This window comes from Triturus cristatus, chromosome 3_1 (genome assembly GCF_964204655.1).
Source record: "Triturus cristatus chromosome 3_1, aTriCri1.1, whole genome shotgun sequence".
Taxonomy (NCBI): Eukaryota; Metazoa; Chordata; class Amphibia; order Caudata; family Salamandridae; genus Triturus; species Triturus cristatus.
Window position 1 is genome coordinate 530,804,970 of NC_140583.1, and position 144,179 is coordinate 530,949,148.

General features: G+C 45.4%; 1 protein-coding gene across 2 annotated transcripts; it reads left to right on the forward strand.

Moving 5' to 3' along the window:
* The first annotated feature begins 4,548 nt into the window (after positions 1 to 4,548).
* HAPLN3 (hyaluronan and proteoglycan link protein 3) lies at positions 4,549 to 91,989 on the forward strand. 2 transcript variants are annotated; one of them, XM_085644460.1, is made up of 5 exons: positions 4,549 to 4,693; positions 31,437 to 31,620; positions 69,175 to 69,546; positions 87,375 to 87,677; positions 88,554 to 91,989. In XM_085644460.1, exons 2-5 carry the CDS (start codon positions 31,479 to 31,481, stop codon positions 88,835 to 88,837), a joined length of 1,101 nt encoding a protein of 366 aa, XP_085500586.1. In that variant the 5' UTR covers positions 4,549 to 4,693; positions 31,437 to 31,478; the 3' UTR covers positions 88,838 to 91,989. The 2 variants fall into 2 exon arrangements, with proteins under 2 accessions (XP_085500586.1, XP_085500587.1); XM_085644461.1 differs by having other exon boundaries at positions 69,178 to 69,546.
* The last annotated feature ends 52,190 nt before the right edge of the window (positions 91,990 to 144,179 follow it).

Genomic DNA, 144,179 nt, shown 5'->3' on the forward strand with positions numbered 1-144,179 from the left:
TGCTATCCTAATGTCCACTGCTGGGGTCTGGTCAGGCTCATGGGGGATAGGCCGATTATCTAGTATGGACTTAGTCAAATTACTGACTGTAGATTTGGTCACAATCCGTTGGCCTGTTGTACCAGAATGCTGTTTTGACGAGCTCTGGTGTTGTTTGCCACCCCGAGAATTCCCCGATGCGAGTGAGAGTTCCATACACACAAGTCTACTCTCAATAGAGCCTAATCTTTCGTAGATGGGATCACATAATTTCTTAAAAATACTTTCAATTTTAGCCCAAAAAGGTACAGTGTCAGTTACTTCCACATCCGCCATCCCCAACAATGGTGATGGATGTGACCTTACATCAGTTGTTTGGGGTTTGGGGTGTGCGGCAAAAGCCTTCGGTGAAGCTGGGGCTAGGGATTGACCAGCCTTGGTATTAATGATCTTCCCAGCGGCTTTCTTTTGGTTACCCCTACAGTTTTTTTTCAGGGTGGTGGCTGGTTGTTGCTTGCCGGAAGCCGCATTTAGGTTGCTGGTTGAGCGAGTTTTTACACCTAGCAAAGGTTCTGAAATGGAGACCCCATTACCCATATTAGCATTATCAACATTATCGTCCGGTATTTCAATGAAAGACGTAAGGCATATCATTGGCTCGTTGGTTTGTTCTTCCAACACGGGCGATACTGGGCTCGAAGAATCCAACCTTACGGGCTGACCACAGGGAGGTGATTTTGAATTGACCATACTCCCCAAAGAAGACCTCTTGTCGCAGAGAATGTCTAATGAAAGTCTTTTCTCCGTTAGTTCGATATCCTTAGCAAGGACTGTCTGCACTCTCACCAAGAAATTGTCCAATGTTCCCATTAGGGCACCCCCAGACGATTGCAAGATAGGACCATCCCTTTTCTGCGTTTTATCCATTTTTGTCATCCGGTCACCACGTTTTAAAACAAAAATCTCTCTAAGTTACAAAGGAGCTGATATAGGCATGCACTTACCAGGCTCCCAAAGTTACAAGCAGCAGGTGTTAGAGAGGGGTCCCGTTCCGTTCTCTGGCGTTCTCGGACGGGCCCGCCCTTGGCCCGGGCTTCGCCCGGCGCGCGCCCGCGCGCGTCCCGCGAGGCGGGAGCCGTGAGGGGTGTTATAGCGTCAGGGCGGGAGGGCGGGAGTACGGGAAGAGGACACAGCTGTGTTCAGGCACGAGGCTGCTGGTCCTCGCAGTCCCGCTTTACACTCACTTCCTCAGGTAACAGCCTCCAGCAAGGATTTCAGGCGACTCCTCCGCTGCTCTGCCTTGGATAGACCCCTCCGTTTAAAAGCTCATCAGTAAAATCAATGTCCAACTCCTTCCACGAACGGCACCCGCGAAGCGGGGGCCGTGAGGAGTGTTATAGCGTCAGGGCGGGAGGGCGGGAGTACGGGAAGAGGACACAGCTGTGTTCAGGCACGGGGCTGCTGGTCCTCGCAGTCCCGCTTTACACTCACTTCCTCAGGTAACAGCCTCCAGCAAGGATTTCAGGCGACTCCTCCGCTGCTCTGCCTTGGATAGACCCCTCCGTTTAAAAGCTCATCAATAAAATCAATGTCCAACTCCTTCCACGAACGGCACCCGCGAAGCGGGGGCCGTGAGGAGTGTTATAGCGTCAGGGCGGGAGGGCGGGAGTACGGGAAGAGGACACAGCTGTGTTCAGGCACGGGGCTGCTGGTCCTCGCAGTCCCGCTTTACACTCACTTCCTCAGGTAACAGCCTCCAGCAAGGATTTCAGGCGACTCCTCCGCTGCTCTGCCTTGGATAGACCCCTCCGTTTAAAAGCTCATCAATAAAATCAATGTCCAACTCCTTCCACGAACGGCGCCCGCGAAGCGGGGGCCGTGAGGAGTGTTATAGCGTCAGGGCGGGAGGGCGGGAGTACGGGAAGAGGACACAGCTGTGTTCAGGCACGGGGCTGCTGGTCCTCGCAGTCCCGCTTTACACTCACTTCCTCAGGTAACAGCCTCCAGCAAGGATTTCAGGCGACTCCTCCGCTGCTCTGCCTTGGATAGACCCCTCCGTTTAAAAGCTCATCAATAAAATCAATGTCCAACTCCTTCCACGAACGGCACCCCAGTTGTTAGCATATGCATCATCCACTAGGGGTCCTCACTGGCCTGGCACAGGGGACATCATGTCCAGGTGTGACCAAACCTGATCCGTGGGCGGGCTCTTTATACTTGGGGTTTCAATGCTGAGCGATAGGGCATTTCCGGTTCTCTTCTCTTGTGCAGGCTTGTACACTGAGCATGTCAGGACTGGCAGGTCACTCCATTTCCTTCCTACTGAGGTTGGTGTGGTACCCTATTCTTGTATAGGACAACATAGCCTCTGTGCGGTAAAGTCTGAGCAGTGATGAGGGGGCACTCTGGCGACAAGCGTCAGCCCTCAAGCTTCTCCATGGTTGTTCAACGGTCATTGGGGCTTTGGCCTTAAACTCTCCTTCACAAGGGACATTCTGAGCTTCCGGGCCATGAGCATACAGGCGGCAGCAAGGGGTTGCACTCAGGAGCAGCAGGCACATTCAGAGAAACACTGAGGCCTGCTTGACTGCATGCTCTTTAACCTTTGTGAGCAGGTTGAGACATGACTGGGCTGTAGTACTTAAGCCCCTTCATCAATTTACTGTCCATTCCTTTCAGACTCAGGCCTGAGAAAGACCTACATCCCTCTGGCAAAGGGCACAGTTGTGGAACGCCTGGTGTTCAGGAGCCAGTCCTTGTTGGGTTGTGGGGAGCCTGTAGCACTTGATGTGCCTGCTCCCAGGGGCAAAGTGGGCTGGAGTGTAGCACTCCGGTCCCTTGTATCGTGGCACTTATTTATTTTTTGTTGGTTGCTTTATACCTAGGATGTATCTGCAGTCTGGCATGGGCTGGTAAAGCCTTCTCATTGCTGGGAAGCATGGTGTTGGAGGATGCCTGGTGCCCTGCTTCACCAAGGTGTCAGCGGTGGCACCTCAGGTGATGTAGATGGTAGTGTGGCAGCTGATGCAGTTCCTGTCACTGGAACCTCTGGCACGACAGTGAAGCGAGTGCAGGGAAACAGCCAATACGTAATGCTTCGTTCCCACTACTGGTGAGGGTTGGACTAGTCGCTGCTGTGGCCTGCTTCAATCCTTGGACTCATTGTGTAGTGTGGAGGTATACAGCAGCTTCTTGTCAGCTTGGCTAGCCCTCGTCTCTTTTGGTACCAGGATCACATGGCTTCATTCTCTGCCCAGGAGTAGTATGTGCTCTAGTCCACACAAGTAGTTTTTGTGTAAAGCGGAGGGTGAAGAGGGCTAATTCTCAGGCGTTCCTCTCTACTTGTACACTGTGGGGCAGTACATTGGCCCTTCCTGCCAGCAATACTGAAGGTAGGGGAGCACCTGTGACACAGGAGGTGTGGCATCAACCCTGACAGGGACCCACTGCGTCCAAAGGTCACAATTGACACTCCTGTCTCTTGTTATGGGCATGTTCACCCCCAGAGCCCTGGCAGTGCATCGAGTAGTTTCTTGGGAAGTTTTTTCAGTATTCCATACTCCCCTCTTTTTCGCTACATGGCAGACTTTATTCTTTGGCTTGGTGGGAAGCGCGATGGCTCTCTTTACAGGCAGGCACTGGACATGGTCTGGAACCACAGAACATCTCAGAATGATGGGCATAGTCACCTCCAAGCTGTGTCAATGTTTTGCTTCCTGTCGCCAGACAAACCCCAAGTACCACTCTGCTTACCAAATTCTGGGACCCGTCAACGTCATCAGCACGGATAGAGTGGGTGTGCATACCTGGGGACAATCCTGGGCCACAGCAGCTGCCAAGATAGGGCTCAAGCCTCATCTACGCTGCAGCTGCACATTGGGTCTGATCTAGCTTGTTACCATTAAAGTGTAGGGCGCCGGTGATAGAAGGACCGACACAAATAGAGTATTGGTGAATAACTTTGGCGCAAGCATCCATGTATTGTTAATAACATTTCTGTAGCGCCTCATACTTCTCCCAAGGAGCCGAAGTACCACCCATTCGTGTGACCTGGTGATGTAATTGTTGCTTATATGTGTGCAGTGCTTTTATGGGCTGGTACTGGACTTCTTTATTTTGAAAGGGAGAGTACCTGCACTTCTCGGCAGAGGAAACACTTCCAATTGCATAGTACCGCTACTTCTCCAAAGCATCCAGGTGCTGTGGTATAGGGTACCTGCACTACTTTTTTTTCCGTTTCAGGCATTTTATGTGTGTATATTTGCATGTGAAGTGTGAGATCTTTCTAAGAGGTGACATCCTACATAGCATGTCCTCACAGACGCAACACAAGCTATCTAAAAAAAAATAAGCACTAAATAAATGCAGCCCATTTCGTTTCCACCATAGATTGGCAAGATTCTGCTCAGCATGCCTGCTATGCTATCTTCCTGTTCAATGGATATGAGGCAAAGACCACCCCATCAGAAACGGCAGACGAGGGATCGTGTCCCTTTAAGAGAGTGGGGCGGCAGAAGTTGGGCTTTGTCTGCTGCCACGCCCACAGCTTCCTCTGGTGGTCCATGCAGAGTAATTAGGACAGGAGTTTGGAGCGCATTTTACTACAGAGCTGTGGCCTCGCGCGCTCGGGGTGCTGTTCAGGAGGGGCACTGCACGCTGCGTGACGTGAGCTCCTCGAGGCAGTCAGGGAAGAGGGTGACAGACATCCACAGAGGTAAGTAAGACCAGAGCACAGGTTTACTTTTTTTTAACTTCCAGAAGAGAAACAAGTGTAAAGGTAAAATACCCGTATAGGTGAGTTAGAACTACATCCCCTTTGGTTAATCAGGAAACGAGATACATTTACACCGCACTGTGTGTTGACTTTTGAGAAGCTGCGAAATGACTTGCGTGTACTTGTTTCGAAGTTTATTTTAAAAGTGTTGCCACTGTACTTGTATTTAGAATGCAGTGCTGATTTATTTAAATATAACTGACATTGACTTCCATTTAGAGTACCTTATATATTCATCTTCAAAAACAGAGAAATTTAAATGCACCCTTTGCTTCTAAATATTGCTAAATTCGTGGTATTGAGAGAGCAATGAAAAAAAAAGTACCGCGGTTACGTGCATTCAGAGCTAGGCGGATTGTCACTCTTTAAAGAACTCTGCCAGACTGCAATTTGGAGTTTGAGTGTACTTGTCTAAAAAAATTAAAGGTTACAGAATCACTTGGTATATGCATTTTTACAGACTGTGAAATGTCATACTCACCTGCAGGCGGCCGTTATCATTTCTTACCAGAAACCAGGGCTTGGCGGCTAATACTTTAAAAGCGAGAGCTCTCGGCATGGGACAAAGCTGACATCCGTCATTTGTCACCTCACGTCAGCATTTCACTGCCACATTCCTCGGACTTCGAGGGCATCTCTTCACGGCTCAGTGAAGCCTCCAAGGCTTTGTTGGGCAATGAGGCTGGAGAAATTCTCTTTATATGCAAACAAGTGTTATCTGTGGGAATTGTTCAACTTTCATTTACTCTGTTTTGCAAAACATAATCCGCTGTCATTGTTTGCTTTCTTTGAAGTTGTATCTCTTCATGACGTGCCAGGCACTAATTCTTATTGATTTGTAGATTTGTTGAGAACATGTGGCATTTGATCTGTAAATGCACTGCGTAAAAACAGTTTATTCTGTCAGATCCTGGTTTTACTTCTGTTTGTAATTCATGTAACCTAGGCAATAGGGCGGTGACATAGCAGGGTCCTTAGACACGTCGAATCATTTTATATGCAATAAATAAACGTGCAGTCTGTCCGTGCTGCTGGTCGGGGCAATGGAAGTGCTGCTGAGTAGTACTGCTCGCCCCGCCCCCAGTGCCTTCGACATAGTTCTTCCAGCTTTAACATTCCCTCAACAGTGGTCACTTCAAAGGAGGCTCCAACGCTTGCCTAAACAGGGCACAGATGTCAAATGCCTGCTCCAGAGGAGCACACCTTGGTGCAGGCTCCCCCCTACTGGACAAAATCGGAATTAACGAGAAAATACTGGATTCGACCTTACGGAAACCTGTGAACGCCAGCACAAAGATGGAAAGTTATTTATTTAACTCATCAGCAACGAACCCGTGTAGCCTGGCTTTAGCCTTTCTGACCCTCTTCAAAGCACACATGCCAACAATTTAGAACAGAGAAGTGGAAGATTTTGAAACAAAAATAGGGAGAATGTATTTCTTGACTTCTATTGAAACAGATGAAATTTCAGGCGGGAGACAGCTAAAATAGTGTCCTTTTCGGCTAAAAAAATCTGGAGTCTCCCGTATAGATCAGATCTAGGGGCATGTGTGTTAAACAGATGCTCGTAGGCACAGGTGCGATTGTTTAATATGGCATATTTACATTGTTTTGCAATCTTGGACACATAGAGGTAGATTCTCAAACATTTTGCGCTGGGTAGTGTTACAAAAGTAATGCCAATCAGCACAAAATGTTTTTTTACCACTTTACTTTCCAGCGCAAAACTTGTTTTGATTGGGAAAGTACCCTACAAGTGAAGCAAAGCACCGAGAAGCATTGCTTTGCGTTACTTAGCACCAAGAAGGCATTACATGGGTGGTACATGGGTGGCGCCTTGCAACCATCCATGCCTTTTGACGCAAAACCCTATCCTCCAACAATTGTAGACAGGGTTTAGCACCAAAAGTTAATGCCATCTGAAAGGAGGCATTAAGAGGAGAAATGGTTTTATTTCTCCTTTCTTTTCCTACTTTGCATGCACGCTGCACTGTGCAGCACACATACAAAGTGGGTAAAGTGTTTGAACTTGTCTAGGCATAGTATTCCTGTACAAATCCCATGGGCACGTGCCATAGCGCTATGGCCTTAAGGGGTGTGCCTGGAGCACAGCAGCTGAAATCAGCTCCTGCGCTAGGGAGAGGGGAGAGAGCAATATCTCTGTAGATATGGTACTCTCCTGCTCCCTCCCTGCCACACAACGCAGTGCAACATTTTTGGCTGCTGTGCTGTGTGACATCTTTGAATATCTGCAATGAAATGTTTTCATTTCTCCTTTCTTTTTCTACTTTGCATCCGTGCTGGACTATGCAGCAGTGTGCAGCACACATACAAAGTGGGAAAAGTGTTTGAACTTGTCTAGGCACAGTATTTTGTACCGGAAGGGCACCTTTCCTGTACAAAACCTATGCTAGACTCAGGCATGCGCGCTAAGGTGTGTGCCTGGAGCTCGCCAGCTGAAATCAATGTCTGTGCTAGGGAAAGGGGAGGAGGGAGCCATATCTCTGTAGATATGAAGTTCACCTGCTCCCTCCCTGTCGCGCAATGCAGTGCAGCCTCTATTGGGGCTGCGCTGCACTGCGTTGCGTGCCCATTTTGAAAATATGGCCCACAGGCTTGAATTTTAGACAGATACGGCCTTTGTACGTAACTTCTATTTCAAGGAAGTCTCGCGTACTGGGGCATAACGTCACTGGTTTTCATTGGCCCTGTTGATGTGGATGTACTGTATAAGCACCTGTGGTTCAATATTACAGAGAGGGAGTGAGGGGCTCGAGTGAGCGAGCTACGAGGGGTGTGAAAGGTGTGGCGCCTCAGGAGTCGGCCCTTTATGGATTAAGGCAAGGTGGGGTGTAAGCCTTTATTTGGGAAGTGAGAGGGTTGACTTCGATGTGGCTGGCCAAGGGTGGGGGTCTCCGAAGCCTGGATTTGAGAGAGGCAGGCTAACCCAGTTACTGGAGGGACAGACTACAGAGCTAGTGGGACACCTTCTCTCTGTCACAAAACAAAATGAAGTGCTGCAGGAAGGGGCAGAGTCCACAAGGGTGGTGTGAGTGAAGGCCACGCCAAGTAACAAGGTTGTTACCCAGAAGTGACCGTGGCACTGGGTGTCAGTCGAGTGTCTCTTTTGTGTCCTTGTGCAGAATTCAGGAATATATCAGGTAAGTTCGAACATATATTGTCCAAGGTCTGATTCCACCTAGGCAGGGGGTTCCTTTGGGGCGTGCGGAAAGGGGCTGAGTGGAGAATGCGTCCCCTTGTGGGAAATCAGTGTATGAAACAAGAAGAGCCTGCTGGCCTGTGCAGCTGCAGGTGACGTCTCGGAACCGAGGCCCGGAGGCATCAGAGCTTTAGGGGAAAGGCGAGACCCGCGGCTGGACTGCGTGTCTCGGAGTGACATTGAAAGGGGATCTGATGCTGGTGCCAGCCTCTGAGGGGACATCCGATCACCGGGTGAAAGTGAGATGGCGTCGCGCGCACTCACTCACTGCTGCGCTCTCAGTACTAGCTGCGGCGGCGAGCGGAGTTTCTGTTTTTTCCGAATGGCAGCGGTGTAAGTTGTCTTTCGTGACTTCAGCGTCACTCAGTCTCTGGAGATGTCATTACTGAAACACGCGCCTCTTATGAAGCCTATCAAATGGAGGGAAGCGTTTAACCTGCGTGACTTTTGGCTGAGCGCTGTTTCCTAGAATAAATACTCCGCGCCCGAAGTTTTACAGTGTGCTTATGTTTTATTACATTTCACCCGCTGCAGGCCGCTAATACTCTAATAACACTGCCCACTGCAACGGGAAAAGACACACAGTTACCTTCATTGTGTTATTCATGCAGAACTTTGACCTGAGCTCAAGAGGTTACATCCCCGCAGCTAGATGACCTCTTGTTATGCGAACTTGCTTGCCCCTGCCGGCATGTTAAGATAGGCCCAGCTGTGACCACGAGGGCGCGAGGAGTACGGGTCTGCTCAGGATTTCCCGAGCAGCCTTTAGCCATGCCTGTCTGCAGGAGCAGGAGTCCAGGCCTGTGCACTCGCACACGGGCGCGCACGCACCCATCCACGGCCCATGGGCTGACAGTGAGTGATGCCATGCCCTGTCACTGGCCCCGGGGATTGGATTTCCAACCTGAGCGGCTCTCCAGAGTTCAAACTGTCTCCGTTACGGAACGAAATGACCCGGGTACGGAGACTGGGATCAGACAAAAGGCAACATTGCGCAATGTTTTCCATTTCGTGCACAGCCTTTGTTCCTCGTTAATAGGGTGAGAAGTGGATACTGTTCATTGCCGAACAGACACAATAGCTGTTAAGTAGGCGATAATAACATGGGCGCCTCACGTGCAGGTGATGAATGCCTCAGCTGAAGTGTTGCTCCAACAGGGCATGACCATCCGTTAAATAAAACATGCATATCGGTAATTCATGCATTTCATCACAGTAGCTAGAATTTTCACTGACACCCTTTGCCAGTTTTGAATTATTTGCTCTGTAAATAACAGGAATGGCTATTAGTTGACCTTTGAAGGATGAACAATTGACCTTGAGGGCGCACAGTTATTTCTGCTGCAGTTGCACTAACCCATCGAACAGTCCAAATGGTACGGGGTTATTTCAACATTAAGGACTGATGAGTGTTCCCTACCTGCACAAAGAAAACAGCAACCACACACAATTTCTGCATAAAACTGATATAAGAGTTGAACTAAAAAAGAGTCATTATCATCCAGATCCTGAGCTCGACTTGTCTCATCAGTCTGCACCAAATGACGTGCTAGAGAGCTTTCAATGTGAGCCACCTCCCTCAACCATGTGGGCATGCTCGCCAGCCTCCCCAGCCTCAAAAAATGCCTAACTCATCTTGTAAAAGAACATACCAGAACATTCCATGTGCATGATATCCTGCTCAGATACGCCACAGGGTCAGCTACTCAATGCTCCCAACAATACCCAACACACTCCAACAGTAGACCACAGCACACAATACAAGTCCCATGTCCCAACACCGTTCCAAAATGCCAAACCACTGCTCATCCAACATTGCTTACTTGTTCTTCGTCCTACACCAAGGCACAACAGGGTGACTATACCATATAACTATAGATTTGGTTCAACATTGCCACCTCAACAGTGCCTTCATATTTTTCCTACATGCCTACATAACAAAAGTGTTCACACCAAGCTGGGTTAAACTTACAAATCCACACGCTGCCAGCATTATATTGAATGTTGTAAGGAAACAATGGCTCGTGTGGATTAATACTTACTAATATAATATATAATACATGATAATAATCAAAAAAAGAAAAAAGGGTTAAATATGGTGCCAGAAAGAAAAGTTCAGCCATACACATTAGAACTTCAGTAGAAAATTTTTCTTTTTATATTTACAATGAAAAGGTTTATGAGACGTAGACACAAATTCACAATACAAAATAACAATATTCGTACAAATTTCAAAGAGTGTCCCAGTGAAAAATTAACCTAAGCAAAAGAAAGTGACATAAAGTGCAACATACAAAAAGGTTTCAATTTTTCATTACAAAGGCAATCATAAAAAATGATAAATCCAATTATCAACACTTAGTCATTATAAGTGTCAAAAGAATGATTCGCCTTTCACGTCAACGGCGTTTCGACCCTATGACAAATAGAGGGTCTCGTCAGGACAGTCTAATATAGGGACACCTAAGAAAAAATAATAAAGAAAAAATCTTGTCAGAATAAAATGCTCTTTTTTCTCTCTAAAAAAAGAGAGGTTTAGAGGAGCATTAATATCAAGTCTCTCTACCTGGTCGTCGTAGATGATATGTAACGTATTTATATGCAGTGTCACCGTGCTCAATGTGAAATAAAATACTCACAAGGGCCCAGCCGGGTACTATGTGAGAACAAAAAAACTGTTAGTGCCAAATTATATATTATAAGAATACAAGGTAGTCGAGATGCTGAAACTTTCTACTTACCCCTGTGAGAAGAGACTCACGAAGAGGCAGTTGCCCAATAGTTGAAAATCTTGTGTTGATTGAACTTAGCGTGAAAGTCTATTGGCAGAGAATAACGAACAGGAACCACATATGCGAGCTGCTTAATAGCTGTCGCTTACTTTCAAGGAGTTCTGTCAGCTGTAACAAAGTATAGAAGGGGGAACACGGTGAGCTCCTTATATTAAAGGTTCACCCAGTATCTGCAGAAAATACCCGATAAGGAAAGACAGAACCGTCCCTACCTCTCTTGAATGCTTCCGGGTGTACGAATCTCCCGTATTGCGCTGGAGCAGGAGAACAAAGTTCAATCTGCTTGGTACGGTCACAGTGATTGGAGGGGGGACTGCAATATTTAAGCGTGATTTGCTAGTGAACGGCCAATCAGAAATCCACATTTACAATGAAGCAGCGGAAGAAAAAGTATCACGTTGCTAAGTAACCAATGCATTTTGTTAGAATACGTTCCGAGTACAAACGTCTGTGGGACATTGTTAATAAAGTTTTTGGCACCACGGTGATTGAGGAACAGAATTTAAACCAAAATAGGGCAACAAAAAAATATATAAAAAAATATAATATCACGTTTACAATAAATGTATCAAACATCGTTTATGAATTAAGTGTCAACCTCAATTGAAAATTGTGTACAGTGTATAGTAGGGTATTGTTTTCACACAATCTAATGGAGAATTGACGATGGGCTCTTTAAACAAAATGCTGTTGTCTACGTGCGTCTGAACAAAAACTAAATATTCACTTCAGCTTTTTAACTACTTACAGATATTCCATCCGCTTATACCAGTATGAGCTATATTAAGTTTAACAATACGAGACCTTCGTTATTGTAAACGTGATATTATATTTTTTTATATATTTTTTTGTTGCCCTATTTTGGTTTAAATTCTGTTCCTCAATCACCGTGGTGCCAAAAACTTTATTAACAATGTCCCACAGACGTTTGTACTCGAAACGTATTCTAACAAAATGCATTGGTTACTTAGCAACGTGATACTTTTTCTTCCGCTGCTTCATTGTAAATGTGGATTTCTGATTGGCCGTTCACTAGCAAATCACGTTTAAATATTGTAGTCCCCCCTCCAATCACTGTGACCGTACCAAGCAGATTGAACTTTGTTCTCCTGCTCCAGCGCAATACGGGAGATTCGTACACCCGGAAGCATTCGAGAGAGGTAGGGACGGTTCTGTCTTTCCCTATCGGGTATTTTCTGCAGATACTGGGTGAACCTTTAATATAAGGAGCTCACCGTGTTCCCCCTTCTATACTTTGTTACAGCTGACAGAACTCCTTGAAAGTAAGTGACAGCTATTAAGCAGCTCGCATATGTGGTTCCCGTTCGTTATTCTCTGCCAATAGACTTTCACGCTAAGTTCAATCAACACAAGATTTTCAACTATTGGGCAACTGCCTCTTCGTGAGTCTCTTCTCACAGGGGTAAGTAGAAAGTTTCAGCTTCTCGACTACCGTGTATTCTTATAATATATAATTTGGCACTAACAGTTTTTTTGTTCTCACATAGTACCCGGCTGGGCCCTTGTGAGTATTTTATTTCACATTGAGCACGGTGACACTGCATATAAATACGTTACATATCATCTACGACGACCAGGTAGAGAGACTTGATATTAATGCTCCTCTAAACCTCTCTTTTTTTAGAGAGAAAAAAGAGCATTTTATTCTGACAAGATTTTTTCTTTATTATTTTTTCTTAGGTGTCCCTATATTAGACTGTCCTGACGAGACCCTCTATTTGTCATAGGGTCGAAACGCCGTTGACGTGAAAGGCGAATCATTCTTTTGACACTTATAATGACTAAGTGTTGATAATTGGATTTATCATTTTTTATGATTGCCTTTGTAATGAAAAATTGAAACCTTTTTGTATGTTGCACTTTATGTCACTTTCTTTTGCTTAGGTTAATTTTTCACTGGGACACTCTTTGAAATTTGTACGAATATTGTTATTTTGTATTGTGAATTTGTGTCTACTTCTCATAAACCTTTTCATTGTAAATATAAAAAGAAACATTTTCTACTGAAGTTCTAATGTGTATGGCTGAACTTTTCTTTCTGACACCATATTTAACCCTTTTTTCTTTTTTGATTATTATCATGTATCATATATTATATTAGTAAGTATTAATCCACACGAGCCATTGTTTCCTTACAACAAATAATACCCAGGCTCCTTGTGGGTAGGGTTTCCTTGTTTCCTAATTAAAAGCATTATATTGAAGTCATAAAATCAGGCAAGAAAGGCCTTTTAACAGAACAGTTTCTTGGCCGAGCAATGGACGGCCGTGAACCGCAGCAGAATGAACTAAATGGCAAAGTCCTTCAGCTCACACATCCGTACTCACAGTTCACTCTAAGGATCATGGTTATAAATGAAAACAATTTGCTTGGCAGAAAGAGTTCCAGGCTTAAGGAAAGTGGTATGTTGAATCTTGTATTTTAGCTGTAGTATTATTAAATATAGTTATTTGAAACATATTTCTTCCTTCCAATTCTTGGTTTTCTATATAATGCCACTTTTTCATGTCCTCGTCAAATTTCCACCTACAAACCAGAATTTGAATAAGTTTGACTCGTTCTTTTGATAAATAGAGATATAACAGCTATGAAGCACTGTGAGTGTCGTCTGAGTTCATAATCTAATAAGTCTTGTTCACTGTGTTTTACAAAGCAGAAAAATACATGGTAACCAGTGAAAATTACATTATCCATGTTCTGGCTGATGAAAACTTTAGAAAAAAAATGCTGTATACCTTTTGGGGAAAATTGTGGTCATTCTTGTGCCATACAAGTTATTTATTCTATCCGGCTATTCTTGGGCCCCTACAGTTTCAATGATCCTGTTTTGGAAAAAAACTGCCCCTCCTTCAGATAATCTGCTGCCATAATATCCATTTAATACTTATCTGAAAAGGGATTGACAGTGCTGGAGGTTTCGAGGAGACCTGACTTGGGAGGTATTGCCTACCGTACCATTTTTGATTGGGGGTTCAGTTGACTACATTTTTCGATTGGTGGAATAGTGCATATTCTTCCATGAATAATACAGATGGTTTGAATGTCCACCAATTTATAATTTGTTCAGTACCCATTTCTATACCATCACCTCTCTACGAGCAGTGAGACTCTCCTTATAGCCAGTGGTAATTTTAGCTTTTCTGCCTCCCTGCACTGTGACTTGTCCCATTTCTTCTTCCAGTTCTATCTATTCTTTTCTCCAAGTACCAGTTAACCGTCACCTCACCCCCTTGTTGGTGTCTCTGCAGCATACGAGTAGTGGACGGGAGCACAGTAACAAGAGCTGCTGTCGCCCATTGCTGACTGTGAGGCAGTGTCGGCCCTCAACATTTCGGAGGCCCTCAACATTTCGGACAGGTGCAGCACAGAGGCTGAGATTCCACAACGTGTAATGCATGCATATTTATAACATTTTTGAAGAGGTTAGCACCTGTGTGCCTGTCTAGAGCATAGATACTTAGGCTCTGGCTGGGCTGTTCTAAATAACAATTACCTATTAGGTTACGGCTACTTCTCAATAGTCCGAAAACCAAATAATCAAGACAAACAGCAGGTCTCTGAGTACTGCAGCAGGACTTTCAATATGCTGAGGTGAAGCTGTATCAATACAGGTGAGAATAGTATCAGAACTTAAATATTCACTCATGTCTTAAATGTATATGTTCAGTGAGTGATTCTGCCCTGCTGTATCTGTTCTGCAGCGAGTGGAATATTTCCTTACTGCCATGCTGTACATGTTCCATGAGGAAGCAAAGCTCACCTAGCTGCTGCCTGATTTGTACTTGTCCTGTGACGGGGAAAGCTTGTGCTGCTATTGGCTACTATAGCCGTATCTATCCTCTGAAGGAGGGAAGCTTGCACTGTTTTGCCCAGGGTGTATCTATTCTTTGAAGATGGAGTCTTTCCACTAGTGCTGCCCCCCATATCTTATGTAAAAACAAAGGATATATTGAGTGCACTTGTTTAACATACCTTATGAACCAGGTGCTGTTTCACAATGTTTGATGTAAGACGCTAAGACCTAAAGTCCTGCGGAAGGGGCCCTTAGAAACAATATTCAACCACCAAAACATTTTGTTAGATAAGAGAAGAGAGTTGTTTGTTTCACCCTTCTGTTTTTATCTTGTGGTAGGCATTCACCTATAAAAACATTTTTATCGAACCCACACACCGATTTAATACTGGCCCTACAACAACACAAATGTCAACATATGGCACATCACCTCACCAAACTAGTAATCCCATAAGTAGGAGATTGTAAAATAAAGCAAACAGTAGACTCTATGATGCTTTCCAGTACTAGAAATGGAGCCCACTGTTGAAGCATACCACACTAGATAGGCGACAGTTCATTAGCCTATGTGAGTACATAACATTATTCTAATCCCTCAAGAGGTTTGGCCGTTTCTGTATGTTTGTATCTACAGAGAGCATACAGTAGTTCTTTAAGATATAGCTGAGAAGTAGATTCCTGCCATGTAGACATTTTAGCCAACAATATTTTGCATATTAGGTATTGAGCCCATAATGACAGTGCTAAAAGCAACACTACTGGAACCACAATGAAACATGCTATTGGCTGACAGTCCAGAAATGGCTGCTGATATCATATCATAGTGCCATTTGAGGACTTGTCTAATGCAATACAACATTTAGTACCCGACATTCTGCTTTTTTTCTTGTTGACAATCAATGATTAAATAGCCCCGTGGGTGAGACGACCTTTCAAATGCAAATGCAAGCGACTCATTGCTAATGGCTTAATAATAACTCACCTGGAAAAAACAAACAGCTTGCTAAAAGCCACGATCTACCTCAACAATGCGAGCAGCAGCACCTAAATGTGTCTAGAAAGACACTGAGAAAGGAAAAACTGTTTGCTGGGGTCCCTATTCTGAGGCCATCCTCAGTCCAAGATTGGTGTGATTTAGGTGGAGCATCTATAACACCGCGGTGAAGCTTCCTGACTTGAACAGGTGCAGCACGTGCTGCCCCGCAAGGGTCGCCAGGGCTCTGAGTGCTCAAGAGACAGAGTAGAACCTACCTATGTGTCTTTGCTCCTGCGCGATCACATGTACACCAGCAGCAGGTGGCAGATGGCCCTTGCACCACCTACTATCAAATTAATGAGAAATGAGTCAAGGGGTTGGGAAAAGGGTATCTTGTTTTAGGGTAAAAAACAGGAAAGAGAGCAAGGGCTGCATGCAGAGAGATAGGTTGTGGCATCAAAAGACATGAGAAACAAAAACACAGGGCCTGAGGGTGGGGGGACAAAAAGACACAACTGCACACAGATAGTGACCGTTAGCACAGAAACAGGGTTCAAAAGCACAGGGCACCAAGATACAAAGAATCTGAGCCACAGAGATACACGGAATACTGCTGCATTGGCCATAAAGAGACACAAAAACAAAGAAGGCAAAATGTGATTAATGCCACATAGAGGCTGTGGACACAAAGAGATTTGAGCACAAAGAGACATGGCTGTAAAAAGATAAAAATGCACAGAGATAAGCAGAAACAGACAAGAAAGTACCGGAACAGGAGCCTGTGAGACAGAGGGGTCAAACATAAAAAGAGTTCAAGGAGAGTATGAGAATCAAGAGATGGGACTCAAATAGACAGACAGCACACACATACACACTGCATAGAGAGAGAGGGTACATTAGGATATTTGGTAGAACAAAAACATGATAACTTACAGAGACACACAGTTTACAGAGAGCACATTTCAGATAGAGTCAGAGCCTGTCACATAGTAATAGTATTGTATCATGTAGAGAGGATTGACAGAAACACTGGCTGATGTTGAAGCATTACTCGAGAATTTAATGCTAAAGTCCATTTCTTCCAATAGCATATAAAGTTCAGGAAGATATTAGAAGGGGGTGGTATGGATGAAACTGTGAGAGATAAGGCAGTAGAGACTGTGAACACGATGAGCCTGTGCATTGTGCCTTTCTCTATCTACTGAAGCCTTTATATAGGGTCCTTAGGCAGCGATTATGGCGTAAGTTGGATGCTTTGATGAATCATGTTAACGTTTTGTCACAGATACATCTTAAAACCAGAAGTTGGTTGAGGGGACAGTAGGAGAATATATTGTCTTAACTAGTGTATGAAAGCACCATATTTTTTAATGTCTTTTAAGCTGTTTTTGCTCTTGTCTCATGCATACTGTCCTAAATCCACCTTGAATGGGCACCATGAGTATTCTAATGCCCTTTTGTGCAGACATTCTTCTGTTGACCCACACTGCTGCAGGGCTGTAGAAACACTGCACTCCTTGGGTGATTATGCATTGATAAATCTGTGGTCATTCAAGCGAGCCACGATGTCTCTTTTGACAAGTACTCTTTCTATTGATCAAAAATTGGTTCCACTTTGGATGTAATCTTTAAATTTAACTTTCTTGGCATTTTATCGACGAGAAACACTCCTAGGACCTTTTCTATGAAAGATAATGGGCATTTCTATTGGCTTTATATATTGCCCATTGGGATTTAATTAAAAGCTTGGTAGTGGTCCGTAAACCCTCTGACCAGTGCCAATCGATGCTCCTAAAAAGATGTATGTGCCCATGTCTTGACTCCCCTTCCTAGAAAGGCATTTCACCTGACAGAAAGGATGGTCTGGTAACAGTTGTTTGGTTTGAGAACCAACACTCCAACTTGGTGTGGTGTCAAGCCGGCCAGAACCCCTCAACGGATTTTTACCTCGTGCTTTCTAATAGGGCCTGTCACTACTTACACTTTAAGGCTTGAATTAGCACGGTCTGAGCTAAAATACAATTTGGCCAATTTCATAAATACGCGACGTAGTGTGACATTTGGCTGAGGACTTTTGGTGTTGAATTGCAGCTCCAGGTGTCGACAGCTGGAGTAGCTCCATTCAAGTGTGCGGATAGAAGGCCGATTAAAGTATGGTCTGTGAAGAATATCTGGAATCATTTTGCACTCAACCCGTCATATGCTCTTTTCAGATCTTAGCAGTCAGAAAACTTTCATGTATTGGGGAATTAGCGATATCTGCTCACTGGACGTTATTGGAAGATGGTTGTGGTCCCAAAAAGCAGAAAGGCAAGATGATGTGAAAAAGATTTTGAAATGCGCAATCCAAGTAAAATTTTATTATAAAGGATTAGTAGCACTTAGAGAAGGCATCTCGCTGCATATAAACAATATTACAATTGTGTGGTGGGATTTAGCTTATTCAAGTTTTTATGAGTCTTGGTCGATTATCTAATTTAAATAATTATCCCATTATGACTTATATAATGGTTTATGCAAAGGTATTTTAGTATGTGACGTTTTCAAAGGGTTATATGTTTAAAAAAAAACTTTAGCAAACTTCTACTACTACTACTGATGAAAATAGAGCGATGTGTGTGGCAATGACTGTGAGTGTCTTTGTGTGTTCATCTGTGCGTCACTGTATGCATGTGTGTCAGCGGGAGCAGTGTGCCAGTGCATGTGTGCCTATGTGCTCATGTCGGTTATCCCGAGTTTGTGTGTGTCCCAGTAGTGTGCAAAGTAAAACACAGCTCTCTTGATTTCGTCAATGTTTGTCCTCTGAATGTCATGGCAGTCTGGGGATGATTCCATGTGATATGTTCGCTGTTTCTGCGGTGCTATCATTATCTCTGTATCAGTGTCACCCTTCGCCACATTTGATCCTGTTCAGATGGTGAGATAGCCCAGTGGACTAAGGCAACTGATGTAGACCTGTGTGGAGTCCCTGTTGAAATCCAGGTATTTAACTCAGACTCCCGCCCATGTGAAGTGATACAAGAAGCCCCAGCCTGTCAGGCAAGAGTTATGCATCCTAGTCACAGTGCTAAGGTGATTCATCTGTATGGACACACTTTAATATTCAGACCTGTGTGGAGTCACTGTTGAAATCCAGGTATTTAACTCAGACTCCCGCCCATGTGAGGTGATACAAGAAGCCCCAGCATGTCAGGCAAGAGTTATGCATCGTAGTTGCAGTGCTAAGCTGATTTATCTGTATGGACACACTTTAATATTCAGACCTGTGTGGAGTCACTGTTGAAATCCAGGTATTTAACTCAGACTCTCGCCCATGTGAGGTGATACAAGAAGCCCCAGCATGTCAGGCAAGAGTTATGCATCCTAGTCACAGTGCTAAGGTGATTTATCTGTATGGACACACTTTAATATTCAGACCTGTGTGGAGTCACTGTTGAAATCCAGGTATTTAACTCAGACTCTCGCCCATGTGAGGTGATACAAGAAGCCCCAGCATGTCAGGCAAGAATTATGCATCCTAGTCACAGTGCTAAGCTGATTTATCTGTATGGACACACCTTAATATTCAGACCTGTGTGGAGTCACTGTTGAAATCCAGGTATTTAACTCAGACTCCCGCCCATGTGAGGTGATACAAGAAGCCCCAGCATCTCAGGCAAGAGTTATGCATCCTAGTCACAGTGCTAAGGTGATTTATCTGTATGGACACACTTTAATATTCTTCTTCTTTCCATTTTTCTTTTTCTTACCTAGCACCTCTTTTTCAGTGCATTTCTCTTGTGATAAAGATTAGCCAACCCCATCTTTGTAACCTTTACCCTGCTGCCGTAAGTCCCATTACGGCCTTTTATTGCCACCGTGATCTCTAATAAGATGCTGGCATTTACACGACGAGACAATTTAGCAAACCCTTCTCGTCCATGGTACCAACATTGTGATACTATTCGTGCAGCGCAAACTAAGGCAGCGACGTCCTTTGTAAATTATAGGTGCTCTTGTGACCGAACTTAAAGTTACTTATTTTGTCGAATTTGGATCAGTAATGCATGACTCGCCCTTCCACGGTCCAAGCCCATGATTGTCAGGTTGCAAAGAAACCTCTGTCACAGGTGCATTAACCAACAGAACACAGTGGCAGTGCTAACAAAGGAATCTGGGCACATGATGTACAGGAAGCCAAGCATTATCCAAGTGCACACATATGTCTGTTTTTCAGAAGAGGGAACAGGTCGCAAATTGCAGATCATAAAAGTACAAAAGAGGTTGTTAGTTCAAGTCGTGATCCATCATCAACCCATAATTACAGGCGTTCTCTCTGTTCGTGTTCCTTTGAGCTGACTTTGATGTCTCTGCCTTCCTCAATTACAAAGCAGCAGTATTGTGGCTCAGAAGATGCTCTGTCTGATGTTCCACTCACATGGTAAAACAAAGGCTTGTGTGGAAGAAATCACATTTGTGCTCCATGGTCTCTGGAAACGGCAGCTGCATGAAATGGACAGAGTGACATACGTGTTTCGACCTCAGAGTTTCCAGGCCACAGTCTGCTGCTGGCTAATTGCAGGCAGAATGGATGCCTGTTGAAACAAGGAGGGCTTTATTGGTTCATGTTTGTTTCTATTCTTAAGAAGTTTCCTCTTTACCTCATATTTGCAGGATTTGAACCCCCACCCAAAGGTTTTCTTTGTCAATCTCATACAGTGAAGAAATATGAATGTTTTTTACATTTAAGAATGGAAAGGCGTACACATTTTTTGGGTTCTCACTACAGAATGTCATATTATTAAGTTATAATGGTGCATTACTTGATATTTGACATTGCTTTCCAGATGAGAAATACTGTGTGATCTCTGTGTAACTCATGTGCTATGTAAATGAACCACTTGGAAACGATGTAAAAAATCATATCATGTCATAAAAAGAGAAGAAAACAAATAAAATAATGTTTTACTCTCTTAAATCCATATCTGTTAACTGGTGAAATCTTCAAAATACTCAAGCATCGGCTTCACAATCACATCTCCAGAGCATTGCGACCCGGTTTGAAATATACATATAATATAGTGTTGGCAAATTAATAAGTTTGCAGTGCAGTAATTGGGAAAGCACACATTATTTTCTGAAGGGCTGGGTGCTAGGCAGTAGCGGCTCCTGGAGGGAGTGCTGAGGGGTGGTGAGGCGGGGCGGGGGTAGTAAACTCCGGTATACGGCAGAACGAGGTAAGTACATAAATAAATAAATAAAACGAATTACATTGCGCACGCTGCAACGCCAAATGGTCGATGCAGCGCGTGCAATGTAATTCGTTTTATTTATTTATTTATGTATTTACCTCGCTTCAGCCGTATGCTAGATTTGACTACCCTCAACCCTGCACCTTACCGCCCCACAGCACTCCCTCCAGGAGTCCCTACTGGTGCTACGCCCTACATTTTTGTGGAAGGGAAGGCTGTAAAAAAAATTATCACACGTGGAAACACGATTTAAAACATCTCAATCAGATTTAATCCTGCTTTAAATTCATTCATTTTTTCTGAAAACAATATACAAACAGCGCTATTTCTAGGACCTTTGGGTCACTGGGAAGAGAGGGAATGTTTGAGGGAATGCTTGAGGCCCCTCTAATTAGCATAGGATGTGAAATCACAGACAGTGACATCACAGGAAGTGCCACCAATTGACAATTTTTGAGCGACTTTACTAAAAGTAAATTTCTCAGTGAAGCAATAAAACATAAATATTTCTGTAATAAAATAAGTACATATATTTTAAATTTCGATTAACTGGAAATACATTGTAAATACATTATATTAATCACACTGGATGGAAAGTTTTGGCCTAGGTATCTCCAAAATGTATACGTTTAATAAAATGTTAACAGTTTGCTTGTTATTTTCTATTTTTAGCACATTTTCTTCTTCCATCTGAGGGTGTCTTTGATGTGGGTATGTGGAGAGCCATGGAGATGGCGAGCTTGTCATCCATGAAGGCATGGGTGTCAGTTGTATAGTGCAAACCTAGCCAAAAGGCAGCGGAATTCAGTACAGTGTTATCCACAAGCATTACATCAAGCAGTGGTAGGAAAGGTAGCTGATTTGTTGATGGTTAATGCATTGTGATGGCTTAGTAAATGATGCTGCTCGGTTTGAAGGTTGTGCGGGCTGGCAAAGGGAAACTGTGGAGTTCTATCAAAGTGGAATGATTTGCTTATATTTCTTCATGCCCTAGTGAGGTGTGCTGCAGCATGTAAAATGTCCTAAAGGGGGGCAATGTGGATTGAAATACCAATGTGGTTTCCAAGATACCCAGCGCAAGGTAAGGTATGTGCAAGAAAGAAAAGAAAAGAAAGTTAAACAGTTGGAAACAGCTTGACTTCTGTTAACGGCATCACCCAAGTCACTGTAAAATATTAGACACTACCAGACTACAATCATATGTTGGCTAAAAGGGTTTACACCCCATCAAAGTCCTCTGAATAACTGACATATTCTGATATTAATAATTAGTATACACTTATATGGTTCCCGAGTGTATTTCATTTTGTAAATTAGCATGATGCAGATTCAATTAACCTGGAATGCAAACGTTCAAAAATACAATTAATGCTGCGTGCCTGGCCCACCAACCTGCCGATTTCCTTGGCCCTCACAGTGCTGGGCTATGGCTGTAAGGCCCAGGAGACAGAGGACAGATCTCTAGGGTTGTGTCTGCACAGTATTTTACCACCATGGGCAATATTTTAGTGTCTAAAACAGAGCAAAATAGCAAGACATCTAACACATTGGTTCCCAAACTTTTTCAACCCACGGCTCCCTTGACCTATTAGCCGTCGGCCGCGGTTCCCCACTATGTTATATTTTTTTAGGGTGGGGTTTGTAAGCCTGGCCTCAGGAATACTTCCATTTTATTCCCTGAAAATAATTGGAATGATGCCAATGAAGGTATTATAATCATATGACTAGACCATCACAATTTAATTTAGCTGTAACAGTGAGTATGAGTCAAAGAATTTCCCTTGCGCTGAGGATACTGGTCCCCTTGCCCACACCCAACATGGTCAGTGTTTGTACGATGCAGTCTAGCGTTTTAGAAATCCTAGAAGAGCTTGGAGAGGGTAAACGCTATGGTTCATCTTTCTCCAAGCAAGAGCCTTCTGAATGTGCCATGATGCTAATGTGGTAGAAAAGGCACTACCACCTCCCCCAAATATACAAGGGACGATATGGGGATTAGTACATGAAGTGCAATGAGAGGTTTAGAAACCAGAAATGAAAAACAGAGAGCACGCTCCTTAGGCAAGCTGTTTAGTGTAATGGGATTAGCCAGCTCACCTCAGCAGAATGGGATGTAGTTGGCTTAACAGCCAAGTTTTCAGTGTGCACGAGGGACATTTCCATGTTTTTTGGGCACCCATGAGTGACATTCACATTTCTCATGTGTGACACCTTGCTTAACACTATCACGAGCACTGGATTAAGAATCGTGTACAAAATTAAAATCTTGTTTCATGAAATGTAGTGTAGTACCTGGATTAAATAAACCATCCTTACCTGAAATGGGTTATCTTGTGATTTGTGAAGTTGCACTGTGTCTTGTACCAGCGTACCTTCCCCTAATATTTTAAGTTGCATTAAATAAATGCAGATGGCAATCTTTACCAAATAGCAGCTGTCTTATCTCATATAGCCTTTCATCTGTAAATTAGATATACATTTTGGATTAAAAAAATGTAATGCTAGTTTGGGAATCCAAAGTACTTCAATTGATACCTGTTGATATTACCCCAAATTAATGACTCACAATTTTCCGATCTCTAAAGGATGGAAGGCAGCTTTAGTCTTTTGGGAACTGTACTCTTGAGCTTCATTTAACAAGAGGCATCTGCTTTGAGTGCGAAAAAAGTAAGATGCTCCCGCTACACCTATGGTTGATCGCAACTAACATAGTCCTCTTCACCACCATAGAAAGCTGTGTCCGACTGACTAACACTACCAGTGCCTTTGAAATGCTGCAGTTACTGCCAATCCAGCTGCCACCAGCTTGTGCGATGCACACTCATCATCACCACTCGCTTTTGAATTGTTGCAGGCTGGCTGACTGTATCGCTACACTAGGCAGGGGTGCCTTCCAGGTTCTGTTGTGCAGCCAGGTTGCTTTCTCTGGGAGGGAGACTGTCCGACGCCTTGGGACTGGAGATGTTAACAGCACTACTGATGACTGAGCCCCTGACATGGACCCATGCACAGAGCCCTGGTACAGTCTGTGAGATACCATATTGTGGGCCTTTTACGCCCGGCAGGCAATCGTGACGATTGCCTGCCGGAGGAAAAGCGGCGGACGGTCTTTCCGTCCGCCGCGCTACCCCTCGCCATACTAATACTAATATGGCGGGGGTCATAACAGGAACAGATGGCAGGCGGATCGCCACTTCCGGCCCGGCGTTGGCGATCCGCCTGCCATTCAAATAGGCCCCTAAATGTTTAAAATGGGTGGCCGTTGTATCATGAACCATGTTTTCAACACAGAACAAACTAGGCCCATTGTTCATATCATTATTTGATTGTTAAACTCTGATGTTCATGGAATGATCAGACAGAATATGTTTAAAAATGTAACTTTGATAGGCAATCAATCTATTGGAGAAATCCAGGTTATCTTGTTTTTTTTTACTCAACTTGATCAATTGCATGTCATTGTTTCTCAGAAAATAGGTTATTACTCTCATTTTTTTATCACACCTTCATCAATAGTTGTTGAGCTGTTTGAATTTGAAGTTTCATACATTTGAAGATCAATTGGCGCTTGTTTTTGTCAGCAGCAGACGTTATTGAGAGGTTAGAGCAGAGTGGTCAGATATGTAAAAATAATTCTCACAAGTGACTTCATCCTTTGTAGATGGTGGGACATTTATTTCGACCAAATTAATAGCTGAAGCTAAAGCCTTAAGTTTCTGTTTCAATTTTATAAATAATCCACAAAGTTGATCATTGGGATATCTCAGCAATCCGTTTTTGTCTTATGATACCCACTTTGTTTGCGCCAGTGATTTTGGGATGTTGGATCTCATGTAATTAAAATGGATTTAACAGAGGCACATTATATCTCTCCAAAAAAGAGACTATTCACTTAACACTTGATTTGTTTGAACTTCTATGACTGTATTAGACAGCTCTAAATACGCCCTAACCTTATGCATACAATCTAGCTGACAGTCTATGGTTTATTTAAGTTATTATTTGGTCCTGGCTTGGCAGTTCGGGCTGGACTGTTCCCACATGCAACAGGGTCAAGACTGATTTGCATGGGGTGGTGTGGTGAGCAAAAGAATGATGGATTTAACCCAGATCCTGGTGACTGGGGTTGAATGTTTGCATTGTCCAGCATTCCGTCCATCCCTTGTTTCTTTTGCATATTATTTGGTCAAGTACAAGAAGTCTTGAATCAAAGCTTTTATTAAGCTTAGTTTCACCTCACTTTGAGTCAATAACTTGTTTTGAATTAGTCACAGCAATTACAATCTCTTTGTATTTGGCTACAGAGTAAGGGATCTATTCTAAAAGGGAGAATTAAACTTCCATTTTTAAAGATTTCCAGGTCAAGGCAGTAACTTAGGGGCTCAATATGAGGGTGATCAGATTTTTTCCGGCCGCCACCGTAGCGGAGATTGGGTCCGACCGCCGTGCGTGCGGCAGTCCCGCCCATGGTATTATGATGTGACCGCCGCACGCATGGCGGTGATTGGGTCCATTCACCATGCTTCCAGCAGTCCAGCCCATTGTATTATGATGGGCCCGCCTCCGCAGCGGTCGGATTCCGCAGCTTTAACATTGTGGCAGGCGGTGCTGGCAGCAGCACCGCTGCATTGCGAAAACAAGCATGTTGTGCATTTTACTGCACTACGTGACAGGCACTGCACTGTGCCTGCCACTTGGTGCAGTGAAAATGTAAGCCCCCAGTGCACCCACACCGCCCCCCAACACGAGGGGGGCCCGCAACGGGCCCCCAAACACAATCCCCACCAGCCGTTCCATAGCGGAGAGACCGGTGCGGAAAAGCTGGCTTCCGCATGCATCCTAATCCGGACGGTGGAAAAAGCTAGGCATAGGCACCATTTCGCGGTCCAGCTCCACCCACCAGGCCAGTGGGCGGATTGCTACCAGCAGAAAAGCAGCAGATGGATTTTCACACCGCCGCGGTCACCACCGCCATCATAATCTGACCGGCGGTTTTCAAGGTTACGATCACGGTGCAGAGGCCACCTCCGGCCCGGCGGTGGCGATCCGCCCACCATTCTAGTGACCCTCTAAGTCGGTGAGTATAGAATCCATCAAATGTACTAAAGGTAACACCAAGGTAAAATTATCAGTGACAGATGATTGAGTAGCGTTATTTTTTTGATGGCTCTGTATCATTGAGCTATGGATGTCATTAACTATTACGGACCTCTGAAAATTGTTTGGAATAGTATCAGGAACCCCAATCGTCTTACCTTATCTACTGAGGAAGCATTATAACTAACAGAATCAGTAGCCAGTAAGGGTGAAATATTCCCCTATTTGAAATTTAGAACCGGCCCTTCCACAGTTTGGGAAGAGACACTTGCTGTAGAAAGCCAAGGGTCTACAGTCTCCTGTTATCTGCTGCTGGGTGCTGCTGATGAGAGTGGACTGTTCTAGAGGAAGCATTATGGAAAATTGAAAAAAGTATTGCTGTGAATTTGTGGTTTTACTTAGAAACTCTTCATTGCTCTATTGCCCCTCAACTGTTATTTCATGTTATTGGTGTATCCATCGATGCTACACTCATTAACAAAAACACTCTAACTAACAAGGATACATTTTAAAATAGAAGGTGAAATACTTCATTAAGTTTACCAAAAGAGTTGACCATGAATCAGTATACTAAAAAACTAGGATTTGATTTAGAAATTTAGATTGTAACAGGCATGCCCCTTACATCATCTCCCTGTCGTAACGTTCTAATGAACTCTAAGATGCACTCCTCTTGACTTAGTGCTGAAGCTACATGTCGATGCATGATTATGTAGAAGAAGATGGGGGACAACCCTGAACTGAAACGAATCCACTTTCTGCCCCTGATCTCCTGTCTTAAGAGCTGGCAAGTCTCAGTGGAGGTTTGTACTTATCCCGCCCTTGTTTGAAGTGCAGTTTGAAATCACAATAATCAAGAAAAACAAAATTCCAGTAGGACGGAGTGCCTTATGTAAGGAATGGGTGGTACTGCACGGTGGTCCAACAAGTAGGCAGGCAAGATCCACACATCCCTTAGCCCCCGAACTCCTGCTCAAGTTGATGTTAAGTCTCAGTGAATATTTTTAACGAAGAGTACAGGGGCACTTCAAATGCATGGAGAATGATTTTCATGACAATCTCTTTGTAAGTGTGAAATGTGTATCAGAAATATATTGACTTTACATTTAAGTAATTTTAAATTGAAAATATTGATTCAATGAGCAAACAGAAACCTATGAATAAAGCATTTTCCACAACTGAATATAAAGTTAAAAAATCTTTTCCAAGTACAGTGTCCTCTATTTTCCTGTGTAAGGCATCGCACCATGGACACTGCAGTGAAATTCTCAGGATTTATATACAAACCCGAATCATAGTGTTGGAGCACGCAGCACACCTTAAAAAAAAGATGTAAAATTGATGAGTGCATTCCGGGTCGTTGGAGCTTAAGAATTATTTAGTTGTGTGCTTACATAAAAAGGATGCCCATCTGTCTAATTTAGTTGACAATAAAATACGATTTTTCATACACACCATTTCAATTAAATAAGGCACCATATAGGAGTAAAATAAAAAATATCGAGGGGTGAAATTTATTGTTATGACCTATGCTTATCACATGACACATAAAGTGTCCTGAAGAAGGCTGTAGTTAACATTTTGGTATGTGAGCTGTGTACAGGCTAGAAGGTAGAAGCATACCAGATTCCCTGATTCACTTAGATTTTTTGAATTGATAGAAGCTTTGTGTAACCAATTTAGTTACAGAAGACTGACAATTTATTTGCTATTGTGTTAAGACTTACTTGGGAAAATATATATTGAGTGCTTTTTAGGTCTTGCCTGAGAAAGCACAAACCCTGTTGCATTCAAGACATTTGTTTCACTAACAGGGCATAGAGCCCACCCATTGCTTACCATTGGTTGGCTACATCGTCACTCTCATTCGCTTGATTCTCTTTGATCAACATGTGCCGGCTTCACTCGTTTTCATGTGGTTGGTCCAAGTACTGCTTCCTTGTCAAGAGCAGAGTCCTTCCACTGCTTGAAGTTTTTGTGAGGTACATTTTTCTTTTTCCTTACAGCACTCCATAAGAGTTCATGTGTCTGTAGGTCGTCTCTCCCCATCCTGCCGTGCATCTGTGCTTGCCCATCATTGTTTCTCGCCCCGTCATTGTTGTTTGCCCCATTCCACCTCCTGTGTTGTTGCTTGACCCTTCACACTCCCATGTTATTGTTAGACCCGTTTCCCCCACCCTGCCATGCCCCTCCCCACACACCATTGATGTTTGCTCTGCCGAACCTCCACCCAACATCGTTACTTGCCCTGTCTTCCTCCGCTCTTTTACCTCTCACCAGAAAATAAGTGCCATGACATGGCCCGCACTGTCTGCATCATAGCAATTTTTCCCACTTACCTTAGGCCATTCTGCACAGCAGCCGTGCATTGACAAAGTTGATAGCTCTCGCATAGGTGACACCTTTTGGCTTTGCCAGTGCTTGTTGACCCTATGATGCAAAGCTCTCAATGCCTTCCTCGGCATTCTACTTCCCTACTTTCTTCCTTTGAACCACTGAGTGTTAATTTCATCTTATCATTAGTTCAGGCCTTCAAACCCCCCTCCTCCCCCACTTGGTTCTGGCCTGTTGAAGGTATTGAAACTTGTAGCTGGTGGTGCTGCTGTTAATCCCAAAAGTCCAGTCTTTAGAACAAGCTTTGGCCCTCTCTTATCGGAAACATTCCATGGTTTCACTCTCCTTAAAAGACATAGGCCGACCAAAACGCCTCACTCACTGCATCACAGTATCTTTACTGTATTTTTTTGACAGAATAATTGAAGGCGCCGTTAGTCAGCAGGTTTTTTCTGCATTAGAGCAGAATCCTTGTTTGAGTTTGCTCGGGTAGGTTTACGTTCAACTTCCGCATCCAACTTTGTTCCACCTGCTGCTCCCGAGGCTGTTTGTATTATCTTAGCTGGGCTGCCCTTGAGCTGCCCTTGAGCTGCTGGATCCAGCCACAGGCTCTCCTGCCCCTTCTTGGGAGCCACATTGGTTTGCTTTGGGGTCAGGGGATCCTCCTTCCGTATTCGAACAGTTCAGTGAATGATACTAAATACTGTACTGTGTATCGTTGTAGGATACATTTATTGTGAGTGTGATGCATTTCGGGTGCTACACATGTGAGCTGTCTGGTGTGGTGAACCCACAGAAGTGCTAGGTGTACACTGCTCATGTATCATGTGTGGCATTCACCACTGAGAAGCATGCTTACATCTGTGTGTGACTGACCGTGCCCTTGTGCTCCACATACACAATCCTGTGCACAATGGGTGTGTTTTGTAATATGTTCTGGTCGTCTTGTGACAATGTGCTTTGTTTCCTTGTAGTATTGAATGTGCACCGCACTAGGAGCAGTGTTGTCCCTTGCTTATCACATTGACAAATAAGCTTCACGAATAGACATATGGGGAATCCACTATAACAACTTTACCCTGCATCATGCATTCCATAGGATAGTGACGTCAAAGCCGTACTGACAGGGGGCAGCCCAACAAGACATAATGAACCCCCTTGTTTTTAATCACAAACACAATGCCATTATAATAATGCAACCCTAGCACAACATAATACCACTGGAAGAGGTGTGGCGCCGGCCAGGGCGACTGACTCCGGAATCTCGGGATCACGGTTCGATCCCCGGCGCCGGCGGCAGATTAGCCCAGCACCATATGACTCTGGGCAATAGCTTGCTTAATCTTCCCGACGGCCCCCAGCGCCTAGAGACCCGTACGGGTGATTGTTCGCGCTTTACAAATGTGGATTATTACTGTGCTGCTGCTGGGACATGGACATGTGCCAAGTGTACGGACCACGGAAAACGTGCAATGAGCGAGCTGGAAAAGGAAACTAAAATGGGCAAGGGAAGTATGACAGAGTGGGGTGGGGGAGAAGAGGGCAAGTGGATAGTGATGAGGAAAGAACCAGGGAAAGTGGGGATTGCAGCAGAGTTGTGGACAGCCGGATAGTGGTAAGAAAGGGTATCTGTCCATGCAGTGATGACAACCGCATGTTCCAGTGTTTTCTTGTGTGCTGTTACCAGCTGCACTTAGAGATAATAGGGCCTCAAAATACATTTATTTACCTGCTCTTTGTCCCAGTGGTCCAGGTGTGGTCCCCACCCTGTCATGCTGCACCAGCCCTACTGATCAGGGTAGATGCAGACAGTTCATTTACTCACAGATGTTGTGGTCCACACGGTACTCTACAGTGCACATTCCTCCTCCTAATACAACCGGCAGGAGGTTTTCAAGCCCCCTTACATATGGGGTGTTTTTATTGCCTTACAATTCTATAGCAACAGATAAATCCAAACTTTCAATTCAAAACTATTCAGGAGTGTTCATCTAAGCTTTCAAGAATTACTACCACTGCCTTACAGAGACATATGTGTTGCCTCAAATCACAGAATTGAATTCAAAGCAACAATGCCACAAACAAGAAGTCACCAGCACCTAAAGGGTTTAGTGTATTAAAAGCATATAATGTAGTTCATTACAATCCGTTTTGTACATTAAATCACAGATTTTAAAAGTTGTTTTAAAGTTCGGGGATACTTATACGCAGTAGTTAATTACTAATAGTGACAAATAAATCTATGAATATGTAGAGTATTTGAAAGAGAAGACATTCATCTTATGCTTAAGTATAGAGCCATTCATCCACTTTATAGAGAATCCAAAGCGAGGCAAAATTAATTTATTTTGAGTTCTTCAACTCTTATGAGACAGCCAATAGGTGTTTCGCCCTATCGTGCAGGCCTGGGGCTTTTCAAGGCTAGAAAATAACATTGACATACAAACGCATCAAAAAAAGAGAAAAGAATATATGAAGGTATGTGCGCAGAACTATCAGTGCAGGTGTGCAATCCATCCAACCAAGTTTGGGCACTCAAGTGAACCACTGCAAAGTAGTGCCATGTGGCCTAAGTGTCGCTGTGTCAGGTGAGCAACCAGAATATGCAGGGACGTGGGGATATGTTAACCGCAGTGATCTAAGGAGTGGATAGTAGCATAAAACTGAAAAATGTCAGTGAGAAGCGGGGAAAAAATGGGAGAAAAAGCAAAGGGATGGATCACCTCAAATTACTGTGAGAAGGTGGAGAGTCATTCTCACCGTAGTGCCAGGAGGTCAAACAAACAAAGTGGGTGACTGTTCCCATACCTCTACATTCCTTGCATGTCTTCTCTTTCAAATGCTCTATACATTAACAGACGTATTTGTCACTGGTGTTAAATAACTACTTGATTTGGTGTAAAAGTATCCCGAAACTTAAATCAGTCTTGGTGACTCGCGGTGTGAGGGGGGTCATGTCCTCATTCTTTAAAATACTAACTAGATAAGTCAATTACCGTCAGTTCGTAAAAGTTGTATTGTATTGTTTGAAAATTGAGTGATTTAGTGTGCATGAAGTTTGCATTAAACTCGACCCGTTTTAACTCATAATACAAGGAGTTGAACTTTTAGCAAGGCATTGACCCCAAACGTACACTACATAATCTGAGGCCCTGTTTTATTGTGCAGTGTGATTGTGTCAAATGCTGTGCATTAATGTATACGTTGTTCCCTTGCAGAATATTTTGCGTCCTGGTCGCAGCAGCCTGGTACTCTGAACCATGCATTTGTTGGCATCAGTGGTGGCCATGCTTCAGCTGCTCCTCGGCTGCAGGGCCCTCCCGTTCTACAACGGCTTCTATTATGATCACATCCAGAACGGCAATGGCGACGCCAACGGGACGGGCAATGGAAATGGTGAAGGTACGCGCAGGTCACGTGTTCTTTGTTTGTATGCAATACATTATGAATGCATATAGATGGGTGAGGGAATGAAGGCTTGAGGCTGGCTCGAGCCAGATGCCTGGCTCTGGTTCACCTCGAGGTTCTCTTGGACCCTCGAGCCAAACACGCGCTGAGCTTTCATGTGGCTTTTGTGGGCCACCCACGCTCTACACTCAATTAAAAAAGCATAAACCTTTGATGTTAAAAACAAGAGAAAGAGGTAGCCATCTAGTGGCAGAGTCAGTGGCGGCTCCTCTGCTAATGCAGAGTAGCGTCGACCCACTGCTTTTAAGCAGTGTAACTAAAGGAAAAATAAAATTATAAAATCTGAATGTTATCATTGTATTTATTCCTGCTGCTTTGCAGCCGGGCGGGTGGGGCTGCTCTGCTTTCAGAGCAGGGCAGGGGAGGAGGGGTTTGCCCACTCCAAGTGTGCATGAATGCTTGGCCGCACAGTCATGCACACTTTGCATGTTCTCCACGCAGGCTTCATTACAGCCTGTATGGGGAACATGCCCAGGCCCGATTGCCTGGCTGAGCGCCAAACCATGGTGCTGATTGGTCAGGGGAGCGTTAGTGCTTCCTAGCTTCTGTTCTGGCCGAGTCCTGATGCGGAGGAGAGACTTCAGAGGCGCGCAATAAGGTAAGTTGTATTGTTTTTTGACATCTGCTCGCCACCCCCGATCCGTGCTGGCTGCCACTGGGTAGAATAGCATGATGTGAAACCAGAAAATCTATTGTGGCTTCCCCACGCGGCTAAATTGTATGATCTTCGGCAAATATTTAGTTTCATGGAGACTCCTTCTTCATCATTATATATGAGAGCACCTTCAAACACTTGAGTTCAGGAAGTGCAGAGAAACAAAATCCCTTTGTGTTTTAATTACTAGGCTATAATACTGCTCCATGTCTAATAACAACTTAGTCATCAAATCACAGTATAGTGTTCCAAACAGATTCAGTCCCAAAGATATTATACCTAACTGAATGCAGTTATCCTTCAGGGACAAGGTCGGGTAGGTGCTACTAGGCATGTTCAGGAGTTGACAAGTCGTGCTCTGAGTTGGGGTCCTCACAATGAGGATAGGTCGTTTTGCCCTCAGTTTCAGGAGGGTTACCAAAACTAGAGCACTTTATTGGAATAGTGCTCCACAGTGGCTTTAAGACGTCAGCTGGCACCTTATCACCTATGCACGGTGTGGGGATTTGAGTTATTGAGCTCATCACTCTGTGGAAATGATTAGCTCACATCTACCTGTTTTCACAATTTTTTGGTCCTGGTGAAATGCCACCAGATCTCTCTGCGACTCCGTAAGGCATGAACCATGTTGACCTATAGCATAGACCTTAGCTCACTGGCAAGTCTATAGGTGACCAATACACCCTCTCACTTACAGAGGGACCATTATTCCCCCAGTTTCTCTGCCATCTTTTTAAGCTCCACATCAACCAAAAAGATCACATTACAATATTTTGCGGCATCTGGTTGATAGTTTATCTCCACACTTTCACCAATCTTCTCACGTTGTAGGACACAACATTCTCGGTCCTACTGTGCTCATCTGGCAAATTAATTAAATGTTTTGCAGCATGAATCTTTTCTGGATTCACTATGCTGTGCATTATTCCGCCATCTAGTGGTTGGGTCCGGAATTGTAGTATTTCTTCTCTTCTCTTTTTTTGTTTTTAGGTCTCGCCTAACCCAACGCATGCGCTGGTCTGGCGAGACTTATTGAGAGGGCTCCAAATAGTGCTACCAGGCCAGCCTAGAGCTACAGGGCATGTGCGCGGGCGCGCGCGCCGCGATCTACCGTGATTACTTTCACTTTCGCGGCCGCACGGCTGCTTTGCATAGCCAATAGGTCTCGCTTTTGTGACCTTTATAAGTATTTAGTTATGCAACTGTTGCATGGCTAAACACTTATAAGGTCCCAAAGGCGAGACCTATTAGCTATGCCAATGCTTGTTTGTTGTTGTTGGTGGGCTTCAACGTAGTACCATTTGGTGCCCTTCAGTGACGTTGACGAGCTTCCTCCGGAACCTCCTGCCTTTGGTAGCCATCTTCAGATTCTTCAGATTCTTTTTTTCCGCTGTTGGGTCTGGATCGATACGGAAGGAGCGCCCAAGATTGGAGAAAAGAATCAAGGAAAAACAAAAGAAACACCGGTAGGACGGTGTCTTCAACTTTCAACTATGAATCAAAGACGACCGCAGTTCAACAAGGGAGAAAAAACAAGATCTTCGACGACGATCGCAGGGGGCTCCCTGAGGGCGGTAATGTACAAGACACCGTTCAAGTTTTGTAAGAACGGTCACCACAAGAATGCTCAGAAGGATCAGCACCCAGTCTGCAACCTGTGCTTGCTGCTGGATCATCAGAGCGATGACTGTAACGCCCGCTCTGTCTTCACCCCGTAGACGTTGAGAGTGAGAGAAAAGCAGCGACGAGCCAACTACAGCATGCAAGGCCAAGGACCAGCACCATCGCTGCGAGACCTGGGAGTCTCCAGTGACGTGGAAGATAACGTTTTACGAAGGGCCAGAAGACGATGAGGAGAGAGATGTTTTGGTCATGGAGGTCATGAAGAAGACTTCGAAAGAGGTAAGAGAGTTGTAGATCTCGAAAAGACTAGAAGAGTCTCGAAAATCAGACTCTCGACCTCCAAAGGGATCCTCGGCATCAAAGCATTCTGTGACCATAGCTGCATCCAAACAAAAACACACCGTAGGATCCGTGGATAAGGACTCCAGAATGGCAAAGGTCCTCGAAAAGACAAACACGTCAAAAGACAGTCTGGAAAGGGACGCCTCAGCGTAAAAATAAAGAGAGGCCCAAACAAACGTCAATGACCGGATCGGCATTGACAGCCGAAAAACGGAAAGCCGATAAATCTCGACACCGAAACATACGCGGCTGAGATAGAGAAAAAGAGAAAGAGGCTCAAAGCTGAAATGGCTATTATCTTGCAATGTTAAAAAGACTTCGATGAAAGCTTGAAACAATTCAAGATACTGCCGAAAACAAAAAATACGGAAGGCGAAAAGGTCGTGGAAGAACCAATTCCACCAACAACCCCGGAACCGATCGAAGAAGAAGAGGAAGAATCATTCTTCTTTGGGAAGACGTCCAGGAAGACAAACAAACATATGCAGAATCGGCGACCTTGGAGAATCAAGACGTCCAATGGGAAGATCTCGATGCCAAATCACCTGAGGAGGCTGTGGAATCATATCCTTCGAGGCCATCACCCCCAGATGACATTGGCATGTACAATCAAGTGATTAAAAAAGCTGCAGAAACTTATGGGGTTCAACTGGAGGAAGAACAACCACAATCATGTTTTTATTAGAGACACTGATGCCTACACAATCTAGAAATCAATTCCTTCCAATGCTGCCTAGTGTATTAGACCAGGGGAAAGAGGCATTCAAAGAGCCTGCTACATGCAAGGCTATAACACCAAGGGCAAAAATGAAGTATAAGCACTCCTCTAAAAGAAAGAAGAAAGAAAGAAAGAAGAAGAAGAAAGAAATAAAGAAGAAAGAAAAGAGGCATTTGTAGAGCGCATGGCTACCCTAGGCCCTCCCAGCGCTGAGAACCAGACGAACAGAAAGCTGAGCGGCCTATGCAGAGGGGAAAAGATACGTCTTCAGGAGTCGCCGGAAGGGCAGGTATTCTTCCTCCATACGAATGGAATGTGGGAGGATATTCCATGTCTTAGATGCGACGTAAGAGAAACAGCGACCTCCACATCTAGTCCTGAGAATTCTTGGTACCACAGCCAGGCGTTTATTTCCAGAGCGAAGATGCCTTCTAGGATGGTATGAAGAGACTATCCTTTGAAGGATTGGAGGGCCATTCTTGGCCAAGATCTCATGCGTGATACATAGGGCCTTGAATTTGATCCTTTCTGAGATAGGGAGCCAATGCAGTTGTCTAATTGCTCTTTGCGCTGATTCTCTCCGCGGGATTTGCAGGAGAATTCTTGCCGCACAGTTCTGGACATTCTGCAATATGCCAGTTGTGGACTGCGGAGCTCCTAAGTATAAGGCATTGGCATAGTCCAGACGTGACATAATTAATGCTTGAAGGAGGAGTTTTTTTGCATGAAACGGGAGAAAAGGAAGGATCTTTCTAGCTGTCTTCAGTATCCCAAAGCAGCACCCCGCAACCTTGTTGGCCTGTGTTCTCATGTCTAGTTTTGCATCCAACCAAACTCCTATGCTCTTGATGTGGTTTTTAGGGGTAGGTGGATTTCCCATGCAACTAGGCCATGCCAAAGGCAGATCTGGAGGCAGAGGCTTTCCTAGCAACATAAGTTCAGTTTTTGTTCCATTCAGCTGGAGGCAGGATTGTTTCATCCAGGCTGATATTTCCTCAAGGCATCTAACGAGGTTACATTGTGGTTGTCCCGGGTCTTTGAGAGAAACAATCAGCTGGGTGTCGTCGGCATACGTAACAATTTGTATGCCAAACGCCTCCACAATCTTGGCCAGGGGACTCATATAAATATTAAAGAGAGTGGGGCTGAGTGAAGAGCCCTGGGGGACTCCACTCTTCAAGGGTACCTTCCTAGAGGTCACATTCTCCTCAAAAACCTGGAATGTGCAACTTTCTAGAAAGGAAGCTATCCAGCTCAGTGCAGTACCAGTCACCCCCATCTCGTAGCATCTTGAGATCAAGATTTAATGGTTGACGGTATCGAACGCTGCACTAAGATCGAGGAGAATTAGTGCAGCTGAACCTCCTAAATCCATAATTTTTCTTGTCTCCTCCACTACCGCAATCAGGGCAGTTTCAGTGCCCTGATGAGATCTAAAGCCAGTTTGTGTCCGATGTAAACAGTCATGTTCCTCCAAATAGGAGGAAAGGGTGGTGTTAACATGCTTCTCTGCAATTTTGGCTATTCCCGGGAGCAGGGAGATAGGGCGATAATTAGCCATTACCTCCGGATCTGATCCTGTTTTTTTTAGCAGGGCCTTCACCATCGCTTCCTTCCATAGTGAGGGGACTTTGCCTACTACCAGTGAGGAGTTAATGAGTGTAGCGATGACGGGGGCTACTTCTAAGGCAACCTTCTGCAGCACAGTGGGAGGCGCCTGGTCTTTTGGAGAGCCTGATTTAAGTTTATTAAGTAAGGACACCGCTATATCTGGGTCCAGGGGCGGAAAAGAATCCAGGCCCTGATCTCGACGGTCTCTCCTTTCTTCCGTTAGAGAGTCACGGTCAAAATTGGGGGCTGCTGAAAAGGCTGAATAGATCATCTGTACCTTATCGTGAAAAAACTCTGCCAGATTGTTACAGCGCCCTTCTAAATCAATGGGCGTCACAGAGAAAAATGAAGGGGTGGTCAGGGACTTGAAAATTTTAAAGATTTCTCTAGGGGCATTAGGCGCTGACAGAATCTTTCCTTCATAAAACTTAGATTGAGTTTTAAAGATCTCTGCTTTATACAATTTTAATGCATCACGATAGATTTTCTTTTTCTCAGGTGAAAAATCTTTCCTCCACTGTCTCTCAAGTTGCTTGCAGTTCCGTTTAAGGTCTCTCAGCTCCTTGGTGTACCATGCAACTTTTTTTGGACCATTTTTGATGTCCCTAAGTTTTATAGGGGCTAGTACATCCAATGAATTTTTGATCCATTGATTGACTTGTATATTTGCAATTTCGGGGTCAGAGTCAAGACGGGGGCGTGTTTCTTTGAGAATGGCAGCCCATTCCTCGCTAGAAATATTGGACCAGCATCGGTTCGGGATTTTGGGGTGGTTTACAGTCTTTCTGCTTATGGAGGCCGGCCAAGAGAATGAGATTAAATAATGGTCCGTCCAAGGGAGCGGCTGGGGATCCTCTACCTTGATGTAAATATTGGAAAAAATTGGATCCAGCAGGTGTCCTTTGACATGAGTCGGACCCGTCACTTTCTGGGAAAGAAGTAAAACCTCTAAGGCGTCAGATACTTCCTCCACATAAGTGGGCGAGCGGTTTTTGAAATATAAGTTGAGGTCTCCCAACACAGTAAAATTGGGCAGGGAGCTGACCAGTGTGGAGGTATTATCCATCAGGTCACCAATAAAGGATCCTATAGTTCCTGGGGGACGGTATATTAACATGCCTGAGAATGTGCATGTAGGAGTCAATTTGATTGAAAAGGAGCAGCTTTCGCAATCCCGGATAAGCCCATCCGAGATCCAACAGCTAAAGGAATCCCTGTAAATAATGGCAAGTCCTCCTCCACGACTAGGGCAACGATCTTGCCTCTGGATGGTGTAGCCTTGGGGGAGTGCCTGAACGACCATTGGATTAGACCCGTCCGTTAGCCAAGTCTCAGTGAGAAACATAACATCCGGTCTGGTCTCTTCTAAAAGCAGTCTCATTTCTAGCGAGTGTTTTGCCAGTGCAGTTTACCAACTTCATTTTGAAATCAGAGTTTGGAGGACAAGTCTTACCTGTCAGACCCTCAGACTTCAGAGCAAAATTACATTGAGCGCAGTGAGTCTGTTCAAAGGGGGGGGCCTATACAGAGATGACACTTGTGCGTGCCACGGAGTTTCCTAAGTCGATCAGCCGAATAAGGGTGCAAAGTTACGGCTGCGGGGGCAGAGGTAGTGGCCTCTGGTCTCGGTCGGGCGCGGACGGGCGCAGACGGGCTTGCCTTAGGCGTGCCTTCGGCGCGCCTGCGGCGCGCCCGCTGCGCGCGTCCGCTGCGCGCTCACCACATCCGCCCCTTTTGACCCAGGATGTGCAAGCTCTCAGCGGCAACTGCACTGCTAACCCCCTCCTCCCAAGATGTCCGCCGCCCAGTCGCCCCCGGAGTATTGAACACAACTCCGATTCTGTCCCCCATCTAGATGCCTCAGCTTTCCCAGCGATATTATGCAGGTGAGGTGTGCAAATAGCAAATAATTTAAAAACTTTACAATTTTTTTAAAAACGATGTTAAGAGAATAAAACACACAGTTCCATAAACGCGCAGCTTCCTTCACTGCTGCCTGGTTCCAAAAACCCTATATAAATCAGAGGATCAGTGTCAGCTGACTCTATCATTGCCTCAACAGCAGGAAAAAGAGCAAACGTACTAACTACAGTGGGACCACCTCCAGACAAGGAAAGCAGGAGGATGGACCTCGTAGGAAGGAAGGTGGAAAGAAGTGCAGTTAATCAAGGCGCATAGCTAATTCAAATGCCTTGTTGAGCAGACATGCTTACCAACATTGGGAGGAGGTAGGAGAATTGTTTCAAAACCTACCAGAACAATCCCATAAAAGAGCTAAAAATCAGCCCTCGATGCTGCTGAAACATCTGGCAGGCAAATGATGATTGGCACCACAGAAAGGAGGAACGCATGGTTTGGAATCTCAGGCTTCAAGCCAGAAGTGCAAAGCAACATCATTAACTCACCATTCAAAGGGGAACAATTGTTTGGAAGTGTGGTTGATGATAAGCTCAATCAACTATAAAAGGACAACAAAACTACAAGATCCATGCGGGCTCTACAATTCAGAGGTATGCGTAGAGGCACACCATTAAGGAGACCAGCGGCTAGAGGTACACACCAACCTGCTACCTCACATCAGGGTTACCAGCAAACATACCAAGCAGGAAACCAGAGCACACACAGGGACAGCAAAAAAGCTGGCAATACCAAGGAAGAGCATCCTTTCGGGGGCGTCCCCATGGCAGAGATCAGCCACAAAGAGGTGGACAACAAACCTCTATTAAGTGGCTTGCGCTCAAAAAGAGGTACACTCATGAACAACAGCAGTGAGAGTACACACAAAAAAGAAGCATATGCAAAAACAGAAGCAAACCAGTTTACATTCCTCCAACATACCACCCCAGTAGGAGGCCGACTAAGATTTGTCCTGCAAAAATGGAGGGAAATAACCATAGACAAATGGATTTTTAAAATAATACAGTACAGTTACTGCATTGAGTTAACGAAACAGCCTCCAAACAGGAGGCCAGAGAGGTGCAGTAGGTTCAGGAAAAACATGCAATAGAGCACGTACCACACAGAGGAAGGAACAACGGAGTATATTCAACATACTTCCTAATTCCAAAAGTACACGAAACATTACTGCAAATATTAGACCTAAGGTTTCTGAACAAGATTATAAAAACACAAAGATTCAAAATGACTACACTACAAGGGGTGCTACCTCAATTACAAAAGGGAGATTACATGGCAACAATAGACGTAAAGAATGCGTATTTACACATCCCAATGAACTAAAAACACAAAAGAATGTTAAGATTTGTCTTGGACAAAAAACACTACCAATTCAAAGTACTTGCTTTCGTTCTAAAATCAGCACCAAGAATGTTCACGAAATGCCTTGCAGCAGTAGCAGCACATCTCAGAAGGTAAGGAATCCTTGTTTACCCCTACTTAGACGACTGGTTAGTTAGAGCAAACTCTTGCAGCCATTGCAAACAGCATATACACCAAGTGATAGAGGCACTAGTTCAGCTGGGTTTCTCCATACATTGGGAAAAGTCATCAATAGAACCAGAACTCATAAAGGTGTTCTTAGACGCAGAGATAAACACTGTGTTAGGGAAAGCATTTCCGAGCGAGAAAAGGAGATCAGCCTATTGAAGGATACTCGTCTATACCAGAGGGGGCATCATCTGACAGTGACGACAGTGGGGAAATTACTAGGAATAATGCCCTCATGTATTCATTTAGTTCCCAACATTCGTCTACACGTGAGACCATATCAAGAATGGCTCAGACACAATGGTCACAGGCTACAGGGAGTTGGAAGGATCTAGTGGTTGTCACAAACTGAGTTTATCTAGAGATGGCATGGTGGATCAAAACAAACATACCACAGGGGAGACTTTTCACACCACCAACTCCAACAGTGACCATAACAACAGATGCGTCCCTAATAGGATGGGGAGCACATATGAACAATCTCAAAGTAAGGGGATTGTGGGCACCCTAGGATGCAGTGAAGCACATCAATATCTTGGAACTAAAAACTGTGTTCTCAGCCTTAAAAGCCTTTCAGAAAGAGCTCTACCGGAAAAGGGTGTTGATACAAACAGACAACACTACAACAATGTTTTACATAAACAAACAAGGAGGGACTCAGTTTGTATCACTCTCAACTCTAGCACAAGAGATTTGGAGATGGTCAGTCCCAAGACAAATAGACATTTTAGCAATACATCTACCAGGGAAAGACAATATAGAAGCAGACAGACTGAGCAGGCAAACAACATCATCCCACGAGTGGGAAATGAATCAAACAGAAGACCAAAGAACTTTCAAGAAATAGGAGACACCACAAATAGACCTATTTGCAACACCCCACAATGCAAAAATGCCAAAACTTTACATCCAGGCGACCTTGCAACCAGTCCCTAGGATTGAGCTATGGATAGACTGGTCAGAGATATTTGCGTAGGCTTTTCCCTCAATACCATTACTGAACAAAGTGATCAGCAAATGCAGATTCAGCAAAATGACAATGATTTGCATCGCACCACAGGGGGCCAGACAAACATGGTTCTCGGAACTAATGGAAATTTCTCAAGTAACAATGCACAAACTTCCAAAAAGGAAAGATTTGCTAACAATGCAAAATGGGAAAGTGCTTCATCCAGAACCAGAAAGCTTAGGCCTATTGGCATGGCTCCTGAAGACTTAGAATTTGCACATCTCAAAGTACCAGAAAGCACAATGGCTATCCTAATGGCTGTCCTAAGAGAAGCTAGGAACCCAACAACCAGAAAATTATATAAAGCAAAATGGAAAAGATAAACACAACGGTGCCTTAAAAGTGTATTTCAAGGAAGATTACAAAAGAATGAACAGTGCTAAAGTACCTGACACATTTAGTACCAAGAAAATTATGTTTTACGTCACTAAAAGTACACTTAGTAGCAATTGTAGCGTATACAAGAGGGGAAACAGGGAAGAGTTTCTTCACCACACATGTGGTCAAACGGTTCTTAGAAGGAGCAAAAACAATTGCACCACCAAAAATTGTACCAGCACCAACATGGAATCGGAACATAGTTCTAGCACAAATGATGAAAGCACCTTTTGAACCACTGCACAAAGCAACGCCACAAATGCTCACAATGAAAACTGTATTTTTAGTGGCAATATCATCCCCAGGTAGAGTTAGCTACAGGCACTAACACTACAGGAACCCTACTTCCAAATACATAGTAACGGTATTGTCAAGAGGACAGACCCGCAATTCACACCAAAGGTGGTATTAAGATTCCACATAAATCAGAGTATACAGATACCAAGTTTCTTTCAAAATACAAAGACCAAAGCGGAAAGAGCTTTGCACACACCTGACGGAAGAAGAGCAGTCATGTATTACGTTGAAAGAACTAAGGAATACAGAAAAACAAAACAGTTATTTGTATCCTTTGCAAAACGTTTTCTAGGAAGACCAGTAAACAAAAACACAATTGCAAGGTGGATAGCACAAGCCATATAATTGTGCCACAAGCAAGCAGGACAAGCTTTACAAGGTGCGCCATGGGCGCACTCAACAAGGAAGAAAGGAGCAACTATTGCATTTCTTGCTAACACTTCAATTCAAGACATCTGCATGGCTGCAACATGGTCTTCAGTACACACATTCACCAAACATTACTGTGTGGACATTTAAATGAACAAAGAAGCACAAATGGAACAGAAGATCTTACAGCATCTATTTACAAACCAAAGTTCATCTTCCAGCCAGCCACCACAAGACTAGCAAACCGCTACAAAGTCTGTGCACAGCATAGTGAATCCAGAAAAGATTCACGCTGCAAAACGAATAGTTTCTTATCTGTCAGTGTAGTTTTGCAGCTTGAAGAATTTTCTGGATTTACTACCGTACCCACCCTCCTCCGCCAAGGAAGAGAACTATAAGGAGGAGAAAAGAAAAAACAAATCTGATGATGGCTACCGAAGGTGGGAGCTTCCAGAGGAAGCCCTTTGACGTCACAGAAGGGCACCAAATGGTACTACGTCTACGCCCACCAACAACAACAAAACAAAAGAGAGAAAAAATACTACCAATCCGGATCCAACCACTAAATGGCGGAATAATGCACAGCTTAGTAAATCCAGAAAATTATTCAAGCTGCAAAAGTATACTGACAGGTAAGAAACTATTCGATCTCTAGTAAAGTGCCCTCTCGTGGTTCCCGCCTAGCATTGCAGCATGGGCTTGGCAAGGAGCACAGCCCAGTGATGAAGCTTGTAACCTTCTGGTGAGTGAGGGAAATTATTCTCAAAGGCACATGCTTCTTAAGGTATCTGCATTCAGTTAGGGATAATATCTCTGGTGCTGAATCTTTTTGGAACAGTATACTGTGTTTTAATTTCGGTTTATTTGGGGAGAGTGTATACTGGACCGTCAATCTCCTCGTCCTCCTCTGTGATATATATAACAACAACTTAGGTCACATATCGAGCGCACGACAACTGGCTTGCCTGTTATTTTACTAACGCCATTGTTATAAGGGCTCTCTAAGTTCATGTTTAAAAACTAATACTTTTAATAAATGCCTTTCGATTCAGGGATAACATTCTTAGGTGAAACGTTTCGGCGTGTTGTTTTTCATTTCAAAGAGAATCTATTCCGTTTTTATTACATGATTTTTGTTGCATGATTTACTGGCCAACAATTTTCAGTGCTTTGCTCATGCACAAGCTCTTAAAACCAAGCCCGACCGTTGGGTTGGTTCTGGCTGTGCTCTTCCTGTTAATCTTTTGGCTTGTCCACCTGTATAAATGCAGTGTGCGAAGAATGGTGAAGATCTCGGGACAGCAGGACGACGTAGGCAGTGGCACAGGCCACCATCTACTAGAATGAACAAAGATTTAAGTGCATGCCTAAATCCAGTAATATATTTTATATTTTAAATTTCTTTAGCAAATCTATACTTGTAGTCACTCTGTAACATATATTTCACTCATAGACTTGTACTGCCTCTTCCATACAATAGTGTTTATCTGGCTTTTGTCTTATGTCTTTTAGCTGTAACTTGAGTCTAGATGCCAAGTGACATAATGTTAGGTGCCACACCCAGTCATCCCTTTCTTCTTAGCTAAGAATATTTTTAAGCACAAGCTTAACTATTAAAAGGAACACTACACGCCCCACCATCCATTGTGTTGCTGGCTAAAAATCCAGGGCTGGCATTGGTGTCGCACTTGGAAGCCATGTAAAAATAATTCATAGAATCCTGCCATCCCGGTTTTAACAAAAAAACCGGTTTATGTTTTCCTTGTCAAGTTGTGCTGTAAGATGAAATTTACAAAGCAGTTCAGCTGTAATAACTTATTAGAGTTGAGGGTGCTGTCATAATGCCTTCTGCCAGAGCCAGCATCCATCGTGGAAGCATGTGGTGAAAGACATTTCATGAAGCGTCATTGCAGCTGCAGTATAAACAGTGAAAACAGGCATTTTTTTTCTTCAAATGATCAGTTTTTGTAAAATGACCAGTGATCAGAAGAAAGGAGAGATTTATGGCAGCGTCTTCCTTTTTTTGCACATAGTTCATTGTTATAGGAAACAAAGAATCTCCCTCAATCTTACTATTCAATGACTCGACAAGGGGTAGAAAGCGCTATATAAATGCAATTTAAATTTCAATACTCATTCTGAGTTGCAGCCCTTTCTAAAATCTGTTTTACATTAACCTGATTCTTATACGTTTTTGCAACATATTACTAAATAATTTTTAGTCTGTTTAATTTTGCACTACAGGTCCTGCCTTTATTTTTCATGTTTGCAATCTCTCTATTTCTTTCACATGAAGGAGTAATACACCAAGGACCTGATTTATTCTTCTTAGTAAGTTTTCTATGTTTTGTTTATTACCAAAACCCGAGTTTAAGTTATTACTTCTAAAAAAACAGTAGTAAGTTCAGGACCGCACATGGTCAACCACTACTAGTGCCACTCCTTTCCATAGAAAATAATGGAAGAAGGGAATTAATAGAATACCCCATGGGAAATAATGTTACATTAAATTTCTTTACATTTTTTAAAATGAATAAAAATATATATAAATACTATTTAATATTAAAAATACCTAGCAACAGCACATATTTATTATTTACTTATAAAATATTTGAATACCCTATTTTGAATGAAAACATTAATTTAACAATAAAAATAATTGGTATTAAAATATAACTAAATTAATTTCAATAATTCTATACATCTATTAATAATACAAATTGTATAGTAACATATATTATTATTTTTATATATGAATTTATTTTTCAATTTCCTCTTCTGAAAAATAATTGTTATTAATTTTAATACATTTACAGTAATTTAAAATGTATTTCAAATTTGAGTTAATAGTACTGTAGCATTTTTTATTTTGTTCTACTTTTAAAATGTTCCCTATACTTTACTACTGAGAGACTCTGCCCTTGGAGCACAAGGCAAAACTTAGTAAACTTACTCAAAATTGTAGATTACTCAAAGGTTTGTTACCTTTGTGAATGAGGCCCTAAGTATGTAAGTGGTTTGAAGAAAGGGTGATGCTGTGACAGTGTATTACAGGGAATAGAATACACGCTTTTACACATTAAAAGTATGTTGCAAAATATCTAGGAGCTCCAAACCTCTAAGTAGGAACTTGGCCTTCATATTCATTCCTCTATGAGCCTGATTATGACTTTTGGCAGTGCGGGTGGCATGCCAATGCCGCACCCCACACCGTCAAGAGTTGCTGCCACCAACACGCCAAATTACTACTTAAGAGTGGTCTGGCGGGCGGGCAGCGTGGTGGTCCCGCGAGGGGTGCCTCTTAAAGGCACAGCCATGGGAACGCCACACAAGTTTCCTGCACAACATGAACTGTAACCTCCATGCCGTGCAGGAACTGCAGTGCATGCACACCGGCTGTATGCATCCACATGACGTGAGGCACCAGGAGGCCATGTAGGGCCAGCTTTGTTTCCTCTCCACCACAGTTTTAACGGAGGTAGAACCACCATGAAAACCGTGGCGGAGAGGAAACTCATATTATGCTTGGCGGGACCGTGGTGGTGTTGCCAAGCGTATTGCGGCCTCAAGACCGCCACGCCAACGGCAGGGAACGGAAATACCCTGGCGGTGGCAGCAGTCCCATGGCAGTCTGACCGCCCAAGTCGTAATACGGTGGTCGGACCTCCGGTGCAGCGGCGGCTGGACTGCCATTGCCGCACCACCATGATTCTGGCAGTCCTCGGACCGCCAGACTTGTAATTAGGCCCTTTATGGTCACCAAACCCCTCAATGACTTGCACTATCCTTATAATGTATGGCAGGTAGTACTGTATTCCATATATAATGAGTGGGAGTACATTATCTTTTTATAAATGCTTGTACTTCGTTTTCTTGTTATAGGGATTAGCTTTTCTTTGTATATTCCCTGAAGATATAAGAACAGCTGCACTTTTAAGCTGTGTTGCCCCAGGTTCCTCTGTCACTCTGAGTAACAGTGGATGGTCGTGCATGGCCATATCACTTCGTGTAGCCAGATCCTCTTCACTGAGATAGCCAATCAAGCATTTTAGCACTTGCCTGATGTTCCTCCCTCTGCCACTATCATGTATTCCCTCAGTCAGCTGCTCCTGCATGCACACATCTGCTCATTTAGCTTTCAATGACCTCGGCCATCTCTTCATGGATAAAATACCAAAACCTGTCAGTCCTACCTTGCACTGCATATCTGAGTAACAGAAGAGCCTGCTGGCAGGCCTATGAGCCAGAGTAGGCCATAAGTTAACTAGAGAAGAAGGGGGAAGGGAATGGACGTTTTTTGGCAGCTTCCGCACCACACTAGACAAGTCAGGCAGGAAAATCATACTTGAGAGCACATTAACCCTCATGTAAGATGGTAATGAATTGCGATACAGTTTCAGTAGCGTCGTTAATAGCATGCACAGCTTTTAACCTACAGGTTTAATTGGCATTAAACTGCTAGCCTAACTTTAGCTTTTCATTGCAGTGCCCTTGACTGAATGTAAGCTTCTGTCTCTTCTCGTGAGTATTGTGGGGATTATCAAAGTTTGGCAGCGTGGCCTTTTTCTGGATTCACATGCTTTGCATTGTTCTGCCATCTAGTGGTTGGGACCAGAAAAAATTAAGAAAACATTTTGTTACAGGTTTCAATGAGTATAATGGATTAAGGTGCTATTTGCAAAGCCCTTTCTGTAGCTAACAGTCAGAGTTTTTTTATTTCAATATGATATCTCAGAAGGTTGGGTGAGGCAGTGTATGTGCGACATGGCTAAAAGGTTGGTATATTTTGAAATCAAAAGGAGAGAAGCTCTACATTTCACTGCAGGAAATTATTGCAGGTGTATTCTCAAAATCCCTCGTAAACAAGTTTTTAAATCCTAAAATGTTCTGAGCAGTTTACTGGCCTTTCTAATTAAAGAGCACAATTTGCACTACATTGCACACAGATTTCTGGGGCGGGGGAGCTTCAACCCCCGTGTGCAGTGGCCTTCAAACCAAACTGATTTGCGAAATCTGACTTCACTAATTTACTTAGAATTGAATATCGACCCTTGTATTTGACACAAACTGGTATGTCACCGTCCCTAAAACAATATTCCGGCCTTACAGCGCCCAGCAGTACAGTTCTGTCGTCTATAAGCCCATTTAACCAATTATCATCGTATCTCATTTAACAGCTCTCTCTTTATCAACCTTTGAAAAATGAAAACAACTGTTGGTCATGACCTTGGCGACCTGCAGGTCACAGATAGATAACTGCAGCCATCACTCATATCACTGATCTATTTTGCCAGTCCTAAAATCCTTTGTCATTTCCTTTATTCACTCAGAAATTTTCGTGGTCCAGCCTGTTGTGTGGGAGTGTTTCAAAAAAAGAGGCGGGGGAAGGAGAGGTGTGGGTGGCACAGCACGTTTGCTGCACGCAGCGAAAACCGTCTCGAGAGATGCCACATATGTACTTTACCCGCGCGTATCTTGAGGCGGCGTCGCGTCGCAGCACAATAAACTGACCCCAGCCTCCATTCACCTTCAGCGCCATCGCAAATTACCAAGAGCACGGAGCTCTTAGTGTGAAGGCGCGCGGCCTGGGTTTCTAAATAAACAACCCATTACCCACGGATAAGCACGGCTTCTCGGCGGGACTCCAAAGCACTGGCATTTTCTCCCAGTGCGGGGCCGATTATCCTGTCTCCCCAACAGCTGCCGAACATGCCTCCGGGATTTTCCGATTCAATTATTGCATGGGCCCTGATGCTCCCGCGCGCTCCACGCGCTTTCTCACCCCGGAGAGCTTTAAGAAATGCATAATTTGTGTTTTTCATTCCAAGTTTCTCTGCTAGCAAGTTTTGCGTAATAATTTTTGGGTGTGGTTAATGTCTTTCGATTCATGGGATGCGGGGTGTGCTTCGGTGCATCTTAACGACCCAGAGCACCATTATTCAACATGGAACACACCTTTCTGCCGAGCTCTATTCCTGTAGTCATTTACTAGAAGAATATTTTAGTAAAAGAAAAACACCCGCCTGGCACCATGAGGTTTGTACTTGAATTCGTAGATCTCCAACAGGGAGGACACAGAAAGAATGACGTGTCACCTGCTTACACGCACTCCCGTTAGAAGCGGATTCACAGAGCGACTTTAGGTCACTTCAAGTCAGTTCAGTTCAGTTCATAATGCTTTATTCGGTTTGTTTTACACAACCATATAGCAGACATACAATATGAAACATCCTACAATCATACAATGAAACATACAATAAAACAATGAAAACGAAGAATATTAGCAAAATACATAAAATGTGTGCAAGACATACTAGCTAGGATACAATCTCCTCTAACAATACCAATACATGTTAAAATTATCGGTGTAAATACAAGGAGAGAAGGCTCTAATAAACTCAATAAGTTGACATATACTAGCTACTAAAGTGCTTAAGGATGTGCAAAATACGCTATATAAGGTGCAGTTCCCATGTCAGAGCAAGTACAGATGTCGCTATGCTCGACAAAGTAACAGATGCGACTTGCTAAAATACTGGGTGATTAGATAACAATAGATTTTCTGACGGCCATACATTTTAAAATATAAGTGGCTACATAAAAACATATATCTGCGCTTTCCAGGGTAAACATTAGCTGCATCGCATTCCTGGTAGACCGAACATTGTATTTTAAAAAGATAGGTTTTAAAAAGTGTCTTCTTAAAAAGGTATAAAATTTACAGAACAACATAAAATGGCAACAACTCTGTTTGGATATATCATCACAGGGGCATAGAGTGTTGCTGTGCTTCCTAATAACAGGGAAAGACACAAGATGGTGTACTATACTAAGCCTTAAACGTGTAAGAACAAAACGATGAGAATTTCTTGAGACTTCCGTTAGATATGACTGGAAGCCTACATACACGTTGTTTTCACAGTAAAAGACAAAGGTACGTTGTTTTGCACAGTCTAATTCTCTAGATTTTCTTGAATTACATAGAAAGGTCACCTTGAGCATTGATTTAGATATGCTGGCAGCTTCATCCAACATTAAAAAAGGATCTGAATTAAAAAGGAGCTTATACCAGTAATGGATGTGTCTGAGCCAGGGAATATGCAAACAGTGATCCAGCCTTAGGCAGTCTCTGATTACTTTTTGGGTGAATATAGTTTCAGTTTTTGACCAAATGGATCGCCATAAGGCCAATGGCCGTAAAGCTACAAGATCTTTGATGTAATCTAGACCCACTTCTCTATGAATAAGCTCAGTAGAGGCTGATGCGGGGGCACACAATAGACGTCTCAGAAATGAGTTTTCGTCAAGTTGGATACGGTTGCCACAAAGGGTATGGTGGCCCCACACGCCAGCCCCATACAAAGCAGATGATAAACATCTTGCTTTGTAAATTAAAATAATTTCCTTGATTCTGCTATTCCCAAGCTTAGAGGCAAATCTAAACACGCCGTTGTTATTTTTTGCCATTTTAAGGCGCACATTCTCACACTCGTTGTCCCATCTCCCATCACCAGAGAATGTAACACCAAGATAGCAGAAATCATCAACAGCTTGAATTTTTACCTTATCCAGGTGAAAAGTCCTTTTAGCCCCTATCTTCCTCCCGCAAGACCTGACAAATTTTTTTTCTTTATTAATTAACAGCTTCCTGCTGTTAATAAACCGCAGGAAGCTGTCGATTAGGCGTTGGAGGCCGATTTGGGTGCGTGACAAGAGGACGGCATCGTCCGCATACAACAGTATTGGGATTGGATCGCCATCTACTCGGGGTGCATCAGCTGGGATCTGTCTGAGGGTTGTATAAATTTGATTAATAAATAAAGAAAATAACAAAGGAGCTAAAACACAACCCTGTCTGATGCCTCTAGACACTCTAAAAAAAGGTGTGGATTCCCCATTGGACCCAAAACGCACTTTGCTGGATAGCCTTTTCGTATAATCTAGCCAGGAAGTGTACGATATCTTTTGGTGCACCCATCTCCAATAATATAGGCCATAAAATTGAATGTTCGACCAAATCAAAAGCGCTGCTAAGGTCAGCAAAACATAAAAATAAGTTCCCTTTTTTGACCGTAGTGTATTTATTTATAATGAGGTCAAGGTTCAGGCACTGCTCCATTGTACCTAATCCCCTCCTGAACCCATACTGAACTGGCGATAAAATGGTATTGTCCTCTGCCCATATTTCTAATCTGTTTAAGAGGATTCTGCTCAGAATTTTGATTGATGAGTCCAGGAGGGAGATCGGTCGGTAATTACGTGCTTCGGACCTTGACCCTTTTTTGAATAAGGGGACAATTATAGATTGTCCCCAGGTCAGAGGAAGGTTGCCTTCTATGGCAGCGTTGAAGATGCGGGTTAAAATTGGTGCCCATAAGTTCATCTCCTGTTTATACAAGTCCACGGGAACACCATCGGGACCCGGAGCTTTACACCCACTACTCTTTGACAGCACCAAATAAACCTCGTCCAAACTGATAGATAAAGGTGACGATAGCCATACAGAATTGTGGCTCATTACAGAATCTAAAATCAGCCTATCTGGGTTAAAAATATTAGTAAAATGGTCTATCCAAGCGTTGCAGTTTACATGTGATGTTAGTCCAAGGAAATCTTGTAATTAAGGCGTACAGCCTTAATGCTAGTGGTATCCCTGGGTTTTGCGGCCAAAACTGCCTTTAATTTTGACAGGGCCTGTGTACAATTGCTATCAAACCAGCCAACTTGCCTAGTTTTCGTTGGCCTACTCCTACCTGTCAATAAGCCCTCAATAACAGTGTAAATTTTATGGAATTTAGAGAGCAATATGGCAGGTACTATCTCGTTACTTAAACAGTAGTCGATTTCTGTTGTGCATTTAGTTATAATCTCATCCAGAAGTACAACAGGGTTAACATTGGCCCACTTGATTCTTACCCCGTTAGATCTCTCTGCAACTATATCTCTAACGAAACTGCTGGGGTCTGAGTGTGTGTAACCCCAGGTCAGTAATGTTGCAGAGATGCTGTTATGATCACTTACAGCTTGCTCTGTTATCCATAAATCGATATATGCAGTGTTGCAGGAGACGAGAATATGGTCGATGTTGGAGTGGGCATCCCTACCTTTAAAAGTTGGGCATTTAATGTTTCCATTTTTCAAGGAACAGTCAAGTAGTTCTAGGTCCAGTTTGGCTATCAAATTATTGAGTGCAGTTCCATAATCGTTATGTGGGAAATGGTTATATGGTATACTGGCATTAAGGTCTGGCTCCCCCAAGAAGCCACATGTCCTTTGTTTAGTGTATGGGCAGGCCTGTATATTAAAATCTCCAGCCCATAAGAGGACTGGTTGGCTCTTGGATAGGGCCAGCATCTTGTGAATTTCTCTCCCAATTTCATACACTAATGGACCTGTTAGAATGGGGAACCCCTGGTTGGCACAGGTAGGTACATGTGACAAGCAGCGGTCCCTTCTTCTATTCAGGGCGAGAGAATTACCCCTTCAGAACAACCCCTGCTCACCCTATAGGTAGTGTGGCGCGAGCAGTCAGGGCTAAACTTCAGGGCGCTGTCGGTTAAGCATTTACAATAACACACAGTAAATCACAACGATCCCCCACAAACGGACACCAGGTGTAAGTTGTATCAAAAATACGGATGCTTTATATAAAAGATTCTTTTTTACGCAGGCATGTACAAGACCATAAATAACGGTTGCGAAATGGAAGCCACGAGATGATAATTAGGCACTGTTCTTGTCTTTGGTAACTTATTCGATCACGAGCGCTTCACAGGGCTCGGTTGAGTCGGTCCAGTCACGATGATGCGCAGTGCACCCGGGGTACAGTGATACGGGGAAATCAGAACGTTGCGGACCCCGAGTCCGATAGAGAGTTCACTGTACCTGGGAACGTGTGATGTGCTTGGACGAGGTTCTGCACCTCGCGGGTCTCCGGATCAAGAATTCAGCGGGTGGCTCTCGGTAGACAGGTGCGGCCCAGGGCCTCCGACACGGACTGTGCGGGAGGTCACTGCGGAGGGCGGCACGGTCAGACTCAGGCTGGGAGGTGAAGCGGGGCGGCCGGATACGTTACGACGTACGGGCGGCCGTCCGAGGCTTGATTTCACTTCCCAATTAGAAATCCGGCGGGAGGGCGAGAGGGCATCAGGCACGCTCCAGTGGCAGGCAGGTGACAGGGAAGCGGGGCGGCCAGACTCGATGGGTCCAGAGCGACTCAGGCAGAGTGGGGCTCTCGGCGAGGGGAAGCGGCCAGGCTTCTGGGTGTCACGGCCCTAGGAGGGGTGGCAAGGTGCGCAGAGCACTCCGGCGGGAGAAAGCACACGGCTCGAGTTCTCAGACGAGCGGAGACACGGTGAACCCACTGGTCCTGGGGTTCAGCTCAGGGGGCAAGCTCTTCTTCCAAGCCCTTGGAGATAGTTGAAGAACAAAGTGCAAAAGTCTCTTTCAGTCTTTTTCCTCTCCTTCCTCAGCAAGGCACCTACTGCAGGCCAATCCCTCAGGTCAGGGAAAGTTACTCCTCCTTCAGCTTCTTCCAGGTCCTTCTAGTCGGGCAGAGTTCCTTCGTGGTTCAATCTGGATCTGATTTCTTAGGAGCCAGGCTCCTACTTTTATACAGTGATTATTTTGTTCTTTAGCGCCAGGGGGCCTGGGCCTGGCTCAGTCCATTTCTGGAGTACTTTGTTTTGGTGACTCTGCTCTTTCCTTTCAGTAGCAGGGCAGAGACATCAGCCGCTCCACAGGGGGCGGAGCCGGCTTTGTGGTGGCAGAGCACAGGTCTATTCAAGAGTCAGGGTGTACTCCTCCCACCCATCCTGGTGCAATCTCTCTACCCACCACCTGGCAGCCAACCTGTCTCCTGGAATCCCCCAGCCCTGCTCCTGTACTGTTGCTAGGCAGAACACACACCCACAGCAGAGGCGGACTGAGATGGTCAGGCACGCAAAGGCTGACTTTCTAAAAGTAGCGTTTGCAAACCCAGGATATTAAAATAACCTTTACTAAAAGATGTATTTCATTATCCCGAGTTCAGGCATACTAAACATGACTTTCTACCATGCTCTCTGAGTCCACTGGGGTCACAGCGTGTAGCGATCCCAGCAGCCCATTCTGGCCTATGGAGAGCAGGTAGCCTTCAATAGTGAAAAATGAAAATGGCTGTAATTCACTATTAAGACATGCCACACACATCAGGGCATGTCCTACCTTATGCCTACAATGCACCCTGCGCTTGGGCCTACCAGAGGGGTGACTAACATGTAGTTAAGGGAAGGTTTAGGGACTGGCAAGTGGGGACACTTGCTCAGTCAGCGCGACAGTACCAGACCGCGCGCAGGTTCTGCAGTGGCAGATCCTAGACACATTTTACCCCGCTGCTTCGGTGGGTGGCACAATCAGTGCTGCAAGCCCACTAGCAGCATTTGGATATACAAGCCCTTGGCACCCCTGGTGCACTCTACAAGGGACTGACAGTAAACCAGATATGCCAAACGTGGAAGTCAATTCACATAATACATTTTACCATAGGGAGCACTTGCACTGTGGCACTGGATGGCACAGTGCCCTGAGCAGCTAACACCAACACAAAAACACATTGAGGCACAGACAAAAATGGAAGGGTGACCCACGCCAATGGTGCCAGGTCTAACAGGACCCCTGCGTGCGTTAAAGGTATTATTATAATAATTAATTATAATTAAATCCTTGCCCGTAACATGCTCCAGGCGTAATAACTGGGCGTAGGGGGCCACCTCATGTTGAGTGTTAGGTTTAAACTTGATTAACTTGGTCGATGTTAAAATTAAAAGGCCACCTTTCGCCCTTCCTGCAGCAGAGTTCACTGCCAGTACCCAATGAGATGTATAGCCTTCCACATGAATTGGTTCTTTATACCAGGTCTCTTGGAGACATATAATGTCAAACCCTTGCGTAATGAAGTCATTCCAAAAAGGAGTATTCAGCTTCGCACTAAGGCCGGCTATATTCCAGGTCATGATGTTAAGTCCTCCCTCTGGTGATGTAGCATTCTTGAGTGTAATGTGGCTAGTTGTCGATTTGACGACGCCTGTTTCAAGAATATTTTGTTCTGCTGCTGATATCCTCAAGGGTGCTTCCTTGCACTCCACTACATGGGGTTTTCTAAATATGGCACTCGATCTAGCCCCTAATGATGCTTCCCTGTTAGTGATGAGACTATTATAGTCACCTGTTGCCCTCGGTATAATGGGTGTATTATCAGGTGTACAACAACCCAGGGAAAGCAGGGAACTACTTAGTGCCCCTCTTTTACCCCTCAGTCAATCGACGGCCTCTAAACTACTAAACCGGTTTTGCAGAAAAATAGGGTCTGGGGGAAAAGGGCCTCTAAACCAACGCTCTTGTGGCAATCCCCTCCCATTCCTATGGACAATTGTCCACCTGTCCGGTTTTATAGCAAAGTGGCCAGGGGGATAAAAGTAAGTCAAAGGAAGGGCACTAATAGATGCACCTGGGTTGGAATGACTCCAGTTACAGATGTAATCAACTATTTTGGGGTCATCAAAGTTGATTAGAATACAGTCCCCCCTTATATTTTTCGCCAAATGGCCAACCCATGGCACCCGCCTAACCATGAGTATCTTACAGGTTTTGTGCGATGGAAGTGGTCTGTTTTTATTGAGCCAGTGCACAACCCTGTTTCTCAAAGTTATGGGGGATTCACCTTCGTGTTTACCCAGTTCGGGGACTCCTGTTAGGATTACAACAAATGGGGAAACCTGGGGGGGCAAATTTGGGATGTTTTCTCCCCTTAGGGGCTGGGGTATAGAAAGCCTAGAATCCTGTTTGGGCTGGGTTATATCATACTGGGCAGGTTGTATCTGATCGGGCACTACTATGGTTTTGTTAGTTACGATTAAATCCTGGTGGTTTGCTGGCTGGTTATGGGAAACTGCCGGGGTATTTTCTGCTCTAGAATTATCCAACAATTTGGGAACCCCAGGTTGGTCGATGTTATTTACAGAATCAATGTGACCCCGAAGACCTTGTTCGATCCTAAGTAAGTGAAGTTCGATCTTATGTATTCTTTTCTCTATAGGGCAGAGGAGAGACCTGATTACATCATAAATGTTGGATAGATCAAAGGTCCTTCCCTCGTCCCTATCTATTACATTTGTCCCCCCACTAGCTTCCTGGCGCACCATTCTAGCGGATAATGAGTGAACTGGGGGAACATCCTTATCCGCTAGTACAATCAGAGGTAGCTGCTCCAGAGGAGCGGGGGGCATTCTAGAATTTCTCGGCTGACTCACAGGTTTTTGTGTTTTTTCTTACTTATCTTGCCCTTCCCACCATTTATGGAGGTAAGCCCTTGCTTGTTTTTAGGGATGGCCCCGGGATGCCTCATACGCAATTGCCTGGTGCTTGGCTCCGGCATTGTGCTATGGGCAAACGGCAGTAAACAGGGGGAAGCTAACAGTGAGTCAGAGACCGTGGATTGTTCTCCCATAGGAACAGCAACTGTTCCGCTGGGTAGCAAATCCATGGTCGAGGAATCAATTTCGGAGCGTGGGGTAACAAGACCTTTAGAAGCTTGTTGTAAAGGGGAGCACACATTGGCAATATGGCCCATGGAGGACCTCCTAGCCGCCGCAAGATCATGTGAGACTCGACGTTCCAGCGACGTTATTTCTTGGTCGATGACACAGTTGACCTTGGTGATAAATTGGTCCATAGTTCCAGTAAGGTGAATATTTGGCACTCTGCCTTTAGTGTCTTTAGCTGGCATAATGACGGCAAAATGTCACAATAACAGGTTTGGGCACAGTGAGCTTCACAGGTCGGACAGGAGGTGAACGGGACAAATAGAACCAGTAATCAGAGTAGGTCACAGTATATCCTTATCAATTACTCTCCTACAACAGAAACAATAACAACAGTACCTTAAGGCATATGCAGGTGATGCGTCGTTAGAGGGGTAGCCCAGGCCAGTCAGCTCCTGTCAGTGACGGGCAAGGACGGGCCTGCCCTTGGCCCGGGCTTTGCCCGGGCGCGTCCCGCGCTGCGGGGCACCGGCAATGGAGATAAAGGACCCAGGCGCTGCCTGATGACGATAGCGGCAAGCGCCTGGGTCTAAGGCTGCTGGGAAATGGAGTTTTATTCCCCCGTGTGCCATTTCCCTCACGGCGATGTTGGTGGCACCAGAAAACGGTTTGGCAGCTTCTCTGCTCCCGGTTATAATTCTCCGCTGTGGCTGTGGCCGTTCCCCTCGCTGTGTATTAAGGCAGACTTCTCTCTGTGAACACGTCCCGCGCTGCGGGGCACCGGCAATGGAGATAAAGGACCCAGGCGCTGCCTGATGACGATAGCGGCAAGCGCCTGGGTCTAAGGCTGCTGGGAAATGGAGTTTTATTCCCCCGTGTGCCGTTTCCCTCACGGCGATGTTGGTGGCACCAGAAAACGGTTTAGCAGCTCCTCTGCTCCCGGTTATAATTCTCCGCTGTGGCTGTGGCCGTTCCCCTCGCGGTGTATTAAGGCAGACTCCTCTCTGTGAACACGTCCCGCGCTGCAGGGCACCGGCATTGGAGATAAAGGACCCAGGCGCTGCCTGATGACGATAGCAGCATGCGCCTGGGTCTAAGGCTGCTGGGAAATTGAGTTTTATTCCCCCGTGTCCCGTTTCCCTCACGGCGATGTTGGTGGCACCAGAAAACGGTTTAGCAGCTTCTCTGCTCCCGGTTATAATTCTCCGCTGTGGCTGTGGCCGTTCCCCTCGTGGTGTATTAAGGCAGACTCCTCTCTGTGAACACGTCCCGCGCTGCGGGGCACCGGCAATGGAGATAAAGGACCCAGGCGCTGCCTGATGACGATAGCGGCAAGCGCCTGGGTCTAAGGCTGCTGGGAAATGGAGTTTTATTCCCCCGTGTGCCGTTTCCCTCACGGCGATGTTGGTGGCACCAGAAAACGGTTTAGCAGCTTCTCTGCTCCCGGTTATAATTCTACGCTGTGGCTGTGGCCGTTCCCCTCGTGGTGTATTAAGGCAGACTCCTCTCTGTGAACACGTCCCGCGCTGCGGGGCACCGGCAATGGAGATTAAGGACCCAGGCGCTGCCTGATGACGATAGCGGCAAGCGCCTGGGTCTAAGGCTGCTGGGAAATGGAGTTTTATTCCCCCGTGTGCCGTTTCCCTCACGGCGATGTTGGTGGCACCAGAAAACGGTTTAGCAGCTTCTCTGCTCCCGGTTATAATTCTCCGCTGTGGCTGTGGCCGTGGCCGTTCCCCTCGTGGTGTATTAAGGCAGACTCCTCTCTGTGAACACGTCCCGCGCTGCGGGGCACCGGCAATGGAGATAAAGGACCCAGGCGCTGCCTGATGACGATAGCGGCAAGCGCCTGGGTCTAAGGCTGCTGGGAAATGGAGTTTTATTCCCCCGTGTGCCGTTTCCCTCACGGCGATGTTGGTGGCACCAGAAAACGGTTTAGCAGCTTCTCTGCTCCCGGTTATAATTCTACGCTGTGGCTGTGGCCGTGGCCGTTCCCCTCGTGGTGTATTAAGGCAGACTCCTCTCTGTGAACACGTCCCGCGCTGCGGGGCACCGGCAATGGAGATAAAGGACCCAGGCGCTGCCTGATGACGATAGCGGCAAGCGCCTGGGTCTAAGGCTGCTGGGAAATGGAGTTTTATTCCCCCGTGTGCCGTTTCCCTCACGGCGATGTTGGTGGCACCAGAAAACGGTTTAGCAGCTTCTCTGCTCCCGGTTATAATTCTACGCTGTGGCTGTGGCCGTTCCTCTCGTGGTGTATTAAGGCAGACTCCTCTCTGTGAACACGTCACGTAACTTCAAGTCAAATCACAGCCAGGGATGCGAGCGTAATTTGTAATTTTGTAATTTGTGGGGGTATTTGTAGAGCGCAACGGTCGCTCCGGAAGGAGCATATTGGCGCTGATTTCCAGATAGAAGATCAAGTAACTTCCTAAAGGTAGAAACGTTAGATGGCTGCCATGGTGTAGTCGTCGGGAAGATTAAAAATCCAAGTTTTTAGTGCTTTCCTGAAGTGTTTTTCTTGGGTTAAGGACCTCAGGAATTTGGGCATGCTGTTCCAAGCTTTAGTGGCAAGATGATTTAAGGTTTTGCCACCTTTGGTTTTCAAAGAGAACCTAGTAGGAAGGATTAGATTGTCCTTAGAGGAACGCAGGGATCTGCTAGGGTTGTAGTGAGGGAAGCGCTTGATAAGATATTTTGGGCCGGAGTGATTAAATGCCCGAAATGCTACAATAAGAATCTTGAAAAATATTCTTTTGTGCAGTGGGAGCCAATGTAAAGATTTTAAAGCAGCGGATATTGAAGATTTTCTGGGTAACTTCAGGACTAATCTGGCTGCAGAGTGAAGTACACTTTGGAGTTTTTTAAGTGTAGCTTTCTTGGCGCCAGCCAGAAGACCGTTGCAGTAGTCCAAGCGAGCAAGAACTAGGGCCACTGCGACAGTTTTTCTAGAGTCTATTGGTAAAAAGTCAAAAAACTTTTTTAGAGATTTGATGATTCCAAAACAACGGCCGGCCACAGTCCTCACGTGTTGGTCGAAAGACAGATCAGTATCAAACAGGACTCCAAAGTTCCTTGCAGTTGTTACAGTCTGGGGGGGAACAGCTGAGTCTTCAGGCCACCATAGGCTAGGACAAAAATTGACATTTTTTCCCATAGGGAGGATCTCGGTCTTGCTGGAATTACATTTTAGATGGTTTAGATCCATCCAATGAAAAACAGCTTTCAGACAGCATTTGAGGTTCTGCTCCGCCTCAGTCGAGTGTTCCTCTAGGGGCACAATGAGTTGCGTATCATCGGCATACGATGTTACGAGTATGCCGAATGACTCAATCAGAGAGATGAGTGGAATTAGGTAAATGTTGAAGAGGAGAGGGCTCAGGATGGAGCCCTGAGGGACTCCAGATGAGACCCTCTTCTCTTTGGAGAGGAAAGGACCTAGGGCGATCGTTTGCGATCTGTCCGTTAGAAAGGACGTTATCCAAGCTAGAGCCACCTCTGAGATACCAATATCTTTCAGTCTGCTAATCAGTATGGAGTGCGAGATGGTGTTGAATGCCGCCGTGAGGTCTAAAAGAATGAGGACGGCATTCTTCTTCTGATCCTGCAGCAGCTTTATAGAGTCTGTTAACTCAATCAGTGCAGTTTCTGTAGAGTGATGGGGGCGAAAGCCTGATTGTTGGGGATGGAGTACATTGTGTGCTTCAAGATACCTTTTAAGTTCTCTATAAACCGTTTGTTCGGTGATCTTTCCTAGTGCTGGAAGGAGCGATATTGGGCGGAGATTAGTAAGTTCAGAGGGGGATTTGTTAGATTTCTTCATCAGGGGTTTGACTATTCCCTGTTTCCACAGGCGAGGTACAATTCCAGTGCTAAGAGAGGAATTAACAATCTTGTTAATAATTGGGTTCACCACGTCAATGAGTTGATGGAGTATTCTAGGGGGGCAGGGGTCAGAGGGTGAACCAGATTTGCATGCCAAGATAATTTCTCTAGTTTGATCTAAATTAACTGGAGTGAAGTTTTTAAGACTTCCAACAGGGATTTCTTTCTGGGCGGATTTGCTTAAGGTCTGTGTTACTTGGGGAGGAGGAACATTTTTTTGGATGGCATCTATTTTCTCCTCGAAGAAGTCGGCAATTTGGTTACAAAACTCTTGGGATGGTGGAATTTCAGGTTGTAACGCTCTGGGCTGGGTGAACGTCTTCACAATTGAAAACAGTGTTTTTTGATTATGTTTGGACTCTTTAATGGCGTTTGTATAAAAAATCTTTTTAGCTGTTTTAATGTTGGAATGATAGGTTTTCCTCAGCTGGATATATGAAAGTTTGTCTGCCATGCAGTACATTCTACGCCATTTGCGTTCAGCTTTTCTGCAAGCTAGATGGGCTATTGCTAGCTCTGGGGTGAACCAGGTGGCTCTGGTCTTAGATTTTTTATCTATTCTTCGGGGACGATTGGGAGGTTCACGAGCTTTAATTTCCTGACGAATCCAACTGTGGAAAAGGTTAGCGTCATGTTCGACGTTACCGGTAAAGTTAGGAATCTGAGAATTGGTGATGGGATTTAGGTCGATGTTTTCCTGTACCTTTTTCCAGTTAACGAGGTTATCCGGGTGTGAGCTAGGTTTACTGGTAGTTAGCACGCGTGAAGTTTTAATTTGGAACGGGATCAGGCTATGATCAGTCCATATTTGAGGGACAGGAGGTAGGGTTGTTAGAGGGGAGAGGTTAGTGCAAACCCCATCAAGTGTATGCCCTAGTAAGTGAGTGGGCTGATTAACTCTTTGATGGAGATTAAAGATTTCTAGGGTCTGAAGAAAGTTGTTGACTTGTACATCGGTTTTGGACTCAAGGTGTAGATTAAAGTCCCCAACAAGAGTGAAATGTGGATATCTGAGGAGGAGGTGAGCCAAGAAGTCACTCAAAGAGTCTAGGAATCTGGTGGCATTACCAGGGGGGCGATATATCAATCCTCCGGAGAAGGACGAAGAGTCGTTAAGTTTGGTAGAGAAGCCAAGACCTTCCATGTCTTTTAGGGGGTCTAAGTTAAACGTGTGGCAGTTGAAGCTGTTTTTGAGTACTACAGCGACACCACCACCTCTTCCCTTCAGTCTGTCTTGCCTAAAGATGGAAAAGCCCTGGGGGAGGGCTATGGCTAGATCAGGGTTACTATCGTCCGTTAGCCAAGTCTCAGTAATCAGGAGGCAATCAAGATCTAAATTTTGGATTAGGTCCCTTATGTCTTGGCTGTGCCGACACATGGAGCGAGCGTTGATCAGCTCTCCTTTAAAGTGTGGTGAGTTATCCGTGGAGTTGGTTACGGAGGTAGGTGATTTTGCTGGGTAGCTGTCAGAGGACCAACGGCAGAATTTACAGCTGAAGGGACCATATAGGTTCTTCATGTCAGGTTTGCAATTGCAATTGTACTTCCCGCTTAGGCGGTATAATTCGTTAGGCAGATACCTTACTAAGGGGGGAGTTAGGACAGAATTTCCTGCGCCTGTCGTGGACTTGGCGCGGACGGGCGCAGTCGGGCTTGCCTTCGGCGCGCAAACGGCGCTCCCGCTGCGCTCGTCCGCTGCGCTTCCTGTGCATGCACATATCTAGTTGAGGGGTGTGTGGCCTCAAGGGGGCGTGGTCAGCGAGCACGCCTGTGGGAATGGCGGCCGCTCGAGTAAACAAACAAACGCTACTGCGTTCAAATCGGCTGTGCGTGAGAAGAACGAGCGAATGGCTGCTGCCCCAACCAGAGTAATGAGGGCGGTAAGCTTTGTATTGTCAGTGGGCAATTAAAACATAGCAAATTAAGTGACACCAATACAGTTTTTAAAACCAGGAAGAAACAAGAAATCGTACCGCCACCTCCCGGCTTCCTCCTCAGGAGTGGGTTAGGAAATCGACGTGAACGCTAGTGATCAGCGTTTTTATAGGCTGTGCAGGGGGGCGTGGCCTCAAGGGGGTGTGGTCAGCGAGCACGCCTGTGGGAATGGCGGCCGCTCGAGTAAACAAACAAACGCTACAGCGTTCAAATCGGCTGTGCGTGAGAAGAAGGAGCGAATGGCTGCTGCCCCAACCAGAGTAATGAGGGCGGTAAGCTTTGTATTGTCAGTGCGCAATTAAAACATAGCAAATTAAGTGACACCAATACAGTTTTTAAAACCAGGAAGAAACAAGAAATCGTACCGCCACCTCCCGGCTTCCGCCTCAGGAGTGGGTTAGGAAAGCGTGTCGGTCGATGGAGAATATATCAGGGAAGCGACCTTTGTTATTCTTTTGGTGAGCCTGCTTTTAAAGCACCAATCAAAGCCCCTTTGCCACCTTTGTTCGATTGGGCCTAAATGCAAAGTTTAAGCAAAATGTAAATAGAAAGAAGGAAGGAGCAGGAAGGATGGCACGCAAGCACACCGACTGGAGGGGGGGGGGACTTGGAGGAGGGGGGGGAGCAGGGAGAGAGATGTTCCAAGTAAGCATTTCTCAAAAACAGAAGGGTGTACTAGTCGAAAGGGAAATTGGGAGAATTCTAAAGAGACAAGTGTGTCTACAAGGCGAGTAGGGCTGACATATGTCAGGTGTGTCATTCTGCATAAGCCCCACTGTTCTTTCATGCAAGGGGCCTTTTGTTGCCTGGAGAGATCTGCTGATGTCATGACCCGCTGTACCTGCCAGAAGATTGGAGTACAGTACGTTACATGCCAATGATGTCTGATACGTCACAGCTCTACCACCTACCATTCTCTTGACCACAGTCCCCTGCTTTTCGAGGAGTGCAGCTATTTCCTGAAAAGCTAATTGGGCTGGAGCGAAGTCAGTCACCTATTACATATTCAGGAGCTATGACGGTCTTTCGTTAGCACTGGCAAGTCTGAAAACATCACAGTTTTTCTGTTAACAGTTCAGCCTCTGCTACTCTCTGGACGTTTACAATGAAGCGAGTTCAGAGGATCAATGCACTTGTTGCAGAGATCTGTATGTAATCTGCTGGTCACAATTCTTATTCACAGCAAGATAGCTTAGTGGGTTAATGTGCCTTGTCTAGCTAACTGATAACCTCATGCCACAGTTTCACATTCTAGTACGATTTCTTCGAAGGTTAATTCAGAGATCTGTGTCCCCTGCCAGTCCCAGGTTTCCATTTCAGTAAAAAACAGATTGGCAGACATGAGTGCAGTGTAATCGTCGCAGAGTTGAATTCTAGTGAGATCACCGAAGAGGTTAATTTGGTTACTGCAGTTTATCCTTCTGTAATCTTCATGTCAAAGGTTATCTTCCTTATAAAACAGGTCATGGGGTTTCATGTGCCTTATGCGGAAATTTGTATGTAACCTGTATTATATCGTTTCGAAATCTATCCAGATAACTCAGCGGTTTAGAGTAGACTGGTAAAAATAAAAAAAATTACGGAAGCTAATGTGCCTGCTGAAGAGGTGTATTTTTAAGCTTCCGTTCAGTTAAAAACACATCCTTGCCCCTCGCTCATCAATGTCGATAAATGAGTAGCGTTGAGCTTGGAAACATTGGGCTAGATGTATGAAGATAGCATTTTGCGATTCCCTAATTGCGAATCACAAGGATTCACAATTAGGAAATCGCAAAATGCAATGTATGAAGGATTATAGTACACCTTTTGCGTTCCCTAGGGGGTCTCACATGACCTACCACATGAATATTAATGAGGTAGGTCGCAATTTGCGACCCCCTAGGAATCGCAGAAATCACAGTGATGGTGGTTTGCTGAGATCAGCAGACCACCATATCCGTGATTGCTTTTAAATAAAGCAACATTTTATTTTTTGTAAAGCAGTCCGTTTTCCTTAAAGGAAAACAAGATGGTTTACAAAAAGGAAAATTAAAGGATTTCTTTTAATTTTTTAAGAGTAGGCGGACCGCTGCCTGCTCCTGAAAATGGTTTTGCAAACTTTCACAAAGGGGAAGGGTTCCCTCGGGGACCCCTTCCCATTTGCGAATGGGTTACCACCTACTTGAAGTAGGTGGTAAAATGCAAATGTTTAACATTCATACATACCGATGCAATTCAGTATTAGGAAGGGACGCCCTGAACACGCCCCTTCCTAATACCGTATTGCAAACCCATTTTGCGATTCGGTTACAGGTTACCGAATCGCAAAATTGGGTTTGCTACATCGGAAAGGCAATTTTTGCGTTTGCAAATGGGCAGATTCTGCTAATCTGTCCGTTTGTGAACGCAAAAAGGCTTGATACATCTGGCCCCTAACCTCTTAAGAGGGAGGTGCAAAATGCAATGTTTCTTCTTAAAAATTGGTACATTTAATCATAACCACGATCTTAGAATGTAAAACAGCATAATAATAATAATAAGTTCTAAAAACAACAATAAAAACACACAAAATGAGGGGCCCTTTGCATGCTGCAACAAATAAATAATGGTTTATTATGTTATTATCTAAAAGCAAAATAAGAGAGATGGCACAATTCACAGTTCTCATTAGCACCGCTGGTGAACAGAACGTAGATTTTAGATAAGCTACCATCAAAATCATAGTTGACGTGGTGGCGGTTTGGTGGCTCGCTTATTATGCGGGACAACACACTCCTCTTTGTACCGTTTTTGATGTTCAATCTGCAAAATTATAATATTACGGCACTGAGTGACTTTTAGGTCAGTCACAACCAAAGGATTGTTGTGTTTAGTCAGCCCCCTTTAGCCATTTGTTGCTTTGGGTTATTTCTCTTCAGCTTTTGCTTTTATAAAGTTTCAACCACTTCCTGAATCAGCCGAGACTTTTTACTCTCACTGTCAGATTATTGGCTGTTAAGTGTACTAAGCCACCTCCTAGGAAGTGCTACCATTAAAATGCATAAGATAGATTGTTTTCAGCATTTAGCAGGGACTATTTGATGAATACAGAAGCCATCTTGAAAAGTAAGTTTTGCATGCAAACAACAAATACTGTATGATAACTAAATGCTTACTTGAAATATGATCTACATAAGTATTTAAATACACTTTAATATTATGTTATCTTTAAAGAAAATACACTTGTGTGTTCATATAACTTTATCAAAAATAAAGAATCGGTTATTTAAATTGAAATAAACGAGACATGACAATTATTAGAGTTCATTTGCTGATTAGTGGATGCACTACATTGAGTTATGTGAAGCTCTGCCCTAAAATGGCTGCTGCAAGCGACAATGCATGGTCTGCCCAATGCAAGTATCAAATCAAGTTAAAAACATGTGTTAAGTGTCTTAACCTGGAGGTATCAGACCACCGCCACAGAGTTTCTCTCCACTTGAATTAACAATGAGAAAGATCCAAATAGAGAAACATTTTCATCTGGTAGAATTTCTCAATTCTAGTTGGAACCTAATCTACTGCTGAATTCTGATGCACTCCAATATCTTATCCCTAGTGTCTTCTTTTTTAAAACTTGGATTTAGAAACATCTCACAAAGTGGCCTGGATCATAGGCCTTTATTTGAGACTTCCAATAGTCGGAACCTCTCTGATGAAGGGATTTAAAGTAGGGGTGGGCAAAACTCACTGAGTTTCAGTGTGCAGAATTCATGGAGTTACACGAAAACGCTGTAAAATTCCACGAATGGGTGGAATTAGGCACAGCACGCTGCTCGCAGTGATTCTTAGTGCGTGGAGCTTGTTTCGCACTGAAAAATCAGCACAAATGGCACCACGTGGCGTACTAGAGGGTGCTGCTTCTGGATCTGATTTTGCTGCTGGTCGAGTAGATTTTCTACTTGAGCAGCAACTTTTTGACTGCGAACGGTTTCGACCGCCCGCAATCACCTGCATTGGGGAAATCTCACCAGGTGCCCTTCTAGCGACCAAAAATCGTTCTAGGGGATGTCAAATCTCACTCACACTCACAAATTTACAATTGGCGAACTACGTACAAGAAAAAACTGCCACACTGCGGTTGGCGGAATTTGGCCAGAACTCTGCCAGCTCTGCCGGTGGAGCGGAAGTTATCAGCCACCCCTAATTTAAAGATGGTCACTAAAGTCTGAAAGCTTATGAAACAACAAGTGTCAGGAAGGTTAGTTGTAGACATGTTTGGATGATGTTCTACTCATGATCAAGGCCAGTCACAGCTCAGGCAGTGGGTGGCTTTTTAGAACTATTGGAGCTGTCACAAGATATTTGCTGGTGCTCCCATGAAAAGTGAATACCAGTAAACAATAAGAGGCCCTCAGGTGGCATGAACAATGTTACCTTTATGTAGGTCAGACAAAAAAAACTGCATTTTAGTTTATTTGTGGCTATTACATCCACAGGGTTTTTGCAAGGGCATTCACCTTATTCTCCATAGCAAGTAACTGTCAAAAACGAATGCTCTTAACCCTGTTCTACACCAGTTTTCCTGTCCTTATGAGAAAAGGAGATTTATTCCGGCACTAACTTAGGATCAACCAGAAGCACTGTATAGTCTTGCTGGCATTCAGCACCAAGCGAATCTGCTTCATCGTGTCTGGGTATCAACAGTAGTGTTAGTCAATCAAGCCATATCAATCTCGGCGTTGCCAGTCAGGGGAAGTACCAGCTAAAATATGATACCCCAGCCCTTGCACTGTCAGCAAATTGTGCATGGGTTTTATACACACACTGAATAGCACAAGCCAAAGGGGACAACCATGGGATACGCCACAAGTGGCCCCCACCGCTAGGGCTCTGATCACATGCCTGACCACTTGGAAGCACATATTAAATAAAAAGACCTTGAATCAACTAAAGGAAGGCTGAGTGGCCCCTGCCACCTACTGGTGCTCACGGTGAAGTGCCTCACAATACCATTGATAACAAAAGAGACCCTAATTGAACTGACCACTTGTCTACTGTTTTGAACAACCTTTCCATGACATCCGGCTATGCTGTTTCAGTGCTCCTATGGGTTTGACAGCCATATTACAAGTTACCCACCGGGGCATAACTTCCTAGTTGTAATGTAAATTGCAAAGTCACACCTTTTCATAATCTTAACCATGAGAGAAGTCTCTGAAATCTCCATGCTATGGCCTCGAGTCAAGAGACGGATTTTGAGTATTGGTATGACCCACAATTTGTTAAGGCGGCTGGGATGGAGCCTTCAATGAATGAACAACCAATGATCTCAGCAACAATAGCACCTATAAGAGAAGCAAGGTCATGAGACAAAAATGAAAGGCTTCGGCCTCTGTGGCAAGGAGCAGTGTTCATTCTTTTAATAATGGCTCTGACTTCAGCAGGGTTAATGTTAGTTGGAGCAAGTACTTTAACTGTAGAGCAGCCAAAGAGATGGACTCAGGGGCACTCTCGAGAGGACTTCCATGCCCCATCAGGGGAACTCCAGGAGAGATAATTCTTTTCTGAATAAACCAGACCTCAATGTTGAAGAAATCATGAATTTCTTGAGCAGAGCCGGGGGCCCAAGACTGACATGCAGGGTGTTCTAGTTACTGTAATTTCTTTTACGGTCTAAAAAAGCTCCTTAGTTCTGTTTCTTGCATATCCAAGACAAATTAGTAGCCTCGACCTCGCTACGGTACTTCTTCTGGTTTTCTACCTTCCTCTGCTAGTAGAGTAGAGCCGTGCTGTGAGAGCCTGTAGCTTCCAAAACCACCACTTCTAAAGTGTTCATGCTTTTGTCCCTAACTAGTGACTTCTTAATGGGGACCAGTATGACACATGCCTTTCCTAAAATAGAGTTACCAAAAAAAACAAATCAGTCCTTGGCCTGAGTGAGGGTGTTCTGTGTAAAGGATTCAAATAACAATGGCTCCATTTGGAGGCAGTTAAGGCACTTCCTGTCCATCTTTGCAACTCTTTTCAGCAAATTTGGCTGCCAAGCCAATTTTCACTCATAATTAGCTGTGCAGGTGACTGGCTTATGACCCTTCAACTGTAAATCAAGGGTTTGTATATTCTCCAATGCAAAGCTGTCTCACAACTAGGTGGACCATGCAGCAAGGTATCCTGAAGAAATATCTCTGAGGACGGTGACTGCACCCTTAGTGGCCAGGACCCTGCTTGGTGTCTTCTCCAGAGTAGTGTTACCCAAGCAAGTAATATTCAACAGTGGCACAAACCTCATGCCTGCATACTTGAAGGCTATGTGGGATAAGTGTGTGGTGACATACAAGAAACTCCATAGAAAGTGGCATGTCCTACTCCCATGCTTCTTACTTGCCTCCAGTGAGGTACCACAAAAGGGAGAGGGCTTCAACTCCTTTGAACTTTTGTATGTGCACCCTATTATAGGTCCTTTAAGTCCAGTCCAAGAAGGGTGGGAGAAACCTCTCAAGGAACCCAAGCAGGGCACAGTGGAATATGTGCTAGGCCTTCACTCCCACATTGCAGAGTACATGAAGAAGGCTAATCAGAACCTAAAGGCTAGCCAGAACCTTGTTAAGCACTGGTATGACCAAAAAGCTTCCTTGGTAGTACCAGCCAGGTCAGAAAGTGTGGGAGATGGAGCCTGTGGCTCGTACAGCCCTCCACAACAGGTAGACTGGATCATACACAGTGCTGGAAAAGATGGGAAAGGTCATCTACCTGGTAGAAGTGGGTACTCCCTGACACCTCCAAAGGGTGATCAATGTCAGATGAATAAAGCTTCATTGTGACAGGACAGACATGACCGTGCTCATGGTGAAGAAGAGAGTGAGCCTCTCCCAGACTTAGTTGTTCATTAAAATGTACTCTGTTTTTATAAATTGAGTAGGATTTTTATTGTGTGGTATTTTCTATTTTTTAACTGTTTTGGTACTGATAAATACTTTACACATATCTCCTAAGTTAATGTACTTTCTCATAGTTACCTTTTGCTCTACACCTAACTTCTATTAAACAATCTTCCACAAAGAAACCACAGTTAATAAAGGCAAGCAATGTTTTTTAGAGAGTGCATGATTAATCTCAATAACTAACAATAACCACTGGATTAAGCACTAACCGTGAGTCCATGAGTCCCACAGTAGCATGGTATTCCCTGCAAAGAGCGTAAACGGTTCGCTGAGGCAATTACAATGCAATTACAATTCTTCTTAAAGTGGACTTCTTGTGTCAATTTGCTCAAGTGAAAGTGACAGTCTTGAACTGAATTCTTTGCTTTACATGATCCAGGGGTGTTGATTGACATAAATGTATCTTTAAGACTTAAAAGTTGCAGCTCAATGGTTTTCACCCAGGAGTTCATATTGCTCATATTCTGTGTAACTCAACATGAAAGGTGTATGTGGGCTTCAGATGAAACTAAGCATGAAGGACTTGTGTGTGGATTATCCACCTCAGTATGAGGAAAGCTGTACCAAACCTTTATGGATGTGACCAGGCTGTGGCATTTTCAGTGGTAGATTTAACTTTCTCATGCTTGAACAGAAAAAATATAAATATAGCTAGAGAATAAGAAAGGTTGTTGGCTGATGGAAAAAGCGACTTCAACTACGTACATTTTGACTTGATTCCTCTTAAAAGTGATGCCTATACAGTTGATGACCTTGTACTTCCTTCCTATTTCTGAGCTTTTGTGTTTTCTTTCAAGCAGTGCATTTTAATGGTGTGAAGCTCATCGTGGAGACCCCGGAGGATGCTCTTTTTGCATACCGTGGTGGAAACATCACTCTCCCTTGTCACTTCCACTACGAGCCCAAGCTTGAAACACCACGCAGGATTCGCATAAAGTGGTCTAAGCTGAACCAGGACAACACCAAGGACAGTGATGTTTTAGTGGCGATTGGACTGAAACACCGCAGCTTTGGCGAGTTTCGCGGCCGCGTGCATTTGCAGGTAAAGGGTCCACAGGAGGCATCCCTGGTCATTTCGGACCTGCGGCTGGAGGATTATGGAAAATACAAGTGCGAGGTGATTGATGGTCTGGAGGATGAAAGTGGGATCGTGGAGCTGGAACTGAGAGGTAAGGAGACGTATTAGAGTTTTGGATTTATTGAGAATGAGCAAATTAGAGAAGAGTCAGTGATAACTGCTCAGTATATAAAAGTGGAATTTGAGGTCTTTTTGACATATAGCAAATTCTTCCACACTTGACATCTTGCGGCCCTTTTACCACCCCAGTGTAGGTAAGAAAAACTATTTAAAACAGTTTCAGCTTACATACGGGGACTTTTATGTTTAGCCAGCTGATTGATCTTTGTGCGTTACTAAAACATGACATTAAAGGCGCGGGTGGTGTCTGTGTGAAGTGGCGGTGGTTCATGTAATGTGATTCCTAAGCTGCTCATTAACATGCCCCCTCACATTCTACTTGGTTTATTTGTTTGTTTTTAAAATGCTTTTATTTCTTTATTTGTTTATTTATTTATTTTAGAGGCTGCATACATTCTGGGAAACCCGGTTCAAAGGAAACAGATATAAATAATACCCAAACTATTTCGCAGTGATTTTCTATTAAAATGGCAAGAACGGTGATCAGCAGAGGATATCATCGTATTTTAACCAGAATCAAATCAAGGGTGTGTCTTAAGCATGCCAGTAGGGATTCCATAAAGCTGCCTTACTTAACATTTTCCCTCACGCTATAACTAGTTTCCATTTTGGAAGGACTCGTTTAGGATAAGCTGCTAAATGGAGATTTCTGCTTGGGTCTTTGAATTGCACACCAGCCTTTAAGTAGTCTTGACGTAACCTATGTAAAGCTTTCCAGCCAACAGTTAGATAATCCTTACAAAAATTCAGATGATCACATTTTAATACACATATAATTGTAATTTCTCTTGTGCCAGCAGTTTTGTTGAATTAAATTGCCTTACATTCTGAAAGATACTAGCACAATATAGGCATCTTTAAAAGATCTCTGTCTTTATCAGTAAGGTAAGATGAGGGGGCCAAAATGGCTAATATAGCGAAAGTGTTCTAGTGCACTCTGCACCTGAACCTGTCACTTCCTACAGATTCCTTTTTGGGGGTGAAGGCTCAGTGGCCACATTGCTAGCCAACGCTCCCTACCTCTTTGCTCACTCTTTGGAGGCCCTGGCGCCCGTCCAGTGGTTCGTGCTCTTCACTGGAAGGGCACTGTAGGCCACTGGTGTGCAGCAGGCTGGGCACAGAGTAAGGCATGACCGATGCCTACATCTAGTTTGGACTCAAGCGAGCTGACTGGTTCCCCGGTAGGAATCCTGGGGTGGTGCATTAACGGAGGTGAGGTGGCAGCAGTGCGAGATTGCAGGTGGCCCAAGTCCTGGCTGGGTGGGCGACACACCAAGACAGTTCAGAGGAAAGATGGCGGCCCGAGGGAGAGGTGACAGCCTAGCTCGGGTAAATGGCCTGTACAGAGACTATGTGTCACTAGAGATGAAGTGAGCAGTTCCTTACCAACATGGTGTGCCGCAGACGAATAATTGACCTGGTGAAGTGAGCGCCTTTGTTTCTTGTCCATCATATCAAGACCTAAACCTGCACCTGGCAGACAAAGAAACATGCCTCCCCGTCTGCCATTGGGTCCCCCTGCCTATAAACATGGAAATACGCCACTGAAGTTGACTCCAGCAGCAGTCACTACCTCAGGACATTTAGCTGACACAGAATAATAGCACTGTGCTGGCTGCAGGGCCTTCACTGGATTATAGCTCAACAACACTCCCTCCTTCCGGAGATGATGGCCATGGCAGCTGAGTGTGAGTGGATGCTTGGGACAGCTAGAAATGCCCCGAAAAGGAGTACAAGGAGATCATTGCAGGCAGGTGAGCATTAGGATAGGAGAGAGAGAAAAGCTCATTATAGGAATTTTAAATAATGACTGTGACCCGTGCCTCCAGATTGTCCATCCTCAACTAGGTCAGCAAGGAATGTTTGTCCTCGATCCCTGACCTGGTCACCTCCATCTGTGTCGGACAGGCCAGATCGCTCGTGCTCAGGTTTCTGTCAGCATCTCTTATTGCTTGGTGTCACTAGGGCTCCCAGTTTCTTCTCTCTCTCATTGAGGGAGAGGGGTGGCTGCCACCTGTATGTGCATGCTCCCTGACTCCTTCATAATGTGACCTGCCATATAGATCCTCCCACTCCTCCACCCAACCTCACACGGATGTGGTGTCTCAAAGAAGTGTGAGTTGCCATTGAAGATCACCGTGAGCTTACCCATATTTGTTCTCAAGTTTTTTGTTGGAAGGTGTTCTCGCCAGTGGCGTTGCAAGGGGGAGGCAAACCACCCCGGGCGGCATGAGTTTTGGGGGTGGCAATCTCCCCCTGCTCTTACCTGCTGTCTCAAGGTGGCAATCGCTCTCATCCTCCCCCTTCCCCCCTCCCGCCTAGACCGTCCTGCTCTTCAATCGGCTGTCGGGGGCTGCAAATGGAAAACAATCTCACCAGAACCTCCCCCCACCCGCTCTTTGATGCGACCACATCGGGGCGACAAACACGGGAACAGCCACAGTCGGCCAAAAGGCTAGCCACACCACTAGTTCTCACTCAAAGCCACCCCTAGAACGTCTCAGCTTTCAGAAGGCTACCGGGCTCCCTGCCGTTGCTGGTTTCCAACCTCTACAATGTTGGTTAACGTGTGTCAGTGCCCCCTGGTGGATGACAAAAGAATGACCTAGTGCCATCAGGTAGATTTCTTTCTTACCTACACATTTGCATTCAAAAGCAGTTAATATTGAGCCCCTTTTTTTATTTTTTATATGCAATTGTATCCCTCTCTGACAGGATCATTATTAGCCATTGTGTCAGAGTTGTCCAGGCTGACTTGGTCACCATAGCATTCACATGAGAACAGGATAAACGGCGCATCATGGCTGGTGTATGCTCTGTGTCTCTGAGATAGCCAGAGAACAGCTGGGTGAGTGTAATTGTGAGGAAACAGTTACATTTATTTAGCTGCTGAGGTCTCTCCATCCAACAAAATCAGCTAGAATTAGTTTATAAGGAGCTCCTCTCTTCTTGCCTTTTGCTGCAGCAGATTGTCCTTTACCTAGCATCTCGACAGGGGGACTACCTCTTGGGACTTCCCATCCTTTTCCAATCCATCCTACGGCTGAGCAGCCCAGGAAGACTCCATCCTCTATGGAATTAGGGGCACTGGATTACAATAATGCCAGCAGAGGATATCACATGCCACAATCTTTAAGACACCGATAAAATTAGCTGAAATTACATTCGAACACCATTTGACCCATATGACCTCACCAGAAGTGACAATACACAGCTTTTGTCCCTGATGATTTTTCATAAACTGGACACAAATCCCATCAATAAGAGTAAACAGAAGAAAATCATACACACACAGATAAAAGGAAAGCGTGAGATATACCCAAGGAGCCCTAGGCACATACCTGTTACCCTTGGTTCTTCTTTTTATTGTTTCACAGAATACTTGCCCACATGTTCCATATATTTCATACTTGTTCCTAAAGTAGACGGTGTTACCTGTGCACTGTGACGCTTAGCTCTGATGCTTATTAGGAGCCAACCACATGGCTTCTCTCTTATACTGGAATAAATCGGCGTTATCTACGGGAACTACAAGAGAGCAGGTGTGTCCCTTATTGACCCCCGAGTGAGGTATATGTTTCTGTGGTTATTTTACGATATCCAGTTTTCTTGAAAGGGCCAGAGAGCCATCTAGACTACCCTGATAAAGCTTTAGTACAGGACATCATACTGAGTTCTGAAACACGTACCTTTAGCAGCTAAACATTTCTGTTGATGTTCAAACTATTCTGAAACACAGCCTTTCTTCCTGTGGGGCAAGTAGAAGAATATTCTTTGCCACCTCCCTGTACTACCTTTGTTGGGACCAAGGACCCTTCCTAATAAGTTGTCTTTTAAGTCCCACCTCCTTCTGGAAAATTGGACGGATGTGGGCAACCACCTGACAACAGCTCTACCTTGTCCACAGCGCTTCGAGGAGCCTCTGTGGAGCTACGACAGGGTGGCAAGAAGCACTAGCTGAGAAGGAGTTGTGGGATTGGCAGTGCCAGTCAGTGCTGCTCATCAATACTAGTAAGTCCTGCACCTTCCTGAGCGGGGGCAGAGTGGAGTTTAGAGATGCCCACCAGCCAAGGGCATGTGGGGAAGCCTAGAGGTGCCTCTACTCTCCAATCACCCAAGAGGCTGCCTCAGAACAGGGGGCATGATCCAGATCAACGTAAGTGGAAGCTTACAAATGGAAATATCTATGTATTCTTGGAACCCGAGGTTAAACAAGTTTCTCTCAAATTGGCACAATATGTAATGTCTCTCCCGGGACAGACCTTCCCCAATCAGTGCTCAGAGAAAGTGTTCTTTGTCTAGATAGGAGCTTTCGCCGCGGTATTAAACAGAGCTCCCCTTGTGCTAGTCATTCCCGACCCACTTTCGTAGCTCGGCGCCCACCTCGCTTGACCACAGTGTTGCACTGGTGTCCTGATGTGGGCAGATGATGAATGGCAGGCACTCTGGCGGGCACACAAGCCTTAGCCTCCCACCTGCAGGAAAGGTAATGCATCGCACTGGTGAATAAAGAGCCAACATAGAGGGAGTGGAAACATATTTTGAGGGCCCACCAGGGAAGCATGAGGTGAAGCTGGATGGGGGAGGGAATGATGGCTCTGCTTCAGGGCTGATAGGAGGAGCCGCAGAGCACGCAGCAGACGCGCTTGGAAAGATTCGTGATTTGATGAATGTTGTGTGTTTTGGAGTGAAAGGTGAGACAAATGTGCATGCTGGGAAGGTTCAGAAAAAAAACACAGTTTTGAGGTGTAGACAGTGAACTGTAGGCCCCCATCATTTTACTCAATGGCACAAACAGAGAAAGGGAGAAATTATTGTTTATGTTTATATTAATTTTGAGCATAAAGCACAACCTGCACAACCAAATTGCTTTTAGGCTCAAAGAAATATGGCTGGGATGTATTGAAGCTGTAGGCGAGTATATTGCCCCACATATATGCAGCTCCAAAGAGGCGTAGTTAGACTTTCAAAGTTTGCAAAATATCTCTTGCCTGGAAGGAAACTCAGAGAAGTGCAAAGGTGTTTCATACAGACGGACCAATACTCACAGAGCTCACAAGAGGTCGAGACCTCGAGCTCAATGCAAGGAAGCATTAGATCAGGTTCACTGCTAGCATCCCTCCTACAGGTCAATTACCAGCTTCGGCTCTTTCATCTCCAGCAACCTGTATGTTTCTAGTGTTTGCCTGGGCCACGGTAAGAACCTGCAGGAGAATCCAATCCACTGAGTCGAGATCCCTTTAACACCTAGGAGGGGTTTATCCTGTCAGTTCTTGTCTTTGTGAACATCACACTCAAGAAACGAGATGAGATTTTTAGACAGGGAAGGAAAGGTCAGGTCACATGAACACTGGAGTTGTCCGATCGAATCCCTTTTCTTTGATTTCTATGTTAATATGACAAGCTTTAAAAACCGTGGAGTCCTGTGGAAAAATAGAAGGCTTTAAGCCAATCTTTCGAATCCCCGTCTAAAACACCCAATTTTGACAGGTATGATACAACAAAGAACTCCATTTTTTATGTTATCAAATTGGCATAGGGTAATTGATACAAATTTATTTCAGAATTACACATATATAAACATACACTTAGCATTGCTTTTTACTTATTTGCATAGCAAACGATGATAAAAATTGGAATTGTATAATATTAATTCAAATGAAACATATTTAAGAGGCCCTTGGCGTTACTCTTCCACCACTCACTGTTGTGCAGGAGCGACGCATCTTAAAAATTAGATTTATGAAGCTACACAAGACCACCTTGACGTGACCCTGAGTGGCTTGATAAATCTCAAGTAATGCAACGCACCGCAAATTGCTGCACCAAGAAGGCATTTCCATGGGTGTTGCGAGGGTTTTCTCACGCAACATCCATGGATTTTGATGCATTCCCAGATTTATCAGAAGTGGTAGACCTGGGAATGTTGCAAAAACCTACGCCTCCCCAGGTGAGGCGTACGAAGGAGAAATATCTTTATTTCTCCTAGTTTTTTCCTTTTGTATGTGTGGTGCATTCTGCAGCACACATAGAAAGAGGAAAAGCTTCAGGGGATTGTTTTTGAGCAGGAAGGTTTTCCTGCACAAAAACATTCCTCCTTACAACGCAGGCACCCTTGCAAATTGGCATTAAATGCAGTGCTATTTTTTAAGTTGAAAAAAATGAGTAGCAGTAAGCCTCTTTGTAATGGGTCATCACTAACATATTTTGTCATGTATATCCTAGCTGAGAGGGAGACATCCTTTACTACGCGACCTTTACAACGCAATACTTTTACATCGCGGTTTTCACAATGTAAGTCGTTACAACGACTTGCGCTGGATAGCACTGTACATTAAGGAATAGTATGATATACTATTCTAACACCTTCCCTACTGTCCGCACTGACTGGAGTTGGAATAGTAAATCATACTATTCCAAAGTCCAGCACCCCCAGCGCAAGTCGTTATAACGACTTGCGTTGTAAAACAGCGATGTAACATACCGCGTTGTAATGGAACGCATTGTATCACCATATATTCTAGCTGAGAGCATGTCTCAAAAAAAGGACTCCAAATATTCTTCAAAACCCTCACCCCATTCTAATAATCACAATGTGGATACTTATACACATTAGTAAGGCCTGCCTGACCAGAACAGCATGTTTGGCAATCATGTATTTGATTGCATTTTTGGAAGGGGTTTCAGAACTTAACTGCCATGTTTAAATACGTTTAGACATGTTTAAACAGTGCCAATTAAATATAATAATTATAAAAAAATTCTGAGGGGGCACGATGATTTGGATTTTTTTTACTGTAGGGGCGCAGCATTAAAATGTACAAAGACCACTGCGCTAGGCAGAAAATAAATGATGAGAGACAAAAACATTATAGAGGGAAGAATTGACTTTACAAACTAAAATTGCTTCTTTAGTTCTTTGAGTTCACATGTTTTTCAACTTAGTTAATTGCTGAATAATATTTGCAGTGTTGAAAACAAAAGGCGAGCTTCTGTTTCTTTTATCAGGGGACACTTTATGACTATTTTACAGCTCCACCTACTGACCCCCACTCACACATAAAAGATGCCACTGGCAAAGCATTGTGCGCAATGACTTAGTTAACTGTGTCTGGGACCAATTAAAATCATGTTCCTATGATACAATGCAGTAGATAGCAAGGAGTGAACCATTTAGTCAAGCGGAGGGTCACAAAGTGGTTTGGTAGTTTGTACCCAGAACAAAAAGACTTTTTTTTGTTCAGACATGCTGGCAGAAGGGACAAAGGGTCCGACCAGTAGTGTTCAGAACTCATTGAAGCCAGTGTAGTACATGGGTCCGACCAATAGTGTTCAGAACTCATTGAAGCCAGTGTAGTACATGGGTCCGACCAGTAGTGTTCAGAACTCATTGAAGCCAGTGTAGTACATGGGCCCGACCACTAGTGTTCAGAAGCCAGTGTAGTACATGGGTCCGACCACTAGTTTTCAGAACTCATTGAAGCCAGTGTAGTACATGGGTCCGACCAGTAGTGTTCAGAACTCATTGAAGCCAGTGTAGTACATGGGCCCGACCAGTAGTGTTCAGAACTCATTGAAGCCAGTGTAGTACACGGGTCCGACCAGTAGTGTTCAGAACTCATTGAAGCCAGTGTAGTACACGGGTCCGACCAGTAGTGTTCAGAACTCATTGAAGCCAGTGTAGTACATGGGCCCGACCACTAGTGTTCAGAACTCATTGAGGCCTGTGTAGTACATGGGTCCGAGCAGTAGTGTTCAGAACTCATTGAAGCCAGTGTAGTACATGGGTCCGACCAATAGTGTTCAGAACTCATTGAAGCCAGTGTAGTACATGGGCCCGACCAGTAGTGTTCAGAACTCATTGAAGCCAGTGTAGTACATGGGTCCGACCAATAGTGTTCAGAACTCATTGAAGCCAGTGTAGTACATGGGTCCGACCAGTAGTGTTCAGAACTCATTGAAGCCAGTGTAGTACATGGGCCCGACCACTAGTGTTCAGAAGCCAGTGTAGTACATGGGTCCGACCACTAGTTTTCAGAACTCATTGAAGCCAGTGTAGTACATGGGTCCGACCAGTAGCGTTCAGAACTCATTGAAGCCAGTGTAGTACATGGGCCCGACCAGTAGTGTTCAGAACTCATTGAAGCCAGTGTAGTACACGGGTCCGACCAGTAGTGTTCAGAACTCATTGAAGCCAGTGTAGTACATGGGCCCGACCACTAGTGTTCAGAACTCATTGAGGCCTGTGTAGTACATGGGGCCCGACCAGTAGTGTTCAGAACTCATTGTAGCCAGTGTAGTACAATCTACCCTATTTTACAGGAGATTAGTGGCTAAACCTTGGCACAAATTGTCATGCATGTCATCTTAGTTTAGTTTAAATCCATGCACACACCGTATGTTGGCCCAATACATAGCAGACTTGAACGCTTTATAAACAGCATGCAACTGAAGCTAAGCTCAAGCTGCAAGTGGATGTAGCCTAAATAAATCTTTCAAAAGTTATTTTCTAAGGCAGCTTACCTCCTGTAATGTCCATTGCTATCTCTGACCCATCAGTGGCTGCAGCTTCTGTTTGCTCCTTACAGACATGTAGGGCAGGTAAGGCTACTGAATCACTGAGCCTGTAGCCAAACCATGGCACCAGCTGAAAGTATCACGAGACTGTAACTTTTAAACACTTTCCAAATCTGCTTAAAAAAAACTCACACTCTAAGCCCAGGTTGTCAATATCTGAAAACGTTGCTAGAGAGGTTCGATTTTGATAAATATAACTTCAAACGATTCAAGTAAGTTTTAATATCAGAAATGTAACCATTACGATGAGTATTGCCATCTAACCTTACGGATCTTACAGATTTTCGAGAACTTGTTAACTACATTTTGAAATCCATGAGCATAAAATAAAACTAGAAAGGTGTCAGTGGCAAATAAGAGTGGGAATTGTTTTACAACTGAGATAGCCAGAATTCTAAAATCCCATTAACACACCTGGTAAACACCACAGAGCCAGAATGCACCCGCCGTGCGTAGCAAAGGAACAGCGAAGACCTGTGTAATCTCTCCACCAAGGCCACATTTGGGATAAGCCAAGTTGTGTTCTCGGTGACAAACTATAACAAGGTGCAAGTTCCAGAGCTTCTGGCGGGAACTTTGTTGAACGTTGATCTAAGATCAGTGAACAGAAGATATAACTTGCTTCGGATCTTTGAAAAAGGAGTAATATGCTGCCTGTAGTCAGAAGCCGTGCCTTGAATGCTACCGCTCGGAATCAGACTCGTTCCTCTTTGAAAAGTAAGAAAAAGTTCAGCCATGTAGGCGCGCGCACACACACACGCACGAACACACACATACATGCATACAGGACACATATACTCTCTCTGTCTCTCCCCATTTCTCTCTCTCTTCTGGTAAATAAGCTCATCGCTGTCTTTGATCATATATACGGTGTACTTTATATCATGCCTATCAGCTGACCAAACCAGTGCTTAATTTGAGCCAGTGGTTTCTGGTGCTCAGCACAGGCACTTAATGTCAACACTGCACTTATGACAGTCTGCCACATGGTGGCGCTAATCATCTAATTTAGAGATGAGCATAACAACAAGTGTTAATGAATACAATGCACATAAAAAAATTACAAAATCCTGCCTCCCCAGCCATTCCTTTAGCTTTGGGGGCCTGGAATAGTCTGTACCGCTGCACTTGCAGGCGAGAGAGATGGTTAGTAGTTGTTTTGGCAATGAACACAGGGGGGATGGGTGGTGCAAGCAGCAGTGGCCTCCTAGTCACAGCCCAAGCACTGAATATTTTACAAATTAAGCACTGGACCAAACTCTTAGCTAAACCTACTGCCAGATATCCAGTGCCACGAAACTATTCAAAGCATCAAAAAAGTCAGGCCACGAGGAAGATGCTAAAACCATTAGCCAACCACATTCACACCAGAGAGCTATAGTCTGTCCAATCCTGGGATCGGGAAACATATCTCTTCCTAGCTGGCCCGAAAAAACGGTGAAAAATCTCCCATACTATCAAAGCATCCTCGAATGTAAAGAGATAATTCACAAAGATGTTGTTACAAAAGAGAGCTCTGAAATTATTTTGCAACTGGATTCACTAGCATGAAAACCAGCAAAGCCCTTACAGAGCTCCAATTTTTCATCCGCAATCTTGAAGAATGGGAATGGATAGATATTCTTATTAAAATTCCCTATGTTGTATATGTACAACTTGATGCAAGAAACAGAAACCACAATCGCAGCACCAAGCCATTTTTCACATGTCAACGAGTCTGTCTTTGTTAGCGTTAGCCAATTAATGTAAATACCTATGTTATGCTGTTTTATAAACGGAGAATGTAAACTATACGGTTGTAGAACGACCAAAAACCATTCACTATTTTGGGGGGATTTCTTTGACCACTGGGTGTCACTCTTAGCCAACATTTGAAAGCCTATTGGGCGCTAGCAATCTGGAACAAGCATATCTATGTTTAAAGCAAAAATCGAAGTCATTTTTTCAAACTACCATAAATACAAAGAATGCATACTGAGGTGTAATTTAACTAAGATCGGGACATATGATATATCGCCAGAATGCTTATAAATCTGCATTATCTGAAAATGAAGACACCATAATAAAGATTACAGAAACAAAAATGAATAAAGTCCATAATGAAGAAAAGTAATTATGCATGCAATTATAAGAGATAATAAAAAAACTAAAATGAATCATTAAATGCAAAGGGGTTATGGTTGAAATTAGGGATAGAGTATGGATAAAAAAGCAGGTTTGATATAAGGATTAGTGTAGCGGTTAGAGAAAAGGAAGGAATCCAGGGCAGTGGCAGGGTTACAGTAAGGATTAATGACGGGGTGAGGGTAATTTACATTCACGTTAGGGTCAATGATACGCAATAAGAATAAGGAACACGGTAAACGACAGCTGACAAAAGTAGGGTTCGGGCAGGGAGAGATTTCGAGTCAATTCCAGCCCAATTGCAAAGGTTAGAGCTGCGGATATGCTTGGTCCTGCATTTTCAACAGTCTGCCATTCTCTTCATGATGGATTCCTTTTTATGCCTAACCGACGCTAAAATGAACAAGCATTTGCAATGCAACAGATCTCGCGTTTGAGAGAGTTTAAGCTAATTGGCATTGTAAATAAGAATGCCTTTTATTTATCTTTTTTGCTAATGATCACATAAACAAAAGGCATTGTCATTTACAATGCTAATATCTGAAACTCTTGTAAATGCGAGGCCTATTCAAAGAAGCGGCCGCCATTGTCCCGGGCTGCTTAGAAAGTGAAATTGTGAATGGCGCAGTAAATCATGCAGTAGGAGAAACTCATTAAAGAAAATAGTGCTTACAGACTTAAAAAGATGTATCGTGTAACAAGCGAAGTAAAAGGGACAGTCCTCATGGGAGGTTGCAAATGAAGACAAACCGGTACTAAGGAGGGACTAACAAGCCTATTAACGAATAAAAAGACAGCATTCACGAAGGGCAATGACACAAACCAATGACAGATATGGGCGGAGAGTGGACAGGGCTTTAATTCCAGACTCCATACAGCATGCTGCAGAGCAGTGCATGCGCTTCCCAGGCTCGACCTAAAAATATGTGGTTATGGTTTCTTTGTTATGGAGTATGGTTATGGTGTTAATTTATTATGGCATTCTTCATTTTACGAATCAGTCAGTCATGAGCCTTTTATAGCAGCACTGAGGACGAACAAAATGGCAGAGAGAACTCTTAATATGGCAGGAACTTTAAGTACTTCATAAAAGCCTGTTAGAGCATAGATTCCCTTGTCCACCGGGCACTACAAGGCGCTCAATGCCTGCCTGCACTCTGCTTGTGTGCTCCTGCTGAGTGGCGTAACGTAGGTTCCTGTAGTCCATGCGGTGCCAGGCGGTCCCCGACTGTTCAGGGGCCCTTTCTTCTTCAGGACGTGGGCTATTCAGTCCAAGGAAAATGTGCATCTGTGAGATATTTGCGCCTCAGGGCCCCTCTTCACATGCTGGAGGGAGAGCCCCCATCATCTTGCGTTACACACCGCTCCAGCTGCACCCTAATACATTTGAAGTAGCTCGTCCTAAAGCCTGCCTAGGTCTGGCTGCAGCACCAAGGTGGAAGGATGCCTACCGAGGAGAGCAGACACAAGGCCTGTGCACCCTGCACAGCCCTATAGCGCCCTTCTCGTGCTGATTGTTTGACAGTTTGGAAGTCCATTAGCCGGACCTAGATTTTTTAACCCGCATTGAAAGTGAATGCAATCTTTTTTTGCAACTCTCCCTTTGCCCTTTGTGAGTTGTTTTCATAGATTGCACTGTTATTGTTGCACAGTATTAATTTACTTATGAAGTTTTACATAGCGCAAGTATGCTCGAAAGATATTCGAGTGTTTCACAGAAGAGGATGTCATAATACAACTAGAAAATGTCAGAATCAGAAAAAAAGGATATTTGTACACGTAGGAAGAAATAACAGAACAAGGAAATCAAGAGGGGCTGTGTTGTAAGGCTGGGAGCTGAATTCAAGACAGCAACTGAAATTGCAAGAAATTCGGGAATCGAATGTATAATGCAACAAAGAAGACGTGAGATACAAATAAAACAAGCACTGGCATAGCCAATAGGTCTCGCTTTTGGGACCTTATAAGTATTTAGTTATGCAACTGTTGCATGGCTAAACACTTCTAAGGTCCCAAAGGCGAGACCTATTGGCCATGCCAATGCTTGTTTCTGTTTGAAGTTGAGGGGTGGGTAAATCAACAGAGAACGAGAGGAGAAGGTGGTGTCTTAAAAGCAGGGGGGTTGTTAAAAACAATGGCAGTGGGCGTGGGATGGTGGGTTAACACCACAAATGCGGAAGGCAGAGCAGCCTACCTTGGAACTGGGGCACCGGGTTCAAGTCTTGGTGTTGGCTCATGTACTTGTGATCCTTGGCAAATCACTTAATCTCCCTGTGTACAATCGAAAAAACAACAAGAGGAAAGTGTCCATGCATAATGCAAATAGTGCTCATGTAAAGCACTCCAATATCTTTGGGGACACGAGTGAGGGTCGGAGAGGTGGCTGAAGCAGGGGTATGGGTAAAACAACGGAGACCAGGGAGTAGGACGTGGTGGGTTAAAAGTAGCGGGGGTGTCTGTAAACAAAAGCGTGCTGCTGCAAGGGAGCAGGGACCTTGCTACATAAATACTATACAAATATGCACACTGTCTACTTGTGCTGATGGCTTTGCTAGTGTTGTGTAAACATTTAAATATACAAACTGGCATGACTGATGTTGGGTAGAGTTTGGATATAGGATTTATATTTGTTTATGGTCTGCAGCCCCAACATGAGTACAAACCATAGATTAGGCTGATAAAAGATAGCAAGTACCTTAAAGTTGAAATATATTATTTCAGGCCTGAGTGACAATTAACATGAATAATGGGTGAAATGGAGTGTTTGCAGGTGCGGTGAACGTTATACATAGGAGACAGAAATTAACATAATACTCATGGATAAATTATTAACGGAAAGCTGACCCCTTTCATTTTTGGGTGGTTCTCAATCGTGCCTCCTCCTTGGAACCCTGGGAGTGGGTTTGAGTCTCGGTGTTGGCTCAACATCTTGTGATCCTGGGCCAGTCACTTAATCCTCACACAAGTGCGGTGGCCTAATCTAAAAGCACAGCATCCTGTGACCCTGGGCAAATCATGTAATCCTCACACAAGTATGGTGAACCAATCTAAAAGCTTTATTGCAGGCCTGAGCGACAAGTAAACATGAATAATGAATAGAATAGAGTGTTTGCAGGTGCGGTGAGTGTTATGCACGTGGGATGGGAACGTACATAATCCCCTTGGAAAAGTTAAAGGAAAGCTGACGCCTTTCATTTTTTGGGTGGTTTTCATTCGTGCCTCCTGCTGTGAACTGGAAAAGCAGATTCGCGTCACGACGCCGGCTCAATATCCTGTGATGTGATTCTTGGCAAAGCAATTCTCCCTCGCTCAAGCAAGATAACCAACCTAAAAGTGGCAGCTGAGCGACAAGTAAATATGAATAAAGGGTGGAGTAGAGTGTTTGCAGGTGCTGTGTGAGCGTTAGGCATGTGAACGGGAACAGACTTAATACACATAGAAAAGTTGTAAAAAGAAAACTGACCCCTTTCATTTTCAAGTGGTTCTCATTCGTGCCTCTTCCTTTGAACTGGGGAAGCAGGTTCGAGTCTCGGCATTGGCTCAATCCGGGGCAAATCCCTTAACCCTCCCATGTATTAGCAAAAAACAAAAACAAAATGAAAGTGTCTGTGCGCACTCTAAATGTTGCTCATGTAAAGCACTCCAATATCTTCGGGGACACGTGTGAGGGTTCTGGAGGTGGATGAAGCAGGGTGGTCAGTAAAACAACAGAAAGAAGGGAGTAGGACATAGTGGGTTTAAAGCAGAGGGGAGTTTGTTAAAAACAACAGCGGGGGGCATAGGGGTGGTGAGTTAACACGCCGGGGAGGAGAGAAAACTGCCTGCAGATGCAGTCGTTTGGAGAGCGAGATACAAAAAAAACAAGACAAGCCCGGCGGAGCGTGGGGCGCGCTTGGGGGCGGGGGAGCGCATTCCAGGCGGGGGAGCGGACCCTTTAAAGTGCGATGCCAAACGGATTGCATGGCGGCACGATGCGCGTTATTGTGCTCGTGCTAGCCATGCAATCCGCTTTTCGGAGCACTTTTGGGAGCCCCTAACAATAGTCTCGCTTTGCGCTCGCTTACGCGATAGCAAGGCGAGACCTAAAGAGACGTCCATCGGCAAAAAGCTAAGGAGCAGGGTAGTCAAAAAAGGAAGAAGAAAATCCAATTGGTAAGAGAAAACATTGGAGAAGAAAGGGAGGCAGGGTTAAGAGAACAGTCTAAAGTTGTGAGTGAAAGAGAAAATAAAGGTTGCAACGAGGAAGGTTGTTTTTGAAGGTGACCAGACAGGTAAAATCTAAAGCTGAGAGCTCCAAACTCTTGTCGCAGTCCAAGTGAAGGATTGTGCCATTGTCCCTTCCATTTTGAAAGTTTGAGTTTCTAAAAGTAGTGTTTCCGAGGCGCCTAAGCAGCCTCTGCCCTCGCCCCTCCACCCTCTCTCCCCCAGACCTTTCCTGTTTCGTTGCAAGGTAAGGGCGGACTGGCAGCGTGTAGAACCTTGAGGGGGATGCGTGACGCTGACGCCTTGTGAAGAGCCCGAGCGTCCAATGATAACCATTGTGGAGTGTGTTGCACGAACTTCACTCTTTGGATTCATACATTTGCACAAACTGCACGTGTTCATGTTCTATTCCTAAACTGCGATTTTATCCCGTGCAAACATTGCGTAAATACACCCCCTTTGATGCAGTTGAGATTTGTATGTATATGACTAGCTTGCAGATATTTAAAAGAGGAGGGGTTTAGAATATACAATTGGGGCACAACAAGGGGGGAGGGGTCGATACCGACGGGAAGTAGTGTTGGGTTGATAACATGGTGGGGAGGCAAGACTCGAGGTTGTGAGCTGAGCAGCACAAGGAATAGAGGGAGGAGGGGGCTACAGTAGCAGAAATGTGGGGAGCTCTCTAGGCAGGCAGTCACAATACATGTTTTTTGGCACAGACACATGAATCATAGTGACAGCTTAATACTACACAAACAACAAGGTGATCCATACAGACCTTATTAACATTCCCTCTGCTGCGTACATTGAATACCAAATCCCGGCAACCAATGGGAAAGGCAGGACTTGCCCAATGGCAACAACAAAAGGATGTTCAATTCACGTTTTAAGTGCCCAGTAAGGACATTCAATTTTTAAAATCTCGGTTGATTGATTTATGACGCATCTTTGGGAATATCCAAGTGGAAAAGCCGTTGTGCTTTACTCCACTCGACCGCTGTGGAGTCTGAGGTACACAGTGTATGCCATAGTTACCTGCAGCTTTCTCCTGTATGGTTTTGTGTTGTCCACTTGTTTCAGCAGGCAGTAATATGTGAAGTACTGGTAGCACCAGTGCTTTAAATGAAAAAAAATAAATGCAGGTACTCACTAAATTGAGCTATGGGCGTGGTGGTGGGCGGGGTTAGAGGCGGGGTGAGACATGATGATACAAAAACATTTCTGCTGAGTATTCATTTTGTCCTTGATAGTTGTCTCAAACTTTTCATATGTGCAGAGAAGGGCATTTACACCAGTTGCAGGACATACCAAAACATGTGAGAAATATATGAAAATAAACATGTGCTAATTCGTTACACAAAATGAATGTCAAACACCACATGTTAGTATTTCCTTGTTTCGCAATATTTGCAGCTTCTGAATGTCATACTGTTCCTACATACTTGCATTTGGCGCAATCCTTATATAATCAAGAGTGCACAAACATACACACAAAACAAGTATTTCTTTCTAAGTACCTCCCGAGTGTCCTGATTCTCTTCCGCTCTGATTTCATTTCTCTCTTACACACAAACATACACACAAACAAGCAGACAAATACTCTCTATCAGTCTTCGATTCTCTAACCTCTTGATCCCTCCCCCTCACTTCTCTACCATTTGTATCTAACTCCGTCGCTCTGTCTTTAACCCAATTGTATGCTATCATTCTCTACCATCACTCTCTATTTCTCCGTGCCTATCTCACTCTTTCCATAACTGTCTCAATCGCTTCCCCATCCCTACATGCGCTTCCCCTTCTGTCTATCTTTTTCCCCTTCAAGCTCTTGTCTGCTTCTTCTATCTCTGTCCCTTCACTCTTCACCTTCTCTCACCCCATTATCTATCCCAATGATCGGTAAGCTTTCAGTGGCAGACAGTGAGCACTGCTGGGTCGTGAACATGTGCAGAGTCCAGAAGGGTGAGGTCAGGAGCAGAGCAATACTGGCCTCTGATGGGAAGGTCAGAAGACCGCCTCTCACCTCACCTGGGCAACAGGGAGTCCGCCTAGGTAATCCCCACCACCTCATCTCCGCCCACCGTGGACTCAATGTCACAGCAGGTGGGCGGGATGGGGGTTGATTTGCATGGGCAAGTGAGTCAGAGGAAAGACAGTCAGACCCCAGTGAGAGGTCAAGGGGTGAACACGGACCTTGTTACCTTGGCTCTGAAGTGGCCACGCCTGAGCAGGCTCTCCCCCCTCTCTTTCAGTCTGCACACATCACTGTGCCCCAGGTAGAAAATGCCCCATACACACTCTAACAAGATGTCCCAGCATGGAGGTCGGAAGGGAGCTGTTAGTAGAGCTTTCATCTAGGTGATGAGGGAGCAGAGGCCCACTCGCCGCAGCAGCAGGCCTCCAGCAGGCCGTTCAGGCCCAATCGGGCCGCTTGCCGCTGCTGAATGACACAGACAAACGGCAAACGGCAAACATGCTGCTAAAAAACAGAAACACAGCTGGCCCTCGGCACCGGCCTAGTGCCCAGCTTCTCAATTCGACCCTGAGTTTCGGTGCTCTTCTTTGCAGTGGCGAAGTGCCGGTATCCAGCTTGGTAAAAATAAGAAGTGCCTGTACTCAGTACCGGCGAGTACCGGCCCATTTAAAGCACTGGTTAGCACATCCTTCACATAGGTACTGATTGTTGAGATGACCGGTGTGGGCTGTCCACCTGATACACGTACCACACCTCAGTAGTAACTCGCTAGCAAGGGATTCGTGGGAACTGAGTATGAGGCCCTTAGTTCTATCACACTATGTAGGACATTTTGGGTGCCACTAACAGTGCCTTTTCCTTGTCTCCAATCTCTTGCATCACGAACTTTGGGACAATCAGTGTGTGTTCTTCCTTTTCAGGTGTTGTGTTCCCATACCAGCCACACCATGGACGCTACAAACTGAACTACCACGAAGCCAAAAAAGCCTGTGAGGGTCAGGACGCCATGATGGCCTCGTTTGATCAGCTCTTCCAGGCCTGGGAGGAGGGCCTGGACTGGTGCAACGCTGGCTGGGTGCTGGACGGCACAGTGCAGTATCCAATCACCTTGTCCCGTGAGCCCTGTGGCGGAAAGGCCATGGCTCCTGGAGTCCGAAGCTACGGAGAGCGCCACAAGCAGCTCCACCAATTTGATGTTTTCTGCTTCTCCTCCTCGCTGAAGGGTAAGGCAGGTTAACTTCCGGTCACGTGTCCATTGTAACCTTAGGTTTAGCAATCTCAAGCTGTTACTTCTTCCTCTGGGTTAAACGCTTCAGCCAATAACAGTTATGCAGTCTGAGCTCAGTGGAGCCACAGCCCTGAAACGACCAGGCATCAGCAGGTCACCTCAGCTTACTGGGCAGGTCAGGTTTGGAAATTTGTTGTGAGGTGATGGGCATGGAACAGCTCTGGAGGCAGCACTGCTGAGTATGACGTCACCCAGACCAGACTGAACACAGCTCATCCTCCCGTGACGTGTCAGCGGCCCTGTGCTTGCAGTCAGAGAGACTGGATGGAAGACAGGCGAGGTCATGACATCATGACATCAGCTTCCAGCTGATGGAAAACCGTCTGCTCATGGCCTGGGGCAAAGGTCAACACCCTTTTAAACTTCCCTTGAGCCACATACCCCAATTTGTGGGTTCACCCCCGGACCAGATTTCCACATTTTGAAGTCAATTTGTAGGTTCCTCAGAGGGCGTATTTACTTGAAATGTGCTTATGAACACTGGAGTATGCCAGAGGCAAACTTTCATTTCTTGTGGCTGGGGCCGCTCTCTGTAAGTCCCCCATATATGTTTGCATGCAGGGAGGGCAGTGAGTCGATCAGTCGCATGAGCAGGCTCGACTCTCGGCTGACAGCGCCTTCCATTCCTTCACTGACTTTCCTTTTCATTAATTCCTCCTATGAACCAAATAAGTGGGAACAAATGCCGAAGGCTTGAGGAGTGGGATGATGGAATAGGCTGATTTTAGGAAACACCATTGCACTTTTTCTATTACCCTCCTCATAGTATTGATTTGTTCATACCGTATCCTCTTTCTTTTTGGATTTGCAGGGAAGGTGTACTACTTGGAGCACCCCGATAAACTGAATTTTGAGGAGGCTAAGACCGCGTGTCAAGAGGATGGAGCAGAAATCGCCAAGGTTGGCCAACTTTATGCTGCCTGGAAGTTTGCCAACCTGGATCGCTGTGACGCAGCATGGCTGGCAGACGCCAGCGTGCGGTACCCAATCGCCGCTCCGCGTCCAAACTGCGGACCCCTAGAGCCGGGGGTTAGGAGCTTTGGTTTCCTGAATAAACAGCAGAAGTTCGGGGTATTTTGCTATAAGAGGAGCTAAATGCCTCCTCTGTGCGAACATTTTCCTTCATGAATGCCGCTTTATTAGGCATGGTCGCGAGATATTCAAATAGTTTGTCACTTTAAATGAAAGCTTTCTGTGTCAGTTTGGAGGGCTTTTAGAACGGACGAGACCACACTACACCACAAAGAGCAAAGATACACAGGGAGCACATTTGAAGGCTCCAGGCAATCTAAATATTTTCTCACCACCTCCCAATTTAATATTTAATTATTTAAAAAAATCTCTATATATATATATCATTTGGCTTGGTGTCCAAGGGCAATTGGATTTGTTTTTTTTAATAACATAGAAGAAGGGGGTGCTGAGAAAATGCACCGACGTCGTTGACCTGAGAGCTCTGTAAGTTGCCTGATGAAAGTCAGCCATTTAACTTTGGTAATCGGTTTGTAAAAGTTCTTCCCAGCAAAGATTGAGTCCAAAAGCTGTTTCCTTCATACATTATCTGGTTGCAGAACATATGGAGTTAACAGGGCTCTTCCCAAACACACAGCTTTCTGGCTAAATATTTCATATATGCTGTAGTCTTGTTTCTCTTCTGCATAGTGGCCTATTGCATCTTTATTGGCATTGGCCGATCTTGTCCTTACCGCGCCCTCTACTGAGCACTACTGCCATAGGGGTCTGTTGAGATCCATTGACGTGGATTCTGGTTTTTGCTGGAACTCTCCCTTCCCCAGCTGGCTGTGACGTGTGAGACGGGTTGCTCTATTTCTTGGCAGCAGTGTTGCAATATCACGTGTCACTGGTGTGTAGGTGACGTCTTATGACTGAATCGCTTTATTTCTTCCTGAGATGCAGGGGTCCACTGGAGAGACCTGATCCCATGTTACTACTAACATTTACTTTTAAGGCTCTGTGTCTGTGTGCACTGATTGCAATGGAGCAGGGACAGAGCGTGCTCTCCGCTCTCTGTCGGGTGGTAAGCACTAACCCCCTGACACGGGTAAAAAGGTGGGCAGGGTTGTCAAATGCACAGAGGGTGCACAGATGTGATGATTAACAATGCTTAGCAGGTGGCTAATAAATAAAAACACGACTCTATATGCAGTGGACCAGAAAATTGCACCTGTCTGGATTACTTGGACATTTGTCCTTAAAAAGCTGTGAAAATGGCAGGAAGAATTTAAATTAGCCATTCACCACTAACGCAAACGCAAGAACGCATTACGTATTGCCAGTCTGCCCTATAGGTGTCACCCCAAATGCAAGACACAATCAGATCCTGATGATATGGAGTGAAAACACCTTTTATGTTTTCCTGCATTCCCGATGCTAAGGCGCTCATAATGACCACTTCTAGGCATGTCCCACTCCCACTGTCACTAACACTAGTGCATGGAATGAGAAGCTAGGGAAACCCAAGAAAAGAATTTAAGTAGAAAATAGGATTGAGGAACTCTTGTCTATCTGAAACAACTCAAGAGAGGCTCTGATCCTGCCCGTGGACTCGAGCTCCATCCATAGCCGCCCCTATACTGGTATTATGCTTCAGTTAGGATACGTTCAGCCGCAGAAGTATAACATTTGAAAAATATTGCTTATGCCTATGTTTTCATTGGAGCAATCAACAGTTACAGGTAGCAAATGCTAATACAAGCTGTCTCCAGTTCAACAAACTTTAATGACAGTCAAGTTACAAGTTCAGCTAAAGCACACTCGTGCCTTTTGCTCTCACATGTTTGCGAAACGAACCATGTCAAACGTCATTTGTCATACACAATGGTTACACCACATCCAGTCTTAAGGACCTCTATTGTCCACCAGTCCAACATAATGCAGGTTATTTAAATTGTGTGCATAATACAGAACATGACATGGAAATCGGCCCACGTTACCTGACATAAAGATGCATCTGATACGCAATACTCACCGCTCTGAGTTTGCAGAACCAGAATTGACTCGTTATTTCCGGGTTCAGGCGAGAGGCGTTTGGTGGTCGGGCTTCAGCAGTCAGGGCACTCTTTGGTGTAACGCCCTGCCTGGAGACCCACCGCAGACAGAAAAGCATCTTAGAAATAGTTCTTCACAAAAATAAAAGGGGATCTGCCTCAGAGCAGTCTCAGGTAAGACATCACGCCCTAACACCAGCTTTGAAGGTTGAGACGGCTTTCTTCAAAAGGAATAAAGGGCAACCCGCAACATGACAATAGCCTTTAACCTGAGTTAAAACACTTATATTATTAAAGCTAGTGCCGTCGAGAAGCCACATCTACAGGTTTTGAACATTTTTAGTAAGACTTGAGTAATTTACTGTGAATTTGGGTCTAAAAATATACAAAAGAGGCTCAGATTAGACGAGCTTTGGAATGCAGTGGCACTGACAGGGATTTATCAGGAGGTGTTGATGCCACTGAAGCTCAGCTGAAGTTTTAGCTTTTGCTCCAGAGACAGAACTGCTGGCTCAGGAAGCTAGGACATGGGTCTAGCCATGGTGTGGTCCAAGGAGATGATAGCAAGCAAGTAGAAGATGAGCAAGCAATCCAGTGCACATTCGCCCTGTGCCTCCAACCAGGCAGACGGAAAGTGGCAAGAAGACATCGGTGCTAATGCTTCGATCAAGTACCAGCTGGAGGCATCGATGTTGGCATTCTCGATGAGCTAATAAGGTGATACATACTACTTCCTGATATGCACTCTGCATTGTTTTCACAAAGAAAATCTGACAGACAGATATATGGTCTCCTTTAGCTTAACTTTATTTTTAAAAAATTGTAGTCCTTTTAAGGTCCTTTAAAAAATATGGCCAAAGGCCACCTTATGTGTCTGGGGCACGAGAATTCTTGTCTGGCTGATTTCTGTCACCATAACAAAAGACATATTCTGAAAGGTGTAACATCTCTTTTCAGGTCTAGATCCCGGAGATGCCTGTTTTTGCATGCCCATCACACCTTTCTTTCCTCCTTATGCAGGACCTTCATATGTTTTTACGGATTCCAATGTGAGCATATATTTGTAATATAAAGAAAAATGGGTGCTATTATATTTTATATGTAAATATTATCTTGTCTTTTGTAACTTCTGTGCGTGTTGTTCTATTCATTTCAATGTTAATGTCAAATTCTGTAAAATCTTTTTGATGAAATAGTTATTTTATGGGCAGTTATCAAATAAAACGCTCGAGAACACTATCCCTTAGACTTTGCTGTATTCTTCTCATGCATTTTAAAAGTTGTTTGAGTTGTGAGTATATGCAATTAAAGCGTCATTAGCTACGTTATTAATAGCAATCACTTCTATGGTTTAATTAGTAGATTGTTATGCTAACATTGTGTTTGGCCTTGGATAAAGCAATGAGAACACAATTTCCTGAGTCACTGGAATGATGCACAAAGCATAAATGAGAAGGTCATGAAATATACAAGAATAGAAGTGGGTAAGAAACAAAGAGAATTGCAAAATGATTCGCCCACTTGCCCTTCCTACACACATCAAAGAACAAGTTCAAAAATATTTTAATGAAGTGAATTTGTGTGAAAATTGTGCAGATATCCCCATTTGCCTTCTTGCTTTCTTCAAAACATTTATAACCAGATTACACAAAAGCCTTTTATCTCACTTGGAAGAGAAATTGATTCTTCAAATATTTAGTTTTACCCAAGACTTGACGCTGTTGATAATTAAAGCCTAGACTTATGGTGTTGCCAATAAAAGATTATTTCGCAAAGTGGTACACCCAAGAGAACAGTTATGGTGTGTGCCATTAGAGTATGGGAGGGGTGGGAACAACCTGGGAGGAATAGAAGGAATGGAAGGATGGAAGCAACTACCTGCTTTATGCTGTTTTGTGAAGGAAAAACTCTTGTCCTTGTTCAAGTCCCATGGTACTAGGAGCCATAAAGAAGCTTTTGCGTTATCCAGTAGGGTCGGAATAGCTTGAGGTTATCTCTCAGCAGCAGCCTACATCTGGTCAAAATGCAGGCATTACCTGAAGGTGCTTATGGTGTTGCTAAATGTTGATGTTATTTTAGATTTTTACCACATTTCAGATATAAGCTGGGGTAATTGTGTGACAACAATGCTTTTCCTTATTGTTTTATTAGACACATTGTATGACTTTTATTCAAGATAATAGTAGAGTTGCTATGTTACAATTTAGTTAACAGTCTCAATTTTTACCATAAAACATTTTACACTGAAAAATATCTGATGCTATCCAAACGCCTGAGCTACTTTTGTAACTTAAAATTTGTTGCCATGTTTATTAAGTACTCCCCAAAATAGTGTTGACATTGCTTAAGACTAGGGATATATGTAGTTTCAATGCTGGGTATAGGGTGTTAGGTTTTAAAAAAAAAGATGCAGCTTTATTGGCCCATCATTGCAATGGAAAGCTGTTCCTGCTGAAGGGAAGGATCATTCAGTTAATCAAATGTACTCAGCGCGCTAACCACCACCCACCTGGGCAATCAAGGCCCACTGATACAGAAGGCAAAATACGCTTCCACAAGGATTTGGAGCTACAAAATCCAAAAATAGAGGATTGGATTAACTGGTACTTTGCCACAATCTGTTTGAAGATGCAGATCCACGTAGTTGGGTGGTAAATTGCTTCACTACGATAATAAAATGTGCTATTCAAGTGTGGGCTTGGATTTTGAGGACAGCCATACGAGACGGTTTAGTTCTACCTGTGACGATGACATATAATCATGGTGCCTACCGCAAAACTTTCATAACCTTACCACCACTGGCGCCTATTCCTTTTTCTAGTTCCTCAGAATTAGATGCATGCTATACCAGTTAGTGACACTCCGTTCACCCATCCATTTAACAGTCACCTTGATTTAATTGTATCCTTGCATTTTGAAAGCACAACTTCTTAACAATTTTCGTGCTTATTTATTCTCTATTTTGTCTTGATGAGTATTCAATGAATCCGTGAATGTCGAAACCCCGTTGACAACTGATATAAATGGGGGTCTCTAGTTGGCAGTAGCTTGCACCCTGTCAAAGTAGGGACCCTTATTTTAGTCAGGGTAAGGGGATTACATGGCTAAGATAACGCCTGCTCACCCCCTTGGTAGCCTGGCACAAAGAGGCAATGTGTAAGGCATTTGTACAAAACACACACAGTAACACAGTGAAAACACTACGAATGGACACCAAACCAGTTTAGAAAAATAGCCAATATTTATCTGAATAAAACAAGACCAAAATGACAAAAATCCAACATACTCAAAGATGTCACTTTTCAAAGGTGCAAAACAGTTCAGTCAATAGGAAACTATGGATGTGTCACTTTTGGCACAAACTACCTGGGATGTGTCTAAATCAGAGATGAAAACAGGCGCAGGGGAGGTGAGGTGCAGGAAAACAAAGTGATACGTCGATTCCTTACTGCCAGGGGAGGTGATGCATCGAACCTTGCTGCGGCGCAGAGTAGGTGATGCATAGATTCCTTACAGTCGGGGGGGGAGGGGTGATGAGTTGATTCCTTATTCGAGAGGAGGTGATGCATCGAGCTCCAGATGCGCGGCCTCGGTTCCTTACTGCTGGGCTACGTCGATGAAGAACTTGGCTCACAGGTGCGATGCGTCAAAAATCCAGATGTGCTGGGTCGATGCAGCGGTGGTGAAACAGGTGCTGCATCGATTATCCATCTGAGTGGCAGTCGATGCATCAATTTCTACAGTAGGACCTGCGTCGAAGTTGGAGCAGATGCCTTGTACATTGGAGACACGCTGCTCAGGATTCGGGGTGATTTACAATTTACACAGGGAGCACTTGCATTTTAGCACTAATCAGCAGTGGTAAAGAGACCAGATTTCTAAAACCAGCAAAAACAAAATGCAGCACACAGTAAAAAACAGAAGGTCAGAAGCAAAAAGACAGGGGAAAAACACGCCAAAGATGCCATGTCTAACAAACCCATTCAGCATAAACACATTACTGAGAGGCTTTTTACAGTGAAATTATTTAGTGATACTTAAGAACTTTTGCTTTGGAATACATATCTCGGGACTCTATTAAGAAATTGTCTTTTGTCATTTCGCTGTCTCCTTTGCTTATGACCTCCTTCGCACATTTTTTGTACTTATCAAGCACTGGTGGGCTTATTGATGAGAGCTCGGCATCACATTTCTGCCACGTAAAGTGGTACATGTGTGACGCAGTACTCTCGTAAAGATTTATGAAGCCACACCAAGCCACCCAGGTGCTTATGGACAGCTCCACTGCTATGTTGTATTGCAATCAAGGAGGGTGGTGTGGGGTCCTGAACCCTGTTCCAGGAGGCAATACACCTCTGGAAATGGACAGACTATCAGGGGATTTTCCTGGTGGTGAACCAGCTGGCAGGATCTTTGAATGCCAGGGCTGTCTGGCTCAGTTGTTGTTACCTAGTGAATCATGAGTGTCCGTTCCACAGGGAGTTGGTGCAAGGTGTCTTCTATGAATGGAGAGAACCATGGCTCAATCTATTTGCCACCTCCACAACGTGCAATGTCAGCAGTTTTGTACATTGGAGTTTCCAAGGCGCCTCTCGCTAGGGGAACATTCTTCCTTGAGTGGAACATGATACTCCTGTATGTCTTCCTACTGATACCACGCTTGCCCCGAGTTCTGAAGAAGATCTGAAAATCCCCTGGCCCAAGTCATCCTAGATGATCTCTGATTGGCCACAGAGAGTATGGTATTCAGAACTCTTGGGTTTGAGCATCGGTCCTCCAATAATCTAGTCACAACGTGATATAATTGATGACAGAAAACATTTACAGTGTCTTACAGATCAGCGAATTTGTACAAATCGCCTGTTACCACTGTAACCAGGTAGGCATTTATCATGTAGTGCTGGAAGAAAACACCCTAGCTACCATCACTCAAGCCGCTACGTGCACCAGAGCCGGCCTCTGCAATGTACAATGCCCTGCCTTGCTGCAAAACTACTGACACACTTGCAAAACACCAGAAAACAGCAGTCGGTATATTAAACCAAAGCCACAATAGACTGCACTTCCCTGTCCTTTTAAGACTTCACTGGCTTTCCTGAAAATAAGGTCCACCATGAAAATACCGAAAACAATGCTTTGGTCGCTGGTGCAGCACAGCTGAAAACGAATAAAAAGTTGTGTAGATATTTCTTATCCCACAGCCCCTAGACAACAAATAAGCTTCCCATGAAATTACACACTTCCATGAATATACTTAAATAATTATACTTCTAGCAATGCAGCTTCAGCCATAGAAAGACCGTAATTAAGTGTCAATAACAGGAAAGCAAGATCTTGACTGCCGCAGTGATTTGAAGTTACACAATTAACACTGCATAATATATGCACAGGCTGGCTAAAAGGGAATAATGAAGAGGACTCAGACAGTACATTACTGAAAATCACAATATTCTACATAAGAAGGTAAGACAAAGGCGATTTGGGATATGAAAGGCCAGCCATAAGCAATCCAAATGGACAACCCAGGGCTGCTGCCTCAGGCAGGTCTCTTCGCCCATGTATCACACATCTAGCAGGACAGGCGTCTTCCTTCCTTGGCTGGGAGCTGGGATCTGGACACGGAGTCCATTTTATCCCAGACAGCTCACGATAGGCTACAGCACACGCATGGGAGCCCTCAGAGGGGTGGCTTTCTCAGTCCTGCCAGAGCAACGTAACAGATAAGGCGTAACCTTTTTATACCAGAAGGCTGCACCTCCCACTTCATTTGTCAGTCAAAGAAAAAGAAAGCGCTCCTTCCGTCGTGGTCTTCTCAAACGAATGGGTCCTGAGAAAAGGCCATATTGATAGTCCTTCTGCAGCCTGGCCACACCCCATGCAGTCCTGTGCAGCTTTCCTCTCCTTCAGAACCTGCAGATCCCTGGCGAAGTAGAGTGAGGGAGTGCTCACTAGCAGGGATGCCTGCTGATGTGCAAGGGGCTTCAGGCGGGAAGAGTCCTATCCTGAGAACAGAGGGTGCATTTTATTCTGATCACATGGGCGTGATTCCTTCATTCAAAACAGGGAGCAGAATGCTTTGCAGAAAGTAAATAGAAGAAATAATGTTTGAAAAAAATAATAATTTCAATTCCTTGATATTTCTCAACAAAGCATATTTCATCCTTCATTCCCATAATAAATAGTGAATACGAAAACAGAAGGCTGATCTTCTGTGTCAAGAGGCAGGCGTTCTCCTTTATCAATGACAATAGCGTAGGACATCACCTAGCACAACTCCACATCTCTGTAACCTATAAGTACAGCTAACATGAGCCTTCCTGTGCCTTTCCTTCCAGCTGCCTCGGATCACACAGTGGTCTGGGGATCATTATATTTGACTTTGACTACAGTAACACTTGGTACTAGTGACTTACTGGCTTCCTTCTTGCTCGCCTTCAAAGAATACCTATTTCTGCAGTGAGACTAATTTTTCTCCTACGCCACCGAGCACTGGTCTCCGAATTCAGTATTTCTACGCTTCTTATTTCGAAGTGTTTTTTCCATATCACTGTGCTTGATACGCTAGACCTACCACAAGTGGCCCCACTCAAATCTTCATGCGAGTGATCACCTTATCTCCCTGCCAGCTCTCTTAGCCTATTAACTTCTAGGCTTTTGACTATTCATCACCATCAACTGGATTGGTCAGGAGGTTGGACTGGAATATAGGGACATGAGGCAGTGCCCAAGGGCTGATCCCATAGGTCAGTGTGTGGGCTGTTTCTTTTTTACTCTTTGTGGGCCTGTCCTGTGGTCTGCTGGGCCAGTATTTACTATTGATTTCCCTGATAGTACCACAAATATTGCCTGCAGCAAGCTAAATCCCACACAGTCTTCCATAACTTGCAAAACACATACACTTTACAAGTTCAAAACTGCACCAACTTGCAAACATGAGCCACGTTTTTAGCTTTGTAATTCATTAATAGGGCCCACTTTGTTTTTGGTGCCCGGTGCCTATCTTCTGCCCCCGTCCGAGTCTGCTTCCCATCCTTTGCTGTCAAATATTGGAATTCTATACTCTCTGTGCTTCATTTGATTAACAATCATCAGGGGCCAAATTGATCAATTTTTCATGCATTACAACACAGCACAGCGCTGCCCTACGTGAGAGGTAGAGGGCAGGAATTCGCCATATTTACCAACATGTGCCACATTCCTGCTCTCTACTTGCGCTGGCGCACAATCTGCTGCCTAGCTCCAATGCAGGCCCCCTTGCACCATAGTGCAAGGGTGCCTGAGTTGCATGCAGGATTGTTTTTTGTGCAGGAAGAGAAACCTTCCTGCACAAACCCAATCCTCTGAGGTGTTTCCCTCTCTCTAAGTCTGCTGCATTTTGCACACTTAGAAAGAGGAAAAAACAAGGAGAAATAAAGACATTTTTCCTCGTTGTATCTCCCCTGGGAAGGCATAGCATTTTGGTATATTCCCAGGTTTATCAGTCTTAGTAAATCTGGGAATGTGCCTAAGCCCATAGATGGATGTGTGGGAACACCCATGCTCCACCCATGGAACGCTTTCCCAGGGCAGAATAATGCAAAGCACTGACATGCACTGCCTTGCAATACTCCAGATTTACCAAGCAACGCAGGGCCACGCAAGGTGGGCTTGCATTGCTGGGTAATTCTGATTTTAGCATTGTGTTGACCTTGCAACACCTAACGTGACACAAGGACGGCGCAATATAATACTACCGTACATCTGGCCCCTAGTTTATAACAAAGCCCTGAAGACATGATCCATTTATTAGGTCGAGCATTCGAGACCTCTTGTATATACTTTAGTATATACTTTAGTATATACCTATATGTGTATATACTTTGTGGACTCTGGAGATTAGCCTTAGGACTTGTCTGCTTCCGCTTAGGGACTTTTTTTTCTGTTCAACTGCCTCTATTTATCTGTCTTGATTGAAAACGACCAGCAGAGGTCAGTAAAATACCAGAATTGCTTTCTGCTGAGGGACTTTCTCTTTAAAAAATTTCTGGCAACTGCCTCTATTTAACTTTCTTGATAGGAAACGACCAGTAGAGGTCAGTAAAATACCAGAATCACTTTAGCGTTCTCTAGATTCAGTTCATAGAAATTGTCTTCCACGAGCACCTGTAGACAATAATATTTTTTTCAAATCTTTTATTTTCAGTGATATGACAACCAAAGGCCCTGATTATTAAAAACAGAGCCTTGGACTATACCATTTCCCGTTGAAAGGCAATATTTCTCTCCATGTGTTCCCATGCCTGGCGTGTCACGCAGTTTGGTGCTTCCTTTCCCTCCATGTTATAGAACAGCAGATGTTTCAGCGCTCAGGCTAACGTGCTGCACAGCACAATACATAGAAGGTCCCAGAGGCGAGACCGATTGCATTGCAAATGCTTGTGCTCTTAGAGGCCCTGTTTCAGTCTCCTCTGTGATCCTTACCACAAGGACCCCCTTTTGGATGACTGCTGTGGTTTATAAACTCCTAGATTAGGCCAGATTACTCAAAAATAAAATAAATACACCGCCCTACATAGAACTTTAAAGGAAGAGCTTTACGGGTAATAATCACCTCCTTTATGCTGTACGACGATGTTAGATGAAAAACTTGCACCATATTAAATGAAAGTAACTTCATTTTTCAGAGATTACCTTTATACCCGTGTGATACAAGGCGCTCGGGGTTTGAGCAGCCGGGAATGTAAAAGCACACTTTGAGCAGGAGCCGCCGGTCTTGGGCGTCAACAGACTCGTCTCTGTAAGGGAAACTGCAGCTGCCAAACCGATGAAAGCCCGCCACAGAAGACGCTGCGAAATCCATCCCACGGGCCGCCAAGGAGCCAGGCAAACAGCTGACCAAGAACGGTCCACTCACAGGCTCGCCAACACAAGATGTCACTGTTCCTTCAAACGTTAATTAGGCAGCTTGAAGGCTGAAAGGAACGTGTGTCTTTCCCTCTCAAGCAACTCTAAAACGTACTGTCCCGTGTGCAGCACTGAGAGGGAGTTTATGTAGCTTGAAACCCCACATTTGAACAGCATTTTCAGTGTGTTTTTGAATCCGCACAGTTAGGGACGGCTTGGCAATTTATTCCATCGGGACCGTTTCCCCGCCGGTTATTGAAGACCAACTGTCTGTCTCCAGTTTTTCGGATTTTTTGGCAGCAGACACAAGCAAGCAAAAAGCAAAAAAAAAAAACGACTTTGAAGAATAAGTTTATCCACTGACCTGGCTGGGCGCCTGGCTGCCTACTGGGTCTAAATGACCCTCAAGTGTTTTTTCACTATAATGCCACCTACTACAATCAATAATAAAAGGTAGAAAACAGCTGGTGGTTTTATACCACATCAGGTTGCACTTGTAAATGCAAGTATTGCACCTTTCTTCAAGGGAGTACGTGCAGGATTGTATGCAGGGACAGAATGGAAACCAAAATCAGCCATGGCAAAAATGTTCAAGCCAGCCCCTGCTCTGTCTCTTTCTTTCTCTCTCTTTCTCTTTTACTCTCTCGTTCTTTCTCAAGAATCGATGGAGGGGATTGTTTCTTGAAGACAAAAAAAGAAATGGTCCAGACAGATAGAGACATTTACTCTGAGGGCCTCATTTATGAAAACTGTTGCATCACTGCGACAATATAGCGATGCAACAGTTTTCAATGTGCCCTCTTTGCGACACGATGGATGCGCCATATTTAATGTATGTGACAACAAAACAATGCCTCCCCGACCACAGATCAAAAGTTATTTCATCACTGAAGAGCTCAAAAAATATCTCCACTTATGCAAAAATATTGAACCCTACTTACTTCCTTTGGTGTTCAAATTCCTGCCATCTGGCAGGAATTGAACACCAAAGGAGCAGGAGCCACGCAAACGGGAGCACAGGATAAAGCTGATGAGAATAACAACAAATGGACGCTTCGAAGTTAATACATCAGATTAGCATTACACTCTGAAGAATGCAAATTGTGGTGCTTCAATTGGGATTAGGAGCAGAGGAGTGCTGAAAGGGCAGAGAGGAGAGGGAAGCATTTGAGTACGGGCATTCGACTTAAAGGACACCGGCACAGCGAGCACCGGAGCCGCCGGACAAGCATCTCAACCGGAAACACCCTGACAAACAACCGGAGCAGAAAATAACAAAAGAAAAAGAAACAACAGAATAAATGACAAGATAAAAGTGAAGCCATCAAGTCCACAACCCTCTTCACGGATAGATCTCCTTCCAAGTTGGGTTCCAAACACATGCTTTGGAACAACCAAGGTACATATCTGTGTCCTACAAAAGTACCCCCAGCCCTGAGGAAGACCTTCTATCAGGTCAAAACACGTCGGCACACATTTTACTGAGGCCAAGAGTTACCCTGTTGAACTATTGTGAAGAAGTACTAAGGGGCATATCATCAAGGACCGGCGATAATTATCGCTAAGCGCACTTAGCGCTTGGATAATTATCGCCGGGTAACGTGGAATTTGAAAGTTTATTGCTGAGATAGCGTGCTATTAGCAACGCTTATCTCAAAAGCGATAAAATTCCAAGCGCCTACTGCCAAATGTGAGATTATCGCTGGAAATCCAGCAATAATGTCACAAAGGGGCATATTATCAAGAAACGGCGTTAAAATTATCGGCGCTTCAGCGGCAGAAAACTGCCGCTAAAGCGGTGATAATGGGCTTGATAATATGCCCTTGAGAATTCCAATTGAAGCCCATGTTCTGGTGCAGAATATTATCAAGCCCATTATCGCCGCTTTAGCTGCAGTTTTCTGCCGCTAGAGCGGCGATAATTTTAACGCCGTGCTTGATAATATGTCCTAAAGTTTGGCGATAGCTTGATGATAGGGCAAGGCATACTTAGCCATGATATCCACCTTACATAGGATATCATGGCTAAGTCAGTCTTGAAGCAGGCATAAGGAAAGTTGCGATAACAGAGGTTATCGCTACTTTGCTTGTCGCTCTGCAGGTTAGCGTGCCCATTGATAATTGGAGAAATGTCGCTTAGCGACATTTCTCCAGTTATGTCAGGGCAGGAACGCCCACTTTGCATCTCATTAGAGATGCAAAGCTGGGCGTTCCGAATACAGGCGCTAATGCAAGGTTTCATGCGATAGCGTGACCTTGCTGATTAGGCGATAAAATTATCGCCGCTTTTCGTCCGAAAACAGACGCAAAAGCGTCGATAATTTTTTATCGCCTCGTTGATGATATGCCCCTAGATCCCTAAGCAGAATTAAGAGGGCGTAGCCAAAAATCACCATATCTGTACCCTGACCTCTTTAGAACCCCACACTATAAAGGATTGTGGACATAAAGATGAGTGGTCCCAACGTTAGAATTTAGTAGGGCATATGAGATCCAATATATGGATTAATTGGCACAGTCCAATAAGACATATGCAATGTCCAGTATGTCTACTTTGTAAAATGTACATAATGTCTAGCCTGTCTGTTGTGTAGAATGTAATTTTTTCTGTGTGATTTACATTTGTGTACCGTCTTTTCTAATGTATTATCATTGTGCAAAATGTATAATATGCATGTTATTGTTCCTTTTCACTGTTCCCCTTAAAGATAAATATTAAATATAGGTAACTTACCTGGCACATGAGTAATGACTTGGTATAACTTCTCAAGTTGTACATATTAACCTTGAAAAGGGAAAACCCTAGCAATTTTCCACAAAGATCATATAAGTATGTAGGGTTCAATATTTGAACATATGTGGAAATATTTTTTGATCTCTCGAGTGATGAAATAACTGTTGATCTGTGGTGTGAGAGGCATTGTTTTGGTGTAACTTATCTTTGATTCCAGCCTCCTCAGTCCAAAACTGAATCTCTCCCCTATAGGAGACCCATATTTAATGTATGGCGCTCCATGTCACAAAGAATGACAGATACGTCAGGAATTCTGACGTATCTGTCGGCGCAAAAGTCACGCATTGCTGGAGTTGTGTTGCAAGCATTAATCAACTCCAGCAATGCATAAGGCAGGCAGCACCCGCTCTATGGCAGTGAGACCGGTGCCACCGCACATGGGTGCTGGCTTCGTGGGGGTGCCATGTTTGCAATTTTTTTGATAAGCAAATTTTTATTTTCTTGGAAAGAACAAGAATCAGAAAGCATATACAACAATCCGATTGAATTGGCATCAAAATGACATATCACGGAATCAGTAACAATCAGTAGCAAGACCCCCCACCCCCTCCCCCAACCTTCCGCTCCCATCACCCATACTCCCCCCCCTAGAACAGGCCTCCTAGCCATTTCCCCCCACACTCTGCGAAACTTTTTGGGGCAACCCCGAGCAGTATACAACGTCCGTTCCTGTGCGGCGCACCAGTCCACACCTCTTCTCCATTTAGCACCTTTGGGTGGGTCAATCTGCTTCCAGGCGGCTGCGATATCTCTTTTAGCCACCACCAGAGCAGTAGTTAGGAAATATTTTTCATTGCGGGATCCATCCAACCCCGTGTTTGCAATTTTATTATGTTTTTGAAGCACCTGCTGTCCTGTTCCTTTCCTCCAGCAATTACCAGGCAACACAACAATGTCAAGATAGCTCCTGTGATTAATGTTCTTCCTGGAGAGAGATCAGAGTTTTGTATTCTTGAGATTTTGGCCTATGTGAAGGTAGTGCAGAGGGTTAATATGCCTGCTGCAAAGAACGTGTTCATGTAATGTAAATAGGTCAGCAGGTTACTGCTTTTCAAAGAGACATCCTTTAGCTACTTGCAATTTATAACTTAAAGTCTGAATATAGAACAGTGAGCTATTAACTCATCAAAAAACTGCATGCACACTGCAAAAGTATACATTAGAGCGGAGTCTAATGTTGCAAAAAGGGTTAATTTGGGTAGAGATCGATTCTTATTATTAAAGAAAACTCCCAACTATGCTGTTTCTTTTTAATCTCTGACTTTGTGCTCCTCCACACCAAGCACTCCTAAACTATACTGCCTACCAGTATGGATGACATGGGACTCCTCCACTTGTAGTCCTTTGGCTTATTTAGCATTTCCTATACACCGATTGACACACCTATGATTGACAGTCTATGTGTAATGGGTGTGGGATGCAAAGTGCTCTGACATTCTTTACTGAGAGGCGCTAAATAACTAATTCAATGCATCTGAGAGAGAATGGTTATGGAGACTTGGTCACTGTTAAAGGGTGCTGGTGAGAGAATCTGTGGTGGAGGTGGTCATCTGGGGCCCAACTAACATTGTTGCACTGGGCGCCACCAGCGCTAAAGCCGGCCCTGGAGGCAGGCCTATAGTCATTGAACTGCATCACCCTTACACCTGCTATTAGGCAGGCGTAAGGTTTTGACACAGTGGCACCCTAGAAGTAGTGCAGTAAAATCTGATAGATTCCAATGCGCCACTCCTACGAGGCTTTGTTACATGGGAATGCACACCCTGCTTACATTATACCTGACACAGGTATAATGTGGCGCAGGGCTTTACAAGGTAACGCATCTTCCTAGATGCTTCACATTGTAAATATGGCACAACATGTTGCATTGCTTGCGCCGCCGTTGCGTCACTAATAGTGATGCAGCAGCTGCGCAAAAGTGTTGCAAGGCCTTCATCAATAAGGCCCTGAGTTTGGAGGCAATTGTGTGTTTTACGTATCACTTAAGCAGTGAATACTAGTGATGGTAACCTTCCACGTGCTGGACAGACCATCAGGTCCATGGATTAAAAAAGCAGAGCCAGCGGAGGCCCTGCTGATGTAAGCAGAGTGCTGCCTTTGACTCTAAATAAAGTGGGGAAACCCCAAGGTTAGCAAGGCAGAGGCACTGCCAATGTACTCCGGCTCCACCACACTGTAAATGAAGCCCATCATATTGTATATTATGACTTTAAATGACAAAAGAAGTTTTCAACTCTAATATTTTAGCCCCTTATTTTGTGTTGGCTGTAGTAGTAAACTGGGGAGCCCAGGTCAGTTTTGATTGGCCAGTGTTCCCTCACCGAAGAAATGTGCAAGGATACAGGGTTGATTGTATTTGATGCATTCTCCCACCAGGTAAACCTACATGCGGGTCCTAGGATATTTTTGACCTGCACCTGAGAGATGGATAGGGTCTGGGGTAAAGTTTACAGAACCATGAAGCCACAAGCGGAAAAGTATCTGTCACTCCAGTGTCCATGCGTTATTGCCCATTCCTGGGACTCTTACTTGTGATTCCTCGAATTTGGTGTGGCGATATTAGTTGGAATTGTTATGTCCTTACCCCAGTATTCTTAACCCTTACTTCTGGAATTCGATAAAGGTTACAGGAATAAAAACATGTCTGTCTGAATCTTGTATTATGAGCTGTGTCTTGAGATATATAGGTGTCCAGCCCTCACAGCTTCTAACTGTAGTCAGGATTGAACTGCTGGGCCTGTTTACCTCTGTCCATGGCTAAATCCCGTCTGTAGCCGAGGTGAGCCACAGGGCCGTGAGCGACCTCCAGAACCTCACTGCACTTGGTGTTTTGCAGTGTGCACTGTGAGTGGGCCATAGACCCTGGGTAGGCCTGTGCCCCACCATCCACTGCTAAAAAGGTTTTGAAAAACAAATTAAGGGGCATATCTACAAGGTGGCGATATAAAATTGCTTTTGCGGACGTTTTCAGCTGAAAAGTGGTGATAATTTTATATCGCTATATCAGCAAGGTCACGCTAGCGCGTGAAACCTTGCCTTAGCGCCTGAATTCCTAACGCCCATCTTTGCATCTCTAATGAGATGCAAAGTGGGCGCTCCTCCCCAGGATAACAGGAGAAATGTCGCTAAGCGAAATTTCTCCTATTATCAAGCCTCACGCAAAGCAGCATAGTGACAAGAAGAGTAGCGATAACCCCTGTTATCGCTACTTTCTTTACGCCTGCTTTGAAACTGACTTAGTCATGATATCCTATGTAAGGTGGATATCATGGCTAAGTATGTAAGGCCCTATCAGCAAGTTGTCGCCAAACTTCGTGGGATTATCGCTGGGTTTCCAGCGATAATCTCATGTTTGGCAGTTAGTGCTAGGATTTTTATCGCTTTTGAGATAAGCGTTGCTAATAGCATGCTATCTCAGAGATAAAAATCCACGCTAGCCGGCGATAATTATCCTAGCGCTAAGTGCGCTTAGCGATAATTAGCGCCGGTTGTTGCTGATATGCCCCAAAGTCTTTTGGTGGAGGGAGCTTTTGGTCCTGTCAGACATTTTGATCTTGCTGCTCCCAGTATAGAGATATGAAAGAGAAACAATCGGATTGGCTGCCTGCTTCATCAAGGGAAAACGTTGTGGTTGACAATACAGGATGTAAAGACTCATTTTCCAAGTCATGTCCTGAAATTAATTATAAAACGATATGGTAGAGGGCAGGGAAAACTTTGGTGAAGTGTCTGAAGATGAAAGAAGCATACTTTGCTGAATGAGTAATCTGTGTATTTGAGCCTAATCAATATTAATATCAAGATTATAAAAAGATTTTGCTGGAAGAGGAGTTGTTCTCACAGAATAAGGCCAATTATGGTCCTTTGCAGTGCTATTTGTTGATGGAAGTAGAAGTTCTATATTGTTTGGGTTAGCTTTAGATAACTAGAAGACATCCACCACCTGATAGCTGTAAGGCTTTTTTATAAATTAAACATGGTGTCTATGTGAGAGCTTTAATACTGCAATACTTTAAAAATAAGTTGGGTTTCAACTGAAGACATGAAGAATTCTGCACCCATATGACTTAAATGCTGAGCGACCACACACATATAGATATTGAAGAGAAGTGGGGAAAGAATAGCTCCCTGTGATACTCCAAAGTTTACTTCTTTTGGTTGAAATGAGATAAGATGAAGAAATACTGTCTGTGCCCTATCAGTAGGGAATAACTTTAGCTATGATAGTTCCAGGACTTCTATGCCACTGTATGACACTCTTGAAAGTAGGATATCTAGATAGAGGTGCCAAATTCAGGTGAGCACCAAGTCCCCTGAACCTCTAGCACCCATCTTCCATCTACGGATAGACAGCACACAGCAGCACACACATGCAAGTGCAGGACATCTGTTGGATCTCTAACCCTCTAGGCCCATTATATATTAGATACATATAGGTAGATTTTACCCCCTGGCCCTATTAGAATTTATAGGGTCTGCCATTGCCAATTCTAAGGGTACCCTGTTACATGTAACTTTTTACACATAGCACTGGCCCTGGGCCTGGTTTGCAGAGCCCAGGGTACAATCAGAGTTAGTTACCACCAGTATCATTCAGCTAAAAAATGGGGGTGAACAGGGCAAAAGGACGACGTTCTAACACCTATCATATGTATATCTTCATATAAACGAAGCACAGTAACACAATCTGTAAGCTTCTTAAATGTGAGAAAGTATCACAATCTGTAAATTGTCTAGACCTTAATTAATTCTCAAAGACAAACAACACCACTTCATATTCAACTTTGAATGGCTTAAAGAACTTGAATCGTCCCACTTCAAACTACCTCTTTTAACCAATGGAACATTCCACATCAGCCACAAAAACTGCAGGCTATCTCTTCTCTCACTAAAAAAAACAAAAAAAACTTTCCACCCACCAATTGAATTTTGCCTGGTTAATCCAATTTTTGGTCATCTCCCTCTTCGGCTATGGCAATGCAACTCTCCTTGGAGTCCCTAAATGAACTCCCACACACATCAAAGCCATCCTTCACTCCATTGTCCCTTTAATGCCAGGCATCTACAAAATTGATCAAATCACCCTAATACTAAAAGATCTACATTGGTTTCCCATTGAGACCCAAGTAAAATTCAAACAAGCCTGCATTATGCTTTAAACAAATAATTCCTGTGTCAATTATCTTCGCTCTGAAATAAAAATATCAAGGGGCATGAAATGTCTGAGAACTAGAGATATCCTCAGGCTCGAATCTAAAGTTCTGAAAACCAAACTAACAAAATGTCAGTCCTTTGCGGGAGCAGCACCCTCCCACTAGAATGCACCTTCTGCTTAAATAGACTGCCAAGAAGACATGCTTGACCTTCCACAAACAGCTATAAACTTTCATTTTCAACTTGGACTAGAACTGATCATAAACTAATCTTCCATGTTAATTACCTCAGTCAGCGCACAATTTAGTCTGAAATTCTAGCTCATGGGGCCAGCCAACGGCTAGGACCAGGAGTGGTGTAATCCCAATACGGACTTTTGGGCTTCCCAACTGGAATCGTTACTATTTCTAGTGAGGGAAATTCGCATACATATGCTGAAACATTCTCTTGAGAATTACAGACAAGGCTTGTTGTCTCAAAGCTTTATATGAAGAATGAACAGGCAGATTACATCAAACATGCCACGTGGGAGCATAGCAGGACAGCATACTAATCATAAGTACAAAGAACTCTTTACAGTGCTAAGTGAAATCTGAGATATGGTCACCTTCTAAAGATAGGGTAAAGAGGTTCCTGCTGGTTACAGATATCCACATACTTTTAAAAGGATATAGACAAAGACATTCATACATTATGTGGGAATACATGGTTCTCAGGATTTGCACCAATAGTGAACAAACTAGAAGACACATTTTATTACAGAATACATTCAAGGATTCTCTCAGGATGGTAATACATTGAGAATTAGTCATTATCAGAGCTTTAGCTAAACGGTTGAACAGATACATTATTTTAGCAAGAGCCCAAATGGTTGAAAATGCCCTTGGTTGAGTACAGTGAGAAAACTTCTCTGAGAACATTCTGCTTGGTCATGTGACTCAAGCAATACTTTATTTAGAACAAAATCAGCAAAGACCATCACGTGGTGTATTGTGACATTGTGGCAAGATGAAGGACAGTGTCAGCACAATCTAACATTAGCATAAGTGTTGTGTCATGCTTCAGAAATCAGCGTAGGACACCATAGAGCTTTGTAGGTATTTATTATCATCAGCGTAGAGATACAGGACCACACAACCTTCAGCACTAACACCCGTTCTCAACTGCTGCCAACCCCAAGAATCTATGACTGATGTCATATTGTTCATTCTGGAGTCTCCCCCACACAGACCTGATCCTGCATGAATCAGTATCTTAACCATAGCACTTCTCCCTCCCCTAAAAGTAAAACAATAAATCATACACTGTGGAAATAATAAAAAGTAGTTGTGCATAACACAACAGCAGAATAATGTTATAGCGGAAACTGCAATAATAATCACTTGAATATAAATATAACACAGCTACATACACAATGCAATGACAGGATAACCCTGGAAATAATTCCCAGTAAAGCCTAAATATAAATTTCTACATAAAAACCATACAGACTACACTGTCTTACTTAACAATATAATCCTTCCACCATGCTGGTCTCTTTGAGATTCTTCTTGATTGAACACTTCCTAATAGAACATCCACCTCATCCTGGGGATCTGGATGCCATCCATTTACATTCACATCTATCCTTACTAACCCTGAGCGGGTAACTCCGCTCCACCAGTGGAGTTTGCAGAGATTTGCCCACTCAGTGCTCCATGGCGAACGCAGAGTAGGCAAAAACTCTTGCTCCGTGGCAGAGCAGAGTTAGCCGCTCCCTCCCCCCCTTCCAAATGCTTACAAAAGATATAAAGAAGGCACTTACCTGTGTTTCTGCCGGCTACCCTGCCTGGCCGCTCTCCTTCCTGCTCCTCCTCTCACATCTTCGTCATTCTTCATTAAAAAAAACACTACGTTGTACGTCTTGAGAGTGCGCATGCGCACTCGCAAGACGTACAACGTAGTGTTTTTTTTAATGAGGAACATAGAGGAGGCGAGAGGAGCAGGAAGGAGAGTGGCTAGGCAGGGGAGGCGACAGAAACACAGGTAAGTGCCTTCTTTATATCTTTTTAAAGCATTTGGGAGTGGGGAGGGAGCGTAGCCGAGCCACACATAGCTCCACGAAGATTTTTTCAAACTCCGTGGAGCTACGTGTAGAGGCACTATGCCAGCTCCACCCAGGCCTAATCCTTACCAAACAAGACTTACACCCCACATCTCCTGAATCCAACACCACCACATTCTTCCTCACTTCCTTTATTTTGATTGGCCTCACAAACTTGGTTCTGCCCTTCTTAACAAACCCTTCTTTCTTCACCAATACTGTATAACCAACCTCCCACGCCACACTCCTGGCACTGTTCCTCCTGTCATACCTGTCTTTGTACTTTGCTTGATAGTTCTGTCTCCTATCCTGTAACCTAATCATCATCTTCTTCCTGTCTGCATCAGAAACCTTGTTTTTGGACACACCAAACAATGCTGGCTTAAGTTCTGAACATAGAATTCTTCCCTTTAACATCTGGAAAGGTGACTCCAAGTAACCGAATTAGGAGCATTGCGATGTGCCCACCATATCTCCCTGAACACTTCCTTTAACCCCTTCAGTGCGGCGTGGATTACTGCGCCGTGCTGAAGGTTCTGTGCGCGGGCGGGGCCGTGACGGAGCGGTTCCGTCATGCGCACAGTGCAACCGACGCGCATGACGGAACCGCTCCGTCACTCGCATCGAAGGGGTTAAGGATGTACTTGAGTCCACCACTCTTTACACACAGGATTTGTTTATTCTGTTCATCCTTACTGCTAAGCCATTTGCCTGAGGTGAGAAAAAGGCTGTTCTATGATGTTGTCTATATACAATGCACTAAGGAATTTTCTCATCTCACAAGAGGTAAACTTTACCTCATTGTCCGTAACAGTAATTTCAGGAATGCCCGCACTTGCAAATTCATCTTTAAGAAAGTCAATGACTGTACACGTGTTCCCTGCGCTCACACAATGAGTGACTACCCACTTGCTTGTATTACCTACAAGCAACAAAACATGCCTTTCTTTGGCAGCAACAATTCAAAAAGACCCTTAATGTTCAATCCCAGTTTCCTCCAGAGTTCCTCCCTTATCTCAGCTGGAGAAAGTGATGTAGCACATGTGACTTCTTCTTTTCATTCTTGGCACACAGCCAACAGTCCTTTAACAGATGCTCCACTTGCCAATCCAAATTTGGCCACCAATACAGTTCCCGTATGCGAGACTTAGATTTCTTCCCTGGAGACCCTCATGCCCTAAATTTACAATTGTTTCCCGCAAACTCACTGGTGGTACCAGCTGTGTACCCTTTAACAAATAACCATCAACAAAACTCAGCTCCTCCCTCACATTCCCAAAATCTTTCAACAAACCAGGAACATATTTAAGGATAGGCCACCCTTTCACCACCAAATCAGACAATATTCGGAAAGCCTCATCATCTCACCTCGCCTGCTTCCATTCACCCTCCGCTATAGTCTTTTGCTTCGCCCATGACACCGCCACAACATCACTACACTCCTCCAACTCTTTAATCTAAACTTGTTTATCCACAGACGGTCTTGATAGGCAATCAGCCACTCCATTCTTTTCCACCGGTAAATACTCAACCTGGAAATTGTATTCCATCAGCCCTTCCTTCCACCGCATGATGCTTGCGTGTGAAAATTTGTACCAATGGCCAATGGTCTGATCTCACAACAAAAAGTATTCTCTACAAATAAATACTGAAATATTATATTGCACATGCAACTACTAACTACTCACTTTCAATCACAGAGTAGTGCTCCTCTGCTTATTTTAAGGAGCGTGATGCCAATGCCGCTATCTTTTGTTCCCCTTCAACCACTTGTGCTGAAACAGCACCTAGGCCACTCAAACTCACATCAGTTGTTAGTACTGTCTTTTTACACGTATCAAAATATCCTAAAGTGGAAAACTTGCTAATACATGATTTGACTGCATGAAAAGTTACCTCACAATCATCAGACCATGAAAATACCACACCTTTTTTCAACAAACTCTACGGTTGCACAATGCTTGCATAGTTAGCAATGAACTTGGAACAGAATTCTGTCAACCCGAGGAATGACCTGACTTGATCCGTGTTCTTGGGGTTAGGAGCTTCACCAATGCTCCTTGCCAACTCTTGCTTGGGACTAATTCCTTCCCCCGAAATTGTGCGTCCAAGATAGGTGACCATTGTGACACCAAATCTGCATTTCTTTAATGTTAATCCTACGGTTTGTAACCTTTCTAACACCTGCCTCAAGATGGTATTGTGATCTTGCTTATCCTTACCTTACACCAAAATATCATCTTGGAAGAACAACACTTGTGGCACCCCTTTCAACACCTGCTTCATCACTCTTTGGAAGAAGGCTGCTGCAGACACCAACCCAAAAGGCATCATCAAGAACCGGTAAGTTCCAATAGGGGTACAAAGGATGTAAGGTATCTTGACTCTTTGTACAGTGAAACCTAGTGATATGCTGAAGCTAGGTCCAAAGTGCTAAATACCTTGGCCTCTTTGAGAAGCACCAACATCTCAGATATATTTTAGAGAGGCTCTCAGTCCACCCAGATATGTTTATTCAGTCCCTTCAAGTCCACCCACATTCACACGTTCTTTACTCCATCCATAGGGGCAAGGATCCCCATAACCAATCATTACAAGGATTCTATTTCCTCAATAATTCCCAATCTCAGTAACTTATTCAGCTCATTTTTAAGAGGTACCCTCATCATGTTTGGCACTTTAGTGACTTTAAACACACACAGAGCTGTTTTTTTCTTAAACACAATCCTGTGCTCAAAACAATGCAGCAACCCTAATTATTCATTGGGGACATTGGGAAATTCATTCACCACCTCATACTCATGACCATTGTTCACCATTAAGATAGTTGGTTGAGAAGAATTAGGTTTAAGGATGATTCCCATGTCATCTTGATCTCTCCAACCCAAAAGGATGTCTCAATGCTTTGCCACGTATACCTGTCCCACAGTCTCTCTGTCCCGGCATTGGATTTTTCTAACAGTGTATCCTAACACCTCAATTCTTGCTCCACCATGCTCCACTGGGTTGATATCAGGTGGTAACAGCCTAATGTCCTTCCCGCCATAGAGTTTATGCCAATGCTGATCTCCTACCTTGGTATAGTGAGATCCCGAATCCATTAAAACTTCCAACGTCTCACCACTAATGACAACAACATCCTCAGTCATTCTCAAACTGCCCATATCAATCACACCTTTATCAGTCATAGCTAGCACTGCTTTACCTTCAAACTCTATTCTTTCCCCCACAGCACTCACCCTTTACCCTTCTTTCCAAAGTTCTTGCAGATGTCATTTCTAGCAAAACACTTTTGATTATCAGAAAGATGTTTGATGGAGCAGGGATGTTATCATTCACCTATTTACGACAATTTTGCAGAGTGATGGTTTATGACACTAATTTACATGAAAATGACAAAGCGTGTATTGGGTTTCCATGTTTCAACAACCACACACAAATGAAGTTCTGATTTCGATACTGTAATGGAAAAGCATGCAGAAATGTTAGAAGTGGATTTCTGATAACATCTAATAGTTAATGTGAAATTTGATATTTTAGTAAAAAGTGTTCTTATTCTTTGATAAATGTGACAAATAAATGATAACACGGGAGAACCTTATGTAGCAATAAAGCTGCTTCAAGTGTTAGGAAAACAAATAATAATAGAATGTGTAACATGAGCACTAATAATGACTAGAAAAGTAGCCGTTACATGTAAGATGCATTAATATTTATTTTAAAAAACTCATAATTGATGTGCCTTCTCAACCTTGTATTGCTGAAAATAACATATAGGTGCTGATTCCGATCCGTTAAAAATAATTTGCGTACGACCCGCATCCGTATTTTTTTACGTACGAGTCGTACAAGTACCGTACAAACGGCCAAGTACGATTCGTCCGTGAAAAATAACTACGAATAGCGTCGGGAAAAGTCTACGAGAGTGCGTCGGAAAGTTTTCACGTCCGAATATCGTCGGGAAAAGTGTACGAGAGTGAGCCGGACATATTTACGTGCAAATCGTAAAACACAAGTCCGAGCGCGCAAGTACGATCCCGACCGTCCGTCCGAATACACAATCGCATGTAAAAAGGCCCGTACGGAGCCAATGCAGTAGCACACATGTACACGGGTAAACTCATGCCCGTGTACGAGCCGTACAGCCCCCCCACCCCCAAATATGTCCGCACCGTACACCACCCTGTCCGCACTGTACCCCAGCCCCGCAACTGTACGTGCCGTACCCCCATGTACGCACCGTACCCCCCATGTACGTGCCTTACCCCCCCTGTCCGCACTGTACCCCCGCGCCCCGCACCTGTACGCGCCGTACCCCCCCATGTACGCGCCGTACCCCCCCTGTAGGCACATCACCCCCGCATGTACGTGCCGTACCTCCGCATGTACGCGCAGTACCCCAGGGCCGCATGTGTACGCACCGTACCCCCACCGCATGTACATGTCTTACCCCCATGTACGCGCCGTACCTCCGCATGTACGCGCCGTACCCCAGGGCCGCACATGTACGCACCGTACCCCCGCCGCATGTATGCGCCCTCCCCCCATGTACGCGCCCCCCCATGTACGCGCCTTCCCCCCCATGTACGCACCGTACCTCCGCATGTACGCACCGTACCCCAGGGCCGCATGTGTACGCACCGAACCCCCACCGCATGTACGCGCCGCACTCCAACACCGTACCCCAGCACCCTCACCCAGCATCACGTATGTACGGATTGTACCTACGCGAAAAAGACTCTTACAGAACCAGGACACTGTAAAACAGCACAAAGAGGGTCAATTCGACTCGCACAACACCACAAACACGTCTACATGACAAAATACATCTCAATGACTGACCTGGAACATCCAAACAGCCAAACAGAGGCTCCAAATCACACCCACCTCTTATAACACACCCACCAAAATTCAAACACAGCCACACCCAAAAAATGGACCAATAAAAAGGGCCCACACACACAACCCATGAGCCTTTGCAACCGACCCACTGCTGCCAGACCCCACTGAGAAACAACTCCACATTACTCATGCCTCCACTACACCTTCACTCACACACCTTCACACAACCTCCTCCACAAACATCCCCCTCTTCACATTCACACACACACCGTCACATTCACACCCACACACCCACAACCATCCACACCCACACCCACACCCCACACCATGCCCACAGACAAGAATCCAAAGTTCACAACGGCGGAGCTGGACCTCCTTGTCAACGAAGTCATCAGAGTCGAGCCACAGCTGTCTGGAACATTGGTCAGACAGACCAGCATAGCTGAAAAATCTGCCATGTGGCAGAGGATTGTCGATAAGGTGAATGCTGTTGCGCCCATCCGAAGGACCAGGCATGAATGCCAAGCCAGGTGGTACGATCTGCGCAGGGCGGTCAAGAGGAAAATGAATGAAGAATATGCCCAGACTAACATCACTGGAGGTGGGCCGCCCCGCAGACCCGTACACTACCATCCCTGGGAGGAGAAGGTGATGGCCCTGCTACCGCTGGTGGGAGTACACGGAGTCGAAGGAGTCGCAGAGCCTGGTGAGTACACAAACAACTTACGTAACATGGGGGCAATGGGGTCCACCCCACATATACACCAAATGCACGCAACTTCCCCCAAGCACTCACCGCACACAACCACACTAAAAAACCACGCTCATGCCACTAACGTCTCCATGCACCCTTCACAAATCAAGGCAAGGCCATGTCCAAGGCTACAACAACCACAAACACAAGACTGGATGTCCGGGAGGTTGGGAGGGTGGGCCCCACACAACACATTGTGAAAATGAGACGCAGACACCAATGCCCTCAGCCCATATGGCATGGTACATACCCATGCACAATGCACAGGGACTGGCAAAGTACTGACAAGGTAGCTGACACTTAGCCCTGCTGTATGCAGCACAAGGCCCTCCTGGGACCACTGTACACTCAAACACCAACTCCACAAGCACAGGTATCTAGCACAGGAACTCACACTCACTGTCATGCCAGCATGCACCATGAGGGGACAGACACATCACCTGGGAGACCCAATGACAACTCACACTACACACAACAGCACGCCCGGTCACAACCCCCCCTAACACAAGCACACACCCCCGGGGTAGGCAACGGATTTACACACTCCCACAATGGACATGTGACACAACAAGACCGCTCCAGAGCCAAATAAGCATGAGAGCCAACAATCTACAGGTCAAACACTCAGGAGAACATCCCAATCTGTCCCCCGCAACATACCCATCCCCAAGTGGACATTGAGAGGAATGCTAGGCACATCCAACTACCTGGAGGAACTGCGTCAACTTGAATATGTATGAAACATTGATGTTGCATGAAACACCATTAACATTGTCTCTCTCACACACACAGGGCAATGTCGTCGATCTCCCCCCAACACTGGGGGGGGGGAAGAATCACAGTCCCAGGCTCTGCGTGAAGACGATCCCACCGGCGTCGACGACTCTCACAACTCCGTGGATGACCCCGACCAACCTGGACCCTCTGGTGCCCAAGCCCCTGCAGCACCTGTGTCAGGTACATCTGTGCCAACCGCCACCCCCATTCCTGCCACATCCCAGGACACACCCAGGAGCCCTGCTCACATTGAACAACAGAGCCAGTCTGACCAGGAGGGACAAGGTTCTCCGGCACCCAGGAGGAGGCAGGCAACCCTGCAAATGCCATCCCTCAGGGGTCCCGTAGACCCGATGTGCCCACAAGGGCAGGCCAGGCTCAAGTGGGCAGGGGTGGTGAGAGTGGAGGCAGGCGGAGGCGCGAACCTGACCAGCCAGCTCAGGACACCGGTATGTCACACATACGCAACATCCTGGACTCATACCGGCGTGACACCAGAGGCATCAACCAGGTCGTGTCAAGACTCTCCGAGATGCAGGGGACCCTCGATGAGATTAAGAACCTGCAGGTCGAGCATCATGCCAGTCATCAACAACACCAAGGACGGATGGAGGCAAGACTGGCTGAGCTCCTGGTGGTGCACAGGGACGTGAGCCAATCACTCCGTCAGATCGCCCAAAGCATGGCCAACCCTCCCTGTGCCACCAGGCATAGACCAGCACCAGACACAGGGAGGGAGGAGGAGGAGGAGGATTCATCTGACGGAGCGTCCCTAGCATCGTCAAGGTCTGCATCTGAGGGTCCCCGGAGGAAGGTGGGTCGTCCACGGAAAAGACCGTGAGAGTCAGCGGACCATCCCCATCTCCCAGGTCACCTGGCCTGGCACCTGGCCCTCTGGGGCAACAGCAGCACCTCATCCAATGACATTCTCTGCCACATGGACTTGCTGGTCACAGTCTGACCAATGATGACCAACACTGTGGTCTGGACTCTGATGACTTCCAATGCCAAGGATACCATCTTCCCCTGTGAACTTTGGATTCTATTCCCCCGGTACAGCACCTAATTGCATCTACCAAACCACTTACCCCACCGCAAATACATTTTTCACTTTGGACATGAGACGTTCCTGTCATTTTGCATTATTCAACTACATATGTGTGTGGAAATGTCAAACTATGCCTGAGTGTTGAACCAACTCCAGCCATCCAACCCTGGGATCAGAGTCTGGTACAGGACACACATGGGTCACAAGGTATCATTCAATGTAGGCATGGAGCACAACACTCACCTGTGATGGCCTCTGGCTGCTGAGGGGGTGCTTGCTAAACTGTGCGGAGAGACCTATTTGGGAGATCATCATCAAGGCGTAGAGATCATGGCTCATGTGGAGGTTCCCGGGGAGGGAGTCCCAGGTATGTGTGGCCAGGTGGGAGAACAATGTCCTGTATGCTGGAGTACGGTGGATGTGAAGAACGGTGGCCAGGGCAAGGTTGGATGCACGGAGATGGCCCAACGGGATCTAGGATGACAGACGTACAAGGTTGGTTGGGGTCGGGGTTGTGGACTGCCTCCTGAGTGTGGGTGGGGAGTGTGGAGATCACCCTGCAGCAGACAGTGATCCATTGCAGCTATCCATGGTGGACGGTGAGGTGGCTGGGGCGCAGGGTGTTGAAGCTGAGGTGTGCAGATGCACCCTGGAAGTGGACCTGTTTCCTGGGAGTTTGGATGTACTTGCTCCGTAGAGGGCAGGGCAGTATTTGACATGGATGTTGTCATGGACCTGGGGGATGGTCTGACTTTTCTTGAAGTGGATCTATTTGTGGATCATGTGCATAATGCAGAGGGCGTTGCATCATGAGGTACAGATGCTGTGGACTAGCATGGCATATGTGAGCGAGCCAAACATGATGCACACCATCTTGTGTGTGTGGCCACTGGGTGCTTGTGCAGGGCTCTTGCGGGTGGGACACAGGCACTTGACCCAGCTGGAAGGGGACAATCCTCAGATGTTCACCTCAGTCCTGTACAAGTCCAGCCTCAGGTGGCTTGTGTGCAGCCATTCATCAATAGATCTCATGCATACTTGAATGATGGAACTGCCAATGTCTGTGTCTTTGTTGAGGGTGAGGAGCACCTGGCTGTCAATGGCATACGAGCTGATGATGAGGTGCAGTGCGCAAGTGATGGTGGAGAGGGGGGTCCTGGACACTCTGTAGATTGACATGCTGAGAGATGATACCTGTGCCATGTCCCAGACGATGACACCATACTACATGCTGAAGCCTTGAGTCCCACTCCCATGCCCTTGCTGGGCTACAGAGCCTGTGGGGAGTATTAGGGACGTGACCTGGTTGGTGTGACAGGGCCTGGAAGGTGGGGCAGCGCAGTGTAGGCAGTTGGAGTTGCACAGCATGCAAAGGTGTCGTGTGTGTGCCCAGGGTATGTCTGACAGCAGGCGTTAGATGTGCGGATGGACATAGCTCGGAGTGTGGCTGATACATCAGACTGTAGTGTGATGTGGGTTATGCAAGGACAGGATGGTGGTGTAATGTGCACCTTGCATGTGCTGATGGTCCAGCCTTTGGCACCGCGTGGCGGCAACAGTGGCATAGACAAGCTGAGGACAGCAAAATGAATGGGTGGAGGGAGGAAGTGAGGAGAATCCTGGAGGCGTGTGTGTTGCCAAATCTGGATACTCTGTTGGCCCTTGCTGCAGGGGCCGCAGCAGCAGGCGGCATCTCCTTGCAAAATGACAGAATTTGCACACATAGACTAGGATGTCAGAAGGACAACTGCAACAGGCGCGTGTGTAAAGTAAGGAGTGTCCAGTGTCACATGGCACACCCAGAGACAATGCATGCACAATCACCAAAGAAGCATGACACCGGATCAGGAAACTGAAGGCCGACCTGCGCACAGGAGACACACCCTCAGCAGCTGTTGATGGCCCATTGTGTGGACCAACATGCCAAAAAACATACACGACCATGTACTTCATGCCCAATAGGGAGCCTAACTCATGAGCAACTGCATGCATGTTGTTAAACTACACATGGACTCCTATGCATAATCTTCCACAACTATGCCAGATATGCCACATGCAAAGTGCCAAGAGACCTGCATTGACAGAGATGAGGCACCTTTGAGGGTGACGAACACCTTTATTACTCAGCCTCACACTAAGGGAAATGCATCAATTGGAACAGACTCACAGGTCATTTGGCTGACCATGTGTGACCTACACTGGACACCCCCTTCAACACACAGATGTGTAAATCCTACTGAGCTGGCACACAAGTGAAGGGGTTGAGCCTAACACCCCTTGCTGCACACGGAGAGTCTACAATTCCCCATTGAGCCTCATATGGGGATGTCCCACACTATGTCCACCATTAGCATCCCGTATGTTCCTGAGGGACGTTATACACACATTGATGCCTTCATCAGAATCTACAAACCATTACAGATGACTGTCAGGAAGGGTGATCATCAATTCATGGGAGCCATGCAACACGTCATTTGGCCCATGGTAAGTCGACATGTATGCATGGTAACACAACATGCACAGGAGCAGTCCCCACATATCACAAACACGTACCACCCACAAAATGCCTTGCTGCACTCCTTACCCCAAATGACTTTTCACCATGTCTGTGCATGTAACTCTGATCCAGCACACGTTGCAATACTCATGAGGAATAGCAGGAGGGCAATGATGACATGAGCAGACGACAGCCGCAAGAACCTGGAGAGGACAGACACACAACAATTCAGCGAAGAGCTAGTAATCCTCAGACATGTACATGTACTCTACAGGAATGATGTTGTCACCGTGCCCTTAATAAATTTAGTGTCACAGCTAATATGTGTGGAATGACATCATCACTTGAATGACACATCAGAACACACCTCCAAGTCACTTAGCACACATTCAGCTCAACACACACATTGCAACACATGCCACACAAGGCTCAAAGCGTGCACACTCAGACACAGGGACTCACCATCATGAGAAGAAGTTGCGGATAAGCTGACTCCGGATGTCCTCATCCTCATCCTCATCCTCACTTGACCCGTGCCCGAGCCCTTCATCCTCCACGGGTGGATGATCCTGCTCATCCGGATCAAGGATGGGTGGCACGACCTTCTCCACTGCCATGTTGTGCAGCATGCAGCACACAATGAAGATTTTGCAGACCTTCACCGGGGCATATGGGAGGGCGCCGCCGGTCTTGTGGAGGCACCGGAATCTGCTCTTCAGGAGTCCAAACGTCCTCTCAATCACGCGCCTCGTCTGCCCATGGGTGTCGATGTACCGGTGTTCTGCGGCTGTTCTGGGGTTGCGGAGAGGCGTCATCAGCCATGGCATGTTGGGATAGCCAGAGTCCCCTACATGGAAACATCATGTGAAGAAGTGGGTCAGGAGATGCCATAAGATACAAAGATAGCGCTGAACACAGGACTAACAGAGTATACCCACCAACAAGACATGCTCGTTCCGCGTGCAGCTGCAGCATCATTTCTGGCACCCTGCTACGCCTCATGATGTATGCATCATGTGCGGACCCTGGAAAACGTGCATAGACATGGGAAATCAGCATGTTAGCAAGACACACCACAAGGGCATTAATGGAGTGGTAATGTTTTCTGTTTCTATAGGCTACCTCCTGTGCCTGTGGTGGTACCAAAGCCACATGTGTCCCATAAATGGCCCCAATTACATAAGGCATCCCTCCCAGGGCATAGAACTCACCCTTGACACCTGTTGTTAGAAATGGCGATTTCTGGTTGGCTATGGCTTGCGCCAAAGCCAGGCAGAAATCACCACTCTAGTCAGGGCTGGGGAGTTACACGCCAAAGATAACCCCTGCTCACCCCCTTGGTAGCTTGGCACGAGCAGTCAGGCTTATCCTGGAGGCAATGTGTAAAGCGTTTGAGCGCGCACCCAGCAACAACACCCAAGGCCCACCACAAAGGAAACTCCACACAAGGTATTATAGAAAAATAGCCTTTGTATTATACCAAACACATTAGATAATATTCACACAATTTACACTGTGCCAACTGGCACTTGGAAGAATTTTACAAGGGACTATTTACACGGGACAGGGCCACATGGACCACTGTCAGAATCAGCACAAATCACCAATTTGTACATATAGGACATATACACTAACTGTAACACAAATTAGCACGGTAGAGCACAACCAGTAACTACTGGCGCAATAATGACCTCAGCGTCATCACACTAGCATCAGGTATAAAACCTATCCTGCATCCATCACAGGGGCATAAACACATTTATGCAATTTCTCATCAGTCTAACGCATTAGACCTAACCACCTAAGTATAACTACTCTAGGGGCGTACATAACACAGGGAAGTACAATCTCCCCAACATCAACCTAAACAGGTAAAACAACCTACTAGGCAGAAATGACCACATTTAGAGGTATAAAACACAGGGTGCGCAAAACATACTACACACAGTACATTTCCTAGCACCAAAATCACATTAGCATGAATCGCAATAACACCTCAATCACGTTAGGGTCCAGGTCGCACCAGAACCTAAACGTAGCAGCTGCCCACTACTTGCTGGGCAGCTGGGGACAAGAATAGGGCCTAAACGCTGCAGCTGGCACTAAGTGCTGCGCAGCTGGGGAAGGCAAGTAGGAGGCATGGGCTCTCAATGGCCCTGGAGACAATGTCACAACGTTGGAGCCAGCTAGGCTCTAAGACAACATGTCCCCCTGTACTGTGGAGCCACACGGGGCTTCTGAAATTACTGTGCGCCAAAATGTTGGAGCCATCTGGCTCAGAAAATAACATGTCCACGCTGGAGCCATCTGGCTCAGAAAATAACAACCTTGCACACGTGTTGGAGCCACCCAGGGCTCTGGAATACCTAACAGACTTGCCCCATCGCTAGAGCCACACGGGGCTCTTTAAACATAAACAGGCCCCCGTTGGAGCGAGCTGGGGCTCTTAAGAACAATTATGCCCATGGGGAGGGAGCGGACCGTTCTCTGGCGGGGCCGCACAGGGGAAACAATAATGGGGCCAGGCACCGATAGCGTGCCTCGATATGGACCCTCCCTCCACCATCTCCACTCACCAAACGCCGCGTAGGGCTGCTCCGGTCTCCTCTTCTTTCCTCGCCGGCTCAGGCGATATGGCACCTCTGCACCCGGGCCCCCTCCTGGGACCCGGGACTCTGCATGGAGCTTGCGAGGCTTCCAACACACAAGGCAGCACGTGGGGCACCTCTCATCACTACGGGAGCCCCGCCGACGACACCGCCTCCTTTTCACTCGGCGCAGTCCAGCGCGGGGTGGGCTCCCGCCTGGACTCTCCCATTACTCCGCTTCCCGGGACTGCAACTCTCCCGCCGCGCCGCTTCCGCCCCAGCCGCTGGCCCCGCCCACGTCACAGGCAGACTTGCCTGACTTCCGGGCGGCCGCGGCTATGCAGCGGCGGCGATTCCACCGATTCAAATGAGGGGTAGGCTCCCTCGAGCGTGAAGATAAATGCAGCAGCGGGGTGGGCACCCGCGTGGGACGCCAATAAGCGGGGTGGGCACCCGTAGTACTCATGAAATATAAACGAAGACGCAGGGTGGGCACCTGCGCACCCAAAGCAAGGAAATAAGCGGGGTGGGCTCCCGCAAGGCACACATCATGGGGGAATCCCTAGTCTGGGGATTCCCTCTCCCTTCGCTCGCAGCGCGACGCTGCACAGCCCCAGCTTCTTTCTCTGGGGGAATAAAGCGCTCTCCAGGCGCTATGAGACAGCAAAGGTCCTGGGGCGAGGGAAATAAAGCAAATCGCCCTAAAAAGTCCTGGAGGCATCAAGGGGGCAAGGCAGGGCTAAGGGGCCAGCACACAGGTCCCTCCAGCAGGGAGGCAGCCCCCATGGCGGTCCCTCCTGGGCCCCACCAGCAGCGAGCCCCCTCCTGTCAGGATCCCAAGCAGAACCAGCAATAAATCGCTCACCAGGCGCTAGAAATAAAGTCCTTGGAGTCCATCAGGTATCCAGGGGCTGGGCAGGGCCCAGGGAGGCAAGCCTTCCCCTGGTCCCCAGCAGCAGCACGCCCCTGGCAGATTCAAGTCAGAACAAGAACATTTTCATGGGGTCACAGACCCTCTTTTATACAGAGAATCCTTTGTCTCCAAAGGTGCAGGGGAGGGGCGAACCAGATACAACTGGTTCCTGAGCACTTTGTTTTGCTCAGCCCCTCTCCCTATTCACAGGGCAGGCCAGGGTCATCAGTCGCACCACAGGGGGCGGAGCCAGCATTGTGTGGGGAAAGCCCAGCCCTATTCAGGTCCCAGGTATACTCCTCCCACTCATCAACATGCAGCTCTCTCCACCCACCACTGGGGCAGACCCATCCTGACTCCTGGGGCCAGGCACACCAGCCAATTACACGCCAGGCAGTCACTGCACATTTATGCCAGCGTCTAGAAGTGGCACTTCTACACTAGCTACATTGATGCCGCACACATCATCGCGCAGCATTTCATCACACGAATCCGCACATACCAAACTCTCACCTGCACTCCCCACGCATCAGGAACTACCAGGGACACATACCTTCCCCCATGCATTCCTATGGGAGGGCAGGTCAGTCTCACTAAACCATACACAGAGCGCACGCGCTTTCCACTGGGACACAGTGTGAAAGCGCCTAGAGGCCTAAAACCACTAGTACAACACAGGAAAAAGGCTAGGATACTGCAAAAAGTTCTAGGGGTGAACTTATCAGAAGGGCCAAGTCCAACACCTGTCAACTGCTCACGAGTGGGAAAATGGATGAATTCATCCAGGTGCACCAACATGGCTTCTATAACATCATGCAGGACACGGCTGAACACTGTCTGGGACATGCCACCGACATCAGCTATGGTCAATTGAAACGTGCCGGTGGCAAAAAAATGTAGGGCTGCCATCACCTTTATCTTGGGGGTCAGAGCTGTAGGATACCTGTGTTGTGGTTGGAGGTGTGGTGCAAGCCGGCGGGTCAAGTCCTCTATCAACTCTTGCGAGAAGCGGTTTCTGCGTATGCAGTCATGTTCACGCATGGCATCCAGGTCTGGCATACGTCTGTTGAGAGGCGGTGCCCTGCAGAGATTTGGAAGGAATAACGAAGAGTGAGTACATTACCACACCAATGTCACTGAGGTGAGCACATGTTCAACAGCTAATAGACATCTGCTTAATACAGAGTCTGTGCTGTGCAATACATCCAGGACACGAGGGCCAGCCAGGTGATACTCCTACGAAGAGCCAGCCACAATAGTTGCATGGCAATGTTGACGTGACATGCCATGAAATAGCTGTTGGCCAGTGTAAGTGACAAGCCAGACACATTACATGAGTGACAGACATCCACATATCAGCATTTGAAGGATGTCATCTCATACAGACAGCTGGCGGGAGTCTAGACGCACAGGTCACATGTTATCTGGAAATGGACAGATGACACACATTTCCATAAAGGGGTCCATGTCAAAAACTGATGACACAGACATTGAGACAACGCAGATATTGCCTCATGTCAGGAAGTCATCTTCGAACCATCATGACACATGTAACGTGTGAGTCCACATGTGGCATGGTGTGCGTATATGTGTGTCATGCACATATGCACACAGACACATGTTCGATGCTGCAACAGCAGATGGAGTTGACGGAACACCAACGGCAAGCTCATGGGAACACATGACACACACATGACATAGTCACATCGTGGCACACTGGGAGTCACATGTGAGGTGTAATTATCCGTGTACCTGGCATCAGGGGACAGTTGCGAGTGTTGCTGACTGTGCCATACCAGTGATGCAGTGCTTGACACGTGTGTCGTACATGCACACATGTGCAAAGTGTGAAGGGGAAGTGTGCCACGTAGTGCCCCATCACACATGACATGTGTAAACAGCTCATCACACATCTATTGTGCCACAACATGAGGAGACATGTGCCACATCACTGCCTGACACACCTAGGTCCTGCACATGAAGGACTGCACTGACAATGACTTGATGTACAGCCTTGTGCGAGTCTGACACCTCCATTCCTTTCGTGTGCGCCTCCTATCACCAGTGTAAGCAGTGAAACGCGTGAGTACCTGCCGTACACGCGTGAGTAAGTGCCGTATCACTAGGCCCTACGGTACCCCCAACTATAGTGATAGGCACGTGCTCACGCGTGTATGGGCCATACACGCGTGAGTACGTGCCGTATCACTAGGCCCTACGGTACCCCAACTATTGTGATAGGCACGTACTCATGTGTGTATGGCCCGTACACGCGTGAGTACGTGCCGTATCACTAGGCCCTACGGTACCCCCAACTATAGTGATAGGCACGTACTCACGCGTGTACGGCCCATACACGCGGGAGTACGTATCGTATCACTAGGCCCTACGGTACCCCCAACTATAGTGATAGGCATGTACTCACACGTGTACGGCCCGTACACTCGTGAGTACGTGCCGTATCACTAGGCCCTACAGTACCCCCAACTATAGTGATAGGCACGTACTCACGCGTGTACGGCCCGTACACGCGTGAGTACGTGCCGTATCACTAGGCCCTACAGTACCCCCAACTATAGTGATAGGCACCTACTCACACGTGTACGGCCCGTACACGCGTTAGTACGTGCCTATCACTATAGTTGGGGGTACTGTAGGGCCTAGTGATACGGCACGTACTCACGCGTGTACGGCCCGTACACGCGTGAGTACGTGCCGTGTGGTTCAGTCTATTGATAAATACAAATTGGAGATTAAAAGACAACTTGATAATGTTGAGCACTATCGGATGCTCAGAACCAATCCTCTAGCTGAGATCCAGAAATCAATACTAGATGTGACAACTGATGCTAAATCGGTTGGTTTCCTTAGTAATAAGGAATTTCTGTATCTGAATTCAAAAAATCCAAGAACTCCTTTACTGTACACTCTTCCCAAGGTGCATAAGAGTATGGAAAATCCTCCAGGCCGACCCATTGTTTCTGGCTGTGGTTCGGTCTTGGAACCTCTTTGCAAATACATTGATGTTTTTATCAAAGACTTAGCAATGAAAACCACCAGTTATGTACGTGACAGTGGTGATATCATTGTACAACTCGAAACTATGACTTTTTGTCCTGATTCGGAGATGTTGGTGTGTTTAGACATTGAGTCTTTATACACCAACATCCCCCAAACACAAGGAATTGAGGTAATCAGGAGGGCTCTTAATACACGTCCAGCCCCCGTGACAGTACCAACTGAATTTATTGTTGACTTGTTGACAATTTCTTTAACTAAGAATTACTTTGAATTTGATGGACGGTTTTATTTACAGATTAAAGGCACTTCTATGGGGGCTTCTTATGCCCCCAATTTTGCCATTTTGTTTGTGGATGATTTTGAACAAAACTTTATTTATGATTGCAGGCACAACCCTTTCTTCAGTAGCATTCGCCATTGGCGACGCTACATTGACGATATTTTATTTATTTGGACTGGGACGTGCACTGAGCTCACTGATTTTTTGAGTTGGTTAAATCTTTGTTCTTCTGATTTAAAATTTACCTCTCATTTTAGTAAGACTCACATTGATTTTCTGGATTTAACGATTTTTCCTCATGAAGGAGGTTTGACTACTAGACTTTTCACCAAACCCACGGCCCGGAATACTTGCTTGCTTGAATATTCAAGTAATCACCCTAGAGGCCTGAGGGACGGTTTGCCTTTCGTACAGTTTTTGCGTATTCGCCGATATAGTTTTTTCAAAAATGATTACTTTGTTGAGGCAGGTAAGTTGGCAGAGAAATTGCGACAACGTGGATATCCACGTAAATTGGTGAAGAGATCTATGAAAAGAGCGTGGTATAACCACCGCGAGTTTTTGTTAACACCTAAAACCCGAAAGCCAATGAACCGTATTCCATGTGTCACTACTTTCGGCACTCAAAGTAACCATATTTCGGCTATTGTTCGCAAACATTGGACTCTAGTGAAATCTACTGGCATTACTAATGAGGAACCTCTTTTTTCCTTTAAAAGAGGCAAGAATTTACGTCACCATTTGGTTAGAGCAGCTTTGCCTTCAGAAAAACCCCCAGTTTAACATCTACGTGGGGTCTTGACAAAATTGTGGGACACTATAAATGTGGCGGCTGCCTCATGTGGGATTCCAGCCTGAACACAAAGCAATTTATTCATTCTAATATCTGTCATGACTTGCGAGAATATTCGAATTGTAACACTCAGAATGTGATATATGCTGTTTGGTGTCCGTTTGACCTCATTTATATTGGTCAAACAACTCAGAAGATAAAGATACGTCTGGGCCAAGACAAGAGTCGGATTCGATGCAAAACTGAGAATGCGCCTTTGGTGGCACATTTTTTGGAACTTAATCATGCACCAACAGACATTCGTTGGCAAGTAATTGAAGTGGTGCATACTCCATTGAGAGGAGGTAGCATCACTAATATTCTGAACAAAAGCGAATGCCGTTGGATTTTTCGCTGTAAGAGCATAAACCAGGGTTTGAACACCATGGAAGAATGCCCCTCCCTTACCTTTGGGTAATATTTATTCTTAGTGGTATGACTTCCTAGGTACACACTTCTGTATATTGGTCAAACAGAATACCTTTTGTTATATGTACTGATTATATATATCAGTCTCTATGAAATGAATAATACATGACACTGCGTTGCAAACGCTTAAGCCTACTTATTAATGTTATCTAAGTCAGTGAAACGATGAAAATTGTGATTTGTAAGTTGTGCCATTACAAAGTACTTTTTTGTGATTACATGAATTATATAAAACAATTTATTGCTATCTAACCATGTATTGCTATATAACAATGTTCAAGCTGTTCTTTGAACCATGGAAATCATGTTATTACAATGAATTTATTTGTGAATCTGTAAAATATGTATAACATTTGATTACAATATGAGCTTGCAATACGATGGTTTAAGTTGCCATTTTGAATCTTGGAAACGAAGAAGTTCAAATCATGTTTTTGAGGCTGCTAAATATCTTGTCACATAATCATTAAATTAAATTTTCATTTCTTTTATTATTTCCTTTTTTCTTTCTCTATGGTGGTGGGACTAACACTCACTTCGTAATAATTGGTAAAGCTAACTTTGGATCTGCTTATATTCGTATTCGTTTTTACCCTACCTAACATGGCGCTGGGGCTCTGTTGTGCCTCGCGTGAAGTCCCTTCTTTATTTCTTTAAGATGTTCTTTAAGACATGACGCCGGTGAAACGGTGTAATGAAGCTGCTAGTCGGTAATTAACTTGCTGTGCTGCACGCCCACTCTGGTAAGCGGTCTTGACACAATTTTATTGAATCTTGTGATACCCGTAGTTTCATTTCCTTTAGCTCTTGATACTTATTTTCGTAAGATACTAGGCGGCAATATCTGATTGCTACGGCTTAATGTATAATACCGGTAGATATACCATCTTTATAGTCTGTAGCGACTGATAAAGGTAATTTTTGTCCTTATTTGATTTAACATGGCGCTGAGGCTTCCTGTTGCGCCTCGCGCAAAGTTCTTTTCCCCTTTTTTTCCCCCCCGTTATTTCAAAAGACACGATGCCGGTGATACGGTGCAATGAAGTTGCCACTCAGTAATTAACCTGCTGTGTGGCACGCTAATCCTGGTAAGCGGTTCTGACTCACTTTGTTTGAGTTTTGTAAATACTCATAACTCGTTTAGCGTTTCAGATTATTCTTAGCCCCTTACTTATGTAAGACATTTGATTGCTATAGCTGATTGTTTAAGGCATTATAGGTAGACACAATCGCATTATATATTTTTTGTAAATAAAACGCGTATATTAAAAAATAACACAATTGTTGATATCAGATAATTAATTATTTTAATTTTTTTTCTGCTGTTTAGCCTGGTAACAACACGGGCATAATTTGAAGTGGATTTATTCGTTTTTGGCCCCACGAGACTGTTATTTCCCTAACTTGCTTTGGTGTTTAGTTGCTGAATTGAATTTAGAGCAACACAGAATCCATTTGATATATATGTAAGTTCCTCTGAAGCTTCTATGCTATCATGGTGCTGGAATTTAATACACACAGTTTTTTTGATTAATTTCTCACATTTTGTTTATACTAGCAGCACATTGATTCATCTTTTCGCTGCTATGCACTGGTTATTGATGATCATTCATTGGGTATGGTAGAAGGTCTCTTTCCTTTTGCTCTCACCTTTTTTAAAGAAATTTTCTTTTGTTTTTGGGAAAGCACACTTTCTAAAAAACAATTAATTGACCCTTTTTAATTAAATTGAGTGCCATTATGTTGTTTTTGCATTTTTAGACTGTTCATTTGGGATGCTCAGTTAAACTTTATGTCCTGAGGATGACCATGGATTAATGCCAAAGGTCGAAACGCCGTCGACGCTACTGTGGCCGCAATTATTGGAGGACACATTGCTTTGTTTGTCGGAGTTTTATGTAAAGTGTTGAAACTCTGCCTTTTATGTTTCTTTCTCCTTGTCTGCCACCTGTCTGGTTTTGTATATGATTGTAATAGGTTATATGTACCAGCTTGCGATACTGAGCCCTGGTGATATTTTTCACTGAATACATTTTGTATTATTATTTTTTCATTAGGGTCTTTTACTCCACTTTTTTGTATTTCAATGTGTGCATTGCTATACATGTAAATTTTAGTTCATTAATTGCTCTTACTTACTGTGAAATTGTATACTCTGAACCTTTGTTTGGAATAATTATTGTATGCCCCTGGTTCAGGTGGTTTGGGCTGCCCTTGTGGTGGTTAATGAGGTTTCGTCAGTGGCCTGGGGCATGTGACTGCTTTGCGGTGCTGTCCATCAGCCTTGTGTTGCTTGGGATGCACAGTGTGTGCCATGATCAGGGATTGGTTCGCACCCCTCATGCCACCTGTGTACTTACTATGCCATGTAGTGCATTGGTGCGTCCCCAGTGGAAAAAGTCCCTATGACTAAGGTGCTATTACTTGCCAGCATGCTATGCCCTGTTCTACAAATCTAAGATGTTCAAATGTGTGTCTCTGTGACATGGTGCAGGTGTAGTGATGTTGTCCCACTTTGTCATCCACACAGGTATCCCCCTACCTCAAGGGGAAGATCTGGAAGGAGGCCGTCAAGGCCGTGCAATCGGCGGAGGGTCGCAGTCGGCGCCTGCCACAAGTGAGGAAGAGATGGCAGGACATCCGGTGCTGGACCCGGAGGATCGCCCGGGTCATGCTGACGGAGGAGGCTCCTCGCAAGCATGGCGGGTGCCGGCACCTGACCCACCAGATGCGGCGTGTCCTGGCGGTGGTCTTCCCAGGCCTGGATAGGCGGATACAGGAGTTACAGCAGCAGGAAGGGGGTAGGTACCTGTGTGTTTGTTGTGTGTCGCCAGCTTTTGGAGCTGCTCAGTCGCCTGGATACACTGCCAGGCTATATATGTGCAGTGCATATCCTGTACCCCAAAGTCAACCTGTGCTGTTCTTCCTCCCTTCCCCTCCTTGACATGTGTTACCTGGTCTGTGTGTTATCACTATTGCACATGGTCATCTAGGCTGCCAGTTTATCAAGGTGCACACTGCTTTCAGCATCATGTGTGGGGGTGGTCTGCCTGTGCCCTGTCCTGTACAGTCATTTGGGGGTGCATATTTGTTGCCACTGATGCTGAGTCCCAACATAGGAGTGTGAGGGTTCAAATGAACAGACTTGCTGCATGCATTACCAATGTTGTGGCCTCAGACATGATGTGCATGAGTGGGATATATGCATAGTGCCGGGACGGTTGCTCCTGTAACAGTCAGCTCATTCCAGGACCATGGAGCAGTGTGCACACTACAGTCCCCTGACACAGCCTGCCCTCCTACTCATGTGTGTCATCCAACACTGTGCACATGCACTGTGGGTTCATCATGGCTCTGCCTCTGTGGCATTGTTCCCTGGCCTAGGTAGTAGTTTTCACATGTGTGATACATTTGCCCACTGGACAGGGATACACCAGTTTGCTTGTGCATACTCACACTGGGCAGTGCCTGTGTGGCTATTCACAACAATCTGTTGATTTTTGTTTGTGACCAATATGTTTTTCCAGCCCTACAAGGTGATGTTGTGTTAATGAAGCTAGTTTTCAAGCACAGTTATTGTAACCCTGAATAAGAGCTTTCACTTGATCGGTATCAGTCACATTGACTCAGGTATGGGTGGGTGTGTGCGGGAGGGGCGTACATGTTCAACCCTGATGTTTCATTGCCAGTTCTGACTTGTGTGTGATGATTTGCAGTGCAGAAAGTCATCGTGCAGTGCCCCCGTGATGTTGGCCAGTGCTTGCTGTTGGTGCTTCATTGCCTGTGTCAGTTCTTGACAATCATGTATCCTGCTTGGACATTTTTGGCACCTGTGTGTGGTTCCGATGCTACACAGTTGTGACTTTGTGTGCTGACATCTGTGGTTACATTCTGCCCTGCCATGAGGGGGAACCCACAGTACAGCTAGGCTTTTTTGCTAAACAATTGCAGGCCCATTAGCTTATGCATTGTCCTGGGTGTGGACATGTGTGCCACTCCAGATGACAGTCAGTAGGTCATATGTGTAGCCAACTGTGTGATCAGGTGACGGATATCCATGTGACAAATGACATTATTCAAGTTGTTACTCTGAGAAAATGTCCATTGGCACTCACTACACCTGTCAACATGTCTCAATGTTTCATATGCTTGACCTTGTTGTTTGGTTGTGAAGGACAATGATGTGCCTGCATGACAGATGTCTCCCAAGGAAGTGCACAAGACACCACCTTTACACTTTCCAGGGACACACTGGCACATTTTAAAGTAAGGCACTGTTTTAACAACACTTGTTTGGAGTTCATACATATACATGTTCCCACAGTGTGCTAGCATTTGGGTTAGTCCTTGGTTGTTGCTGATACCAACTTACGAGTGTCAAGTCATCCAGACCACCCTGGCGCCATGTATATGTACTTACTGCTACGCCATTTCTGCCTAACAGTGGCTGATTTGAATGAGTCTGGCAGCTCAGACAATGACTGTGTACATGTAGTTTGGTGTGCACCTCTTTGTGTGACTTCTGCTATACAGACACATGTGTGTTGTGTTCACAGAGTGCCACATTCACACATGCTAGACATGTCCATTTTGTAAAGGGTTATGATTCTCCAGGAGTCACAATGTATTTCTTTGGGGTGTCAAAAGTACTCACAGGTCTCTGAGTGTGGGGACACCTTCTGCATTGGCATGTGGTATTTGGCCTTGGGTGCGACAATACTGTTTGTTTCACAGTGAACAAGAGGTGGCATGCCTTCATAGTCTTGCTGTGCTCAACTGATCCCAGACACTAGCTTCTCATGATCTTGGGATTTCAAGTTATTTGCTGTTGTGTCCTAATTTTCATTGTTTGCAAGTGGCATGGTGCGTCAACCAACTGGGGAGTGCAGGGCTTACATATGTGGGGAGTATCCTAGATGTTACTCATGATGCCTTTCCTGATATGCACTTTTGCCTATTTTGTTTGGACTCATGTGTCAGATGTATACAGGTGACTGATTTTTTCCTGTCTCTTCACCTTGCCCACAGCATCATCGGAGGACACCGAGGGAGACACCGGCAAGGACGTGGAGGAGGGATCGAGCAGTGGTGCCACCACTGCTGTGGAGTCGGTGGAATGTAGTGGCATGGAGGGCGAGGGGAGTGAGGCGGAGGACCTGCCCAGTACCAACACAGACTACGAGGCAGACGGGTCTGAGGCGGAGCTCCCAGAGGGGGCGGAGGCTGCTCCCACAGCTGAAAGCAGCAGTACATCTCTCGCCGCCCCCTCCATTCCCATCACCGCCCTCCCACTTGCTCGGATCCCTTCTGGCCGTGCTAGGCCACACCATGTCTCCTTCGTGCCAGGCACCGCACCCCCTGCCCCTGTCCGCCCTGCTGCCCTCACTGCCGAGTCTGTGGACATTCAGCGGCAGTTGCAAGTTGGGCAGACATCGATCCTGACTGTCCTCCATGGCCACACCAGACTGCTGACCCAGATGGTGTCGTACATGGAGGGCATGTCATCAGCAATGTCTGACCAACGGATGTTGCTGAGGTCCCTGGACTCGTCACTGACGGCAGTACCAAGTCACCTGCAGCGCTGCCTCCCCCCCTACCCCTGGCCCATCCACAAGTCCAACACCCATGTCTGTCCCAAGCACACCAAGACATCCACACACACACACCCCACCAGACAGAAGCAGCCCACCACCACGTAAGGGCAAGTGCACACCTCCTGACCTGCACACTCAGGGGGTAGCAGGCACACCCACTGGGTCTGGGGCACACAGGCAGGCACGCAGCCACAGTCCTCGTCCACATGACTCATTCCCCAGTCCCTCCGATGTCACTCCCCTTGGCTCCCCTGCCCCAGATTCAGAGAAGGAGGCCTACTTTGCTGGGCTGGGCCTCAGCCCCACTAGTTCACCTGGACGAAAACGGTCACGGCACTCCACCGGCAGGGGAGTTAAGTCCCCCAGCCTGTCCACCACCTCCCCCAGTAGCGCTGAAACCCATCCCTCCGACCCCCCCCCCTCCTTGGGGCCTGTTGTTTCTCTGGGTACAGGGGAGACGCTTGAAGAACTGGCAGAAGTGTGCAGCACAGAGCTCGCCACCACCTTTGGCGCTGCCCCACCCCCTGTGGTGGAGTCGTCCATCCCTGCACCCACCACACCTACCCTTCCCCCTCCTGTCCCTGCGGTGCCTGGTCCTTCCCCACATGATGCCCCCCCCCTAGTCGACGACACAGTCTTGTGATGTGCAGGCAAACTAGGGGAGACGCATGGCCATGTGTCCCCCCCCCAAGGACTGATGATATGGACTGGCCATTGGCCTTTGTGAATAGTCTCGTTTACACATTATTATTTTCATGCTGAATAAAGCATTTTCTTTTTCGTTTGAAAAGTCTTGCATTTCAGGTATTGATGTTGATGCTGATGCTACAGGAGTTGGGGTTGTGGGCATGTGTTATGTTTCAGGGAAATGTTGTAGTCTGCTGCTCATGGGGTGGAACCTGGTATCTGCGTGCCATCACAAGATCTCTGCAAAGATTCTTTGTCGTGTATGCTCTTTGTGTTTGGAGACATTGTCCCAAGGGCTGGTCCTTCCTCTGTGGCACCTGACATCTCCCTTGCAGAGAGTTGCACAATTGTTGTGTTGCCCTGTGTCTACATGTCCTTTGTTGGTGATGGATCCCTTCAACTCTGGCCATGCCTGCTCAGCAATGTGTCCGGCTGCATCGTCTGTGCCATCCTTGGTACTCACTGTACTTGTGTATAGAGTATTTTGCCATGCCTTCATGGATAAATGGTCCCTTTTCCGCACAATGCATGTGTGTAATCCCAGCCTAGTACACATATGGTACTTGTTCTGCTGGGTATTTGAACACCTGACTCACAATTGTGGGCATTGTATCTGTGGGAACTCCACCCTATTCCTTCCATAACAGACAACATCTTGGTGGCTAGCCCAGCACCTGAACATTCCTATCAGTCCTGGGATGTGCGTGACAGTGTGTGTTCTCTTTGGCTCTCTTAGTTTGTTAGGCAGTGACATGACTATACAGTCTTGTGGCATGATCTCAGTGTGTGTATTGTGCTGTATCTGCCAGGGGTGGGTATGCATGTGTTATTTGTCCTCACACCCACATGTGGTGTGTCATGCAGTGGGGGAAAGACATCCTTCCTCCTGGGAGTGGGACACTGCTGTCAGTGATGTGTTGTTATGGCACTATCATCATTGTCCTAAGTTAGGGATACGTACATTCACCCATGGAGCTGTGGTCATCTGATAATGATGTACACCCCCCATGTCTCTGTCCACTGCTGGGAGTCCTCTGCACCCACCCCTCATATGTCTGGGCACTGCTGGGAGTGATAGGCACCCACCCCTCATATGTCTGGGCACTGCTGGTAGTCCTCTGCACCCACCCCTCATATGTCTGGGCACTGCTGGGAGTGATAGGCACCCACCCCTCATATGTCTGGGCACTGCTGGGAGTGATAGGCACCCACCCCTCATATGTCTGGGCACTGCTGGGAGTCCTCTGCACCCACCCCTCATATGTCTGGGCACTGCTGGGAGTGATAGGCACCCACCCCTCATATGTCTGGGCACTGCTGGTAGTCCTCTGCACCCACCCCTCATATGTCTGGGCACTGCTGGGAGTGATAGGCACCCACCCCTCATATGTCTGGGCACTGCTGGGAGTGATAGGCACCCACCCCTCATATGTCTGGGCACTGCTGGTAGTCCTCTGCACCCACCCCTCATATGTCTGGGCACTGCTGGGAGTCCTCTGCATGCACCCACCCGCCCACTTGCGCCCTTGCTGTGGTACACTGCTGTCCTGGGCATACACCACCCCCAATTTACAGCTGATGTGCTGCACCAAGCCGTACACCTACATCCGTGGCGTGTGTATGCCTTGTATCCATCATGTAATGGGGCTGTAGGGGTACGCGTGGTATGGCCTGTACCCACACCCTCAGAGCGTGGGTACGGTCTGTACCACCATTGTAGTGGTGATGTAGGGGTACGCGTGTACGGACCATACCCACGCTCTGGGGGCATGGGTACGGTCCGTACCACCATTGTAGTGGTGATTTAGGGGTACACGTGTACGGACCGTACCCACGCTCTGGGGGCATGGGTACGGTCCGTTCACGCGTACCCCTACATCACCACTACAATGGTGGTATGGGCCGTACCCATGCTCTGGGGGGCGTGGGTACGGTCCGTACCACCATTGTAGTGGTGATGTAGGGGTACACGTGTACGGCCCGTACCCACGCTCTGGGGGCGTGGGTATGGTCTGTACCACCATTGTAGTGGTGATGTAAGGGTACGCGTTAACGGACCGTACCAACGCCCCCAGTGCGTGGGTACGGTCCGTACACGCGTACCCCTACATCACCACTACAATGGTGGTACGGACCGTACCCATGCCCCCAGGGCGTGGGTACAGGCCGTACCACACGTACCCCTACGTCACAGCCACAATGGTGGTACGGCCCGTACCCACGCTCTGGGGGGCGTGGGTACGCTCCGTACCACCATTGTAGTGGTGATGTAGGGGTACGCGTGTAAGGACCGTACCCACGCTCTGGGGGCGTGGGTACGGTCCGTACACACGTACCCCTACTTCACCACTCCAATGGTGGTACGGACCGTACCCACGCTCTGGGGGGCGTGGGTACGGTCCGTACCCATGCTCTGAGGGGCGTGGGTACGTCCCGTACCACCATTGTGGTGGTGATGCAGGGGTACGCGTGTACGGACAGTACCCACACTCTGGGGGCGTGGGTACGGTCCGTACATGCGTACCCCTGCATCACCACTACAATGGTGGTACGGGCCGTACCCTCGCCCTGGGGGGCGTGGGTACGGCCCGTACCCACGCTCTGAGGGGCGTGGGTACGTCCCGTACCACCATTGTGGTGGTGACGGGTACGCGTCCGCGTCCACTTCCGTTGTGGCGGGACGTGGGATTGGTGGACACGCCCCCGAAGTGACCAGACCATGGAGGTAATTAATGTGCAGGATGTATTAGTATTTTGTGGGGTGTGGTGTATGTTTCCTGCCCCTTGCACCCCCCCCTTAGCCCCTGGGGGTTGTTCTGACCTTCTGCGGCATCTGCGTCGGTTTCTGAACATGAGGTCGTAGGCTATGAGGGCCGGGATGACGTGTAGGTTGGGGTCCATCGCTGTCTGTCGCCTACCGGTGCTCCTTGTTCGCGTCGTCCTCAATTTCCCGGCACTTTTTGGCTCCTGTAAAAAATGCTACGTGCGGAGTGACGTCGGCACGAATCGTACTTGCTGGTCCGTAAAACGCTGCCTGACTCCGTCCGGACGTCGCGTATGCGCCGTCCAGAATCAGATTTGTATGTATTTTTTTGCCGGTCGGTGTTTTTTACGACTCGTACGGAAATGGTATTTCTGTGCGAATCGTACTTGCGAGTTTGTAAGGTGTTTTTCCCGGGTACGAGTCGGACGGAAAAAACGCTCCGTACGACCATTTGTACCCGGGTTTACCGGATCGGAATCGGCACCATAATGTGTAGAAAAGACTGACGGATTTATGTGAAGTGATAGTGACTTACAATATTTCTTTTTATGAGTACCTTACACATATACAAGTTAAATGCAATACATACTAAAGGTATCTTATTATGCTTAAATTGGGAAATTGATGCATTGTTCTGTGTAAATCAAAATTACTATTTTAGCACAAATTCATCATGCATAAGCTGTATTTTATAAAGCCTCAAACTTTGCTTTCATTCCTAGTATGAACTTATGAACTGAATAGTCTGAAGCCTATGAGAACTTTTAGTGAAGTTTCCACTTGTGTTCTAACACTCAATTGCATCCTTCACATTTTTAGCTTATTTGACTAGACTTGCAATAAAAGTGTTACTTCCCAGAGCTATGCTTGAGAATGGACTGACATGTGATGAGAGCATGAACTTGCCTACTTTCTACATGCAACAAACGATCATATGACAAAATTATAGTGATCCTGAGGAAGCTTTGAGTAATGGATTATTTAATTCTGACGGATTTGTATACTTTTGTGCTTACTACATCATCTCATCCTGTCAAGAGTAACCAATTGGAAAGAGTGCTCGAACAAATTTGGTGATGTCAAGGGGTGTAATTCTGGAATCGATGGAGTATAATTGTCTACATTTTGAACTAAGGGGGCGTCTCCCTTCTATCAATTTTGTTGTACAGACACTGACGATTTGGACTTCCAGAAACAAAGCGAACTGTGATGAAATACTGCGTTTGCTGCCGGTTGTTATGCTATCATAGTAGAACGTTTTCGGCTGAAAGTGTTCCTAACAGAGCAGATGTGGCATTGACACCGCAGTGCAGACAGAGGCAGACTAATCTGTCTATGAACTCGAACTGGTCATTCGGTATCTGCTGAACTTTCCTAGAGGGTTGGTATGAGATTCAACTGTATTCCCGCTAATTCACTTTTCTAGTGTCAATAAAATCTCTCTCAGCTGCGGAAGACAGCTCTCTCAATTCTGAACCTTGCAGAATATTAAAATTTGATCTATTTTGAAATTAAAGATATGTTCTAATCATTTGATACTTAACAGAAATATATTATGATAAAATATTCTGCTGATTTTCCCTCATTTATTTAGTTGTGGCTAAATTCAATATTGATTTGAGGGTCAACTAATTAAGAGTGGGGTTTTTACACAAGAGATTGCTTTTATTTACTAGCGATTATCTATTCCAGGTCCTCAAACGATAATTGCTCATCCCCTAAATATTCCAGTCCCTTGCAGCACAGAACAAGATCCATCGGAGGCCCTAGGAATTTGGATTTGATAGCTGATGTTAATCTGAAATAAGGGAAAAAAATCATGCATCAAATAATTTGTGAGGCCCAACACGTTAACCCTACAACATGTGCAATACTACCACATCTGCAACATTTTAATTCTTTGCTCTCTGAACCAGTTTGAGGAGGTTTGATATTAGCTTTTGCAACCGGGTTCTTCGTGGGTATCTCATTTTCTTTTCTACTACTTAATTGGTTCCATCAATTACACCAATATGCTCTTCAGATTGTATTCCTCGGAATTCTCGAACCCAGGTAGAAATTCTCCTTGGCCTCCACAATAGCTAAAGCGTCCTTGAGATCAGGGCCTTAGCTAATAGCGTCTCCTGCACCCTCCGACCATTGGTGCATCTCACCAACTGGTTCCTTATTAGTGAGTCTGTTTAATTTCCAAAGTCACACGTAGAGATATTGTTCTCAATGAGGCTATGTAGTTCACCACTCTCTAATTTTTTCCCTGAGTTCTCGTAAAATATTTGTGCCTCTTAAGGACAATGTTAATCCTGCTGCCAAAATGCTTCTCAAGCATCATCGAGGACATTTTATACTGGTCTCCAGGTTTTCCATCTACTCCACCCACCGGTATTTCCTCTAAACTCTCATAAATATTTCTTTTCCAGACCAAGATTATACAACAAAATTGCTTGTTTTCTGGAGGTGGAGAAATGTTCTGCACCAATGGCAGCAAGGTAAGCATCCAACAACTTCCTCCATTGCTTCCAAGGTCGCTCCGGCTCTCTCTTCACAGATAAAAATGCTGGTGGCTGAGACACAGTAGTGGTCCTCATCATAGCCACACCTCAAACATTTCAAGATCCCAAAACTAGTCCAAAAACAAGCATTGGCATAGCCAATAGGTCTCGCTTTTGGGACCTTATAAGTATTTAGTTATGCAGCACAATATCCTTGGTGCAACAACATCAACTTTTGCATGGCTAAAGGAGAGACCTATTGGCTATGCCAATGCTTGTTTCTATTACAACGCCAATGAAGTGGCAGACGCCGTGCAACATGTGTAACTGTCCTTCCTGTCGAACAGTTTAATTAAACAAACTGTTCCTGCCTAGCCAAACACCTCTTGTCTTGTGTTTTTTAAGGAAATCCGATTCTAGCGACACTTATTTCTGTTTCTCTCTTACTCTTAGTGGGTAGAATATTACAACAGCATTTTAACCTTTCTGATTAGGGCAATACCAGTTGCTAAAGGCTCTCGCCCTTTTAATTGGCCATCACTTGAGGCGTGGGGCTGTAACTCAGACTATTGGCCTTTGTCAACTGATATAGCCCTTGCCAACGGCTATAACATATTCCACCAGTAATTTACCAATGTGCACAATCATTACATTGGAGCCTTCTGTTGCTGGCCAAATGCTTTCACGCACAGTGCAGCAGGCAAATCAGATGTATCTGGTCAAGCTGCGGTTGGTTCAAAGTGAATACTATCAAACAACAAAATGCAGTATATTATAAGTGTGCGCAGTGTCCCAACTTCTCGGTTTTTTAGTTGGGTTGTTCCAAGTCATAGTGCTGTCTTCTTTGGGAAAGAACCTAACTGAACACTGTTAAACATGGAACCTTGTTTATGACATGATTGTCTAATCAGAAACTAAAAAGGTTAACAGCTCGTCCTTTAAATTTATCATCAAGAAGGTCAGAATGACATCATGACAAACTTTGGAAAAATGTAAACTAACAGGTATGTCATTAACAAATAGAACTGCATAAAAAAGATAAGCATTTTAGGTAAACTCACATCTACTGATTGTACTATCATTTTAAGACAGCTGAAAGGTCTTGGTCCTAAAACTGTGCTTAAAGCCCAGAGAGAAACTGGTTGAGTTGTGGCGATCCACAGGCACCTAACTTGAGAAACTTACAGAGGACAGAACCAACGTTCTAGGATTGCGATTGATCGCTAAATTAAAAGTCTGTTTCTTCTCTATCACTACAGGTGCACAAGGTAACAAAGCTGTGTAGTTATGCAGTACTTGTGAGATATTAAGGCACTGTGTACACACACAACAAATCGGGTAGAAGGGTGTGAAATAATTGGAGTATGACCTCAAAACTGCTTTCTGAAGCAGAGTGGATACTTCCAGGAAAGAGGACGCGGTTTTATGGGACATCTGGAAATGAACCCTTCCACAGGTGGAAAATTGTGGCGGACAGTTGCTCTGGTGCTTATATGCAAGCAATAGGAAACACAGAGTCCCCATGTTTATTATTTTCCCGATTCTCAGAGGAAACCTTTGGTTGAGGACTTTGGGCTGCAATCACCAGTAGATTGGTCGCATGAGGTGCAGGTTGGATAAAGCATCTGGCCACTGGCATTGAAAGGCAGACCTACGGCTTCAATCCCCCTTTCAACCCTGCCTTTTACTAATCCGCGGTTTACAGTGCAGGTGTGCGCTCACACTGTAATAGGGTAGAGAGTCCTGGTCCGAGCCTGGCGCACGCATTTAAGGATGCGGAAGAGTGCACCCCATCTGTAAAGCAGCCCCTATAGTCCTGCTGACTAGCTAAAATGTTCCCAAATGCTAGAAATCTACCTGACAAACTATAGCTCAGCTGGGACGTGTGCATGACGTAATGGAGCTTGCTGAGAGTATTTGGCTTTATGTGCACGACTGGCTAGATGGACAGCAACGGGGAGATGTTTTGGCAGGGCGCTTAGTGATCAGTCCCAGGTTCGGACTGGAATGTAGGGCAATCAGGCAATGCCCGAAGGGCTGGCCTGACAGGTTAGTGAGGGCTGTTTTTTGGCAGTGTGCCTGTTTTATGGCCTCATGGGCTAGTGTTTACTGATGAACAGATAATAAAAACAAGCATTGCCTGCAGCAAGGTCACCTAAATGCAGTCTTCCATACAACCTGTCATTACAAAGTCAAAAAGGCGGGAGAGCAAGATGAAGTCAGCGTGAGTGCTCACGCTGCTCGGCTGCTCACGCCATATGTGTGAATGATCGGCTAGCCGCCCTGCGCCCTGCGATGTGATGCCGGTCAGGACAACGCAGAGAACACTGAGGCTGCCATTGGGAGGTCCCGAATCTCGGCAATTACGACGCGGACGTGGCACTATCTACGAGGCAACAATCAAGGCTACTTTTTGCATTTCTATCCTTCCGTCGGATTCCCTGCCAGATCGGTACATTATCGCGGCTTTGATCTAGACCTCACCGCTCACAGTACCTTTGGTCCCATCAATCAGCAAGCTCTGCAGCCTCGAAATGAGCGCCCGGGGGGCCAGGAAGGGTGGCAAAACGAAGACAGCAGCCATCCCCGAGCCCAGAGAACCCAGGGACGCTGCATTCATAGAGGGGACTGTCAAATCCAGGCAAGAGGTTAGTGGCAGCAAAAAACTGTTGGGTAGACCAGGGGGGAGCGGGCCGCTCAAAGACTTAAAAGACACAAAAGACTCAGCATCTACGCAGCCCCCCCTAGCAAAAATGTTTATTGGAGCTAGAACCCAATCCTCGGGTACTATTCCCAAGACCCTTGCGCTCCCCTCTGAGAGTGTCCCCATGGCCCCACTAACCATGCTGATTGCACCAGCACCCGCACCCGGCCCGCAGCAAGAGGCCTGCTTAGGGGTTAACCAAGAGACTGTCCTGGCAGAAATTGGAACCAGGGAAATGCCACGCACTGACACTGGCGCTAGTACCAATGGCACCTCTGTTGGGCTACCAGATCCTGCTACGAACTTAGGCATTTCTCTCTGTGTACCTCCTATTAATCTCCCAAAAGGGACAACCATGCTACAAACTTTATCAACCCTGCCCTCTGTAGCACAGGAACCTGGTAATGGCTCCAATATTGTTAGCCTTTGCACCCCTCTCACAGCGCCAGAAATGCAGATGACGGGCACAGCCAATTTCATCCAGAGCCTAGAGGTTACCCCTGGAGCGCAAGCTCCTTGGACCCCAGAAGTAGGGTCTGAGCATTTCTACTCCGTCTCCGATAGCACACCTACCTCCTCGGGTGAGGGAGGGTCCAACACAAGTGAAGGAGACAGTGAGGCCTCAAATAAGGACACTGGCACGGTCCAGCAACCAAAGAAACCCAGAAGTAAGAGCAAGCGGAGCAGCCAGTTGAAATGGGACTATTCAGACTCTCAAATGTCGTATCCTCTGAACGAGGATGATCCCAGCACAACACAGTGGGGGTCTACAAAAAACTTGCCTGCAGACATAGCTGAGCCATCCTTAGCCTCTATCTTAGCTTCCATCAAAGAGTTTCAGGAGGAGGTTCGGGCCGACAATCGCACAGCCAAAGGTGCTGCTAAGAAACTTCAGGGCGGCCTAAGACAGCTGAACAAAACCTGCACCGACATAAGCGACCGTATCTCCATGGTGGAAGCGCGTACCGAGCATTTGGAAACCGAATCCGTGGCAGCCAAGCAACAGAGCGAGTCCAATACTGCCTGCCTGGTAGACTTAATGTCTAAGATGGAGGACCAGGAAAACCGCTGGAACAATCTCCGCCTGCTTGGTATTCCGGAGCGGAAGGAAGGGGACGACCCTAGACGCTTCATCGTGAAACTTTTGCAGGACTCCTTTCCTGACCAACAGGGTTGGGACTGGGATCGCGAGGTGCAGAGGGCGCACCGCTTTCCTTTCAACCAGAGATGGCAATACGACCGCGGCAACACAACTGTGGGACAGCCAAGGGTATTCCTGGTTTACTTTGGCAACTTTCTTCATAGGCAGTTAATCTACGATCAGGCTCGCCCTAATTCCAAGAAAGGGGCCAATGGCATAATATTTTTCGCTAAACCCGACTTTTGCCATCAGACAGCAGAGCGGAGATGGCGCCTGAGACAACTGATCTCTCCGATCCAGAAGCTGGGGGCCGAAGTATACTTAATGAACCCTGCTAGACTCAAAGTAATCCTCAACGGGGGCACCAAAGTCTTTCTGTCCGAAGTAAAAGCTGGTGAATACTTGAACGAGCTGAAATCCAGGAAGAGTCTAAAATGAAATGCTCACCTTTTGCCTCTCCTATTTCCCCTCTGCTCTTACTCTTGTTCTTACAGTCTCTATAAACTTGCAAGCCTTCTAGGGCCGTGACAATGGTCGCACTACGGCAGCTTTATGTGAATCTTACAATTGATGTAGTGGGCAGGCCTTTGTTTTCTTGATTGTTTCTTTCATTTTTTTTCTCCGTCCTCTCCTTCCCTTCAAGGGGGGGGGGAAATATATATATAAGGGGGCTACTAGCCGAATGAAAGTCTAATTTGATTCTTTTTAGGCGTGGTTGACAGCCGGGGCTCATGACTGACTACCATCACTCAGGTTACTCCTGATTGCTCGGAAGGAAGGGGGGGGCTGGGCGGGGGGGAGGAAGGATGGGATGGGCACTAGAAATGGCACAGAAGAATCAAGGGCACTCTTTGGCACGTACACATCTCCGTACTCACTTGTTAAGATATTGGGCGAGGTTAAATGTTTCCTTCCAACACCTAGATGGCTAAGATAGATTCACTTAGGTTTGTCTCTGCCAATATCTGTGGTCTTAATGATACTTCAAAAAGGCAAAATGAGGTCTACGCTCTCTAGGGGGCAATATCATCTGCCTCCAGGAGACTCACATAGAGGGTTCACAGAAACATCTATTAGACACACTGGGGTTTAAAGTCGTGGGGGCTACCACACAGGGCGCCAAGACAAAAGGGGAAGGAATTATGGCAGATAGAA

Bases quoted from the DNA above. Each gene is read 5' to 3' on its own strand.
- HAPLN3 (XM_085644460.1), top strand. From the start codon at position 31,479: ATGCATTTGTTGGCATCAGTGGTGGCCATGCTTCAGCTGCTCCTCGGC. The intron at 31,621-69,174 runs GTACGCGCAGGT...TTTTCTTTCAAG, and splicing joins GGGCAATGGAAATGGTGAAG to CAGTGCATTTTAATGGTGTG. The intron at 69,547-87,374 runs GTAAGGAGACGT...CTTCCTTTTCAG, and splicing joins CGTGGAGCTGGAACTGAGAG to GTGTTGTGTTCCCATACCAG.